This window comes from Strix aluco, chromosome 18, assembly GCF_031877795.1.
Source record: "Strix aluco isolate bStrAlu1 chromosome 18, bStrAlu1.hap1, whole genome shotgun sequence".
Lineage (NCBI taxonomy): Eukaryota > Metazoa > Chordata > Aves > Strigiformes > Strigidae > Strix > Strix aluco.
This window is the reverse complement of record NC_133948.1, coordinates 11317127-11424953: the sequence shown is the minus strand read 5'-3', so window position 1 is coordinate 11424953 and position 107827 is coordinate 11317127. Positions and strand designations below refer to the sequence as shown.

General features: G+C 47.6%; 3 protein-coding genes across 5 annotated transcripts; 1 reads left to right on the top strand and 2 right to left on the bottom strand.

Moving 5' to 3' along the window:
- Positions 1-14647: 14647 nt before the first annotated feature.
- Positions 14648-35896, bottom strand: LRRC75B (leucine rich repeat containing 75B). Its single transcript, XM_074844369.1, has 4 exons — positions 35505-35896; positions 30580-30708; positions 27302-27414; positions 14648-15859 (listed from the first exon to the last, which is right to left on the bottom strand). The coding sequence occupies exons 1-4, from the start codon at positions 35760-35762 to the stop codon at positions 15337-15339; spliced, it is 1023 nt and encodes a 340-aa protein (XP_074700470.1). The 5' UTR covers positions 35763-35896; the 3' UTR covers positions 14648-15336.
- GGT1 (gamma-glutamyltransferase 1) lies at positions 33269-80221 on the top strand. 2 transcript variants are annotated; one of them, XM_074844368.1, is made up of 13 exons: positions 33269-33319; positions 68668-68835; positions 69491-69618; positions 69855-69944; positions 70960-71152; positions 72327-72484; positions 73379-73528; positions 74028-74164; positions 75033-75220; positions 76037-76164; positions 76981-77093; positions 78188-78301; positions 79373-80221. In XM_074844368.1, exons 2-13 carry the CDS (start codon positions 68672-68674, stop codon positions 79514-79516), a joined length of 1707 nt encoding a protein of 568 aa, XP_074700469.1. In that variant the 5' UTR covers positions 33269-33319; positions 68668-68671; the 3' UTR covers positions 79517-80221. The 2 variants fall into 2 exon arrangements, with proteins under 2 accessions (XP_074700469.1, XP_074700468.1); XM_074844367.1 differs by lacking the exon at positions 33269-33319 and adding an exon at positions 53105-53206.
- A 2233-nt stretch (positions 80222-82454) lies between these two features.
- On the bottom strand, positions 82455-104691 carry GGT5 (gamma-glutamyltransferase 5). 2 transcript variants are annotated; one of them, XM_074844380.1, is made up of 12 exons: positions 104113-104691; positions 94183-94313; positions 92458-92547; positions 91209-91398; positions 90468-90625; positions 89878-90027; positions 89327-89460; positions 88539-88741; positions 88030-88121; positions 87089-87210; positions 85910-86017; positions 82455-85673 (listed from the first exon to the last, which is right to left on the bottom strand). In XM_074844380.1, the coding sequence occupies exons 1-12, from the start codon at positions 104271-104273 to the stop codon at positions 85527-85529; spliced, it is 1686 nt and encodes a 561-aa protein (XP_074700481.1). In that variant the 5' UTR covers positions 104274-104691; the 3' UTR covers positions 82455-85526. The 2 variants fall into 2 exon arrangements, with proteins under 2 accessions (XP_074700481.1, XP_074700482.1); XM_074844381.1 differs by having other exon boundaries at positions 87101-87210.
- Positions 104692-107827: the final 3136 nt, after the last annotated feature.

Here is a 107827-nt window from a genome sequence, read left to right as displayed (position 1 = left end):
ACTGCCTTCTCTTCCAAAGCAAACGCCTAATAGGAACCTGAGATTGATTAGTGCAACAGTTAATTGCCATAAATAGAAACTAGTATAGAATGGAGTGTGTGTTGAAGGATGGTAAACTGTTCTGATTAAAGGGTGTCATCCTGGCCATGGCTAACTTGCAGTGCGTGACAAAGGAAGTTACAGTTACCTTGTTTAGTAATACGAGAGACAAGAGGTGTTCTCACAGTTTGAACAAGGAGAAATCACTTTGCCAAAACTCCTTTGGGTCTGGTTTCTGTGGGGTCTCCCTGTAACCTCTTGAGGAAATAGTGAGGGTTGCCACATCTTTTTTGCCAGGATTGTCTGGTACTTCCTACCCATCAAAGCTCTGCTTTCTTTTTCTGTAAAGCCTCCAGAAAGAGCTATTAATATGTGAAAAAGGAAGTAAGCCACAGATGGGGGACTTGACTAAAACTATCTTTTGGAAGGGATTCAACATTTTGGCAAGACTCCAAATCTGGCCCATTGGCTTTGCATCTCACTATTTCCTTCCGACTGTAGAATAGCATGTAGCCTTTTCTGAAGGTTAGATGTTAGCTGCTTTTGCAGAGAGAGGGGAGAAATGGCACCACATTTGACCACAGACAGCTACTGGAATGGCAAAGGCTTTGAAACACTAAGGGGAACCCTAAAGAGTATAATGGTTAAATCCTATTTAAGCAAATTAAAGCTGCCTGGCAGTAGCAGGTTTGTTGGGGATTGTTTTCACTAATGATAATTGGCTTACTTGTCTATTGCTTTTTAAAGTTCCTGTTCGTCTTTCCTGTGCAATGCCAAGCTTCTGTTCCCTCCACTGCGATCTCCTCTCTGAAAGTGCTGATGGGCAGGGGGACAGCCATGAATTTCAGAAAAGAAACAATAACTCTCCCCAGTAGGTTGGGCTGATAGAACAAACTCTGCAATGTATCTGCTTTAAGAAGTGTCTGCCCCTTCTGATGTTTCTCACGTTCTGTATTTGTGACTGTCCACTGAGCACACAGCAATGAAACTTTTCTAAAAAAATTTTTTTCCAACCAGTGTTGCCTTAGCTTTTAAGCTTTACTTAAAACATGTAACATCTCTAATCCACATCAGCTTTGAAGAAGATACTGGATTTTGCATAAACGAAAAGCTCTGCACTATGAATTCAGGTTAAGTCTGGGTCTAGGATGAACTGTTTACCCTCTTCAGGAAGATACTGTGACTTAATGTTGAAAAGTAGGCATTTAAGCCCCAGCCAAGACAAACATATCACTTGGCAATTTCTGACTAGACTAACCAATATGCTAGTTTGTTACAGGCTGCTTTGAAGAGCCTATGTGCGATGTGTGTATTATCCTTACAGCGTGGTAAATCAAAATTTCCTTCTAACAAATGATGCCTCATCCACTAGATGGCTCTGTCGATAAGAGAATGAAATAAAGAAACCGGAACCCTCTGGAAGCAAAAAATGCAAGAAAGGTGACTTCTGCTAAAAAATCCATCAACTCAGTGCTATTACAAACTTTAGCATAAAAATACACCTTATTTTCTTTCCTCTTCAGTGTTCCCAGAGTGCTGGGATAACCCAGGTTATTCCAGCCATTGCTTGATGCTGTGTGTACTTGGTACTTGGCTAGTTGGGCATGTGCACTTAGGTAGGTCGTGCAGAATCCTCGAGTTCAGCAACTTAAGCAATCTGTTTCTCTGTGACGGAGAATACTATGATAGATGCAGCTGTCTGTTTTTAAAATCTGCCCTTATTGGTCACCTTTCTTTTGTCACAGATTGCAGCATTTCTTTTCATCCTTTGCCATTGCTTTGTGTGTGGGTTTGTAAACCTTTCCTTGTTCCGTGGGTTCGGGGCTCACTATAGCTTTCTGCTTTTGACAGAGAGACAAGCTACAGGCCTGAAGCTTTGACATGAACTTGCCCTTTGATATCATTAGTGTAGGTGCCTTTGAAGTACTTATGTGGGACAGAAAAGCTATGCTGCAGCCATGCAAAATGATGTGTGAAGAGGTGCAAGTAGAAATCCACCCAGTCTTCCTGAGTCAACACCAAGGTTGTGCTCTGGTACAAAACCAGGGGAGACCCTGATAACAGCAGAGAAGAGTTAAATGGTTGGAGAAAGTATCACTTGAAAAAACTGCTTTGCACAGAACTGTAGGACTTTTCCTCACTGACCAGGTGCTTTCATCGCATATATATGCAGTTCTGCTCTCCAGGTGTGCCTAATTTATATTTGATCCTAAAGCTGTACTTTTCTTTAGTTCATTTTCTAAGGGTACCCTGCAAAATATCAGTCTGTTATGACTGAGAGAGGCTGGAAAGGGATGCCGTGTAGATAAGCCGCAAGCTATGGTGTCTCTTCTCTGAGTGTAATTACATGCCACATTGTAAAAGCCCTGTTCTCCAGAGTCTCAGAAATTGGTTTATACCAACTCTTAAAATTGCAGGAGAGGCAGCAGCCTCTTAATTTCTGCCAGTGAAAGGCAGAAGTAAAGGGATGTGGCCCCTAGATCTCCCATGCCCTCCAGAAAACCTCTTCTAGAAGGGCAGAATGGAGCGGAAAACATGAATTTCTGGTGCTTGGAATAACTGTCCAGTGTGTATCTCTGCTAGTTAAGCTTCACAGTGAGCTTTCCTTTAAAGTAGAGATGTCCTATTTCCTCCTGCCAGTAAATCTAGATCTGGATGAGGGGATCGAGTGCACCCTCAGTAAGTTTGCAGATGACACCAAGTTGGATGGGAGTGTTGATCTGCTCGAGGGTAGGGAGGCTCTGCAGAGAGGTCTGGACAGGCTGGAGCGATGGGCTAAGGCCAACTGGAGGAGTTTCAATAAGGCCAAATGCTGGGTGCTGCACTTGGGCCACAACAACCCCCAGCGGTGCTACAGGCTTGGGGAGGAGTGGCTGGAGAGCTGCCAGTCAGAGAGGGACCTGGGGGTGTGGATTGACAGCCGGCTGAACAGGAGCCAACGGTGTGCCCAGGTGGCCAAGAAGGCCAATGGCATCCTGGCTTGTATCAGAAATAGCGTGGCCAGCAGGGACAGGGAAGGGATCTTGCCCCTGTACTCAGCACTGGTGAGGCCGCACCTCGATGACTGTGTTCAGTTTTGGGCCCCTCACTACAAAAAGGACATTGAATGACTCGAGTGTGTCCAGAGAAGGGCAACGAAGCTGGTGAAGGGTCTGGAGCACATGTCGTACGAGGAGCGGCTGAGGGAACTGGGGGTGTTTAGTCTGGAGAAGAGGCTGAGGGGAGACCTCATCGCCCTCTACAACTCCCTGAAAGGAGGTTGCAGAGAGCTGGGGATGAGTCTCTTTAACGAAGTAATAAGCGATAGGGCAAGAGGGAATGGCCTCAAGCTGCACCAGGGAAGGGTTAGACTGGATATTAGGAAGCATTTCTTTACAGAACAGGTTGTTGGGCGTTGGAGTGGGCTGCCCAGGGAGGTGGTGGAGTCCCCATCCCTGGAGGGGTTTAAGAGTAGAGTCGACATAGCGCTGAGGGATATGTTGTAGTTGGGAACTGTCAATGTTAGGTTAATGGTTGGACTGGATGATCTTCAAGGTCTTTTCCAACCTAGATGATTCTGTGATTCTGTAAAATGTGAGCAAGGATGGAAGGCTGACATCCCAGTGGATTAATGATTTGATAAGGTAGCAAAGGGTGGAATTCTGAGGTTTACAAGAAAGTGTCAATGATCTGGTGGTTTATTTCTCAGCCACGGGTCAAAATGGAGGAAGGATTCTCACAAGGTTCTTTGATGTTTCCATCCTGACAGAGGCAAAAATTTAGATCTGGACTTGAACCTTATTGCAGCTAAACTGATTTCAGACAATAAGACCTGGTCATCCTCCTCTCACATTAGATAAAGCTAACTTTATGGGACCCTCCTGCCTCCAGTGTTTCTTTGGGAGGAAATACAGATACACTACCTTTAAAGCATGATCCAGAATAGCCTTGAAACAAATGCTGATATGGGCAGTGTGCTGCAGATTACTTTGCAAGTAAGATGATACTGCTCACCGCCTCATCCGCTCAGGGACAGATCATGCCTGCGGACAGAAGAGCTACCATATGACTACAGCATGCTGGTGCCTGAAGTAGCCAAAGCAGTGGTTGTCTGCAAGTACTTTCCCAGATCAAGTTGCATTTTAACTGCTTCAGGTGTCCTGTTGTTGCCTGGTCCTGTAATAATAGTTCTTGATAGTGTCAAGAGTACTTTGGAGGTAATGAATTGGGAAGTGCCACCCTTCTCTGCTCATGCTGTTTCTCTAAGACTGGGGTGTGGGATTATTTAACTCAGTGTGGAGGCTGACATTAGCGTACAGTATGACCAGTAGGTTCAGGGTGTTTTTACTCCACCTAGTTCAGACATTTAATGAGAAGAGCATTTTAGTTTTGTGTGTGAATTGGTTGTTCCTAGTAGACAGGCTATTATTCCTGGCACAGGACCAGTCATTGCATAAGCGAGTATTGTGCAGCCCTTTGCTGCTCAGCAGAGACTATCAGAGTCTATGAAAAGTGGAGATTTTCCAGCATCATTAATTCAGGGGAGAATGCTGAAGCCTTGGCAAAGAAACAGATTGTATCCAGAAGATGTGTAGTTATGCTGGGAGAAATGAAAAGAATGGCAGAAAAACACTATTATTGTTCTTTTGTTTAATGAACTGCTTGCAGTGAACATTTAATTTGTTCTTCATTTTCCCTTGCCTAGGGACTTAAAATCTGTTGTCTGGTTGCGGGTTTGCTCTATTTCCAGCTCAGTGGAGAGATGCTAATACATCTACTTCAGAGCACAACTGCTTGTTGTGAGGCAAAACTCCTCACATTTTGTCCTGTAGTGCCTAAAACATTAACAGGAGTGGGACAGAGCACTCAGTGGGAATATCAACAACACCAGGCTGGTGATGCAAAGGGAAGGCAATGGGAATGCCTGGATTTGCAGGGAGATGGAACTGTCCCTTTAGTTTGTTCGTGGCTCCATGCTGTAAAGTGCCCAACTGTTGCTTTCATGTGTTTTTCTTTACAAAACTGTTACAGGGTATAAAGACATTGTCACTTCACAAAGGCAGATGGAGACCAAGCCACGGAGAGGTTCAGACCAGGATTTGAAGACAGATTTGGGCACACAACTCCTGCTAAAACCAATGAGCCAGGCACCTAAGTACTTTTCAAGTGAAAAATCCTTAAGTGACTGGCCTAACAGTGTCCCTGGAGCTCTGGGACAAAGTCTCCAGAGGCCCAGCAAGTGCTCTAACTGCTGGATCATCCCAGAAGTGGTGGTCTCTGAGCACTGCCTCCTGCATCAGCCTCCTGTTGAACAGTAAGCCACTTCGTGGTGGCTTAGTGGAGTGGATACTTCTTAGGATATTCATGCTGCTTTGCTGGAAGTCCCTCAGTGGCATCTGGAAAAGTGCAGTTTTGTTGTTGCTGTTAGAGCTGTTTTGTACCCTCTTTTCTGATTTCTCTGCTCTCCTGCAACAAGCATCAGTCCTTCTTGTTAGGCAATTCCTAACTTGTGCTACCTTGATTTATTTTCATCCTTCTTCCTTGATTTCATCCTTAAAGGACACAGACTGATGTTCCCTTCTGGAGAATAAGAGAATGTTACCTGTAAGTTTATAGCAGCTGCAGATGTGATCCTGCTGTGGATTCCTGTGCTTCTGGCAAACATATTCGCTCACTGTAGGTAAAAGTGAAAAATGTCTTTATGGAGAAGTGCTTTCAGGGAAGGACATGAGACTGTGAATCTGAAGAGGTTACAGCCTCTGCCTCTGCTCTGGAAGTTTACAGGTAAGTTGCTTGACAAGGTAATCGTACTACTTTCCTTGCAAGGATACGGGGAATATAAATCAGTGATCAAATGATCTTGGTTACTGTGGTAAGAACACCTTGCAAATCACTCTGTCCAGGTGCAACCAAAGATGAGGATTAGAGGATTAGATTTATTTATAATCCTCCATTCAGGAGACTTGGTTCTGTTTTCAGGGTAGAAGCCTCTCCACTCCGCTTGGCAGAAGAGAACAGACCTCTGCAACACAAATGTGCATTGGCTTTGTATTCCAATTTTGAATGTGTTGAGTGCAATTTACGTCTGTAAATAACAAAGAAGATATTTGTTGTCCAAAAGTAGGCACTGTCAAGGTTTTTGTGTTTGGGCTTTTTGGGGAGAGGGGGTGAGATTGTAGGGAGGTTGGCAGTATTTAGCCTGCATTAGAGAGACAAGTCAGGCCACAACTGTTATGAGCCCACAGCCTCGTTAGAGGTTTTGGAGTACTGCAGCTGATGGCCCTCAGCAGACATAACGCATAGACCCATGTGGTAGCATTTTACCTTGCTTATTGGCATCTTTACAGTCTTCTAAAATCTCAACTGCAGGGTGGATAGGTTGTTTTTTTCCCTGATACAATATCCGGCTGAGAAACAGAACTGCAGTGTGGAGGTTTTTAGTCTTCTATAACAAGGTGTTGCTTTTTGTTGCTTCACAATTGAATGAGCTCCTCTCTGCGTCAGTACCATGTGTCTCTGGAACAGCTTCACAGCAAACCTTTTTTTGCAAAGCTCAGTCATTAGCTAATATTGTTCCTCTTTGAAGAACCCTATATAAAAGTGCACATCAGAGACATCTTCAGAACCAGACAGGAGTACGTCATTTTCCCTGCAGTCTTCTTCACATCTTGCTTTTGAGGGCAGTTTGGGTACAGCAGTAGGGAGTGCTGTGGTCTGGGAAAAGCAGGAGTGAGTGCACAGGGAGAAAATGTTGCTTCTTCCTTTTCTCTGGGTATTTGTTAGGATGTGCTCTCTTTGTTTTGTCTTTTCACCACAACCTTTTTTTCCAGTTAATGAGCCAAATTTGACATGGAGGAAGTGGATGAAGCTCTAGGGAACTCATTAGAGGTTTTACATGTCAGAATTTGACTCTAAATACATGAAGTCTAATCCTAAACCTAGGCAGAGATTTATACCATGGAACATGCCTAGAGACTGTTGGGAGGATCCAAGTAGCAGCCCTCACTTTACCTCTGCAGCCCCATTTGAGCCTTGCTTTTAGTGTGTGTTTCAACTATGTCTTTTTGGAACATGATCCTATCCTTAGGCTGAAACTAATGCCATGAGACACACCAATCCCTCAGTCTAAGGGTTACACTGGGGATAATTCTAGTAGCAGCCTTAGCTTTACTTCAGCACCCTGATCCCCAGTCCTGCTTTACATCTTGGCTGTCTTTCTCTGAACCCCAACCCCAGTGATGGCTCCAGCCATTTTAACAAGTGGAGTTCTCCCCGGACAGGTGCAGGGCACCCACCCAGCCACTCTCTCACTCCCCTCTCCTCAACAGGGCAGTGAGAGACAATAAGATGGAAATGCTCCTAAGTCAAGACAGGGAGATCGCTTACTGATTAGTGTCACGGACAAAACAGACTTGACTTGGGGAGAATTAATTTATTGCCTGTTAAAATAGGTTTGGATAGTGAAAGACAAATTAAAACAACACCCTCCTACCCCCACCTTCTTCCCAGGCTCAGTTTCACTCCTTCATCCCTGACCTCTCTACCTCCCCTCCCCACGCTGCACAGGGGAATGGGGGGTTGTGGTCAGTCCATAACAGGTTGTCTCTGCTACTCCTCCTCCTCACGCTGTTCCCCTGCTCCAGCGTGGGGCCTTCCCACGGGTCACTGTTCCTTCAGGGCTGTTCCCCTGTTCCACTGTGGTCAGTCCATGTGCTGCAGGGACTCTGCTCAGCACCTCCTCCTCTTCCTTCTCTGGCCTTAGCATTGCAGGACAGTTTCTCATGCTTTTTTTCCTCACCCCTCACTGCCGTACAGCATTTTGCCCTTTCTTAAATCCACTTTCCCAGAGGTGCCACCAGCTTTGGAGTGGGGCTCAGCTGTGCCCTGAGGTGGGGCAGCTGCAGTCCGGCCGTGCCCAGCAGGGGCAGCCTCGACCTCTCCTCAGAGCAGCGCCCTTGTAGGGGACGAGTGACCTCCCAGCCTCAGAGCACCCGTCCCGGGATGGCAAAATGGCTTCTCTCCTATGGGGCAGCTGAGGTTAGTGGTTAGGGATCGCATTTTTTCTGGCTTGGCTTAATCTCTGCTTAGTGAGGGACAACAGGAACAGCAGGTAGGAGCCAGGCATTGCTCTCCTTCCTCCTGCTTTAAAGAGCGTCCTTCTGTGTGTCACCACAAGGCAGTCTCTGTTACCGTATTCTGAAAACAGCCAAAGTCTGGAAAGTCAGTGAGAGTGCCGATTTAGAGGCAACTCAGTGAGCTAGTGATATTGCTAAGGGACAGGAACAGCACTGGCATTAGCACTGCAAAAACTGAGGCAATGCTGCCACCTTTTCTGCTCCTGACCTTCTGGTTCAGAAGGTGACAAAATGGCCGATCACTCCTGTTGTCCTCATGCTATTAGCACTGGGGAGGCAGGGGGTTTGGCGGCTGCCAGTGACAGGCTTGCACAGGCGCAGAGCAGTCCTCTCTAAAATACTCACATTCATACTGGAGCTGAGGGATGGGCCGGTCCAAGGCTGAGACCCAGGCGAGGGGACCTTACAGCTGGAGACTCCCTGGGCTGTTACCTCTGAGTATCTGGTTGCACGTCAAAGCTGTTCCTCTGGTGTCCTCTATTTCACTCTCTTTCAATGGCAGTTTTTGAAAAAATAAAACCCAAAAAAACTGTTGGTAAAATGAGCAGTTTGGTACTGACTTATGCAGTTATTCAGTTGCAGCAGAGTTCAGACAAAGGTGCACACGTCAAACTGTTGGCTCTGCAAACCAAAAGATTTCAGGGGATCAAGAACAAAGCTCTGCTCAGAAGTCTGACATGGAGACCCAAAGGCAGCTGCTAGCTAGCCTGGGGAAGTGCCTTTTTCCAGATTTCTGTGCCATGTTTGTTCTTGATGAGACCCACTGTGTTTCAGGGGAGTTACACAGGTTGAATAAAGCCCATGTAGTTGTCTGATAGCTTTCCAAATGCATCCCATTGCTGTATCCAACCTGGGGCAGATTGCCTCAAAAATGGACTGGAAGGAATGTGGACATCTCCTCCAGAGAAGTGGAGGAACTGGCTGATCAGTAAGCAGCAAAGAATCTATCCTCCACCCTTGTGACATGCCTGCATTCAAGCTGAATAAACCTGATGCTGTAGAAAGAAACGTCAGTGTTTTTGTGGTTCACTTGCTTTTGAGGGCAGTTTGGATGCAGCAGGGGGAGTGATGGGCTTTGGGAAAAAGGAGTAAATACACGTGGAAGGAAAGCTGACTTTCCTCCTCACTCTTCTGGGGAAGAGTTACTGTGTGGTTATTGTGTTTTGTGGCTATTCTGGTTTTGAATCAGCATGACTGAACTGGAATACTATCAAGTCGGAGAGGAACAGAAGAGATTCATAATCAAGTACTTAGTGTCTCAAAGTAGATCAAGATGCGGTCATGGCTTCCTGGAGTGCTGGCCTCAGCTAAGAGTGTTCCGGTTTATTTTGTTTCATGAACTACCTCTTGGCAGCCTTAAAACAGCTATTGCATCTATTTCAAGAGCACTTGTTTAATGCCAGTAAACTGCAAAACAGATTCTCTTGTCCATTGATAGTCGACCCCAACTGCTCGGAGCTGGGGTGGCTGGGCTTTCTGCCAGCTGCCCTTGTGGGCTGTTACACCTGCTGCACTGTCAAGATAGTGCAGTGATAAGAGATTGTATTGAGACACACCATTGCCTCTTCTGAGCTGTGAAACAAATGTGATCGGGTGGTGGACGGAGTGATCTGCAAAGGCAAATGTTTAATCCTCTCTTGTTTGCTTTCTTAAGATGAAACAATTTCTATTTTGGCATCTTTGTTAGCAGCTGTCCACTAAGGAGCCTGTCAGCCTGCTCCAAACAGTGCAAACTCCTTTATCTTCCAAGTGCTTGCGATGAGGAATGAATTGTAATTTGAAAAAAGAGCCTTGGCAGCGTAGAAGAGAAGGGCCTTGACAGGTTTTGAAGTGTGTGAAATAAAAATAGATCAGACAAGCCTGTGCTTCCAGCTGCTTTTTGCATCCTTAATGATTACCAGTTATTTAGACAAAGTCACAGGAATGAGGGAGCCTTGTTGTGGCCTCAGTGCCAGGCATATTGCTACCTGGAGTATGCTAAGATGGTCACCCTGGGTTTTGTGGTCAGATGCTGGGGTAAAATACAGAATGGAGGAGTGAGGAAGGTGTTGTCCAGTTAGGTAGGGAGGGAACAAGTGCATTTCCATTTGAGTAACTGAAAAGGTCTGGCCTGCTCCTTCTTCCCTCTGCTATTTGGCATCGATGGCCTCCTTATCTGCAGTGCTGCTCCACGTCCCCACATGTGTGCACCTTGCTGTGGCTGGGCTTTGGGGGCTGGCTCTGCTAGAGCTCTCTGCTGCCTGCCTGACCCCACGCAGAGCCCCAGCTGATGGTGCTCACCAGCATTTTCAAGTGAGATGCTGCAGGTGGCCCTGGGAGCATGCAAGAGGGGGTGCTGTGCCAGGTAGGAAGCTGCCTGCTCTGAGGGGTGCTGGGGGGTAAGCTGCTGTGGGCACAGATTGGTGGAGGTGGGAGTTCACTGTCTCATGCCCTGCCACTATGTGATTGTAGATCTGAAAAGGGACCAAGCAACCCCAGGAGGAGTAGGAGGGTTTTCTGCAGGGTATTTATAATGCCTGGGAAAAATAAGACAGTGGGGAGGTGTGGCATGGCTTTGCACCTGATGACCTCTCCTTCTAGAAGACTACTTTTGAAGGGTGTGCTTAAATGTCTCACTTCAAGATGTATTGTTAGACTGAGCACCTGGTGGGAGATGAGGGGTGGAGAAAGGGCTGTGATACTACGCTGTGCAGCTGCAGCTTCCTCTCTGCTACATGACATAGGTCATGGAGAGAGAGGGAGGGAGACTGGGAAACTGCAAATGGTGGAGATAGCCTGCTGTATGAGTCTTAATACTGAGGTGCATGTGCTGCTTTAAGTAGCTGAGGTTACAGCCCTGCACCAGCAAGTATGGTAAGAAGGAGAGAGAGCACTCAGTGTGACAGGGATCCATCTCTCCTGCTGTGTTATCTAGCAGGAGACAGAGGCTCATTTCAGGGCAGGCATCCCCTGATTTAGGAGCATAACAAAGCTGGTCCCTCTGGGTACCAGTGAGGAGACCTGAATTAGCAGCTCATCCCTTTAATCCCCTTTGAAAGCCCTGAGCTTCCTCATTCAATGCAAGGAAAGGCTCATTTGGGTTGTGTCATCCTCTCTGCTTTGTGACCTCAGCTTTTATGAAATTAGCTTCCTCTGGATTTGGGGCCGCCGGGCCTGGTCCTTGAGCAGGAGATCCTCTGGGGGCATTTCACAGCTCTGGAGCTGGATGCACACCACTGTGCTCCCACAGAGTCCCTCACCTGTCCATGTGGGCAGGAGCTGGCAGAGAACAAAGAGCTGGGTGTGCTGTGATAGTTTCTCCACAGCTAAATTGCAACCCATCGGAGTTCATCCGAGAAGCGGTGGCAGTTTCCTAAGCCAGGACCTCATAATTTGCATTTGCATGTATTTATTCACCACCAGTTCTCCATGGGGAGGTTTCTATGGCAAAACAACCAAGTGTGTATGGAGGAATAAACGTGGATCCCACAGCTGCTCAGCTGAACCAGTCTGTTTCAAGCCATGCTTTATCTCCAGCTCCTGGAGCTGCCAACTGGCAGCCAGGTATCGCCGGTGATTAGCACAGAATTCCCTTGCAAGGGGTTGAATGTCTCATCTCCGTCCTGCTGGTTAGCACAGCTCAGACCAAACCCATGACTTTCAGCAGGGCTGGAAACAGGCTGCACAGATCCTCCCTGGGGCTGGGCCAGGGGGTCTGCAGGGAAGAGCTGTGTCAGTGGTGGGCTGCACGCTGGGGGTCTTGCCTCATTTTGGGCGGGGTGCCACAGTTATGGAAAAGCTGTGAAGATGCCTTGATGCAGAGTCTTACAGAGACAGTGCTCAGAGCCAAAGACTGCATGCTCAGCACCCCTGCTTCCTCTTTCTAGATATGCCACTGACTCACCAGGCGGCTCCAAGCCTTCATTTAAATGCTTCGTGCCCAAGTTTTTGTCTTGGCACAGAGTGCTGCTCCGTTTAAACTGTAAGAGTTTAAGCAGATCTTGCTGACATTTGAAATGCTTTTCATTTTTGCTGAAAGGTATTTTGGAAGGAAAAGAAGAAAAAGAAAAAATTAATACCACCCTTTCCACATCAGGGGAGGAAACAGATACTACACTGATAAGGGAAAAACGAGTTGTGAGAAGAGAGGCAGGTGGTGACCTCTGGAAGCAGCATGGCCCTTCCCCCAGTAATGGGAATGGCTGCTTGAGCAGCTCTGGTTTGCCTTTTGCAAAACAATCTCATGCTCCCCAAATACAGTCTTTGCCATAGAAATGACTCTGCTTCTCCAGATTCATTAGAAGGGCTAAAAAGTGGGTTTGGGTGACAACTGTGCAGGGGAGCACACGCTCCCTTCCCACCTTGGGTTGTGCTGGGGTCTGGCTACATTTGCACGCCCTGTTCCCCATCCTCCTGGCCAAACATCATATTCTGGCTATCTCAGGGCCTTTTCTCTTCCACCTCCACTGGGATGGGGCAGTGTGGTGGCGCAACTAACCCCTCTCTTGGGCTGCTTCGTGCCATTTCCCCTCCCCGGGCCACATGCCACCGCAAGATGAATTGGGAAAGGCAGTGACCAGAGCGTTAAGGCACCCCCTTAATGCACCTGGCTCCTGCCTCCCCTACTGCTTGGGAACGGTAATGACAATAAATCACCTCCTGACAGCCTACTGCATCCGTACCTGGGTCGTGGCCCAAAGGGGTGATACCAGAACTTCAAGATCTACTAGCAAGTTCTGGGCCTGTGCACTGGTGGAAAGTACCAGAGTAATACTTCCTAATCATCTGCCCGCAAAGCTGATGAAAGGCCAGGGTAAAGTCAGACTTCTTCTCGAGACTCCATTATTGTCCATTGAGAAATACCGATGCATTGTGAGCATTTAGTCCAGACTCAGGAAGAGAGAAATTTTAACTATAGGCTAGCCTCTTCCATCTTTTGCCTATTTATGTGCATAAATACGCACATTTGCCTTCACAAGTGTGGACGTCTATATATTTCACTGGATATCCAACTATTTCCATGCTGTTTGTGTGTGTGTGTATGTCTTCTGTTTAGACATATATATACTTTGATTTAGGATACTAGTGTGATTCTTGTCATTCTCGAATCTGTAATTAAGTCACCGTTTTAATAATAACATATCCTACCAAATCACCTTGTTAATCTTAAAATTCAACCTTTTGATCTACCTTGCACCATAAATCTTAAATTACTACTAAATCATAACCATGTCAAATGCTTTCACCTGGGACAGGCAGCTAGCACCTGGCCCTAGCTATATTTGCTTTAGCTTGTACCTTCTACTCTTTTTGGCCAGCAGGACAGAGACTTTACACCATTTCTGTTTGCAAGTTAACAACATGAAGGTTATGAGGTCCTGCCCCAGTGATCGGAGTGTGAACAGGACTGGGTCCAGCATTTGCAGTCAGGTTGTAATACTCAGCACAGTGTCTCTAAACCCGGCTCTCTTCCTCAGGGGACTGGATTTTTTGGGGGCTTTGGCAGTTGATCAGAAACACCTTCCAGTGTGCTCACACCCTTGGTCCAGAGGTAAATCACTTGAAAAGTATCACCGATTTCTTTCTTGCAATGTCTTGTAAAATCAGCAAGGAGCATGAAGGCTATATCTATTTCATGTGGATTTGTGTGGCTTAGTCTATGAGAGTTGCTTACATGTGTTGAGACTCCCAGAGAGAATCAGCAGAGGAAGGCAAAGTTACCATTGTTAATTTAGGAGGGCAAGGGTTCATATGTGTTTTTTAATATGTCCGATTTCTTTAACTTTTAACTCTATCAAAACCATATCTGCTCTCTGAATTCTTGGGGAGACAGATAATTGAGAGGACTTGACTTAACAGCTAAAGTCTGATCAGTTGATTTGTATCAGCACCTTGCAACATGAAGGGCAGCAGCCTACCACAAATGAACATCCGTGTTTCTCTTTCCTTAGAGGAATGAACTCTCACCAATGTAAATGGTACCTGCTGATCCTCTCCCACACTGCTCAGGCACTGCATGAGGACTCCAGGTCCATATTCTGGCTCAATTTGTGAACAACCCAGATACTCAGACTCTGTAGTGCTTCACGCTCATGTCCAAGAGAACCGTTTATTATGTTTACATAGAGCATGAGCAATGTGGAAAACACTAGAAATATTGCATCAGTGGTTTGGTTTCTGGACAGCATTGGAAATGGCGATGCAGCTGCTCATGTCATGTCTGTATTACGAGGTATGCAATATGCCATGAGGAGCCAAAGCTTTGCGCTTTAGTTTGGGAAGTGCCCACCTCTGGCATGTTCACTGCTTGCTCCTCTAGTGCCACAGTTATGCGCTTAGCTGTCTGCTTTTCCGCAATTTCACTTGGAACTTGTAATTTTAGTACAAAAGCACAGTTTTTGAAACCAATCCTGCTAATCCACAAGACTGTTCCCCCTCCCTCTCCTCCCCCCTCCTCCCATCCCATCCCAACTCATCCCATCCCCCATGCTCCCACCAACACATACCTCCTTCCCCTCCCTCTCACCCCGGTCACACAGCAAATATCCTGATGCTGCAGTTCCAAGCCATGTGTCCGCCCCAGCCTACGCGATCCAATGGTCTCTGACCAAGTCCCTTTGTTCAGACGTTAATACAAAACACACAATAGGAAAAAAACAAAACAAAAGGAGCCAGACACAAGAGGGAGACACACTGCCGGGCTCCAGCTCTGGCCTCTGAGCCCTTCAACTAAGCTCCACAGCAGCTAGGCTCTTGGGGTACCTCCTTTCACACTCAAGGCTGCAGGTCCCAAGGTTTCCAAGGTGCATAGGAAAAGGAAGAAAGGAAGTAAACTACAAGCCTGTTTCTGTTTTAGGTTCCCCCCCATCCCTTTCCCTCAACCCAATGGCTGCTGGAGGATATTCTTGACTCCGACAGGTCTTTTCCCGTCTTCCAGTGAGACCCTGCCTGGGGACCAGGTTCACTGTAAGTCACTGGTTCCTCTCTGGAACGTGGGCGATGGGTTTGGCAGTGAGGGGAGGGAGCGGAGCACGTTGTGGGGGGACGACAGGCTTTTGTCTCACAGCAAGTGGGGGGGAGATGTCAGGGAAGGCGAGAGAAAAGAGCCAAAGGAAGCCGGTAAAGCTGGCCCTCTGCTTGATGTTTGTACTCAAGATTTCTCCTTGGGGTGGCTTCAGTGTGCCAGCGCCGGCCTGTTGTCCAGTCACCTCTCGCAGCCCTGCTGAGAAAAAGCACGTGGCAGGGTGCTTCCTGCTGCTTCGTCCTCTGGCTGGCTGCCCTCGTGCCCGCTGGAGATCTCCGCGTCGCAGTCAAGCGCCTCATAGATGGTAGGCAGCGTGGTCTGCTGGCTGAGGCGCTTGCGCAGGCCCACGAGCAAAGGCTGTGGCATGGAGGAGACGTCCACGTTGTTGCCGAGGTCAACCCAGGCCAGGCAAGGGAACTTGTTCATGTCTTTCATGGTGTCAGTCAGCTCCTTCATGGTCGCCCGCGTCAGTCGGTTGCCATTGAGGGAAAGGTGAGTGAGCTTGGGTAGTGCCCAGAGGAAGGGCAGCAGCAGGCGCACCATGTCATCATTCAGCTCGGTGAAGCTCAGGTCCACAGAGGTGAGGTGGTCCCCGTTGTTCTGCAGGTAGTAGGCCATGCGGTGGACATCCCGCATGGTCAGGGGGATCCCTGACAAATCCATGGAGTCCTGGCTCACTTTCTTCTGCAGGCTGGTCTTCAGGCTGATGATGGAAAGGGGTAGAGAGAGAGATCATTAAGGGGACCACTCTCATCCATCTCTCACCCAAGTGAGAGAGCACTTGAGATGGGAAAACTCATTAAGAACATGGGCTAGAACGTTAAGCAAAGGGTTAATGGAGCTCACTGGGGAAGCAAGCACAAGGTTTGCACCATGCCTCAGGGCAGACTGTGTCCTGGGGCTTGGCTGTATATTCTCAGGATTTACACATAAACTTTGCCAGAACTGGCTAAACACAGGATGCTAAAGTGTCTTCCACTAGCACATTTCAAAGGGATTGTCTGTATGTGCCTGTACAGACGCTCATGCATAGAAAGCAAAAATAACCAAGGCAAGCAAACTTTCCAAGTGCATTGGTTTGCGTTGTGTGTGGGCTGTTTGTGTGCCACCTCTCCAGGTGCATGCCAAGGTCTGTTGCAAACAGACTGTGCTGCAGGGCTACTGCAGAGGAGAGCAGTGTTAAAAAGCTCAGAAATTGATATTTTATCAGGAAAACATTCTATAGGCAAACTGCACTCCAGGAGTAGATTTACTGCATGTCCCTTTAAAAGCCTTCCCAAGCAGCACTTACTCAGTAAGCAGCACCAGTGGCTGCCTATGTGGGTCTCTGTGGTCAGCAGATCATCTGGGATCTGCTGCAGCTGTGAGGAGGTGCGGAGAGCGTAAGGGTGCTAAAAGAAATCTAGAGAGGTGGTTTCAGCCTTTTCTTTTGCTGTCTGCCTGGCAAGTGCAGTGAGGAGGAGGTAGGCAAACTGTACAGCAGGCAAATGGGGTTGTTGGGTATGTGAAGGGAGTGGGATGTGGAGTTTTATGATGGACTGTGGGTTTTTGAGAGTGCTGTGAGAAATGGGAGCTGTGGGGTTATAGGAGCTGGTGGGGATATGTTGCAAGATTGAGTAGAAACATGCGTTGGTGTAACACAGGAGAAACTAATCCCTTAGTGTAGATGATATTAGTCTTGCTCTCCTTTCAGACACATCTAGCTTTAAGGCTATGGGAGCCCTTGTAGAACCCCCACTAGTGTTATTAGTCATGTGCTCAGTGGGTCTGTAAGTGCCTTGTTGAGCTTGGGAGAAGCAGGGTGGGTTAAGAATTAACCACCAATTTGAAGGTCCCCACTCTTCCTATCTGGCTCTCTGTAGTGTCCTGCACACCTGTGGCACAGCCAGTCCCTGAGAGCAATGGGTACATGGGGACATGCAATTTCCTCGGAGGAGGCTGCAGCACCGCAGGAGCTCCCATGGCAGGTGAGAATGCCCCTACGAGCCTTAGTGTTGCCAAGCCCTTCTGTAGTTGTGGAGAGGGCTGCCTCTATAGCTTTGCTTTACATACACAGTTCATGGCATCCTGGAAATTTCAGTCCTTAATAACCCCTATGAGCATGCAAGAATACAAGTGAATAAATGTGCATCAATGCAAGCAACAGCCCTTCATGGACACATTCAACACTGGCAAACTGTGCTTCCTTGTAGGAGCGTGAGGTGAAAAGACCTTGTGGCCTGCCCTGCCAATTCTCAAGCCCACAAACTCCTGCTCTGGGTTTCACAGCACTTTGTTCGGGCTACTTCTGTGTCCTTGTGTTTCCCATGGGAATTCACTGTGAAGGCTGAGGCTGTATCTGCAAGCACGCATTTCAGCTAATGAGCTCTCATGGTAGAGAGGTAATAACAGTATGGAATAACTTACATTAAGACCTAAAGGTTTAAAAGAGCCTTATGTATTACTTACTAAATGTTTGCCCTTTAGATGACCCAGACTACTTCTCAGGGGATCATGGGATGGGTAAGGGGAGCAAGTGCTTGTCTGTACTGTCAAACAGCAGAGCCTGATGTACTGGTAAGTTTTAATTGATCTGAAAGCACAGACGTGAGTTCTCCAAAGGGCCTTCACTTGAAGATGGTACTTGATATCTCTCCAATATCAGGGCCCCAGAGACAGGACTGTGAAGAATTAATCAACCACATTGCTTGTAGCAGCGGTGCAGTTCTCTTAGCTGCTGCAATAGCAGTAGGAGTTGTGAACTGTGCATGCTGCAGTCTGGATGGCACTGGGCTAGTCTCCCTTCTCCTGCTAATCCAAGGGATGCTTGATACGAGCCCAGGCTGCCTGGGAGCTGTAATTCTTCAACTCTCCTGGAAAAACAATGTGTGCTCTTTTTTTGTATAGTCTGTCACCAACCACTGGCAGTGGTGTAGCACGATCTACCACAAAAGAGGGTTCAACTTGCATAAAATCTTTCAGACACTGACCTCAAAGCTGGTAGAGTCTCAGGTCTCCCCTGGCACGTTATCCCTTTAGCTGTGCTAGATGTTTTATCTGCGTGTTTGATATGGAGTACTTGTTGTTCTAGCAAAACCAAGTATCGAATGCACACTGGAGGTGTGTGTTCATCTTGGTCCGATTAAGCAGGGAGAAATGAATCTTGAGTGTGAACCTGACTGCACAGGGGAAATAGTCCCCTATATCTGGTAGGGGCTGGTACAAGTGATGAGACAGAAGCCTTCTCTGGTCTGTATTGGTTTAGAGTAAGACTTTGGGGGTGTGGGGGAACACAGGACAAACAAGCATAAAAGCAAGCCTGTGATTACTTCAGTGCCTGTTTTGTGCAAATGCAGCCTGTGCCTCCTGGAAATTCTCTTCCCCAGTCCTGCAAGCACTGCAACCCATGGCAGATCCGGGGGGGGGGTGTCACAGAAAGGGAACATAAACATAGGAACACCTCCCCCCACCCCAGCCCCGAGCCTTGTCTGAGTCTGTGCAAACCCTCCTTTGACATTCCTACTGTAAAGCTGGAAGGAACAAGCCTTAGTGCTCCCAGTTTGATATGGGGATGGAACCGGGCTGGAGTGGGGACCACTGGAGGGCACGTCTGAGCCGGCACCGCTCCCTCTGCCGGGCCTCAGCATTCAGGTGCCGTGTTTCCTGCCGTGTCGGCAGCAGCAGCTTTCTTAACAGGGAGCACGTTTGAATGGCTCTTGGGGTCCCCTTTTGAGTGACTTGGCTCAGAGTGCAGGCAGTGATAAGTCAGGGGAAATGTCAGAAGGACAAAAGCAATGTGCTTGTCTGTCTCTGCCCGTTAAGCCTCCCCTCCTGTTGGCTGCTATGCAGGGACTGCAGTAATAAGTCATGGATCGTGCTCTGACCAGAGCCGGTACCTTCTGCTGCTCTCCCCAGCAACAAGCCAATACTCCAAGGAGGCCTTAATCAAGCAGACAAATTATCTTCCCATAATTGATTCTCCAGACTGGACTGCTCCTGCCTGAATGTGCTTAAGCCCTCCTGCCTCCTGTGCTGTGCCAGGGCCCTCCCTCCCTCCTTTGCTGGCTCGTTTTTCTTTCCTTTCCTGTGTTTTTGCTGCTTCCTTTTGCCCTCATTGCAGTACCTGCCAGGGTGACTCTTGGCCTCCTGTCTCAGCACTGTGGGCTCCTCCTGTGTTTAAGTTGCTCTCTTGCCTATAAAAATGCCTCTTGTAGGGATGTGTCTGTAGAAGCCTCACCCTGGTGGACATAGCCCTAATGCTGCAGCCAGGCCCCCAGCTCTCTGGTAAGTGCTGAAGCATGAGACCTGATGCTCCACGCATGCTGTGAACCCTGGCAGCTCTCCTGCTTGGTGTTTCTGTGCAGCTCCAAGAGGTGCAGCTAAATACCATCTCTGGGGCAGGCACAGAATAGCTGAGCACTCCTCCTCCTCTGTTGCTTTAGTTGCTTTAGAGGTAAATATATCTGCTGTCAGAGAAGGGACAGGGAGACATGGGTAGATGCTTTACTTTGAATTATCTGACTCTTGGTGGTTTTTTGGAGCTCTGCTAAACTCTGTTTCTCTGGGGGGGGGGGGCACGATACACAGGATCCCAAGCTCTCAGACACTTGTGCAGCAGCTGAGAAAATGCCAGGTTTATTTCCAAGGAAATGGGTCATCTATTATCCCCTAATTTCTGCAAGTAAAATAGGCTTAAAGATCGCTTCAGCTGCAGAAGCTTTTTTTTCTTTCTACAAGACAAAACAGCTACTTAGCGACGTGGCTCCTGGTGCCCATGGGACTTGTGGGCAGAGGACTGCAAAGCACTGGAGGCTGGATTAACCTAATGCTACTGCAACTGGTGCTGTGTGCAGATTTATAATTGTGGGGATTTGCATCTGACAAGGATCTGGACCCTGGATGCAGGGAAGCAGACTGTGTTTGTATTATCTGCAGCGAGCTCCGAGAGGAAACAAACCCCCACTCCCTCAGATGCTGGAGAAATGACTGCAAGTGAGAAATTCTGTGAAACTTTGAGCAAGAAGCAAGGGCAATCAGCAGCCTGTCCCCACCGCTGCCTGCCTGGAGCTAGATGCAGCATCCATTGGGGAATGGTGCCTGCCTGCCCACCCTGCCCTGCTTGCAATCCTAGTCCAGCCTTCCTGAGGGATGAGGGCGCTTCTAGGTACATCTCCTTGTCATTCCCAACTCTCTCCTTGGAGTCTGGCCTTCCTCCCACTCATCTCTTCCCTAGGTGCCAATTCTGCTCTTCAGTGGGCATCAGCCAGCTGTCCCCAGGCTGCACCACGAGCCTGGCCATGTGAGATCCACCCAGTCCAGACAGTGTACAGGTCTGAGGGACCTGCAGGTGTTGGAAGAAGGATCTCTATCTCACAATTGGAAATGTGGGCCAGGAAAGGGATGAAACCATCTTGTGCCTCCCTTGGCTTTTTTCTGGGATAAAAATCTTCCCTCTCCCCACATAAGGCCCGGTCACTGTTCGTGCCTCCTGGGAACTCAGCTAATATAAGCAAATTCAGGGCTGTCTTGAGATGAAACAATTAGGAGACCTGAAATTAATTGCTAGGTGTTTGTCCCCGGGACCTGTCCCAAGGGACCTAACCCTTAGGCCCTCTTTCAGGTGCTTCTTTGAGCCCATGAAGCTGAAAGCTCAGCACAACTTATTAGCACTGAATCCCTTCAACTTCTTGCTCATCAGCTAAATTCTTTGGCGGCTGCAGGGAAGTGGTGTAATGGCTCCTGGTTGTTGCTCTGGTGGGACTTGCAGCAGCCACAGCGGTGCCTGACCTTATGTTAGCTTTGTGGGGTTTGGAGGAGCTTGTTCAGCCCAAGAATGTTCAGGTTCCTGGAGTCACAGCCTCCTTTCCTTGTCTCCGCACTGTGGAGAGAGGCTGGGAGGAGATAAGTCAGAATTTCAGTAATGAAGCATGCCAGCTAGTCCCTGCCTGTCTGGGGAATTAACAACTTTCTCCCCCTTTCCACCCTTACTTTTACATTTAATTTGCCTCCAAATGTGAAATTTTCCTGACGCCAGAGACTCCCATCACTGTGCATTCCCTCATTCATTAACAGGCACTGCCAGTAGTGGCTAATCAGCCATAAGTCAGGTATCTCTTGGCTACTCTTCCTTGCATAGAACCTAGTGACAGGCATGTTTGGATGGCTTCTCTGCTTTAAGCAGTGATTTAGGGGATGGACTCTGGGCTTTTAATTGCCGACTTAGCATAATCTGCTTGCTTTGCTTCCCTACAGCTCCGGGTGCTACTGTGCAGGGCTGGCTTTAGCTGCCTCTAGTGAGACATGAAAAAGGAAAGAGGAGCCTCAAAAGCACTGACCTAGACTAACCCAGAGCAAGCTGTTCTGAGGCTGAGCCCAGCACCTCTGTGAAGATGGTGGCAGTGCACAAACAGGCCACTTCCAGAAGAAGTCCCTTAGTCACATCTCCATCCTTGCACCCAAGTTCTTTTGATCAGCTGTGGGGAGGTCCCTCACTTGTGGAGAGAAGGGAGTGCAAAGGCAGTGTTTCTCCTACCACCCTCCCTCTGCAGCTGGGGTGGGACATGGATATCTCTAGGTGATGATGCAGCCAAGCGCCTCTCCTCCTCCTGGCTTTGCTGTCATCTTTACTTGAAGGTGTGTTGAGGAGAGCTGTGAACCCTTGGCCTTCCTCCTGCTGCCACCTGATCCATCCAAGACCTCTTGTTTTTTCCCCTCATTATTTAGATCTATTCTAGCAAAGCAGGGAATAATGCTACTTCCTCACTATAAATGTCATGTATCAGCCTATGTCCTTGTCAGACCTTCAACTGTGTAAGAGTTATGAAATATAAGGTCTCTGCTGATTCCTTTTCACTACCATCCGCCACCCAGCCTCCATTATTTCACTCATTGTCTATCTCTATCAAAGTGTTCTCCTTCTCCTGCCTCTCAGTCTTGGGACTTTTTCTTCTGATCCGTGACAGGGCAGTGTCAAGCTGCTGGACCCTTTCTGCCATCTCCAACAGCATCTGCAGATGTACCTGCCTCTTGATGCTGCTGGGAACCCTGATCATGGGTAGTGTTTGGGTCTCTCTGCACTGTAAAGATGAGGGGAGGGGACAGTTCCTGCCTCTCTCCACAATTTGTTCACCAGTTCATGTCTGTTCAGCTGACATCTCTGTGAGCAGGAGATTCTTGAAAACATTGTGTGGGGCAGTTCCTGTACTTCCATATGACTATTACCATGTGGCTTTAGTTAACTGACTGGTATTCTCTGACTTGGCTTCCTATCTCTAAAGCAGGAATGATGGTGCCTATTTACCCTGTTGCATAAGGGTGACACGAAGCTGTAGTTAATATTCACCTCATGCCATGTGAAGGCTAGGATCTAATCTGCCAGAGCTGTCATCCGCAGACCTGAGTGATGTTTTCAAGAAAAAAAAAAAAGATCCAAAGCCCTTTAGAGCTGTTTCCTTGCAGTCTTCTAGACACAAGCGCTTCGACTGCATTTTAAAAGTACACCTAATGCTGCAGTGTCTGAGCAATGCACATCAATAACGGAAACAGAGCAATGAGCCCAGAAGGGACACTCTATTCTCCACCCAGTTTTGGATTAGCCAAGATGAAATTTGCTCAGATGAGCAAAGTAAAACTGTGGTGAGACTTGTGAAAAGGAAAGCCCAGATCCATGCAGTTTGGGAGTTCACTCCACGCACACAACTGCCTTTGCTCTTCCATAACCTGTTACTGTGAAAAATCTGGGTTTTCTTCTGTGTCAGGAACACCTGGCTTGTAAAGATCATTCTGTGTTTACTGCCTGCAGGTTTTGTGGATTCAGGTTTGATCCTCTGCACTCAAGAAAGGAAGTAGTTGCACTGAAGTAGCCAGCTCTGGGAATGATGCAAGTGGAAGATACAAAAGGTTCCCTGACATGGCTTTCCCAAGACAGCTCAGTTGTAATCCACAGCTTCTTGATCGCAGCACAAGGCTGCAATCCAGCTCTCCAGACAAAGGCTGCCTTCACCTGGTACCCTTCTGCTTCTCCACTCTGAATTGCAGTCCAGTATGGCTTTACCCTCAAAAAGTAATAAACCCCCTGGATTCAGGGATGCAGATGGTGGCACTTTTACTAGAACACATAGTTCTCCTGTAATGCTGAATTGAGGAAGCCTCAACACTTCTGAAAACAAAAATTAATAACATCCAAAAATTCTGCATCTGTCAAAATACCACAGAGTGGTGTTGATAGCCTAAAAAGCCTATGTCTGCGGAGAGCAGCATTTCTTATCCATTACCCTTTATGCTATAAACGTCAATTTAATGAGAAAGCAAAGCTGGGGTTATACAACACTCTAGAATGTATTCTCCTCATTAAGTGTGAGTGATCTATACAACTGTAAAATGGTGCTAAAACTGAATTCCTATTAGGATATAAGGGACTGACAGTTGTGCAGTAGTCATTCTGGTCCCTGATGCGAAAATCTTATCCTCCAGCTTTTTAGTTTTTAAAATTAAAACCCCCAGTAAATCCTCCAAAACTTGACTTCCCTGTTTGGTTAGGCAGCCAACCCAAGCAGGGTCAGCTGCAAGGTGGGGTGCAGGTTGATGGCTGGAAGCTGCAGACCTGAGACAGGATTTTTCAGGAAAGAACTGAACCCCTTGCTTTCAGTGTGCAAACCTGCCCAGGTATCTATCACCTGGGCAGCTGAAATCATCTCTCTGGGTGACTGCACAGCTGGGACACTGCTAACCCTTCATTGTACAAGGCAGACAGCCACTGTCAAGAACCTACTAGCATGCAGAGGGCAAACTGCCTCCCAGCATCACCTTTGACAGTTTAATCAAGTAGAGAAACCAGACACACACTGGGCTGGATCTCACCTACTTGCTTCAGCTGCTGTTGCACTGAGTCCACTGTGCTGCTGTAAACTTTCTCCTTCCATGTTTCTGTATGACTCTGCTTCTGGCCTGGGGCATTCAGCTGATAATACCATGCAGCCTGACTTCTCTCCCAGACTCAGGGCCAGGTGCCACGTTACAGTCACTTCTGTCAGTAGCTCTTTAGAGGAATGGCTAAACAGGATAAACAGCAGCCCACTGTGTCCTGTGCAAGGCACACAGCACCTTTGCTGCAGTCATAGCGCTGGGCTGAATACATCAGAATTTAAGGTGGTAGTGGAAGCAGGTGGGACCTCTGGTTTTAGTGGGGAGCGGGTTTGTGGTTAAGGAGGTCTAGAGGAACATACCTGTGTGTGTCTGCAGGTTCTCATGTTTGATGCTTTGCTAACTTAGTCTATTTATTAATATTTAGTATCTGGTTGGGCTCTATAGCATGAATAGCATAATACTGTTCCTGCTTGGTGGAAGTGTGATTGGTTCTTACTAGAGTTTACAGTTCTAGCTGTTCTGGCATTGTTGTGTATTGAAACAGGAGTGCTTGAAGAAATGTATCTTATCCTTTCTGCTGTATCAGTTCATGGTTGGCTCAGGTTTGTACTCACTGGATGTTTTGGGTCCCACTGAGAGTAGATGGGGATGTAACTACAGTTAGTTTCTAACCCGCTGGTTTGCTATTGAGTAGTGGAGAGGAACATCTGATGTGTGATCTAGCTCCAGTATAGGAACTAGGATCAGCTCTAGCAGGTCCTTTCTGTCTCCCATACCACATCTCCATAACAGCCCAAACATAATTAAAACCTGGCAGATGCTCTAAGCTCTCTGTATGGCTGGGCTTGTTAATTATCTCCTGGACCCATCTGACATGCTGCCAGAAAGCGGAAATCGCATTTCAGAAGAGATCAAGGGGGTTCTGCATCAGCTCTATGAAAGCCAGAAGCCAAAACCCAGGAGACTGCAAAAGCAAGAGGAGAATTCAGTTCCTGAATGTGGTCTCCATGCACTGATTCCTCCCTGCTGTCCCAAATCTCTACTAGATTTTAGAAGTGCCTTCAAAGTATTGCTGCTGCACCCATGCTTTTTATGGAACCTTGAAGGCAGGAAGGATACAAGCCAAGGGCATGGGTTCAGGGACAGAGATTATAATAAAATACTCCCACTAGTAGACAGAGGGAAGTGGAGAATTCAGATCAGGTAAAAACAGCCTGGCTGGACAAAATTAGGCCCTGATGAAGCAGCTATTTCTTGCCTTCCTGCTACTGGCAACATCCATTTTCTTGCAGCGGCCTCAGATGCCAACTCTGCAGGCACCTTTTGCCGCAAACTGCAAACCAGTTCCTCTCTAGTCTTAAAAGAGGAAGCTCTGCTGTTTAATATTTAATCAAAATTACTTTCTGCCTTATGTAACACCTTGCAGCTGGGCCTGGCTGCCAGGTAGGGCCGCCCATTTTAGACCTATATTTCCCTCCATCGCACACTGCCTTGCTGCCCTCTCCCTGCTTGTGCTCACAGATGCTCTGTACCTTGCCAGTACTTTGGGCCTGACCCCTCTGTGTGGGATTTGGGTTCATGGGGCCCAGAGATCTTCCTCTGGACACAGACCTGCTCTCTGTTGTTACTAAGAGATGAGTTTGCAGCAGACAGTCCTCTGCTCTCCCCAGGCTGTGCAATCAGAGGGAACACCTCCAGTTTGACTCTCCAGTCTGGAGTCCAACTGGAGGTTTGTTCTGCTTGCAAACAGGAGTGTGGGGGAAGAGGGTTGAGTTAGGTAGCGGCAGGGAGGGATTTTTCACTTGGAAAACCAGAATGAGGCTGAGTTTCAGCAAAAGGGAGCTTGGAAATGGATGAAGACAGCCACCCTCCATAGAGCTCTCCCCATCTCCAGCACTTCTTATCTTGAAGCCTCTCTATCTTGGAAGGGAATGGGGACGAGGTCAGACCTGCTTTCTACATCCTGCATCTCCAGTGCTCTGCAGGATGCCACATGGAAAATGTCATCTAACTGAGTGGGTCTGGAAAAGGACTCGCTCAGCTCTGGTCCCTCGGTCTTGTTCTGTGCTGTGGTTCCCACCTGCAAACTGGCACTAGCAGTCCTGCCCTGTGGGGTGCTGGGGATGAGAGCACTGAGACTCACAGAGCATCTAGTGGCAAAGTGGGGCTGTGGTATGAGAGGCAGATGGCCTGGAAATCGTGGTATTAGGGGTTTTATTCCTTAAGATGCAGTGGGGATCTGCCTCTGAGTCAGAATGAAAGGTATGATGGAAATGTCAATTCCCATGGGGGATTTTAAGGTGCTGGCACATGCATCAAAGACTCCGAAAGTCTCAGGAAAGCCCAAGGCTATTCTCAGAGTGCTGCCAATTTTGCATTTCTTTTTACCAAATCCTGCATTTATTCCTGTGAAGCTAATGGGGCTGACATGAACTCTTTTCTTAGTCACTTCTCTGTCTTTTCTTCAGCAGTGGTGATCCCTGTCACAGGAACAGGCTTTGCTCGGAGAAAATGAGGAGAGAAGGGGTGGATTTAAAAGAAGTAGGGATTGCTCTTTATCTGGTTAGAAAAGCCAGCAAGTGTCAAGGAGAGAACAAGTGTGGGTGTCTGAATATGTTTGTAGTAGTGGAAAGCAGCTGCCACCCGGTAGCTGTCAGTGGCCAATGTGCTTTGAGTTGGGTTCCCTGTGTGCGAGGCTCTGTGCTGTCTCAGATCCCTCTCCTGGTCCTGGCAGAGAAGCGGGAGGTAAGTAAGGACGGTCACCTCTGCCAGCCACCCCAGAGTGGTTCCTACTGAATGGGGTGATCAGTTTGTGGTAGTGCCTTGTAATGGAAGACCTTCCCCACAAGCAGGGAAGTTTTACTGGGATAAACAAGGACAAAGTGGGATGCAGAGCTGGGGGCCGGCTCCCCTCAGCACATGGGTGTGTGTGTCTGCAAGGCTGCCAGCTTTGGTCATCCTCCTAGGGCCAAGCACCCTGCAAGCCCTGCCAGGAGGGTTGTCTGTGCTGTGCAATCAGTGGGATTGATTTCAATGCTCTTGGGAGAGATTGAGGAAATGTAAGACTACATAAAAAGGAGTAAATAGCAAACCAGATGGAGAGGGATGTTGGTACTGACCCTTTGCTGTTTGGCTGAGGTTTTCTAGGAGACTGAGCAGCAGCTGCCATGCAGGTTTTCAGCCCTGCCTTTCTCTGAGAAGGGCAGTAGTGGCAGACTGGGATGGTGCTTGGCTGCAGCACAGCCTCTCCTGGCAGATGCCCCTCTGTGCCCATCCACATTGTCCCCACCAGGCTGCTTACCACACTTGGGACTTCCTCCGGGGCATGCCATGTCGGTGCCATTTTGAGTGGGGGGTTAGGTGGTAAATCAGCTGCCTGCAGATCCTGTCCGAGGATTTCCAGGGGTCATATTCCTGAAAGCAAACGGACAGCTTAGACTCTGCCTGCACCACAGCAGAACAGGAGGCAAGGGGGAGGACAGAGGAAGATGAGAAAGGAACAGAGATGGTAGTGGAGCAGGGGCATGTATATAAGGGAGGAGGTGAAGAGAAGATGAAGAGGGAATGGCGAGAAGGCCTGAGTTGCCTCTGCCACATGCCATCTCCTCCTGGGGTGGAGAAGGAGCAGTAGGAGCTCTGCACTGCCACGAAGCACCCCAGCACAGTCAGGCATGTTCCTGCCCAGAATGGGTCTACAGTTTCACACCCTACCCAGGAGCAGGTGGAGCTCAGAAGAGGGGATTATTTTCTAAGAGCTGTGGCAGGGGGTCTGGCTCTAAGCCAGGCAACACCCAGGAAAGCAGGGGTGGCTGACAATGCAAGAAGGGCTCTGTGCAGGGACCCCCTACACCCTTTTCTTCAAAAGATCTCCACTTTCAAAGAAGCTCAGTGTAGGGATAGCATGAGGGTCCTAGCTCCTCACTGCTGTACTCTCAGCAGCACCTGGCCCAGCTGTGCAGACGAGCTGCCAACTCATTGTGTTACAGGACTATGCTCAACTTCTATCAATGACCTTGTTACCATACTTCCCAAACTCTAACTGCATACTGTCTTTGGACTATCTGTTACCCTGATGTGGGAAGTTGAGCAGTCAGCACCTTTGTCCCATCCCCAAGGTGCTTCTTGCTGGGAGAGGTGTGCCTGGGACATCCCTGCTCTTCCTGCAGCAGCACCCCAACTCTGTTCCCTCCTGTGCTCCAGCTGGGGGATGCTGGGACAGGGAACCAGTGAATTCCCCAGACTCCATCTTACTTCCTTGCAGTCCATTCTTCTCATGGAGGTTTGAGTTTGGGAGCTTCCCAATGCCAGCAGTTCCCTCCAGCCCCTGCCATCCGGAAAAGATGGCACCAAGGTGGTTGCTACCTTCATGGGTTTATTTTTGAATGTGTTCTCTATCACCATGACTTTGAACAGCACCTCTCTTCCTCTGGTGAAGCAGAATGGCAAATGGCAGCTGCTCAAGGCTGGGATTTCTGCCCCCTCTATCATATTTTCCAAATGCTGACAGACACCTGCATTCCCATTCCTCAGCCCTCCAGCTGTGGTGCAACATGTGCATTTAGGGATTTGATAGGTAAACACATACTAAAGCTGTCAGGGAATAGGCTAATTTGTTCTTTATTTGAAGTGGTTAAAGTGCTGTACTGTGGGCCAACAGCTGCACTGTGACTTTTCTAAGCAGTCACTGAATCAGCTGAACTCCCCAGGGATGCGCTGCCAGCATGGCCGTCCTGCTGTGCCAAGTGGAGAGGGATCCCAGCCTCAGTGCTCAGCTGGGCGCCCCTGATCCCCGTCCCAGCTTCCCCAGGAACCCCACAGGACTGGCCTGTGCCCTTGGGTTAGGTGCCTTGTTCTAGACTACTACTGTGCTGGCAAGGCTGCATCTGGCACCCTGCTGTCACCTACAACAGCAAACCCTTCCAAGTGGGTGCACGTGCACACCAGGCTTCAGCACAGAAGCTGGCATCATGCTCTGCAAACGTTTGTTGGCTCACAACTGAGAATTACCCTCCTGTTCCTTCCCGTGTCCTCACTGATTTAATTTCCAGTGACAGACTGGGAATTGCACTCAGCCTACTTGCCAGTAAGGCAGTTACACCCACCAGCTGCTCAGCCAGGGTCGGAGAGGGGATGTGGTCTGCCAGTGCTTGTGCTGGGGAGGGTGCTGGTGCTGTAGGGTACCAAGTCTCTCCGAGCCCTTAATTAAACTCCTGTTGGCTTTGAAGGACAGCTCAGGTGCTCAACATCTTCCTTGGGAATGAGGAAAATCTTATCTATATAATGGTGCGTGTGTCTGCAGATAACCATGTGCATCTGTAAGACATGAAAACAGAGGAGGAGGGGTATATGCAGGTATATGAAAATTGTAGTGTATTATCTGCTAGGCACCTGGGTACTGGAGTAGGGTCATGTCCCCTCATGCTGCCTCCCCTGAAGGGTGCTGCACAGTGTGAGGCTGGAGACGGTCTGGTAGACCAGGTGGAGATGAAGTCAAGTGAAATACTGTTAAGAGGTACTACTGCTGCAACCCATCCCCTTCCTTTTTAGATGCTTCTAGAATTTTTACACTTGAAGATACTTTTTTTTTTTCAGGCTGCATTGCAGCCCAATGATGATGATTAAACTTTGGCTAAATGTAGTTTGTCTATTGAGACCTGACTGGTTAACTGTTATCAGAGAGCCTCAGGAGATGGCAGAACAAGTTTAGAAATGCCACTGATCTACACCAGGCATTCAGTGTATTCCCTAGGGTGCTGCTGTTTGCTCTGAGCTGTGTGTACTTAATATCTCTCTTTGAATAAAGAAATTCACTCTATTGCTCTCCTTATAAAGCAAACATGACACTTGCCAAACCTGATGAGCAAACGGATGTATTGCAAATCCAAGTGTTTGTGGTGGCAAAGGGTAACAGAAGGGGATGCTGGTGTTGCAGTGGGAGTGTGGTATTTGTGGTGTTTGTCTGCACTCAGCTTTGCCTTTCTTTGCCTCTGCTCTCCTCATTCTCTGAAGGAAAGTGCTGGAGCAGTGCAGGGATACTGTGCACATAACACATTTGCTTCTTGAATCCCAAGTTGCAATATATTCCTACAGCCCCATTCTTTACTCAGAGATCTGGGAGATTATAGTGGGGATGTAATGCCGGGTTAGGGTAGTTATGTGTGGCAGAGGGCCCAGGAAGAGAGCAGCTCTCCTCTGCCTGCAGAGGCAGAGATCTCTGTTCCCCACTGCGGCCCCATAAGCTAGCTGCTTTGAACCTCTGGGCCATACCAGTGAATATGGCACCACCTTCCACACCATATATTTTTACCTGTCATCAAGTTTACTGCTGGCACAAAAAGTAAATTCCTGATTTCTGTGCGCATAACTGCCCCCTCCTTCAGTTGTGTTCATGTTCTGAAGTAGTTTTAACTGATTTCTACAGAAATATGCACAACAATCTATATGCTACCACTCCAAGGGCATACACTGGCTGGTTCTGAAGGACTGCAGAGCACCACGCAGCACCAGCCAACCCATTAGGGCTCTCTTTACATCAGTGCTAAGTCAGAAAGTATTCACTGAGCTGACGAAAGGGTTCACCTTTTTGGGACACTGCAGATCTCTAGCGAGGCTCATCAGCAAGTCATGGGAGATGGGATCGACCAAGTTGAGGAAAGTTGCATTTTTGTAGAGCACTTCATTGAGGAATGTTCCTTCCAGTCCCAGGTCCTACAAGAAAAACAGTCAGTCAGATACACGGACTTCCCTGGAGCTATAATCATGATGTGTTTCGAAACCAGAAAGTAAATCTGATGAGGTGCCAGCTAGTTGTTCAATACAGGAAACTATCCAACAAAGGTGAAGCAGCTGTGTCTGACCCAGCATTACTGCGATGGGGGTGTGGACAGGCAGAGAGCTGAATGAGATGCAGTGTTAAGTTGAGCTAGTCAGCCTCGGGGCTGACCACCCTGTTTCCACCTCCCACAGGAAGGTGAGAGCAGTATCATTTCCAGGCTGGCTGGAGCCCAGAGAGAATTAGCTCCAGAGAAACTCACAGTTTTGTCAGCCTCTATGTGTGAATCTGCTGAAAAAGCTGAGCAGGAATGGCTCTAAACCCGCTTCTCCAACCTCAGCTTTTCTGGAAGAATCAAACATTTCTCAGGTATTTAGATACTGCCCTACACCCTGGTGGTGGCTGGCTGAGCACAAGTCCTGCCCATGAGTATGAGTTTAGCTGTGCTTTGAATTTCTCAGTAAGTACTAAGCACTGGCAGTATTGTCTTTTGGGTGTAATGGTAAATGTATAGGTAGGTCTACACAGCAGTTAAGGGGAGTCATCTTCCACAGTGTGAGCTAGGGGAACATCTGTGGTCCATGCAACTTACCTACATGGACCAGGGTATGGGGCACCTTTGGACATGCTGGAAGAAAGTTCAGCATCCTTGGGAACAAAAAGCCTCCCCAGGGGCCAGATGGGCAACACTGCAAAGAACTAAGCTACTTCTTGCTAAGAGGAAAGCTAAGACCCAATATATGACACAGTTACTACAGTCAGGAGGTACCATGGAGCTGTGAAAAAAAAATGTCTCTTTCTCTGGGAAAGAGAAATCACATACTCACATGAAAATACCCTGAGGGCAGAAAAAAAATATCCCAGGAGTAGAAATGTAGAAGAAAATATCTCCCTAACAGGGATGTGCTGATTTGATTCAGTTGACATGGAGGGCTCAGCTGAGGAAGAAAACAAGTCCTATGCCCATTCTGTATGCTGCTGTCAGAAGAAATGAATAAGCAAATGGGTGCCCCATATGTTCGTGCTGCTCCACTGAATGTGTGCTTCAGGCACCACCCAGTGAAAGATGCACTGAGAGCTAAAAAAAAGAGAGGGGAAAAAAAAGCTGGGTGTACACAGATACATCATCAGCAGGGATGGAGCCATAGCTGGCAGAGGTGTGGGATCTTAACCCTAAGCAGCAATCAAAGCCAGTACTGTATCCACTCTTTCCTGCTCTGGATATGCTTGGATTGAGCAGAGAGCACAATGCCAGAGACCTTGGCTACACATCTGGTGGAGAAGAGGAGAATAAATCAAATGCTTTACAGCCCCATCACTCTGTGTACGCAGATGATACCCAGAAGCAACGAAGGAACCCAAGTAGTGGATCAGTCCTGAAGGACACACAGCACACAGCTGGATGTGGGCCAGGAGCGTACCAAGGCGTCATGCCAATGTCTCCCTTAACCATAAGGCTTCAGGGAAGTGGAGCCTCCTACGCCAAGTGTAATATGCAGAGATGAAGAAAGCTGCCGAGAGGATGGCATGGCTGGGCATGCAGCAGTGGATGTCAAAGCAGTAATTAAACTCCCCCAATTGGAGCTATACCATTAAGATGAATCTGCATTCCCATTATAAATCCTGCCTGCAAGGGTTTTATAAATAATATAGCTGTAAATATTCACTTCACATTGATAGTATATAAATTCTTAGCCCAGGGGCATTTTCTGGTTCATCTTATTTCCCTCCCTCTCTCTCTCATTTCTTGGAAAATTTTGTACCACCTAAAGGGTGGCTGAAGACAGCAGAATATTATAAGTCTTGCCAGTTCAGTTGGCTTAGTGCTGTTATCTTAAAAATGACACTTGGCCACTGTCTCAGCACAGGGAAATCAGATTGTACCAGACTTTTTGCTGGTGTGGGTCTAATGTCTCCCCTGGCCTCAGCTGAGCGATGCCCACTTAGACCAGCAGGGAAGCTGGTCTGTTTTTTGTAGGTGGGTATTTCTGAGACTGGTAAGGTGATGCACAATGGAGCTGTCCGAGTGTTCCTTACAAAGCAAGCATGCACGAGACTATACCTGTGGTTTGTAGTTCTCTGTGCAGTCTTCTAAAATGCTGGGATCTTGCATCTCTGTTACTGGATCCCTTTCTGCATGGCTTGCTTGCTTTAAACTCTCCCGACATCCTAGGAGCAGCCCACAGCCTTTGGAGCCTGCAGACCACAGGTCAAAAACCACTGGCAGATACGGTTACATCCTGCGGGTACATCTGCAGGGCTGGACAAGGTCTGTGTCTGCAGCAGGAGCCACACATCAGGAGCCCGTGTCCTCTGGTCTGGCTGAGCGTGTCTGCTCACTGGAGGAGGCTGGGATTCTGGTCCCACCATTGCGCTGCCTTCTCTGGGGTGTTTGCACTCTGGCCCAAGGCACAGTGATGAGGTCTGGTGTTAAATATCCTCACTGTTGACTAGAGTGAACAAGGTATCTCTCTTTTTACAGGTAACAAACAGACCCTCACCTGGGACGTATTAATCCGTGACTCCTGAGAGCGTGTTACTGCCAAGGTAAGCCAGTCTGTGTAAGGAAGGACATGCTGGGGACCGAGCTAAGGGCTGAATTTAGTTGAGGAGTGAGGGAAATTTGTAAATGAGAAAAAAGGCTGATCACGGTACTCTTTGAAGCTGACACTGGACATATGAGGAGGACTGGTTCTGATTACATGACCTCGGACTGGCTGACAGTTGTGTTGAGTTGTGGAAGGGTGTGGTATGTTAGTGGTGAAGCCCTCTGTCTCTGAAACCTCTGAGCACACAATGAACTGGAGGCTTTGGGGTGGTGTTGGATGGGCTCCCATCTTGGCAGAGGAAGGCTGTGTTGTGACTATGGGATGTATGTCCCACTGCTCTGTCATGAGCAGATAGATGAAGAGAGGGTCACCATTTCGACATGAACAGGCAGAGATGGGGACCAGGAATAACAAGGGGAACGGGAAAGGCAGTGGACAAAATGTGAGTGTTCAGGACATGGTAATTCTCAGCGCAGATGAGGGGAAGCCAAGTGTCTAACTGATCCTGAAAGGAGCTGGCAGGCTGCATTGAAAGGAGGGCTTAGAAACGACCCTCCATTCCAGATGGCCCCGTGACTTAGCATTCAAACCCTGGCTGTTCACAGATGGACCTTCTGGAGACCTCCAAGGTCTGTGGAGGATTTCAGTGCTTCAGTCTCAAGGAGAGGTGCTGAGCACTATAGAAAATGACGTTCTGTAGTTCTGGTCTCTGGCATACCCTACAGAAGTCTGATCACGTTACATCGCCACGTTCATGAAGTGAGTGGTTGCCTCTTTTTCTTCACAAGCTTCTTGTAACAGTGCCTTTCCGAAACTGCCTTGGAAATCTTATTCAGCCCTTGTCTGCCATACTAGTGCACAGATACAGGCTTTCTGCTCAGGGTTTATCGGTCTACACACCTGGCAAGAACAGTGTTTGTGGTGTTGGTAACAATCCTCATGCTAAGGCAGCGGACAGGAGAAATAGAGATCTAATTTTTGGTCCTGGAAATTCTTACTCATGAGTGTGCAACTTGCTGGTAGCCTGGGGCATTGACCACCACTGTTGGATGTGTTGTAAAACGCAGGAAGTTCAGAGCAGAGATGGGGCTGTTAATGCAGCTCCCTGCAGCTGGCAGCATGGCCGTACAAGCACCCCAGTAAGCCAGTCCCTGCTCCAACATACTCACACCCAAAGGTTACTTGCCACTATGGCGAGAAACTCGGTATGTTCCCAAGATGAAGTAGGTCATTATCTAATGAAGTAACATGATAAGCTAAAAACTGATGGTGTTTTCTGTCCAAATCAGAGGGAGGATTTGTCTCCCGTGCTAATGATTGCACAGTTGCCCGCAGTTTGGGGCAGCTGAGTTTGCCTGGAAAGTGATGGTAGCCCTGAGCGATGGAGGAGATGGCTCTGTTCCAGCAGCAGGGCTCTGTCCTCAGCATCAGTTTGGCACCACGCTGTCTGCACACTGGCTTTTCTGTTCCTGAATGGCGGCAGACAGAAACAAGCTCCCACTGATACACTGACCCCTTTTACCTCTCCTCTCAGCCTAGGCTGTCCCAGAGGTGCTCTCCAAAACCATTTCGAGTCCTTCCAAAGCCAGACCTTGGCCAGTCTGGCTGAGTGGGTATAATGGGATGCGGTGGCAGTGCGACGGCAGTGGCTTTTCTCTGGGGGGCATCGGTCCCGAGCGCACCCAGGGGCTGGCAGGGAGGGGTGTGGATGGGGACAGCTGAGGCTCGGACACCCCTTTTGCTGCGCGCAGCAGAGCCCTCCTCCCTCCCAGCCCCTCGCTCTCTGCCCCCAGGCAGCCCGCCCAGGTGCCCCTCGCCCGGGCGGGGACACGGGGAGGCGGCCGGGAGCCCGGGCGGGTGTCGCCTCCCGCAGCCGCTCCCGCCCGCCGCGGCGGGGACCGAGAGAGGCGATCCCGCAGCGCCGGGGCACGGAGCGGCCAAAGGCAGCACAAAGCGCCCGCCCTGCCCCGCCCCGCCCAGGGGGGCTGCAAACCCGCACCCCCGAGGAGAAGGGGGTGAGGGGGGTCGTAAACCCCGTCCCCCTGCCCCACACCGCCGGGGGAGGGGGCACACGGCTGCAGACCCCGGCCCGGCCGGCACCGCCCGCGCCGCGCACAGCCCTTTGTTGCCCGCCGCCGGCCCGGAGGGGGCGGCCCCGGGCCCGGCTCGCCCGCAGCATTTACCTTCCTCAGCAGCCGGAGGATGTGCACGGCGTGCTCCCGCTTGTGCTCCCGGATGGTGGCCTGGATCTCCCGCAGCCACCCCACCCGCCGCACGTAGGGCGCCGGCGAGGCTTTCCGCAGCACCCCGGGCAGCTTCTGCGGGTGGAGGAGCAGGGAGGAGAGGTGGAAGTCGCCCCGGCCGCCCTCCAGCCTGCCGGCGCAGGGCTCCTCGGTGCCCTCCTCCTCCAGGCTGCTCTGCCGGCTCAGCCGGGAGCCCATGGCCGCGATGCCGCCGCGCTCCGGACCGGGCAGGCACCGGGCTCTGGGCCGGGGGAGGCGCCGGGGGAGGCGGGGGGGTCCGGGCCGCCCCGCCCGGCCGGCTCCGCCCCGGCTCCCCGGGCTGCCCGACTGGCGGTTCCCGGCGCTCCCAGAGCAGCGACGCCCCAGGGATATTTTATCTGGTCGGGTCCCTGCCCCAGCACCCGCCTCCCCAGCGGCTGGGCAGCCCCCGCTGCCTCTTCTCCCGGAGGCGCCTCCTCCTCCTCCTCCCGGGTTTGTTCTGCCGGGAGATGCTTGGTGGAGAAGACAAAGAGAGAAGCGGATGCTGCCGGGACCGCTCCTTGCATCCAGGCATTTTGGGGAGCTTTTTTTTTTTCCTGGGTAAACTCTTTGAACACTACAAAAGGTTGTCAAGATTAACAGTGGTTCCAAACGCCATCTGGCTGGGACTGCTTCTGTGGGCTGTGTTTTCTATCAGTCTGCTGTTGGACCCAGAGGAGGTGTTTTTAGGAATCTAGAAAGTGGGCAGGATTTTTGCCCACCACCAGTCGTCCACAACTGATAGTACGATGCTGGCACCGTTCCTTACCTGCTGTGGGTAGAAGTGTTTTCTTGGTGTGCATCCCTCCCTCCCCCAGCAGTGCACTGCAAGTTTAGCACATGCTTTTCCTCAGACAGAATCACTGCCATCCGACAGGATGGTAAAAACCAAAGCCTGGATCCCACCTCCACCCACTGAGATTTTGCAGGCAGTGGAGTCATGTCCCCAGTATAACCAGTGGCTCAACCTGACCTTTCTGGAACTGGAGCCATGGGCTCACTTCTGTTCAGGACTGTCACCACACTGAAGTCAGGTGCCCAGGACGGACCGCAAGTCCTGCCCACAGAGCAGGAGTGTCTGGTCGCTGTAATGTGAGGGCACACAGCTGTAAGAACAGCCTGGGGTACCCATTGCCTTGTGCATCCACTAGATAAGTATCATCTGATGCATCTGCAGAAGAATCTGTTCTTGCCATGGGGTCCTCACTTGGGGGGAACGGGGATGGCCATGGGTCTTTGCTGTGCAGAGCCAGCAAGGTTCATTTTCCTTCTCAGCATTCCTCAGAGCTGTGAACGGGGATGGAGATGTGGGTGGTCTGCATCATTGCAGCCTCCTTCAAATACTCTACGGGTGACTTGAGTCTGGCCTGAAGAGACAGGGACAAAATGAGGCTGGACTGTAAAACAGCCTGGCCAATGCATCAATTTTGTCACAGTGCTTACACGGGTCTCTAACCACCATAGGCCAAATACTGACAGCCCTTCTCAGACTTTTATTCAGTGTTTGATCAGAAAAAAGCCCTGACTGTCCATCTCCCTGTTATTCCCCTCCCTGTTCTAGCTAAGCACCTGCAAGAGAGAAATTAGCATCAACAGAACCTGAGAGATTGCTGAGCCTGACTCAGGCTAATCCCATTTGGAGGGAGTAGATGCTGAGTAAGGACTTCAGGATCTGGTCGGAGAGTTTTGAGAGACGCTATGTCAAGAGAAAATCACTTGTATGGGGTGCAGCATTATGGCTGCAGGAATGTCACTGGGAGCAAAGGGACGGTCAAAATCCGCCTGGCTGAGAGCGATGGGTAAAGGTGTCAATGGAGGGTTGTGCAGTGGCCTTTCCCCACTCTTAGATCTGTGCTTCTGCCTGCTCTGTTCTGTGGGTGCGGCTGAAAGGAGAAGCAGCAATAGCAGGGTTTGTAAGCAAAGGATCAGTTTAATAGCGGAATGGCTTTGTATGGCTGAATTGTCTCACACCTTATCTCCAAGAGTCAGGAGAAGGAAACATAATCTGCAGTTTACACTTAGGCGGGGATGAGACGTGTGCATTGTTCCGAGGTGGTGGGAGAACCAGGGCAAGCAAGCGGCTCAGAGGATAGCACTGTTACCAGGATACCTTCTCCCCTGTGTGTGACTTGAAAATATCCCACCATGGATCAAATCCTCTTAACAAACAAACAGTTGCGGGAGCAGTTCAGCTGTCTCTCGTCTGTATGCTTTAAAACTGGAAACACTACAATAGCATGAATAATGGGAACTAATAAGAAACACACCAATGCTCCACTTGGTTTTACTGAAGGAGAATGGCTGGCTGGCAGCTCTTTGTAGACTAAGAGATAATCCTGCCCTATCTGTGTGTGCACTTTCAAAGGGCACATGACAGCAAGTGGGTGTATTTCTGTAGCTAAAATAGTCAACAAGGTTTGGTGCATATAGGGGGAGGAGACAGGAGTTTGCTTGGGAAGAGTAGACTCTGTTAGAGACTGCATCCTCTGGTCCTATGCAGCCCTACGAGAGACTGAGCCAGTAGGTGAGGATGCAAGACCTGGGCAATACCAATCTACAGGAGTGTCCTCACCTTCCCTTTCCTCTTTGCTGCAGTGGCAAGGGCACCTGAAAACTCCACAGGGAGATAGATCAGTTCATGAGCTTGTTGGGCAGGACAGAGAGGGGACTGCAGGGCCTCTCACAGCAACCACAGGCTGTGGTTTTGAGGCTTGGAAAGAGAATTCCTCCAACCCCATCCCAGTGGATATATTAGCACCCCTCAGAAGGATATTAACTTGCTTCTAACTTGAACACAGGTGTATGCGGTGCTGCCAACTGCATCTAGCTGGGTGCAGCATGGCTGAGTTAGAGTTGTACCAAAAATCTCTCCTAAAATGAGAAATGGGAAAAATAGAAAGCAGAGATCCTCTCGCTATTCACTCAAATTCTCTGCTGTAAGCACATCTCCTTATTGTCATCCCAGTGTCCAGTAATGGGAACATTCCCAGCTCCTGGCCTTTAGGGCAAGTAAGGAGAGCTCAGGTCAGTGCCGGGAACAGAAGAGCGGCTGTACTGGATCAGACCGCAGGTCTCTTTCCCTTGGGATCCTGATTAGCAGTGGTTAATAGAGGATGCCTAGCGAGGAGCAAAAGAACAGGGGGACATAGGTTGGTGTGCCCTCCTTACCATCAGCCATCTGTAGTTCAGGAATTTCCTGAGGTGGGGATCTCTGCATTTAATAGTCCTTTACGGGTTTTTTCTAAACCTTTTTTGAGCCTGAGCAAATTTTGGTCATCCACAGCATCTTATGGCAGTGAGTTCCACTGTTCAATGTGTGTTGTTTGAAGAAATAATTACTTTGTTCTGAATCTGTCACTTACTGTTTTCGTTTGATGCTTTGTAGCTTAAATATTGGAAGAGGCAGCAGGCAGTCATTCCCTATTCATTTTCTCTAAGCCACTCTCGAATGATAAACCTCTGCTGTGTCTCCTCTCAGGTTTTCAGGTTTCTGTTTCCCAGGCTGAAGAGTCTTGGTCTCGTACAGAAGCCATTTCAGACCTTAGATCATCCTTAAGTAGCTCCCTGCCCCTCCTCTAGTCATGCTGTAGCCTCTAGCGAACTGGTGCAACAGCCATGGGCATGCAGATGTGCCCTGGAGCTACGTGATAGCACAGTAAGGTTTGTGGTTTTGCTCTGTTTGTCTCCTAGCACTCACTTGGCTTTTTGGATTGGTTTTGAGCCTTGGGCTGATGCTTTCATTGAGCACTCCTGGCTTGCTCTTGCCATTGCACAGCATACTTAGTCCCGCACAACTTTTACCCATCATTAGACTGGGGAGGGGATAGTAATTGCTCACCCCTTATGAATTCACACTGGCAACTGTGGTCAGAGATTGCCAAGGCCTCTTTTTTTTGTATTGTCTCATCCCTATAGGGTCTGTGGCATATGCAGCACTAGGCTGGGAGATCGGGCTCGTGTGCTGTGACTGGGAAGGTTGTGGCTTCCTCCCCAGACACAACTGGAGGGTTGCCTCGAGTTTGCACTGTATAACATGCCTCTGCCCTGTCTGGGCAGCGCTCAGCACCACAGCACTCCCTGCAGAGACTGCAGAGCTGGATCGCTGCAACCAGAGCTCGTGCCTCTGCCCTTTTCCTTGAAATACCCCGTGGTGCTCATGGTGTGACTGCAATTCCAATTGCCCCTGGATGGGAGGACCCAGGCGCACACGCGCAGACGTGCACTCACACACCCGCGCGCTCACTGAGGCTGTGCTGATTTGTATGCTGGTCAGCTGGATTCGAATGACAATCCTAATTATGTTTGTCTTGTATATGATGAAGGTTACATTTTTGACTGTTGTTGCTGGGCTGGAAATGTAATTGATTAATTTAGCGCTTAAGAAGGGAAAGAGGATTAAGGCGGTGGTGAGGCTGTGCTGCCAGACGCTGCATTGACTGCCTCACACTTTCACAGCTTCAGCTTTTGTTTGCCTGCAAACCAGCTTGTCTGAGCTCCCAAGTTGTTATTTCACATGGCTCTGAGCTTGTTGGCAGATCCCGCAAAGCCAAGCCTCCTGCAGGGAAGGGAGCTGTAGCCCTGGAGAGATACATGCAAAGAGCTAGTCCAGGCTCCAGATTTAATTCCGTTATATCTGGGAGGCAAATGCACTTGCTGTTTGGTCATGATCTGTTCAAGGGGAAATGTATGGGAGGAGCTTTGTAGCCCAAACACCTGTAAACTCTTGACTGAACAAAGCAGCAGAGACCTGGAGAAGGTTCACCTGTCCATGACAGTGCAGTTTCAGGGAATAAATCCCTTTAATGGTTGTGCAGAGTACATGGAGGTGGGGAGATAAAAGATGAACGCAGCACCAGTTGGGCTGTGGTCTTAGGGAGTCCTGCAGCATCAGTAGCAACTGCATGCAGACAGGCACTGCAGAGACTCTGCACTTGATGGAGAAATGGTAGCAATAGCCCATGTAATATTAATTAGGTCTTAAGCCTTTTGATTCTTGCAGCTGAGGCTCTATTTGCAGCTGGTGAGGCCCTTGGTGGTGTTGTGGGTCTGAGGCATGCATCTGTACAGTGATGGGTTTTAAAAATGGCAGAGTTCTGCTAAATAATTATGGACACTGGTCTGGTCATTATTGGGCAAATTAATCAAGTTCTAGCAGGGCCCATAAAAACAGATTTGTTGGCCTGTATATTGCCTGCATAGAGAATCTTAACAACTTGTGATCTGTGGTCACAGTTAAATTGGACAACATTGCTGCAAGCACAGGGAAGGTCACCAGTCCGCTCCAGTGACGCGTGACATTAACTTGACTTCTTAGCACAGGAGAATTCTGAGCTTCCACTACTTTCATGATGAATTAATTAGGTATCTGAGGTACATGGAGGATTCCTGTTACCTCCATTCTGGGAGCATGCTGCACCCATTTCATTTAGATTAATTTTATCTTGGTTAAATTAAGCCGGACTGTGAGGCTGGATGCTGTGAGGTTTGGACACAGAGTCTTGCGCTGAACTGCTGCAGCGGCTGTAGTGTCTGGCAGAAAGGCAGAGCAAGCAGCTCTGAACGCACCACCAGAGACATCCGTCACAGCTCTGGAAGCACTGGGGCTAGCCAGGCTCTGCACAAAGGCCTTACCCTTCCTGCCCTGTCCTGTCCCACTCAGGAAGTGTGTCACACACCTCCAGTGTGGGGTATCTCTTCCAGCCCTGTGTGGGCTTTCAGAGGGAGGTGGTGGGAAGCCCTGACGCTTCTCCCATTCTGCCCCAGGCTTCCATTTCCCCACTCTTTCCCTCCACCTTCTCCACTTCTTCATTGCTGCCTGGTCCTGCCTGCTTTCCCCTGGCAGACCCACAAGAGTCCCTACAGAAAGGGAAGGGAGAGGCACTGGGACCCACAGGAGGCCTTTCAAGGCAACAGCACAAGGTCCCCTTTGTAACACCTTGTGCTTTTGATCAGTCTGTAAAGGGGGGCAGTAAAGTAAGAAAAAGCAGAGCAAATGCAGTTAATGAAGCAAACGCTGGGAAGTGGCACCTCCAGGGGCAGCCTGTGGTCCCAGGGGGCTGCTTTGCTGTTCAGCCACCTGCCTTTGGGGCACAGCAGTGGCGGCTTCCCTGCTGATGTTTTCACAAGGCTGATGGGAGGTGTAAGGGAAGGCCCTGGGACCTCTCCGGGCATTACCATACATTAGATCATTTGAGAAGCTGATCTAAGACAGGAGAAACAGTGGGGGAAAGCCCTGCAAGGATTTAAAATTCGCCTTGCCCTGGGGCTCTCACAATTCCAGCCTTTAAGAGGCAGAAACATCTGCTCTTGTACTATGTCCCTCTGGGATCCTTTTTTTTTTTTTTTTGTGTCTCACTAAAGTATTTCTAAAGAGCTTTTAGAAAACCTGGCTTAGAAGGGACCTCCACAGTTTAAGGGTATGGGCTGGAGTTACAGTTTCATAAAAGAATTAAACCAACTTAAGCCTGTACAGGGGAGGCTGAAGGCAGCGCCTAGTGCTGCTAAGCTTCTTTTGGAGTTTGAAACCACTAAGTGCACAGATTATATTGTCTCTAAGCATCTTAGCAGCAGTGCTAAACTGCTGAGAGCAACCACAGACCTCCAGGGGAGTGTGTGGACCAGGTGCTGGAGGCCAGACAGCCAGACTGTGGAGGTCTGATTTGAGCAGGCACAGTGCATGAAAATGCTGGTGGCTGGTTTGAGTGGTGTCTGCATGGGCAGCTCAGTGCTCTCACCATTGCTGGCTCTGCCAGAGTGAAGCAAGTCCAGCCACCAGGATGACACATAAGGTGTCTTCCTGCTGAGGAGGATGACACCACTGACTAAGACTTTCATGTTCTCCAAAGACCTCAGCACTTTTTAAAAAACTTTTGAAGACTTGTTTACAGTTCATGGCAAGCCTGGAAAAGTGACCAGCTGTTTTTATTTCTTTCCAGCTTGACTAGTTTTTTTCCATCTATATTCAAAGATAAAAAGACATCTCTCGGCTAAAAAAACACAAGTACTTAAAGAGCAGTGGAAGAGTACAAGAAGCAGGGCTCGAAGTGGGAATTGGAGCATAAAAGCCTTCTCTGAAGCATTTCCTTCTCTGCCCAGGAACCTTTCAGAGCCAGGCTGTCACATGCCAGTGACCCAGCATTTAGACTTAAATAGGTGATGAGAAGCAGGTCTCTAAATCTGTCGGTGAAAAGCCTGATGTTGAAGGGGCATCTCTGGCCCCTCCATACTGCTCAGCCAGCCTCTGGACAGTGGATTGGAGCTGCCTTCAGGAGACAGCATTGAGCCTCCCACCAGCTTGTGCCCTGGTCAGTGGTGGCACCGCTCCAGCCTTTGAAAGATAAGAGCCACTGAGCCAAACTGACCTACTGTCCTGTTTATACCATTGATGAATTTGGATCTTACACTGCTGGCATCTGATTTATGTTTTGTCTCCCACCTAAGACACCCTGAGGGATTCAACCTGTGGGGTTTGAACTTAGGTGATCCCTAGACCCACTTCAGTCTGCAGGGCAGTGCCATGAGCAGACAGACAGGAAAGGGTAGTGCTGCCCACCTTGATCTTTTCCAGGAGGCTGCAGCGTAGCCTGTCCAGTGCTGCTCCCTTCAGCAAACAGGCTTTTCCTAGGAGTCTTGCGTGTGTCATTAATACCTGGCACCACTGAGCTGCTCAGCACAAAAGCTCTTTTAGGCTTTGCCAGGTTCAGGTTTGGTTTGGATAACACCCATGTGTGCCACTTCTGCCTCGTGCACAAAGCTTGCTGCTCGCCTCAGTGCCATCCTGCACACGCTGTTCCTCGTGCAGCGCTACAGATGGAGCCTTTCCAGACAGGCTGTCAGAGCCTATGATCTTCACCAGATGCATTAACTGTGTTAACCTTTAAAGTAAAGTGAATTTCTAATGTCAGAACAGCAGGGGCCAACGTACAGCCTTCCACCTTCCCCTACTGTTTTCTCACCATAAATAATGCTTCGGCCTTTTCCGTGCTTACCACAGCAGTTTTGCATGGCTTAGTCCATGTTTGCCTCATCGCGTCAGTCCACACAATTCACTTGTAAGGAATTTCATCCACACCTTAAAGAAATTGAGGAAGATGAGGTTGGGAAGGCTCCGGAGCACAGGTCCTGCCTCAGGGCTTGCAAGCAGCAGTGCTAAAAAGAAAGCAAGCCAGAGGGAAAAGTGAGCTGCTTTAGAGGAGCTTACCTTGTGAAAGATGCTTGTAAGAGCAGTGACCAAGTGCCTCCTTCCTTTGCACCATCATCCCACAGGGCAAAGGAAAGGTGCTGGGGTGCCATTCCCCAGACCTACCCTGAGCCCAGCGGGACAGCTGAGGGGGTACCCAGCCCTCGGCGTCTCTCCCCACACTCCCTGTGGTGTCAGGTAGTATTTGTTATCCTGCAGGCTGATGGCCAAGGTGCAGCCTCACAGTGAAACAGGGCAAATCCCAGGGAGGATTTCCCCCCTCTTTTTAATGCAGTTTGAGCCAAATACAGGGCTGCCCTGTGAACTAGGTGTTTGCGTGCCTGAGGCAGTGAGCCTGTGCTTGGTGAGGAATCGTGTCCAGGAGTCAGGGGCACGATTGCAGGCCAGGGCCCTTGCAGGGCCATCCCGCTTCGGTGCGGTACAGGCGACCCTTTGGCTCGACAGGGCACGACGGGATGCTGAGGGGATGCATCAGGGCAGTGGCAAGGGGTGCACCCCATGGAGGGGATACCCCATGGGATGCTGCTGCTGCTGGCAGCGCATCCCCCATGGCAGCCACCTCCTTCGGACAACTGGCAGACCCCCTTGTCCCAAGCGCCGCAGATCGCAGGCTGGCTACCTTTGAATTTCCTCCCATCTGTGCCATCTAGTGCCCAGTACAAGAACTGGGACTGACCCAGCCTCTCACCCACAGGGGAACAGCCCGGCTGCTCTGGAGAAGAGGCTCTCCTCTCCCTGGGCCAGGCGCCAAGCCCTGGGCCAGGCAGGGATGTGCTGGGAGGACCCCTGAGATGCCGCACCGCCTGCATGGAAAATCCCACTTAGCTCCAGGTAGGATCGCAGCGCGCAGGTGTGTCTGTGGGGCGGATGGAGCAGGGAGAGGGACTCTGTTCAGAGGCTGGAGGTGAGATGAGGCTGCGTGATATTACTCTGCCAGAGGCTCCAGGTAGGGTCAGGAAGGCTTGAAGCTCTCGGGAATCCTGCCTTTGCTTTTCAGGCATTGCGTTGCCGTGGCATGTTCTGACGCTGCACACGTGTTTTAAGGGACAAAAATACCGACCTCTGTCAGAACTGGAATTCTCCTATTTGGATAGATTTCAGTGCTGTTCCAAGGGGAGCTACAGTTAGCTTTACTTAAGTGAATGCACTAAACTGTAAAACACTTTAGTTTTTAATATAAGCATGTGTTGTTGGGCATAATCTTTGTGTTACGCCGTTTCTTAGGTAAGTTCCTTGTGCTAAGTTACTATTTTTCAAAAAGCTTCTATAGCTGTAGCTTGATTTGCCAGCTTTGATTAACTCTGCCTCTGTCCTATTTATCCTTTTCAAAGGAATACTTTTCCTCTTTACAGACCCAGTTTCATTTATAAGCTCTAAATAAGAGGGGATGAATTGGGAGCTAACAAATCCCTGCTTCCTTCTTGCTGCATTTTTTTTACAAATCTGTGTAAGATATTTAATGGTGGTGAAAAGAGCTGCTAACTCAAACCCATCAGTATATAACTATCCTTCATATTAGTTTATCACAGCCAGGCTTGACATATTTCTCTATATTGAGTTTCTTCTGCTCTTATTTGCCCTGTTTCACAGATGTTTTCAAGTTTTCCACAAGCTCTTTGAAATTTTCCTGATATCCTTTGCTAGCTCCATATGTTACCTTCTGCATTTCATTACTGGGCCACAAGTAAATATATTGAACATGCTGCCTCTAGCATCCATAGGGCACCCCACTCAGCTTTTTTCACATGAAGTTTTGATCATTCGTTCTTTGCTTGCAACATGTATTGGATTAAAAATCATTATCTGATATCTGCTTTCCAGAACTTCTTATTGGTAGCTTCAGAGAGTTAGTAGTAAAATCGTTCTAGGAGCAGATGAACATATTCTTGTTCTCAGGATCACATCCAGGAGTCTCTGAGCTCTGCTCCACTTTGCTTGTGAACTGTATCTGCTGGTTTGCTCCCCATGAAGTTCTGCAGATTTGCCTCTCCAGGTTATGTTACACAGGCATGTTATGCTATTTCTGAAATGTAAATTTTCTAGTCATTTACTTTTTTCTTGGTACTTAAGTAAGCCTGGTGCTTAGGAAGTCTCAGTAGCCTTTTCAAATGTGAAGAGGTAGAATTGCCCCTTAGCATCTGATAGGTAAATGGCTGTAGTGATAGCTCAGTGGTTTTGGAGCTGGCAGGCTCAGAGCTCTCCTGCGGTTGCTATTGATCTTGGCATGTTATTGCTTTTGAAGGGACTGATCTTTGAAACTGGGGCTCCTGGAAGTCATTTAAGGATCCTGCTGAGCACTGAAACTGTGAGGATTTCAGCGGGAAGGAAACTCATCTTGAAACAGATGTAGTGTTTATCTGCTTTCCCTAATTAGTGCTTCATTTTCCTGGAGGTGGTATTCTCCAAGGCATCCCCTCAGCAGCGGGAGGCCAGTGCTGGTGTCAAGCCCCCACTTGCCCGAAGCTTAACTGGTCCCAGCTGTGCTCTGGAGAGCTTTAGTTCTGAGGTGCCTGAGCTCAGGGCAGGTGTTTCACTGTGCTGCCCACACGGCTGTTTGCACACCTGCAGTTGCTCTTCTCCTGAGACCGAGCGGTGGAGAGGCAGGGTTGGTTCTCCAGCAAGCTCCTGGATTCTCACAGGTCTGTAAACTCATTTACTGCTGTTCTTTGGGACTCATAGTCTCTAGGGCTTCACACCTTCCCTTATGTAATTCAATCCCAAGTCTGTTGGTGTGCCACAGTCTACGCAGGCTTTAAAATGTTTGTGTGAGATGGGTGCCAGCAAGAATCTTTTCTGTGGTTTGTCCCTGGAGCCACCTAATTATCAGGGAAGCCCAAAATCTCTGTTTTACACGCAAGGAAATGGAGGCTCAGAGAGGCAATGTGATATATTGCACTCATTTAGCAGCAGAAACAGGAGTAAACCCCCTTTCACTCCCCAAGCCTTAGTACTGTAACTCCAAGGCTACACATTTCCCTTTGCCCAGCTGCTGCCCATGCAGCAGAGCCAGTGCGGGTGCCCAGCTATAACCTGGGGAGGTTTGGTGCAGGGGACTCGTTCTCCTGTGCTGAGGAGGTGTTTGGCCTTACATGCATCGTCTTCCATTGTGGCACGGCCGCGGCTGTGCCTGGGTATCATGGGGGGTCGAGGCCTGGGCAGGGCTGAGCTCATCGTGGTGGCTGAGCCTGGCTCTGGCCAGCCTGTCTGGTTAGAGCAGTGCAGGGAAGGGGTTGTGTGACAGCTGGGCTCCCAGCTCCCCAAACGTGCGTCCCAGCTTTAATTACAGTGACACTACTGCCTGGGTGTAATTAGCAGTTGAGAAACTCTGAGTGTGATTTTAATAAGCTGAGAGTAATGCAATTTGTCTTTTCTAGAAGAGATGCTTTGCAAACAAAAACTGTAATTAAAAAGCACACAAATAGGGCAAACAGCAACTGTGCAGTGGGTGCGTTACTGCTGTACATGCAGCATGTCTGGCACATGCTCTGACCTTGCACAGGGGTCCCCCTTCAGGGCAGTCTTCATGATGGGGTTCCTGGGGGACCAACCAATTGTGAGTTTTACAAAAGGCTCTTCCCAGTCTTCACAGCTCCCCTTTGATATAATGTTGTTCCTCGATAAGGAGAAGTCTCCTGGGTGTTGTCCTCCCCATTGCTTTTCATTCCTGTCACCATTGTGTTTCTGTGCTCTCCCTCATGAGCCCAAATTAGCTCGAGGCTGGTGGGATCTCTGTGGTGGAGACCAGCGAGGCAGCCGGGGTGGTGTCAGGGGAGGCAGGAAGCCCTTTCAAGAGCAGCCAGCACTTCTGGTAGCCTCAGATCCTCAGATCTGAACAGCCGAACCGAGCCCTGGACTCGGTGTCTCTTCCCTGCTCCTTCCTGCTCTCTTAAAAAAAAAAAAAAAAAAAAAAAAAAGCCGCCTCTCATATAGTCTTCTGTCTCTGCACAGGCCTGCCCTGCCCTGCTGGAGTTCAAAGTTGATTTCTGGCCATGGGAGCTCTCATGGGGGAGCAGCCCCATGGAGTCCCCAAGGTGTCTTTCCCCCAAATCCCCATTACACACCAGGGCTGACCTCACCAGCAAATCATCCCTCTTCCCCAGTGCTGCAAGGCAACTGTGCAGGGGACAAGGTGGGAAATGGAGGCACAACAGCTATCAGAAAATGGTTCTATCATCTCCCCAGACATCAGAGGGCTGGAGCCAGGGATGTGCACCTGACATATGGGAGAGGAAGGAGAGTGGGAATATTACCCCAGCCTGTGGGAAGCCCCTTTGCCTCCATCTGCGGGGGAAGGTGAGGGACTTTCCCTGGGGAGGCCACTTGCCCCCCCTGCAAGTGGCCATTTGTGCCTGATGGCAGTGGCTACTGCAGCTCTTGTAATTTAGGGGGTGCCTATGTTAGTAGTACCCCTCCTCTCGACCTGTGGGAGACACCCTGATCTTTGAGAGTGCAGAGCCAGAGAAATGCCTGTGATTTCCCATCCGTTGCCGTTTCTCCCTGCCTGGGAGCAGTGGTCAGGGGTCCCAGGTTGATAAGGGGGGGTTAAAAGCAGCTTGCTCACTCATATCCCTTTGTGCTGGGCTGTGCAGGTGTGACTGGCCTGCTGCCTGCTCTGCCAGCTAATTGCAGCCCTGGCACATTGAGAAAACAAACAAAGCCTTCCCCAGAGATCAGGTTGAAACGTGGTAAAGGGATCTGTGATTCCCACTGGTGGTGGAAATGGCAGCAGGTGTGGGCTCAGCAGGCTGGAAAACATCCAGCATCTGCCCCATCCCAACACAGAGAGACTGTGGAACAAACGCAGAGCAGCCCATCCGTGTGGGATAGAGGGGGAGAGCTGATGGGGCCAAGCTCATGGGCAGGCTTGATCACTGTGCAGTGCTGCGTGTCCAGCCTCTGCAGCATGCACGCTCCTCACAAAGCCGTGGCAAGTGGGTCTTCCCAGGAGCCGTGCTGGTGCAGCCTCTGCCTCTCTGCCTCCAGCCCAGCTCGCCCATTCACAATTTTCAAGGTAGGTTGCAAGTACTTTGAGGCAGAGGCTTGTGATTGTGATACCTCAAAAGCAATGGCCATCTCTGGTACCCTTTGCAGCACCAAAATAAACAAGCCTAAAGAAGGCTGGGCAGGGGGGCAGATAAACCAGAGTGGGACGCTTTTCTCCCAGTTAGAGCTCTGGGACCTGTCCTTGAGTCTTGTTCTCCTGACAGCAGGTTGCCTCTCAGAACAGGAGACCTGCTGGTGTTTGAGCACTTATCCCTTTCACAGGCCTAGGTTAAGCTCTGCCCAGAGGAGGAGATGCTGCGAGCATCAAACCTGCCAGGTTCCCACATTCAGATGCAGAGGCCGTTCAAGACAGGCTCCTGTCTCTGGGGTCTTCTTTTGTATGAACATTGTGACCACCATCCTGGGAAAGCACAGAATCATCCAGTGATTTCAGTGTATACCCTTGGGGTGGTTGAAGATGAATATACTTGACTGCTTTGCTGAAGCATGGGCTGTGACAGGAGCCTGCCCCATTGCACGGCAGCACCCATCCCACATATGGGCTATGGCTCAAGGATGTTTTCACCAAGATTAAATCTGTACATGCATTTCCCTCTTAAGGTCAAAACTGTTGGGTTGCAAATGGCCAAACAGAGATGACCTGTATTACCCAAGTCTTAACTGGACTAACTGGGAGCCTGAAGGACTAGGGGGGAGTACTCAGAGTTGCAGGATGACATCTTTAGAAAGGAAAATCCATTTATTTCCCAAGGCTGTCATTCTGGGGAGCAAAGAGAGTGCGAGGGGCTGAGAGCCACTGGAATAAAACAGACCTAAGTCCAGATTCTCACTTACAGCATGGCTGTCTGGCACAGTATGTGACCTTCCCGAGTAGTGCTATATGAATTATCTGTACGGCTGCTGTGCACCCTCCTCATCTGCCCACAGCAGGGAAAAGGGTCCTGGTGTAAATCAGAGCTCTGTAGCCCATGAAACTTTTGTTTCTGGGTGTTCATCCCAGAGATGGGTTTGCCCTCTGAAGACTGGTGGAGGTGTAAGCAGAAAGTACATAGCCCCTGCACGCTCAGTGCAAATTAGCATTTTATCTAAAGCCTTCTCAGGGACTCCCGTGCAGCACCTGAGCAGCCATCAGCAGCTCTTTGCTCCTGCAGCACCCTTGGAGATGGGTTGTTTTCCCACCGCCATGTCAGCTGAGTGGCCCTGCAGTGTGCAGTGGTGGAGGCAGGCACCAACAGGCCTGGGGGTGCAGGTTGATAGGTGGGGATGGCAGATCTGGGGATGGCTGCACTGCTTCTTGCCTCTGCTGCTTTACCCCATCCCTCTCTAGAGGGTTACAACCCTGACCCCGCTGTGCGGCAGGAGCTAAGTAGTCCAGTTGAAAACTTGCCATACTAAGGTAACTCAGGACTGATTCTGGCTTACCAGGATGTGCTGGATTTTATGCTGAGAGGTTTCATTTGTTGCTCCAAGAGCAGTAGAGTTGATCCTGCAGCAGAAACTGCTGAGAAAGGGACAAGAAGTTGTGAGGCTTCCTGAGAAGCGTGGCTCTCCTGAGGCAAAGTTTGAGTGGGCTGCACACACCGTTCTCCGTGGGGCTGAGCTTTGGGTCAGTGTTCATTCATGTCCAGGAATAACTTCTGAGCCTCACGTTTGAGTCCCACTGATTCTTAGGCTGAATGGAAAAAAGATTTGTGGAGGTCTGTATAGTGGACCTTGGCTCTTCCTGGGAAAAGTCCTTGTTCCTCTGGTTTTAGGGCCCTCTTGCTTTGGTTAGACTTTAACAGCAATTAGTCACCCAACAACTTTCTGTAATAATCCACAAGTTTTCCATTAAGTGGCAAACACTTTGAACTTCTCCCCAGCCCTTCTGCAGCAATCTAATCGGCTGTCATTTTTCACAAGGAGATGGAGTTACCTTCATGTTTTATTCATTTCCTGTTTACAAGGGGGAGAAACCAAAGCCATAAGAAACAGCAAAAACAACAGCCCACATCGCTCCAGGCCCTGTGCGGTTAGATCATTGTCAGCCTCTGCACTTGTCGCTTCCAGCTGCGTCTGGATTTACTGTATATATCGGACACAAGACAGGGAAGAGCAGTGATGTCTAGCAACATGCTTAAAGGAATCTGGGGGGAAGATTCTTTATTGCAGCCTGGGCGCTGACCTGCTCTGAAGCCCTGCGCAAGATTGTCTCTGTTGCCCTGTCTCTAAAGTGAGGACATGAATGCTTTTCTCATGATGGCCTGTAAGGCTCCCTGGCCCTGGCAGGAGCTTAAAAATGCTGTTAAGCAGTAAAAATTTTTGTGGTGATGATGATAAGAATTTGACAATCTGGACAAGTTGTGGAGTTTGGGGATCTTCCTGTAGGTGTGGCAAGTACTGAAGGCTGTTATGTGGCAGGCAGCTCTACACAGTCTCCCCTGTGTCTCTCCTTCTCTTACCATGAGTATTAGTGGAGAAATAGGGGAAGGGACCTATAACGACTCTGTTCTTCCTCTTTGTGCTTACAATTTGGTTAGAGCTCACTCTGTCCCCCACCTAGCACATTTAGGCTGTCTCCAAACTATCCTGTAAAGGACATGTAGCACCTTGAGCAAATAGGGAGCTTTCCTTGGGATGGACAGGGTCTGCTGCAGTTGTGGTCATACTGAAAAATGCCTGCCAGGGGGGCAGATTTCTTCTTTGGATAAGGATATCAGAACAATTCAATCTTAATTGTTTCTGTTTTGATCCCAACGGCTCCAAAGCCAGGCCCCCTCCAAAGCAACCGAACAAGAGGCAGTAGTTTACTGAGATCATGTTTATGTAATTTGCAGGGGAGTGCAAATATAGTGAGCAAATCTTACATATGTAAGAGAAAGCTAGTTTGTCCTAGATCTGACAAAAACCTCTTATGCAGCCTTCCTAGCAGTTAGAAGGCGATCTGACTCAGATACGTATCTGCTTTTGAGTCCCCTGACACTATCGAAGCAGGCCCATTCCTTAGGGTAAATGAGATTCAGACCATGATTTGGTGTACAGGAACACTCCTTACAGTGTTTTAAATAGCTCCCTTACTTAGGCTGGCACAGTGTTATGTGAAGAGGATAGGGGAGATCTCTGGCTGAAAAATAAAATCTGGGAAGGGGGAAAAGTAAGATCGTTCTCCAGTCCGGTTCACTGTGCATTGCACAAGCAGTTCTGCTTGCAAGAGTCATTCCTACATCTCCCTTCCACGCCCAAACCTAAGAACTAGCCATGGAGGTTCCTGTTGGTGCGGGATTTTGATGCTATGAGCTGGTGGCATTTTATTTGGCTGCTGCTGCATGATACTGCAGATCTTGGTGCTGTGGCTGGTAGGTGACAGTAACTCTATGAATTCCACTTTGTGAAAGCCTGGGCTGGCTCCTGCCTTTTCTAGTTGCCTCAGCTGGGAAGACACGCACATCTTCTGTTAGACTTGGCATCTCCTTTATACAGCTATTCTAGAGAGACTCGACCAATAATTTATAAGCTCTGAATCAGTCAAACCTTGTTCTAATGCATGACATGGCTTTTCATGGTCAAACAAACCCTTCAGAGAAAGATCAACAAAACTGTACTGAAGGAAGTTGAAAATGAATTATTTTCCCTTTGGAGAGCAATGGTACATCCTTGAGAGATTTCCTCTCCATTCACAGGCTACAAGACTTCCTCTGGTGGAGAAGGGCAGGATGTGCCTATCAAGAGCTTCCCAGGTCAGTGTCCAGGACACCACCTTTTATGGGATGCACGTTCCTTCTCCTCCACATTGCTGCCAGCCCCTGTGGCCACGGAGCTGGGCAGTGCTCCAGCATCAGCTAACTTCAAAGAGTGCAGGAATGGGATTTTCCCTAACAGGGTGGGTATGGGGGCAACAGTGCTCTAATGCTGAGGGTGTCCTTGCTGTCAGGGCTTGGGCCACGGGCAAAACCAGCAACTGGCAGAGTATTGTTTGATGCATGAAGAAAAGGAAAGAAACAACTTTGCCAGTACAGATTCACTCCTCGGACTACACAACATCAAAGTATTGTCTCCATTCAAGTCTGATCTTTCCTTGTTCACCACCCTCTATGCTGTTCCCTTTACCATGAGAAAGTATGAGATGGAAAGTATCTGACCACTCTGTTCTTAGCTTGCCCTCTGAGCCAGCAATTCTTCAGGGATGGGGAGGGGGAAGGGTGGCATGCCTTTACTGCTCAAAGATACGACTTCGACTTCGTTACATCACCCTCCCCTTCTGACCACTCCCGTGTATAAAGCCTTGCTGCCACTCAGATCTGTGTGACTGATCTTGCTTCTGAAATCCCTGCTTCTGGGAGCCCTTGGGGAACAAGGGGCAAGAGAGCAAGGCAGAAGCGCCTTCTTTTGGTGTCATAGCTGAAGGTGAACTGTACCCAGAGAGAACAGAGCTTTTAAAGTAGTGAGTAAACAGCATGATTTTATCTTATCATCTCCATATTTTGGTTGGATTGGGGTGTGAAATAGAGGAGTTGTTTCTTTCCTTTTATCACGTACTTTTCCAGCTCATTAATCATACTTTATTAAAGTTTGTTTCACAAGCCTTCAGGCTCAGGTTTGAAAAGAAAGTGTTTCTCTTTTATAGGGATTGCCAGGTCTTGATCTACTGTGTTGACTTTGAACTCTCTCAGTTAATGAAGGCCAGGTCACAGGCAGCAGGGTCTCTGTCCTGGCAATCTGAATAGCCACTGACTCACCCCTTAGGGGAGCTGCTTAACACTGTGGCTTGATAGGGTCAGCAGTATGTGAACTCATGGCTTCAAAAGGAATTGGGTTTTCTGACAGAGACTGAGATCAGAGAAAGGAACTGGGACTCTAGTGACCTGGGATCTCAATCAGGTCATCGGGTAAGATATTTCACTCTGCGTGGCCCATCCAACCCTTTGAAGGTATCCTATCTACCACCCAACTTGATGTTGGTCTTCACTCCTTACTGGGTTGAAAAGGTCTATGGAAAGGTTGGTACGTAGGGTCGTAAGACTGAGTCACAATCTGACCCTGGTTTTGCATGTAGTATGAGTGACATGGCAGGCTGATAAGAGAAGTGCTGCTTTAGCAGTCTGACAGAGGAAAGACTCTCAAAACTACCAGAGAGGTCAGAGTTATACAAACACTGGAAGGCAGATTTCATGGGGTCCTAAAGATGAGAAATTCTTACGTAAGTCAATGTCCTGCTGGCAAGTAGTCCTCTTCAGAGAAAGCTAGGTCTAAGGAGTGGGCTGAAATCCACAGACCTTGCATAGGTCCTCTTTCTACATCATTCTGTGCTTCTGAGTGGTAACCTGGAAATTGCAGACCCTGTTGGGAAGGGAGGTCAAACACTGGCAGGTTTCTTACCTGGCAGCAAGGGGGAAGGCCAGGAGGCAGGTGCAGAGCCAGAAAAGCTGCAGGGACAGTGGGATGATGCAGGGGGTGTCTTCCAGAAGCAAAGTGAAAGGGCAATGCTGTGGGAGAGAACAGAGCTCACGATGCAGAGCAGGGAGAGCACTCAGCAAATCGCATGTCAGGGGATTAGTCATGTATGGGGAAACTGGCCTGTGAAGCAGAAAAAAAAGTCCTGAAATAAACCAAGCAGGCCACATTTAATTCTTTGTAAAGAAATTTCTGTTCCAAGGAACTATTAAGGGCAACTGTATTTGTGTGAGAAGGAACCAATTCAGCCCAGGAAAATGAATATTTAGACACATAAAGGACCAGAACAGCATCCAGGAGACTCTGTACTCATTACCCAAACGAAAAGAATGGCCCTCTCCTATGCGTGCTTGGAAAACAAAGGCCTGCTCCTGCTCTTGGCTGTTTCTTATGCTACAGTATCTCCATCTCCTGCTGATTACTAAAGCTAAATCCAACAGCTCTGGTTACCTCTCTAGTGGAAGAGGTACAACATCCCCCACTGAAAATCCACTCAGTCCCCATATAGCTGTTTGTTTGTGCTGAAGCCCTTCTAACATGTCAAAGGTGGGCTCTCCGGGACCAGGGCTCTTCTCTCTAATCCAGCACAAGGTCCGAGTCCTGGGCTGTGTTTCCTGATCCAGCTGTCCACAACAAGCAGGAGTCAGTCCATGGCTACTCCAGGAGAGGTAAAGTTATTCAAACCAGCTCCATGGCAATTAAGACACTCATCTATCTCTAGAGCCTTGGTTTAGCAAAAGCAGGTGAATTTAAGCAGGTAGCTACAAATTTTTTTCTGTTGGAAACTGAGGTCCAAGTTCTGCTGAAATCTGTGGAAATGTGTTCAGTGAATGCAATCTAAAGTTCATTTATTGTTTTGGAATCTAGGTTTTTCATTTGGTATGGTGGTTTTTTCCCCCTGTCCAGATGTTCTACAGCCTATAAAATAAATAGTTACCTGCTATGGCAATAACATTAAATAAACCCTTCTGCAGAGCACCAAGAAAGTCCAAACTTCATCTGGGAGCTTCAGTATGCATGTGAAGGATAGGTCCAACTGCAGCAGTCAGGCTAAACTAAAGAAAGCCTCTAGCCTTGAGAGTGGGCATCATTTGGTTTTTTTCCCCTTTAGTTTTTCCCCCTTTCCTACTCTTTAGTCTTTTTTCTCCTCCTATCTGCCTCCTCTGTTTTTCCCTTCCACCAGTTTAGGTTTTCTTCTTTCACCCACATTATTCCCTCTTCTTTCCCCACCTCTTCCTTCAGTATCCCTCTTCCCTCTTTTATTCCAGGATGATGAGGTTGAGGGGAAGCTGTGTGGGACTGTGGTGCTGAGGCAATTGCTGGCTGCTGCGGGGAAAGGCGGCTCTGTTCGCTGCAAGAACACAGTCCCTTTGGTGGCCTGGCAGAAAGGCTTTGCAAAGATGAAAGGGCTTCATAAAGCTGATAAATAAATGGTACAGATTGGTGTCAGTTTTGGAAACTGTGGAGCTTGACATAAAATTTATGAGTAAATACTGAGTCTAGGTAGCAGAAAGATAATAAATTGAGGAAAAGGGATAAAAGAAAACAGGCCTTGAACAGAGGACAGTCACCCTTTTCTGGAAGGGAGGAGTGGAAGGCTTGCATTTATTGTCAGATAGGAGTTGAAATGAGATAAGGTTTAATGAATTGGTCCTTGTTACTGTCATTATGCTCACTTGGGCATACTGAGTTATTATAGGAAGTAATTTGAATAGAAAATAGGAAATAAGGCTTAACATCCTTTGTTATCAAAATCAAGAAAGTGCTCTTACAAACCAGAATACCACTAGTAAGCCATTATTTCTTTCATGCATACATCCTTTTTATCTGGCAGAACAAGATAATACAAGATGTAGGAATACCTGTTCTACAAAAGAGCTTATTTCTATGAAATAGCTCAGGAAATAGCTTTTTGCGCTGACCCTTCTTATAAGCTAAGCTATATAATCTGCGTATCAGTATACCTGTCTTAATCCATTTGAGTATCTTATACCACTGTCTAATCATCATATTCTTTTGGATTTATCTCTCTCCTACATCTGGAATATCATTAGGATTATAATTGCTTTACAACAATCAGAATCCATTGGGATGATAACAATTTTATTAATATGCCAGTGGCCTGAATCCTTGATGTCAGAAAAATACAACCTCAAAAGGCCTTATCGAAACTTTCCCTCTTTGAACACATCCCAGTGGTCTTTGTCAAAGATAAATCACTGTTCCTTCTGCACAGCAATCAAGCAATGCCTCCAACCACCAAGGAGCCTCATCAGCTGTCACACCACAACACCGTCCCAGTAACGCTACTTCAGCTATGTGCTGGTTTTGGCTGGGATAGAGTTAATTTTCTTCATAGTAGCTAGTATGGGGCTATGGTTTGGATTTGTGCTGGATAATACAAGGGTGCTTTAGCTGTTGCTGAGCAGAGCTTACACAAAGTCAAGGCCTTTTCTGCTCCTCACCCCACCAGCAAGGAGGCTGGGGGTGCACAAGAAGTAGGGAGGTGACACGGCTGGGACAGCTGACGCCAGCTGACCCAAGGGATATTCCATACTGTAGTATGTCATGCTCAGCATATAAAGCTGGGAGAAGAAGAAGGAAGGGGAGGGGGACATTTGGAGTGATGGCGTTTTGTCTTCCCAAGTAACTGTTATGTGTGATGGAGCCCTGCTTTCCTGGAGATGGCTGAACACCTGCCCACCAACTGGAAATGGTGAATAAATTCCTTGTTTTGTTTTGCTTGCCTGCATGGCTTTTACTTTACTTACTAAACTGTCTTTATCTCAACCCACAAGTTTTCTCGCTTTTACACTCTGGATTCTCTCCCCCATCCCACTGTGGGGGAGTGAGCGAGCAGCTTAGTTGACATCTGGGGTTCAACCATGACAAGTTACCTGTGTGGGTAGAAGAATATAACCAGACCTGGGCTGGCAAAAATGGTTAATAAACCTCCCCATTTACCAGTTATCTTTCATTTCACTTACCTTTGCCCCAGGGAGGCGTGTGCACCTCTGTGGATGATTATGGGAAACCAGACTTCATAAAATGAGAGCATGTGGGTATTGTGGGTTTCTCCTCTTCGAGCAGGTGTGTTACAGTGGAAGCAACTCTCACTGGAGGGGAAGGAGGTGCTTTGGCCGTGGACAAACATCTGCTTATTTAGTTTCAGCTCTGAAAGTCAGCTGTTGTGTCCCTGCTCTTAGTCAATCTGACCTGTTGCACTCTGGGCAACTTTTCCAGTTCCTAAAGTACCTTTTCTCTTAAGCGTCTCACCTAGTAACTTGTTTCCCAGGGCTTTTTCAGCAGTGATCTTTTTTGTATCAGTGGTTTTTATGTGGTGTTTAGCTTAAATTAGAACTGCCTGCTACCCGTGCAGCTGGTACTTAACTTCCACTGGTTGCCCTAAATGCGTAAGAGTGGAACAAGGGGTCAGAAAAGAAACTCTTATTTAGTGGCAAGAAGCCTCACATGCTTGTTAACATCTTTATGTTACTGGGCACTCGATACTATTTGATGCTTACATTCAGGTAGTATTGGATTGCAACATTGCTCTATTAGAGGGGAAAGACTTCCTCATAGAAAAAATAACTAACCTGCAAAATGAGGACATCTTGTAACAGCTTCTATTTTAATAATGCGTTAGTTAAAACATCAGGAAATGGAGACCTTGAATTTCATGTTCTGACATGAAAAGGAGGGGTCTGAACAATAGATGTGGTTGTGTAATCTGCATTATGTGAGTCGTTGCTAGTGTTGCTTCGTGAAATACCTGTGGAAAAAATCAATATGAGGTGGAGGAAGAAGCAAAAAGAAAAACTATCCGGAAGTGCTTTCAGGTTGCTTTTCAGTATCTGCAAGTTCTATTGCAAGAGCTGTGAAGGCGTTGGTTCACACGCTGATGGATGCACTCCTTTCAAAGACGGAACAAATGGAGATTTCACTCTGTTGCTCATGTTTCAATGTAATAGTGCAAGCTCATTTCTGGAGAACGTTAAAAATGACCATGCCATGAACCTCACAAACGGAAAGAGGTGGCAAGCCCTGCAAGAAGTACTTCTTTCTTTTTTTTTTGGTAATGGGTTGAGATGTTGAGATTAACAAGGCAGCAACCTGCGTTCAACATGGTATTACTGTTTGAGGTGTGGCTTTGCTGCTTGAAACAGGCAAGGCTGAGTTATAACAGGACTATCTATCATATTAACGACTAGACAGAGATACTTGACAATTCCCAAAGACTATGTACAACTGAAATGAGGTAGTTGTGCATAGTACAACCTGTACATAGCAACCTATCAGAACCAGAAACATTAACTTCAGGTTTCATAACTTTCTATGACCCCATCCTAACTCTACTTGTGCATAAGTGAAAGAGTAACTTGCTGAGGAGCACCCAACTTGTTCCAGCTCTGTGCTGGTAAGAACATGCCACAGATGAGACTGCATTGTCCTTGTAGAAGGACGTAGGAATTTGCTTAATTTTGGTGGCTTACTGTTGTAAAACTTGCCTTTCAGCAGTGGGGGCAAAGAGTAACAGTTGGATAATTATGATTTAGAACAGGGGTTTCTTACAGCTGGCAGCCTTTCTGTGTCACCTTGCACCCTCTGAGACAAATGTGGTGACAGGGAGACACTCTTCTGATCTAGACTTACTTCAAGGACACAGTTTTATAGTTCTAAAGTTGCTATTAAGCATAAAACATGGTACCATCACACCTATGGGCTTAGTAAGAAAAGGGTTCAGTTTAGTAGACTGCATCTTAAATTCCCCTATGAAATATTCATCATTTAATATTAAAGGTGTGACAGAATGAAAATGCAGTTCAGTTTGTTTGGGGCAGAAAGCAGATACCTTTCCACAGTGTCTGGTTTTTCAGAGGATAGCTCCTGTTGCACTCTTTTCCATGGAGCATCGTGGGTCTTCCATCAATAAATTAGATACAGTGAGAGTGGTATGTGTTACTATCTGAATATGGCCTGGACTCTCTGCATGTGTACTTCAGACTGGCCAGTAGAAACAGCTGATACGTCAAATCCTTCTGAGCCTGCAGAATATTTTCTGTGCCAGTACCTACTTTCCAGAAAGCTTTCATTTTGCTCAAGATTTCTTGAACAATAGCAATATAACTGAAGGAATATGCCCTTTAGATGCAATGTCTTGAAAGAGATATGTAAAAGTCCTCTTTGAAAGATGGGCACATACTAAATCCCTTCCAAATATCTCAAGGCTGGAATGCTCATGTTTTATAATACTGATTTTACCAAATGTAAATGTTAAACAAACTCAATTTTGTTGCTATTACAGAAAAGAAGATGTATTTTTAAGCAGAGGAAATATGGCTCGTGTTCTCAAAAATTTGTACTCTTGGAGCTAGGCCAAAGTTTGTTAATGAGTCATTGTAGTATAGCTACCATCCTTCTGAAGAAAGTAAAGATCCAGTGTATCAAAGGTTGGAGAGGGGCAGAGGGACTGGACAGGTTTGGAATTGAGACATTACCCACTTGACTGATCCTGGTAGGTCAGAAGATAGCGTCTAGCAGTGTTGACTGGCATCCAGGCAGACTTCGCTTCATCCTGCGTTTGCAGGACAGCCTTCTGGCTAAAAATCAGACTTAGGACATGCGGGCTTGAATTCTTGCTGTGCCCAAGTTACAGGCAAGCTGTGATTTTTCCTGTGCTGCATTCTGGATGGGCATTCAGCTCTTGTGTTCAGAGCTGGGTCTGAGGTTTCTACCAAGCCATGGACAGCAGCAGTGGCGTAAGCTTTAGTAGCTGAGTCCTTAGAGTCCAAAGACAGTTCGTGCAGCTTGTTACCTTGAGTCTGGGTTGCTACGGGGGTTTGTGCTACACTGTTCAACAGCAAGTGAGCTGCAGCCTTTGAGATGCAACTGTGCTTCTAGACTTAGCACAAGCGGACATGTAGGATTGTTGCTTAAAAGCCTCAGTGAGGTTTAGTGATGGAGGGCAGGTTTCTTCACCCCTACCTTCCTGCTCTGCCATCTTTCCTGCCAGAGCGTGCTGCTGTGGGAGCAGGGTGGCAGAACAGGCATTGCGTCTTCTTAATGCAGCTGGAGTATTAATCCAAACTAAACCAATTTAAGGTAGTGTGTGACCATGATTGCTGAAGAACGGATATGTGAGCCAATCAGGTGCCCTTGCATTGCAGGCAGTCGCTCACACTTGGCAGAGAGGTTATTCCCACCAAATAGAAGCACAGCTGAATCTGTCAGGGTGTCTGGGTTTAAGCTGCAAGGTACAGACACACTTAAAATCTAGTCTCTTTTTGACCCACAGGGTTCCAGCTGGTTAGGCAAGAGGGGTGTGAGGGTACGTGACCATGGGGAGATGGGAGCGCTTCTACTTAAGATGACCACATATTTGCTCAGCTGCTTAATCAGCACTTAAGAGCTAGCAATGAGGTATGGGAAAACTCACATTTGCACCACGTAGCAACCAAACCCAATAGAATTATTCTGCTGGTGGTACATAACCTTTGTGGATGCTAAAATATGCATTTTAAAAGGTGTGGGTTCTTGACTCTTCACCTAGTCAATGATTACTTCTGCATTCCTCTGGTACTGTGAATTCAAGCGTAATGAGTTTCAACGGGTTAATCTCCATGAGCAGCGTAGTACAAATATCAAATAGTATGGTATGTTTTGAAAAGCTCTTAAGGGAAGATTAGTGGTTACTGCTACAAGGATACATTGTCCCTAGAAAGGGGTTCACTGCTTGAGAAAGGATATTCAAAGGCTATCGGTACATAAAGATCTGTGCAGAAGGACAGGATGGATTTGCAAATACTCGAGAGGTAAGGGGGATTTAGAAATTACCTTCATTAAGCCATTTCCATTGGCCTGGAAGTGCTGTGTGGGATTTCTTATTCAATAGAATATGGGACAATGTGACTTTTTTTAATGTATCAGATCAAAGCTTGCCAGAAGAGAATGATAGGACCTGACTAACCAGTCTGAATATGCTCAGGTCTAATAAACAACTTGTAGTTTAATGGCAGGAGAGCATCTGAAAACATCTTTTGCAACAGTTGGGAGAATAGAACTATTTTAATGAAGCATTTTGATTTTAAATTGGGAGTGAATGTAACAGTGATGTTCTGAATGAGTTTATAAAACTTTATTTTGATAATTTGCATTTTTGAGATTGAGTTTTCCAGTTCTGGATTTCTGGGAGGTTCCCAACTAGAATACACTGTGAAAACCATTCTGCCTTTATTTTGCCTTTCTGCCTTTTTTCACTACATAGTTTATGTTGAAGTGTCTTAAAATAAAAAAATGTGGAATCTGATGCTAAAATTTTTGCAGGAAAACATGAAAGTTTTTTTGGGAAAAAAGTTGCTTCAAGAGGAAATCATTGTCTCTTTCTCAGTGAACTTGGATCTTACATTGGACAGAACACTACATGCCATTAAGCTTCAGAAAACCTAACTCCTATGGAGGAGTTGCAAATCTTGGTTACAGTAGCTCTCTTTGTGAACAGCATGGTGGAACAGGTTGCTTTATTCAGGGACTTTTTGCCCAATTATCTCTGCCTTGACATCACAGCAATAAGTAGGGACCACTGATCTGCACTGAGGCCTGTCTCCTTAAAATTCATCTGTATGCACATGAGCCCTCAATGTGCTAAAGGTTTTTAACCTGCATCTGAGGGGAGGGAGGCAGCAAGTCACAGAGGGCACAGGCCAGTTGGACAGGAACCAACATGGAGGCACCAGCTATGAGGAAGGCTTTTAACTGAGTTGACTGGAGTTACTGTACTTCTCCAGGGACCGCTCTGTCTCCCTGCTCCAGGCATGACCAGTGCCTAGATCTGAATTTGGAAGCCTCTTTGGGCTTCTTCATGGCTTGGCTGAACTCTACTTTAGTTCCCTTATCACTGGTAGAGATGAAGACGACATAAGTTTTCAACTTAAATATCTTGTGATGGATAAGTACAAGAACTTCATCGGTTTGAGTTCCAGCTTAATACCAGAACATATCTCCTGTCTCATTGTGTGGCCTAGAATTGACTAGACTTAAAATATCTGCTCATTTTGAATGCCAGATACTTCAATATTTGAGTCACAGTTTTCTACAGAAATCTGTGTGAGATTTGAGTTGGGAATGATTTCCTTAGATACAAGAGGTGGTTGTTAATAACTTGTTTAAAGTCTCTAGAAGGCATTGTGTGGATAAGGTAGAAATAGTTATGGAAAAAATGCCTGCTAGTCACCATGAAGATCAGTACCTGATAGGAGATTCTGTCTGCCTGCGTGGTTGGTAGCGGAACCGGAGTCCTGATCAGAGACAGTCATAGTAAAAGGCCTGAGGGGAAAAAAATATTTAGCACATAAACTTGTGGAGCAGAATCTCAAATGGCTTAAGTTCATGTCTTACTGCAGTAGCTACAGGGCAAGGCTGCATGGGAAGGCTTATATGGGACCAGACCTTTGTGTGTGAGTACAGGACAGAAGGCCCAGGAAAACAAACCCTTTTCTTTTGGGACTGTTCTCAAAAAGAGAGTGCTCAAGAAGTTTGTCTCTCCTAACAATGCCATAGAAGAGCAAGTGTGAACGTATCGCTAACAAAGTTACAAAGTTTTCTGCCATCTGGGCTAACACAAACATGTTAGTGGGTAGAAACATTGCACCTGAGCCATTCCAGTTCAACTCAAGAGTAAAGATATGTACAGCCTGCACCAGCTCACCCACCACTACTGTGGGACTATTTGCAATTGGAGAGCTTGCACCTCGTAGGCAGGAAGCAGGCTTAATGTTACAACTACGTTAGTAATCTTCACACAATCCTTGTTGTGTAAGGTGTTTATCCCCTGGCCTTTGGGTAATCATGGCATATATTAGCCTGCCAGAACCCAAGAACTGTAGATTGTGTAATGAGGAGTGGTTGATGGGGAATGGGCAGCCTAAGCTTTGGATCTGGCATGTGAGAAGGCATAACATGCCCCAGAAGGCTTAACAACCAGTTTTAGTAGGAAAGGGGCAAAGACCCTACTTAGTTAGCAAGGGTCATACTAAATCTTACAGAACTGCTAGAAAACAGGTATGTAAGCAAAATACAAACAGGATAACTCGAAACAGCAAACAAATCTTGCAAACTTTTCTCCTTTTGGAAGTGGAAGAAAAGCTGAACTCACCAGAAATAGCCATGAACAGTCCCAGTATACTTTCTGTATTGGTTTTGTCCTAATTTTCTTCAGTGCAAGCTCTCTTGGAGCAGATAACCCCAGCTAATTAGCTGCTCAGAGGCTGATGACCCTGGATATTTTTGCAGATGAAAGCAGAAGTTGCTGACTGTTGTCCTTACTGATATGGTTAGCACAATTATACCTGGGAATTTAAACTGTCTTCTGGCTAACTGGGTGTGCACACAGACTCTGAGTGCAACGGCTTCCCACAGATAAAGGAATAATTTTTTTCCTTACACTGCCTCTCAGTGAGCTCCCAGTGATGAGGAAAGTAAGGCAATAATGGTGCGGGGAACAAGAACCAGCTTGGTAGTTGACATGGACCCCCCCAGCCATTAGCACAAGGATGGATATAACTCTTTCTTGACCTCTGAATATGGCCTGGGACCCTGGCAGGATGCTGGGAACAGCCCTTGGGAATGAGTAGCCTGTCCTGTCAAACAGTGCCTACACCTGTAGCAATACAGGATGTCAGTGATCGACTCTGCATACTCAGTCCTGAAGTATGGCATCGGCGCAATCAGCTCTCTTACAGTCTTATATACACTTTAGAGATGGCTCCACCCGTGTGATCAGTTGTAGGCACCTTCATTAGATTGTCACGTAATGCTGGATCAGTAACGGGACATTTGTGTGAACAGCCCTTGGGCATCTGCTACCAAGCTCTTTCAAGGCCTCTGTTGGCTTATACTCCTGGGGCCCCTTGGCAGTCTTGTGGCTGTTCACTTTACATACGTTCTCACTCAAAAGTCACTGACAGTTCACTCTATACAACAGTAGATTGTGAAAGCGTTATTTCAACTGTTTGTTATTAATTATTTAAATATGAAAATGTTATTGATCTGGATTAGAGTTTGAGTTTTATCAGAAGAGCATAGCCTATGTCCTGTGACAAGATGTCCAATCTATCCTTGCATAACATGTGCTGCCTGGGGAAAGTAAGGATGGATGTCTCGAAGCTAATGGTCAAGCATTGGCTCCTGGGCTGAGGGTGGGAGCACAAGGAACTCTTAGGAGTGGATGCTGAGGTATGCAGCTGTTGCAAGATGGGTTTAAAGCAGAAGCCTGTTGGGTTAAAGTTTGTGGTTAAAATTTTAGGCGTTGTCAGTGGATGCTTCCTTTATTACTTCACTCAAGAACAAGGCAGTGCCTCACCATACCTGGACTCCTCTGTCATCCTCTGATATCCCACTGTTCTCTCTCCCCTGCTTTCTGGCTGTACATTTCCTCTTTCTCTTCTTTTGGTTCTCCTGGCACTTTCCCTGACCATGGTGTGGTCACCTCTATAGTGTGCCCCAGTCCTCTTGGCAGAGATGGCAGACCCTGTATGCCCTGCCTGACGCTAGCTAGCCTGTTGCACTGGGGTTCTTTTAATTCAAAAACCCCATGTTTAAATAAGGTTGTGAATGTTGTGACATATCTGAATACAGCTCAATGGGGTTGCTCGTATAAGCATAACTCTGATTCTTGCTGGTCCTCCTCCTCTCCTAATATAAATTAAGACAGACTATCAGGCTACATTTTAAATTCCATGACTAGGATTGGCTGTTGGACCTTTATAACAGTGAGAAATAATCATATTGCTTTTAATGGTTTTATAGCCCCTCTCTCCTGGAGACCTATTGCTGCTGCCAAGCAGTGCTGTGTGACTGAAGTGCTAGCCAAGCTTCCAAACAGCTGAATTTGGCAGAGAGCTGGAGGTTAAAGCCAGCCTCAGCAGACAGTAGTTGGGAAGCCAGCTCAGGTGGTGGCCCACAGCTGCTGCTCCACTCCCAACAATAAATCATTGTGGGGACTTGACTTCAGAGCCGAGGCTCAAAAAGACCATTGGTGCAAAAACTCAGCTGTTCCTGCAGTGCACCTACCAGGGCACAGGGCAGGTATGGAGAGGTGGGTTAGAGAATGGATATCTGCAGGCTCCTGATCCATCTCCCAATTACTGTACCGCAAACAAAAAGCCTGTTCAGCTCTCTGCTGTGTCACAGTTAGGAAGGCAGTAAGGACTGTGCAGGGGATGCTTCCCTCCAGGGTCAGCCTGAAACAGGTTAAGGAGCTTATGGGAGTTGAGCTGGCAGTTAAGGCGGAGAGGATTATCCTCAGCTGAGTTTGCTCTCTGTACCGTTGAAGAAGAGAAAGCTGCAGATCTTTAGCTCATACATCTGCTTCTTCCTTAGGATCAATCTGACAGATTGTACAGATGCACTTTTATTAAGGGCATTCCCTCTTTCTGGCCCCACTTGGGTCCCAGAGGCCCAGCCCAGAGGGCAACCCAGTACCACAACACAGTGCAGGGGCAGTGCCCAGCAATCGGTGTCTCTTCACGGAAGTCTGTGTGCTTGTTCCTGTCCCCAGCGGTGCGTGTCTCATCCTCGCCCCGGGGGCTGGCGGCAGGCCCAGAGCTGTGCCTGAGGCATATGAAGTGGGCTGGAGGCCCTTTTCAAGGTCTGTGCACTCACCGGACAGCTGGGCACTCCGCGTGGAGCTCTTAGGGGTCTACAGGAGATGCTCATGAGTGTCATCCAAATCCAGAGAGGAGGTGAAAGATGGGAGAGCAGAGGTACTATCTGAGGTTTCCCCTTCTCCTCTCCTGCTCTCAGAATAACTTGCCTGACAAGGCAGTAAATCTTTACAGGAGCCTGGCAGTGAGGCAAGCAGTCGTGGAGAAGAACTGCACAGCCCCAGCCAGGAGCCTATGGGTTAACACATCAGCCTTGGGCTTGAGTCACCCCAGGCTTGCAGGACAGCCAGCATAGAGCAGCCTTCAGATGAAACAAAGTACCTTCTGCCTAGCTGGGGCACAGATAAAAGATCCCATGGCATTTCTTGTGAAGCCTGGAGGAGACTGCCAGTGCTGAAGCTGAACTCTCTCTGCCAACAAACAAAACTGTCTTTAAACTCTGAGGCTGTGTGTGAGCTATTGTTGGGGACACAATGGCTTCTCTGTTTCCCTGCACAGTCATTGCTCTGCAAACGCCACTGATCTCTTTTAAAAGCAGTTGAGTGTAAATCAAGTTCTAGAACCTGGAAGGAGGTTTCATCCATTTACCTTTTACTACCGTCAGTTGACATTTGTTTACAGAACAGCAGATACAGTCGATTTACACTCTGGTTTGAGCTGCTTTACTTGGAGATGGACATCTTTAGTGCTCAGACTGACTCACAGATACGGGGCTTGGATACCAAATGTGTATCTCCTAATTTAAATAACAGAAGTGAAGGCGAGGTTGAGGGGACAGTGCTTGCTAATCTCCTCCCTCTGAGAAAAGTTTCGGTTTGGCTGGCCTGGCCTGTTTCCTCTAGTTCACGCAGTGCTGGCACACTCACTGCTCCCTAATGCTGCGTGTGCTGCTGCTGCAAGGCACTGAGTGCTGCCCTCGCTGCTGGAGTTTGCTCTACTTTAGGCTGTTGAATATCTACAGGGGGTGGGGATGGTGGATCCACTCTTCACCCAGAATGCCATGGATTGGCTTGTCTCGCAGGATGGCAGATGTTTCGGTAAGGTAAAGGGCATCTTGGCTATTGCACAAGTACAGTACTCACGGTGAAAAACCAAAGCTGCACTACACAGGGGGAAGTTAGTCCCTAAAGGCAATATGATGAATTTCGGTCCTTTTTTTCTGGAACAATCCTGTAATGGGAAAGGAAGTGGGTCAAAGAGAAGCTGTTGAAGCTGTATTTCATAACTGTCAGTCCCAACATAGGTGGCAGTGACTCTGCATCCCCTCAGTAGCTCTTGACACAACCTGAGGTGTATCTGCAATATGCTTGCTGGAGAGCATCTTGGTGTCCTGTGATGGCTCACAGATGGACTGTAACCCTGTGCACCCCAAGAGCAACTGTGTGCAGGGCTGGGAGACATGGAGACATGAACACTGGGTATTGCTCTCTGGAAGTGGTGGGCTCATTGGAAAGGTGCTCTGGCCAAGGGCCCTGAACAGGAAGGGGTGCTGTGCTCACACTGGGGTGTGCCAAATAGCTTTGGCCGAGGTTGCTGGCTAATGACTAAGATGTGTTTTGCACTGGTCCCTGACAAGCTTCTGGACAGAGACTCCTTCACAGACATGGTATTTAAAATAGTTTAAATTTAAAAGTCAAATTTAAAAAAAATTTTCCTCTTAAGATGTGAGTCATGACTAACACCAATTATATTCTGCTCCTTTGATTTCCCTTCTCATCTATGAATTTGCTATTGCTGTATGAGGTTACCTGCCTGTTACAAGACAGGTTCTTACCCAAGTGATAGTTGCTGGTTTGAGGCCTTTTCATTGCTGGTACTGTAACACTTCAGAGCTGTTACCAAGGCTTTCCAGGAGCCCCTGGGGTGCTCACTGAAGTAGATCACTTGGCAAATAGTATGGCAGTGATGGGTAAAGGGGAAGCTGGTAAAAGCTTTGGAGTTGTTAGAACAGTTGTTCTGCATGGAGATGGCAGGGACATAGAGAAATGGTACCAGCAGTGCCCATAGAAAAGCTCTTGATATGAATTTGAGAGGAAATATTTCGGGAGACCCTCTTCATGAGAGGTTCAGGGGAGGAGGAAGCTGTTCACTGCCCACAGCTCAGAACTCACTGAAACCTGATAAAAACTGAGGGCTGGAAAAATGGGAAGAAGTCATCTATATAGCCTCACTCTGTGGCTATGAAGTAGGGAGGAAGAGGTCAACACAGATGGCTGCTAACCTGGCAAAGCCAGCCTGCCTCCAGGGTGTGGGCAGGATGCAGTCCTTGACTCCATCACATTACAAAGGAGGCAAAGGGCCTGCCAGAGTGTGTTGGAGGGGGGAATCTGGTAAAATGTCTCTGGTATTGCTGACTTGATTTGGGAACTACATCAAATCCAGTCTGACACCAGGCCCCTGTCCTCCCAAGCAGAGCAGTAATTTAAATGCTTGCGGAGTGTCTAAAATCCTCAGAGCATAAAGTCACAAAGAGCAATCGTTTGTCCTCTCGCCGCTGAAAGGTAACAGTAGCAGGACATCTTGAACATCCCCTCCCCTCTTGGTATTCTACTTCACTTCAAAACAGGACATGCCCTGATGTAACTGAGGCCAGAATTGGGCTTGAGCCTCCCCTGGCCACTCCTTCCCAAACCCTTCCATGTGCAGAGCTGTTGGCTGCCGGGCGTAGAGGGGGAAACAGTGGATCTGAAAGACGGTAGATGAAAAGACTGTTCTTGTGCCTGATCACCTGCTCCCTAGTTTTCATGTGCCCCAGAAGCAGCAAGGTTGACGATCCTGTCTCTTCCCACAGGAAGATGAAGAAGCGCTATGTGGTGGCCGGGGTCCTGACTGCAGCCCTGCTGGGGCTCGTCTTGTTCCTGGGACTCTTCTTCGGGCTGCGCTCTGACGCGGGGGACACACACACTTATAAGAGGGCGGCTGTGGCTACAGACGCGGGGCAGTGCTCAATAATTGGAAGGTACCCGCTAATTGTGCTGTGACTCTCATTAGCTCTGACAGCTCTTGCACAAGACAAAACTGTTGTTTCTCCGATGTCCAGGTGCAAGCCTGGCAGTTGCCCAGCACAGATAATCTCTAATCTCCCTATAGAAGGAGGAGGCTGTAATAAAACCTGGTCTTTTACCATGCCTGACCAATGTTACTGCAGTTGCTCAAAGACAATATAGCAGGCAGAGATTTCCTAGATGCATGAACAATGGGAACAAGAGACGGTTTTCAAGCTCCTTTTAAAAAGCATTTATCAAGCTGTCCTCCAGTTCTAGATGCAAGTGCTGCAGATTTCAGGCTCCTCAGAGAGTTGTCATTTCTCATGTGTGATGAATGTGTCTGGGATGCCTGTCCCCACACATACTTGGACACATCTCTGTTTCCAAGCTAGTTTGGAAGTGTCTCTAATGAGGGCTGCTCTGGTCTGCACCTAGACCATTAGGATCTGTTCTCTAAGGTGACAAAAGCTCAAAACTTCCTATTTCTGAGGAACCTGTAGACTGGGTTTGGACAAATGTGCATTAGAGGATCTGTCCTAGCTGCTCTGACAAGATGATTCCACTGCTCACAGGTAGCTGAGACACTGTAACATGTCACCATACGATGCCTTCTCTTCTGCTGCACAGGGACATCCTTCAGCAAGGTGGATCAGCAGTGGATGCTGCGATTGCAGCTCTGCTTTGTGTAGGACTCATGAATGCTCACAGCATGGGCATTGGAGGGGGCCTCTTCTTTACCATCTACAGCAGCACAGGTAAGGGACAGGGCCATACACATCTGGAACAGTGTGAGAACTGTTTAACTAAAGCAGGTGATTTATCCTACCTGAGTGAAGGTAAAAGACTGACTCTCACAGCCTCTGGGAGAACATGCTGTCCTCAGAATAATTGCCAAGAAACTGGCTCACATTGATCAGACTTCTTCAGCAGAGACCATGCCTGTGTGTTGAGTCCAGAGCTAAACATCATCTTCCTTGCTCTGTCATTAAAGGAAAAGTGGAAATCATTAATGCAAGAGAGGTGGCTCCAAAAAGAGCATCGGAGGACATGTTTGGGAACAACACACAGCTCTCTCTGAAAGGTACGGCAAAGGCTTTGGGGGGACCACACAGCTCCAACATTAGCTGCTACTGACATGTCTAAATTAAGAACATCTCTTATGGTTAGGTTCTTGCAGATCTACAGGATTTCTCACCTAGGAATGTCCTCTACTTACACAATCTGCAAACTCTGTCCTGGCAAGGAAGCTAAAAATAATGTCCTTCAAACTAGTCAGTCACCTCAGCACTTTCTGCTTTTCACGTCATGAAAATGCAGGTGAATCCAAAGCACTGAGTATGACCTGTTCCGTATCTGCCATCTTTCCTTCCCACCTCTTTGAATAAATCTTTGTGGATCAGCTTAGTTCTTGTCAGTTCAAGTGTTCTCCCTAAATACCTTTTGGGGTGGCTTCAACTAACGGTTCAGTGGCTCCAGAGAAGAAGTAGTAATTTCCTTTTAGGGAAGTGTTTTCTAATCAAAAATAGAAAGAAATACTTACTAGTTCTCTTCATGGTCACTCCTGTAACCAAGGAGGAACAGCACCTTGGAGAGGGTTTGAGAAGTGTGTTGAGCTTCTGGGAGATGCCAATAAAAACAGGATCAAGGCAAAACTCTGCACCACTGATTACTACAAGTAATCAATCTATTGCAATTGTCATGAAAATGCTACAACAAAGTTTTTGGCTTAAGTATGTACACAGTCTGGGTCCTCTTACTGTAGGGTGTTCTCCTCTGAAGGATTGGAAACTGCAGGCAGCTATGATAGCTTCTGTGTTCTGAGCAGCTTTTCTCTGGTACAGAGCCGACTGAGGGGAAATGACCCAAAAACCTGAGTTATCAGCAAGAGGACAGAGGTGTTTCAACAGTCCAGAATATGTAGGCATAGATGTCAGACAGAAAAATTTTTAGCATTGTATGCATACACTGAGCTGATCATAGCATACGTAATCCCTGCCTAAAACCAGGGCTGATGGAGAAGCCTGCTCTACCTCCTACTCCATTAATTGCTTTCTTTTCTTGCTATGAAAGACTAATACATTCTTTATCTGCTCCAGGAGGACTGTCCATCGCTGTTCCAGGAGAAATCCGTGGGTATGAACTGGCTCACAAACGTCATGGCAAACTGGCATGGAAAGATCTGTTTCTGCCCAGCATCAAGTTGGCAAGAGAAGGATTCCCTATTGGGAAAGGCCTTGCAGCAGCCATCAAATCAAGAGAGGAGTCAATTGAAAGAAATCCCTCACTGTGGTAGGTAGAGCAGTTGCTGTTCTGTGCAGAGAAATTCGGGGTAACTGCATCCTAGCTGAAAAGTCTCTGTGTTTGTGTAATGTAGCGTCTGTGAGGAGTGTGCCTCCCCTCCAGTGACTGTACTCACTGTACCTGCTGATGTTATTCCAGCTACCTGAAGGTGCTAAATCATGTGGCAAATTTTAGGAATGTTCAGTCCTGACCTTTAAAGGGAGATAAATTCTGCTCTTAAGGTCCATTTGTCTGAGCAAAGGTGGAAATAGAGTACATGCTGGGATTAATCTGTGAGATAGCAATGTATTTTCTGAATCCTCAGCTTTTCCTCACGCTGTAAGTGCACCAAGCTAATCTTACCTGCATTTGGGGCAATTGCAGAGTCTCCTTGAACATCTCATCTGCTGTCAGGTAGTGGGAATTTGGGTCATCTCTTACTCTGCAGTCAGCCTTACTCAAGCAATGCCTCTGACCATCCACTTCTGGCAATGACTATGAACATGAAGGGTTTTAAATGCTCCTCCACTTCCTCTTTCAAACCCTTGGTGACTATGTCCAGCCCTACTGGAGATCATACTTAATCCTCTCTTTTCCTTAAAATCTCTGCCAGCTGCAGGTTGGTTTCCAATCCAATTGGGATGTACAGCCTGGGCCTATCTCCTGTACTTCCATCTGGCGGGTCCACAGCAGCACACTCATGATCCATGATGAGGGAGCTAGAGAGGAAAGTGTCTACCTCAAAGTGCTCTGACAAAGAGGGATCGAAACGCATTCTCCTGGACTCACTGGAAGCTCTGAGCCTCATAGCTTCATAGTCTGTGCTCTAAACTGAACTGCTTGAGTTCAAGGACTATGGCCCCTCCTGGGCATCTTGAGGCAGTTGTTGGCCCCTTGGGCAGGTAGGGAGGGTGGCCTGCCTTGGTGAAAGAGATCAGCACTCCCTCCTGCGGGCTTCACTGAGCAAATTCTGAGCAATGTGGAATCCTAGGTCAGAAACCACTATTCACTTTTATGTCCCAGTGCAAGATATCAGGACCCCTGGGGCATGGCCCAGGCAGTTTCTCTTCTCTCCAAGAAGCCTCTAGCATGAACACTCAAATACTGTGTCAGCTGGTACAGGTACACATAGTGTTGAACTTGTCTCTCAGACCTGATCTTCTCAATCTCCTTTCTCTGTTAGCGAAGTGTTCTGCAGAGGAGGGAAAATTCTGCATGAGGGCGATATCATCAAGATGCCTAAACTAGCCAACACATACGAGACTATAGCCAGTGAAGGAGCAGATGCCTTTTACACAGGAAGCCTGGCAAAACAGATCATCGATGACATCCACAGTGTAGGTGAGAAACAGGACATCTGTCCAAAACAGCATGAGTGACCCTACTGCTGCGGCTCAGCATCCAGGGAGGAGCCAGTGACCTGCAGAAGCCTTGGAAGCGGGTCAAGCCTACTGCCTGAAATGCTGCCTCTGAGATCTGTGGCAACAGGACACCCAAGAGAAGCCATTAGCGCTTTAATGGATGCCTTTGAAACTCAGTCAGAAATGGATAGTATATACTGTGCATTTCTGTACCGTATAGTCTAGCAAGTCTATGCGTTTCTGGATATAGCTTAGTAGATACGTGCTGTTTACAGAGCCTGAATCCAACAAGTTTCTACCTAAAACATTATATACGTGGTCCTGTAAACTCTGAGCTTGTTTAATCTCTCGATGCCACTAGATGGTGGTAGTATCCTGTCCTTACTAGCTAGCTTTGGCTAGCTTCAGTGAACCTCATATGCATAAGTCATTCACTGGCTTTATTTGTGGTGGTTAATTACTGTCTTACCCCTTCTGATAAGAAAGGCAATGGAACATACAAATTATTCTGCTTGTGGGGTAGCACCAAGAATCTGCACCCAAAAGCTGCATCCTCCTCCTATAAACAGCACTCTTAAGGACGTTTTGTTACCTGACATTGCTGGTGTCCTTTGTAAAAAAAGATGGATCACCAGATTTTTGGCTGCCATAAATCAGCCCAACTTCAAGCTTAGGCTATCTGAGCCTCAGCTGGATCTATCAAGGAATAAATTCATCTCCCGTGCACCCATCTTTGCTCTCTTTACCTTGCAACTTTTTGGATTTGTCTGTGTTCCCTCCTGTCCTTGCTGTGATACATGGTGATGGAGTATTACCTTCTCTTCCCACTAGAGATCACATAAACCCACATCTGTAGTCTCCTTCTCTTTTCCAGGGGGCATTGTCACATTGGATGACCTGCGGGACTACAATGCAACAGTGATCGAAGACCCCATACAGATCACGCTTGGGGAGTTTACCCTCTACACGCCTAGTGCCCCCCTAAGCGGCCCCGTGCTAGCCCTCATTTTCAACATCCTGAAAGGTGAGAGTGCCACTGAGCAGTGCCTCATGGGCAGCAGGAGCTGGGAGGACTCCAAAGACAACGCCTTTTTTGTTTTGGGAGCTGGGCCTCCCTTGATAGCCCTCCAGCAGGTGAGAAGTCTGAGACCCCTGGAGGGATCAAAGATGCTGAAACATTCCTCTTCTGCCGTAAACTCAGGGATGTCACCTTCCTACTGGAAATACAGGTGTGAGAGGAAAAATATGCTCCTGGTTGGGGCACTTCCAAATGAGACGGAAAACAGCTTGTACTTGAGGCTTGTTTGGAAAACCTCTCTACAAGTACAAATCCTGCTGATGACTCCCACAGCGCTCAAAACTACCAGAGCTCTTGTGTTCTCCGTGGGGAGATGAGGACAGTCCAGTGACTGCATCTCTGTAGAGACTGGGCTTCAAGATTATACCATTTGACACAATTTATTAGCAGTCCATTGACCATGTACTTTCCTTTGTGTTCACAATCATTTTTCTTCTGTTGCCAGGATATAATTTCTCTGCTGACAGCATCAAAACCGTGGAGGAGAAGGGTCTGACTTACCACCGCATTTTGGAGGCCTTTCGCTTTGCCTACGCCAAGAGGACTTTACTGGGAGATCCAAAATTTGTCAACATCACAGAGGTATCTGGCAAAAACCTTTTCTTTCTGCAACACCAAGGTTGACTGGATCATGGCTTAAAGTTTTTGTGTGACTAAACTTTGTAGGGATGCTCTGTGCCACCTCCTATTGACAGGCACTGAAATATCTCTGAATCAAAACGTGAAGTCCTATGTGATTCATGGCTGAGCTGTGAGGGATATAAAGGGAGGAAACCTTCCTGCTGTAAGGAAAAACAAAATCCTCAATTCACCAGGAGTGTTTGAGTATATTTAGGGCTAACCCTCCCTGTTTTCATAGTGTTTGAAGCCTTATTCACTAGATGACATTCCAGCATCCTTGTGGCTCTCTAACCACAGTCCTGCCTGTAGTAAATGGACCAACGGATGGGGAGGGGTGAGGCAGGAACCCTGCTTTTCCCAACTTCACACTTTGTTCTTTTACTTCTGTGACTCTCCAAAAGCAGCATGATCTGAGCCCGGCCCAGCTTGATGGCCACAAATTTGCAACTTACAGAGCAATGATCAGAGCTTGCCTTGGTCTAGTCCTCTCAACCCGATCCCTCTCCTCTCATGTCTGAAGCAAATGTAACACTGCTTGCCTACACCTTACAGCAGTGTTGAGGACAACTTTCCATAGATCTGCAATAATGGATGCTGCTTAACTTCCTACATAAAGGGGTGCATTGTAACAGCTGCTTCTGTGGCTGCTTAAAATGCTTTTGGTACAATGTCCATCTTTCAAGAAGGAGGAAAGCCCCTGCTGGAAAACTATAGCCTCACTGCTGGGATTTGCCACTCTTCCGTGGTCTGAAGTATTGGATATCAGCCTCATAACTACATGTCTCTTAAACTTAACCTGCTGAGTAACCGCCTTGGATTTCTCTGACAGGCGATCAGAAACATGACGTCCGGGTTCTTTGCGGATGGTCTCCGGAGGAAAATCACAGACAACACCTCCCATCCCGTTGACTACTATGAGCCAGTATATTACACTGGAGATAATGCCGGTACATCCCACCTCTCCATTGTGGCTGATGATGGCAGTGCTGTGTCCGCCACCAGCACCATCAACCAATAGTATGAGCTCAGACATTACTTCCGTGTAGGCCTTTGCCATCTCCCTAGTGGCGGTTCTGTGGTTGGTATAACACATCACTGAACTGTCCTCTCTCTAGCGGGGTAGTTATGGGTAGCACTGGTCATGGGCCCTTCCGCTGAGCTTGCCGGTCAGCTCTTAACACTGAGGCTTGTGTGGCTGGGTCAGAGGACAAGATGTGTCCTCTCTCACGTTGGGTTCCACCACGAAGAAAACATTCACTGCATCTGGATCTTCTCATAAGCAGTGGTATCGCTCCTGGCTCTGATTTCCCAGGCTTCTGGAAGGAATTTGAGCTAATACAGCTGGCCTGGAAGTGCAGTGTTTGGTGTTGAGTGCTGTCAGGAGGAGCTGTGTTCTGTGCATATGGCCTGAAGTTGGGGGGTGAAGGTTCTTTTTGTCCATAGAAAATGTCTCCAGCTTGACACATCTAAGCACAATCCCAACCATTCCCAAATGTGCCAGCCTTTTTGCTGTGCTGCCACTGAACGGAGTGCAGTACTGCCCAGCTGGAAGGGGGATTAGCTGGACTTAGCTGCTGTGCTGGTTTTCTCCCTGGGGTCCTTGCAGGGGAGTTATACAGCAGGGCTCTGGGCTGCCTTTCCTCTTTGTGTAGCTGTGTACTCACCGTATAAACTGCTTCCTTCCCCCAAGGGGTGACAGAATGTCCTTTACTACAGGAGGGAGTGGAAAGTTACTCCAATCAAATCCCAGGTTTCACATTGCAGTAATTCACCTGAAGCTCTTCCTGGATTTGCTCTGGTTTTGACATGTCTGCGCCAACTTGTTTTGTCTAGCTTCGGCTCTGATGTACGATCCAACGTGAGTGGAATCATATTTAATGATGAGATGGATGACTTCAGCTCACCTTACCTGATCAATGGATTTGGGATCCCTCCTTCTCCAGCAAATTTCATAGCACCAGGTAGCTGTAAACTACCTTCCTGACTCAGTCTTTTGGCTCTGTCTTGCATACTAACATGTGGTGTCTGCAACCAGGCATGGATCCGGGGCTTTCTGCAGATGAAAGCGAGTCACCTGGCATCCCTGTCAAAAACACACAACCCTGAAGGAGGAGAGGCTGTTTAAAGAGAAACTCTTGTGTATTCCTCTTTCCAACAACCAGCAATCCTTTCCCAGGGAGCTCAGTACCAAATGAAATGACCTGGGGCTGCAAAAGATTTCTTTGAACGGATTTAAGAGGGGGAGGGAGGGAGCAGCAGGAGCTGACTGCAGAGCGTTAGATGGCACTGTCCAGCCTTCTCCCTGTGCTGCCTTGGGGGCTGTAGGGCAGCTCTGGATAGATCCAGTTCACGTACCTCACCCAAGCACCCTGCCTGCTCCACCACGACTTCTTGCAGAGCCATCTCACTGCTCCTAAAGCAGGCTGGGATTCTGCTGCGCTCCTGCACCCCACGCTTTGGAGAGGGACAGGGAAGTGAAAGGACGGAAAGGGAAGTCCCATGGTGCAGCTGCATCACAGACAGCCCCAGCTGGGACAGGACTGCGGAGGGAGGCACCTTCAGCCTCTGCATGAGGGACCAGGCTTAAGCTTTTCATTGCAGAAGGAAGGAGGAGATGGGTACAGGGGATAGTAGAATCCCTGAGGGCTGAACAAGACACGTCAGCTGAGTCAGGAGGGTGGATACTGAGGCTCTGGGTTTAGACGTGGAGCAGGAGCTGGCAGTTTGTAAGCTGCAGGTGGAAAGCTGAGCCTCTGTTGCATCTGTGTCCCCAACAGGTAAACAGCCAATGTCCTCTATGTGCCCCTCCATCTTGGTGGATAAAACGAAAAAGGTCAGGATGGTGGTTGGTGCTTCTGGAGGAACAAAAATAACCACAGCAACAGCACTGGTATGTGATGATATGAGCAAACTGGGGACAAGGCTGAGGAAAACTAGGTGGGGGAGAGACAGTGTTTGGGGTGAGGGGCTCAGGTCTTCACCTGTGATGTGACCACAGCTGTGGCTCTCTGCTGTGGGCCAGGGGCCTGAAAGGGAGGTTCCTGCCTGGCCTTCTGAGAGCCAGACCCCCAATGCCAACTCCCACCAGAGCTACAAAGGGTCTCATATTAAATTACTTCCTTCAGTGATTCCAGGTCTTTTCCTTTGGCAAGCTGTTCTTACAACTGGCAGAAGATTTGTGACTTCAGTTTAGCTTTGACTTCTGTTCTCTGGATCTCCACGAACTAGTCTCTTTATCTAGTTTAGAGCCCTTCCCATTCGACATCATAAACTTTGGATGAAAGTCACACGGAGAAGCTAAATAAGAACTTGGGTCAGGCATGGTGTCAGGCCATCTGACAGGCAGGCTCTCTGTGACCTGCTGTGGCAGCCACTGAAATGCCCAGCTAGACCAAAGGTGACTGCAGGAGAAAGCTGTCTCCTGTGCCAGCACACACAGCAGTTGAGAGCACCAGGCTGGATCCTGCCCTCTGGCTGAGGTAGAGGAGAAGTCTCTGTAAAAACTGCCACAAGCAGCTTTCTAAGCCCTTGATCTTGAGGCTATTTTCACTTGCCAGCAGCTCCAACCTGCAGTTTAAGCATATAAAGATGAGCCAGGTTTAAGGAAACTAGTTGCACAGTAGCCAGAAGCTGTAGCAGTATGTTTGCTGAGGCGACTGCTGTGTGTCTAACTAAGCTAGCCCTAGCTTAATCACAGCAGCATAAACCCAACTACAACAACTTAAGGATCTGATCCTTTTACTATGTTAGTGAGTCATGGTCTCTTTCCGTGGGAATTCTTCTGAGTATATAGAAGCTGACTTGCTGCAATGTACCTGTGTTATGCTTAGCCAAGAGAGGGACCACTGAAAGCAGCAAGAACCAGAAATTATGCCTTTTATGTGCTCTTGTGAACACCCTTCAGACACCTCTGCCTATGTTGCTACAAGAGTCAGGCCTCTTTGAAGACAAGTAACTAACATTAAGGCTTTTTGCTTCTCATAGACAATTATCAATTCCATCTGGTTTGGTTTTGATGTGAAGAAAGCAGTGGAAGAGCCCAGAATTCACGATCAGCTGTTTCCCAATATTACGGAGCTTGAGCAGCAAATAGAGGAGGTTTGTCTAGCTAGAATCTGGGGTGCATGCGAACTCCTTGTTGGGCTGGGTTCCTAGTGTTGGGGAGGCATGCACTTGTGGAAAATCATGAAGCTTTGCCCAATGTTCCTGGGTGGGCAGTACTGAAGCTGGTGCAGGTCAAGTACTGGCTCACAATAAGCTGTTCGAAGTGTATCTTTAGTCTCAGTTACATGGGTTTAAGGCCTGGTGCATTCAGGCGTGGCCTGCATCTGAAACTGAGGATATGTATCTTCTTGCAGTGTGATTTGGCTCAAAGGAGGTGCAAAATAGCAAACTCATCAGGGCCCAAACCATCGAGCAGTCTAAATCCAGTGACCCTCAGGAAACTCTTGACCTATTGTGCAACGTCTCAATGAATCCTGAAGCCCTGGCACAGAGCTAGCGAGGGAGGATGCACAGAGGGACCCAAGAACGAACTTGAAAACATTTTCATAGTAAAGGTCTCTGTGCAGCACTGTCAGTCTGTGAGCTGATGGCAAGATCTGCCTCGCTCTGTGTATCACTCGCCTGAGCTGGCAGCTTCATTCACCCTGAGGAATTGCACATCCCAGAGGCCTGAGACAGATGCAGTCTTTGTACATACCTCATCCCATGTCTATATTAGGGAAAATGCTCCTACATAAGGCAGCTTTCTTCATCAAACTATGCAGAAGATCCTCCTTTAATAAGCTTCTTGTTAAGGCAACAGTTGAGATAACTGCCTGCCCCGGGAAGATGCCCTGCTCTGTACAAGTCCCGTGTTTCCCCCCATTCCCAAACAGGATCCATCAGTTCTGGCTGTTGGTATATGACTAGCAGAGGCAGAATGCTCTGTGACCAGGAATAGGATTGGTAACCCACACTGAGCACCACAAATGCCACATCTTCTCAATTCCACCTCTTCAAAAGCAGGGCATCCCAGAAAGCAAAGAGAAGAGGAGAAACAGCATGTCGTTTTAGACCTACCTAATACAGACACTGAACGCTTGGGTAGTCATGGAGGATGCAGGTCGCAGACTACGGCACGTGTGCAGTTTCTCTGTCCTGTCCTCATTCACTTCTGCCTTCCAGGGTATAGAAGAACAACTGAAGAAGAGAAAACACGATACCACGCGGGTGAGCGGCGGAGCGGTTGTGCAGGCCATTCTCCGAACAGATGAAGGATGGGCTGCAGCCTCCGATTCCCGGAAAGGTGGCTTCCCTGCAGGCTACTGACGTGGCTCGGCTCCTTTTTTCAGTGGTCTAGTGACACTGAGGTGTGTTTGGGGGGAAGATCCTTTAGGTCTGCAACTCAGGGACTTCTCACAGGAAAGAGAACGAATTTACCTGTGGTTCTGTTGACAGAGCTGGGTCAGTTCTCTACAGCCATGACCGCAGTGCCTCATGCCACAGCAGTCTGCTAAGACAGGCATGTCCACCAGGACGTGCAGTACTTACTTGAAGAGTCTGTTCTGCCTTGAAGAGTTTGTTCCCTGCCTCCTCTCCATCCCATGAAGACAGATTGGGTATCCAGAGTTTCTGAAGAAGGCCCAGCTCACTCAAGCTGCAGGAAGTGTTTCCCCTGCACAGTGTCAGCTACCAGGAATGTCCCTGTCGCTGCTAGAGAAGAGATTTGTTTCCTGTTGAGTAGGTGGGAGTTACGGGACTCTGGGGACTGGGTTTTCTAAGTTACAAACTAGTAGATCTGTGCCATAGCAGGAAGCCCAGCTCTAGACTGGGATAAGCCTTCACAAACTTACCACTCTTCCTTTTAACAAAGTATGTTTCTGCTTTTCACTTCAGTTGATTATTGGAGATGAGTGGGTAAATAGGGAAATGGCTTCAAACTTTTTTATATTTCTGTTGAGAAGGTCTAAAGGGAAGATGCTACCTGTAAAACTCTGAGCACAACTAAAATAAATAAATATGGAGTCACACGTTTTTCTTGACTGCACAGTTGCTGCTGCGAAAAGGGATGGTGAGTCTGCTCAAAAGAAGCTCTGCTGAGATTTTTCTCTTCACTCCTTTGATAAAGCTATGAGTAAAAGAAAAATAGTTAAATATCCAAACCAAGCTTTTTTTTCCTCCAGTTTGCTTTTTACCACATTATACTGCAGGCCTGAAATACCAGAGTCTGAGGAAATGAAACCTCTAAAAAAGAGCTGCAGCTACTCTCCTTTGAAGGTAAGTTACCATTAATCAGACAGTTAATAACCCCTCAGAAATCCGTACTGATATGGAACGGCTAAGAGTCTCTGTACCTATGCATGAGGGGGGTTTGGTGTTTACCTACCAGAATGGACTAATACATCACATCAGAGAAACTTAGCCTAAGATCAAAACTGAATGTTCTGGGATGTTGTCAAGTTCTAGGGATGTTTATAAAATCTGTGAAACACAAGTAACAGTAACTGAACTCATCTATTTGGCTTGTTGAAACTTCCTGTCAGTTTGTAAGAACCTTAAAATACAGAATGCATTGAAAAGAAAATTGAAAGGCTGAAATTTTAGACATCCGGCACTCTCTCTTTCCCAACAGTTTCTGGAATTGAGGAGAGTCTAGCGTCAAGGAATAAAGTGATAGCTAGATCATGCTTAAAACAGAGTCGTGACTCGACATATATATTCGCTTATATCACTTCCACTAAATGAGTGGCTTTTACCAAAAGTTGCCTGGGATGTGCTCTGTGCTCTTTTTTTTCCCGAGCTGGTACTGATGATGTGTCAGGTGCAGCCAAGGCAGTCCTTATAAATAACCTAGAGTCATTGTGTTCCTTTAAGAATGAGATTGGTTTGGGCCCAAACCTGTATCCTTTTATCGCTGAACTGAGACTTTGACTTTTCTACTCCTTATAATTCCACAATAGATGCCAATCAGTGGCAGGCTGCTGTTTAAATCCAGTTTGCAGGCCATTTTAGGAAGCTTTGATACAAGTTTGTGTATGGAGCTTCAGCTGCTATTTGTTGGCCCTTTGGACTTAGGACTAGCTGAGCTCTTTCTTGGCCAAGTATGATCTGAGAAATAAACAAAATTATTGCACAGCAAAATAAGCTTATTGAAACCTTACAGTCACTGCAACAGAAAAAGCCTGTGTTCTGAAACTGGAAGGTAACTCTTTTCTGGGAAATGACTGCTGGACAAACATGCTTTCTGAAACAAGTCTGAGTAACTGCTGCGGGGCTGCTTCTAACAGTTCGTGGTACAGCAGTCTTCCTTACGTTCCCGAATTTCTTCTAGCTAGTCACAAAACTCCCCTATTATTTATAACCTATGTTATAAAAGTTCCCTTATGGAAAGCTCAGATTTTTCCATGGCTAAAAACACTTCTGTTGAAAACTGTTCTTATAAATGTGTTTGAATTCTTGACTCTCTGCAGAAATGGATTAGTTTTTTTATTTTAGCAGTATCACTACAGAGGACTGCTTTGTTAAAACTAACCTGGGCTAAGGCTTGCACTTACATGCTACATTTTTTAAAAAACCCAACCTATGGATACTTCTGCATGCTGTAATTATCTATACCTCATTTGGACGTATCTGTACATAGGACATGCACTTCTGCTTTGATACCACATTCCATTACTCACACTCCATTGAGGCTGTCTGTGTATCAATAGGCAAATGTCAGTCAGTGGTTCATACTGTAAGACCTCCTGATTTTACACTGTGGGCCATTCAGCTCCTCTGAATGTTTCAGCTACAAGAAAAGACTTCTTCCTGCTCGTGTCCCACCCCTTTGAATGAAACCATCTCTTCTGAGCAGAGACGTAATGTCTTAGTGTAAGCTGCCTGACACAATGCAGGGCACGGAGAACAGGACACATTGCCATGACTGATTCCAGCTGATTCGAAAGGCAGCTGTACTGTTAAAAGGCAATTTGGATCACGAACTGGGGGATTCATCTCCTTCCCCTGTTATTCAGACTAACTTTGCCACAATTTTCTTTTGGGAACCATCCAGCCTCTAGAAAGGCTACAGGGAAGTGCCAAAACCAAGCTGTGAGAGACAAGTGGCATCTGCAGTCTTCAGCGCAGCTCCTCAGTTTCTCCAGCAGCGTACTGAGTCTCCAGAATGAACAGCTGTTACTGCTGGAAATACCTGCGTGAAAGTCCTCTCTCAAACAACTGCTTGTGTGTTAGGCTAGGCAACAGTTTTAGAGGAGAAATTCCCAAATAGCTTTAAAAACACTTTATTAAAAATATAATTTAAAGACTTCATTAGAAAATAGAGCAGCCTCTGTACAGTGATGCTTTACAAGCCTGTGTAAGTTGACTAAGTACAAAAATAATGCTCTCCTGTTGGCATGAGCATGAATGGGGAGACCACACTGGGAGGCTTTTGACCCAAGCAAATTACAGCAGCAGTGAGGAGGTGGCAGGGCAAGATCAGAGGTGCTAAAGGGAGGTAGAATCCCTCAGCTTCACCAGATGTTTTGCTAGTGATGACTACAGGACTGGAAGTCTCTGCTGCAGTGAGAGATCTGCACCCTCATTCCTTTCTGTCTTGTAAATTAAAGCTGTGATGGGTTTTAAAACTGCTTAATTGGCTCAGTTTCAATGTTAGTAGCAAAGTAGGTAAATTGCAGTGAGCGCTGGACTAGATAATATTCCCATGTCTTCGTGGTGGGAAGTAGCTGTGATATACTGCACTGGAAAGGCGATAGGCTTACTGAGGTGTGCTTTACCCTAAGGTATGTCAGAAGTGAAGGTAATTGGAGGCTTGGTTACTTGGTGACTTGTTTTTTGTGCTAGCGAAACATGGTGGCTGAAGGCTGCCCTGAAGCCTAATAGGGAAGCAAGAACTGCTCCCTCATCTCCAGCCAGTGCCGTCCTCTGTTGCTTTTTGTAAACTCTAAGCTCAGTTGGACTAGCTAGAAATAACTACAGATCTTGCTAAAGCCAGCATCCGCTCTAGTTAGTCCGTCTGGTCCTGAAATGTGAGCCACAGATGGTGTCTGGTGCTTCCCCTGTGGCAACTCTGCAGTTGGGGTGTTATTTCTGACGTTAGAACCAGTGCACCCAGGAACTGGTAGCTGAGGTAAGGGAGTTAATGAAAGTGGAAAACTTCAGGATACGTAGATTGAATATAACTACCAAAAAACCCCAACGTAACCCCTTCCAAATGAACATAAATACTGCCCCCTCTCAAACTTTAAGCCTATTCCCTTTCTCTATTCACATTCAGCAGTACTGTAGTGCTGTCTAACAGAGTGCTGTGCCACTTCTATGGCTTGAGTAAGCAGCTCTAATAGAGAAACCAGTAGTCCTTCCCAAACTAGGGGATTTAAGATAAATTCCACTTGAACAAGGAATGAGGGGGCAGTGCATGGAGCTCGCTGTATACATAAGTAACCTGGCTTGCCAGATGCATGATTAAGTGCTTGTGGTTATGATCTGGTAACTTAGGAATACTTTTTTATTAAGCTCTGATCCAGCTGCAGTCATACTACAGTCCCTAGTGTACAGTTTCTGAAGGAAAACACATGTCTGGCTCTAGTCAGCTTCACTCAGACCATCATTAAAATGCGAGTGAAGCCTGAGATTTCAACCAGTGACTTCATTCGGCAGACTTCGTGGGTAAGAACATAGACTTAAAACCTATCTGGCCTTGTTTTCAAGTGTGTGTGTAGATGGCCTTGTTTTGGTTTGTTGTTTTAATAGCTTGTGCTCTAATACTTGTTATGGTGTTTACAGAGGGGTTTTATTTGTTTGTGTACTAGGAATATCATGGGCTGTGTGTCAGGTAAGAACTAACATGCGTAGGGGAGGGCTCCGCTAGTGCCTTGCTCTGGTTTGGCCTCACATTCAGAAACACACAATACCGTCTGTGCCCGTAGGGAAGTACAGCTCATAAGCCTTCAGAAAATTGAGTTGTTGAGGTTTGTGGGAACTTGCCCCTGGGTATTTGAGAAGAGATTTGGGTTGTTTTCTTTTTTTTTCTTAAATTGATTCTCTTGGCCATTTTGAGCAGGGCAAGGTTATGGAACAACTGCAAAAGACCTTTTGTGTCCAGGTGCATGGGTTCAGGTCTCTTCTCCAGAAGTTTTCTCTCTCGGTGATAGTTCTTAAGTAGTCCTACAGTTTCTTCCTTGTGATCTTAGGGAAACACTAGAGACTAGTTGTGGTAAACAGGGAGTTGGAACATGTCCTTAGGTTACGGGAGAAAAGTGTTCTGCTAATGCCTGATAGTGCTGCATCACTTCTCAGCAGTTCTGGTGTTTGCCTGGCCAGGCTGAGCTCATGGCTACAGATGAAGTCTTCTGATCATGTATCCTTTTGTAGAAGAATATACTGAAGAAAGTTATAAAGCTTCCAAAACCAACAGCTCTTCCACTGCAATCCTCACCTGCCTTCCCAAACAACTTCTCTTCTGCCAGCATGGAGGAGGGAGAAATGGCACAGATTTGGACTCCTCTTGCCACCAGGAGAGGTGCCCCTGGGGAACTCAGCTGAAGCCTGCCCATCCCAGGAGCAGGGAATTCACATCGCCCCATGGGCGGCTTATTCTCAAAGTCACCAGTGTGCAGGGTTGAAGGAAGCTTTGACACAGTTACTCTGAGCTTGTGGGGTCCTCTGCATCCCCAAGGCAGAGAGTAGTGGGGCAGCAGCTTGTGCTATGGTGTGCTGATTTCATCTGTTACCTTTGGGAAAAGTATCCATTTCTCTGAATGGGAAAACCAAGAGGGGGAGTGTGGAGTTTTGCTCTCTTCCCTTTCCAAACCCACCCTCTAAGCCTGGATGCTCAAGATTTTAAAATCCTGACCCTGCAGACACTTCTTGTGATCCTCATAACCAAAATAGTTACTGATTTCACATCCCTGAGCCCCAGTAATAATAAGCTTCTTGTGGCAACAGCCTGAAAGAAACCACTTCTGCTCTTGAGACTCTCCAGCAGGAATGGAAGATACAGCTGGGTCATTTCACAGTGTTCACAGTGGGTTTTGGACCAATTTTCCTTTCCCACTTTGTATTCTCTTATTCTGAATAGCTGATGTGCTCAAGAAATACGTTTTCTCCATCTATCACGTAAGTAATGGAGGGTGTAGCTCTAAACAAGGCTGGCTGACCTGTCCTTGTATTGCCTGAGGGTGACTTGCAGTCTACTGGAATTAGGTGTAATCACAAATTTTGCCCATACTCTAGGAGGCATCCTGATAGGAACAGGCAATATTGGCATGTCCAAGCCAAAGCATGTTCTGAATCTAGTTATCTCCTGTGGTTTTGTGAGTTGTGATGGCACTTTCTGCTAATATCCAGCTGACTTGCCCAGCTTCCTTTTATCAGAGTAAGCAGAGATGCATTTTCCTTCCTTGGAAATTCCCTGCACAACATTCATTGCAAATTTAGTTTTCTTTTCTTTATGTCCTCTTCCCAGCAGGCCGTTCTTAACCTCCTGTGGCAGGGAGAGAAGAGGAAATGGAGTGAATGGGGCAGGGGCCTGAGGTCTGTGTTGGCAGGTGTGAAAATGAAGGATGCGTATGTGGGGTCAGGTTGAGAAAGTGAGATTTAAGCAAGAAGGAGGTTAGCTAGAAGCAAAACATGGATTATTCAGGATAGTTACAGAAGCAAGCTTCTTCTCACCAAAAGAAGACAAGAAGATCCAAGCAAGGATCTCAACAAGCCACTCACCTCACTGAAATGTTCCTCAAACAGGATATTGTCATCTTCAGTATGCATGATGGGAGCTGAAATGGCATGTTCCAAGTCATAGCCAAACCACAGCTTGTTTATAATCGCCTGCAATGAAACGATTCCCACAGTGACTGACTGGAGATACTGAATAAACACCTGGGTCACATGCTGCCATCCTTGGCACTGGTGTAAAGCCAGACCAGCTCTACTGTAAATCCTGCCTGCAGGGTGGTGCAAACCTGGACTGTAAGAGAGGCTGCACTGAATCGGACCAGAAGTCCCACTAGCCTAGTCTCCTGTCTTCATGGTGACAAATAGCAGATGCGCAGGGCAAGTATAAGAACAGGGTGAGCACACAATGATACTTCCCAGAATGCTTTCCCTGAGCCAAAGTGGTATCCTTGAAATCAACAGCTACTGATGGATCGTATATTTTTCTACTGATGGTTGTTCTTTTTGTTTTCGGATTCTTTCCCATGCTTCTCTCCAGTTGAAGAAAGACGAAAGGGAAAAAAAAAAAAAAACCACCTTCTTTTTTCCTGTTGTGGCCTTATCTGCTGTTTGTTAGACTTCATGCTACAGCAAGCTCTTCTTCATTAAGATTTGTTATTCTGTGTGTATGTCTGGTGGTGGTTTCTTTCCATCACATAGCTTATCAGTTTATTTTTTGGGCGACAAGGTTTTGGGCAATGCCTCTCTTCCTAATAACTTCCTTAGCTTGCTATTTGACTATTCTAACGTCTTCCCTTTCAAAAAAGAATTGAGGTGGCTGGCACTTGCTCTAGCTTCCAACCTGCAGCCTTTTAGTGACTTCTAAATTGCAAATAAAATGAAGCACCAAGGAGTCAAGACCTGAGGAGGGCTGAGTAGAAAGAGCAAGTAGGACTGACCATGGCTGGAAATCTGGGAGGGCTGAAAAAACTGGCGACTGCTGTGGGTTTTCCCACCTCCTCCATTCCTGGTCCCTCCTGGTGGAAGTACAGTTCAACAGCTGAAGCTGGCCCCTGCCCTTGTCACAGAAATGCCAGGGACAAGAAGTGAGGCTAGGCTGAGTCTGCAGCAGGCCCCCTTCACTGCTGCCTTCCACACAGTAGTACTAGCAGCAGCAAAGGAATTCCTTCTGTTCAGGACAGCATGTGCTCCCCTTGCTCAGTGGCAGGTGTCACTGTGAGGTACCTGTTCACTCACCATAGTAGTAGCACTGATAATCCGGGCCCCGCCTGCTCCTCCGATCACCAGCATGTCTCCTGTCTTGGAGATGAGAATGGAAGGCACCATTGCTGAGGGAGGCTTCTCTCCTAGAGCAGAGGCAGAGAGTGTGATTCCTCCCATGTGGCTCTTACAGGGGTTGGAGGGACACACAAGTTTATCTACCTCACCCTTCCTGCATTCCCCATGGAGAACCAAGCTGCTGCTCATTCCTCAAGAAGCTTGGGTCTTCAGCAAACTAGCTTCCTTGTGCTGAGACCCCACCTCACAAGGAACTGGACCTTTACAGCACAGGCTAACTAGGAAGCATGTCTTGGTGCAGGGCATCCTACAAGTATTCAGGTCTTGCTGTAGCTCATTCAGCCCAGCCAAGGAGCCATTAGCAGCAATCCTGCCATTGCAGTACTCGTGTCCTCTCCCTTGGCAGACCCAAGGGAGATTGCACCAGAACAGCTTATTTCACAGAGCAATGTCTCTGCATCAACACTGCTGAGTTACAGAACTCTGTGTAAGCCTACAGCATTACTGGTTGTGCAGCAACTATATATGTTTTCATAGATAAGCCTAAAAAGTCAGCAAGCTTGTCTTAGCAGTAGTTTCTTCACTTCTTCCCTCCCCTCCCCATCAATCAATGCAATCAATGATCAGCTTCAGCTTTTTTTTTTTTTTAACCTCTGATTTCCCTGGTCAGAAACCAAAGCTCCCATGTTTCCACATAAGGGCATATGTGAGTAGACAAGTGACACTACAGGGCTTTGTCCTCTGTTAGTCTAAAACAAGCTTGCTCTCACCCAGGCCTAGGAAAGGAAAGAGTACCTGCAGTTTACAGATAGTCCCTGCCGACTTGTACATGGCCTGCATATCCATCTCCTGGCCCTGTGTTTTATTTTGACGGTAAGAATGCTCACCTGGTTTAATGCTTCTGTTTGCTATGCAGAAATCAGCGAGTTCGTTATTTAAAATGATCCCAGTTTGGTTAGAATACACAAAGGAGCCAAACCTGCAGGGGGAGAAAGAAGTAGCCTTTCAGTGGTCAGTGCCCTCCTGCTGCGGATGCCATTAACTGAGCATGGCACCCTGTGGGTTACCTCTGTCTCCTCCCAGCCCACAGCTGCCCCAGCTAGAGAGTCCAAAAGGTGTCTGTGAGCCAGAGATAAGCTCCCTGTTAGTAGTGCGTGTGGGGATTTGCCCAGCTCACAGGAGCTCAGCAAGTTGTTACATCTTCATGAATTGTGATGTTCCTTTGGGCTGATGCTCAGAGACCTTTGCTCTCACATGAAAAAGGCATTCACAAGTAAGACACTGCCTAAATCTGAAGCCCAAGGGTTTTGTATTTCTGGTAAACAGCCCTTGCAGGTGCCCTGTGAACCTGATATGTGGCCTGTGTGACTCAGTTACCAACCCCTTGGCTACTCACGGGTAGTTGATGGTGCTGGTGGCGGACACAGCACTGCCATCTGCAGCGAGCACAGAGATGTGGCTTGTGCCCTTGCTTTTGTAGCTGTTGTTGTAGAGGGACTCGAACAAGTTGTAATGGTTGAGTGGGTGGTCACCACGGGTATCTATTCGGCTTCTGACTAGCTCAGCAATCTTGTCAGACAGCATGGTCCCCACCGCCACCTGCAGTCACAGCAAGACCATTGAGCTTGTGTCACCAAAGCACAGGCATGTCTGTCTGTGGGCACAGGGAAGCCTAGGGGATTCAGCCCCAATAGTCAGAGCCTGGGGACCCGCACTGGCAGCGTGAATCCCCAGGCCACTCATCACAGAAAGTGAAACAAGGTCAGTACTGAGGAACCTCAGCACTGGCATGAGCACATGCACATCCTTTGTCAAGCAAGTGAGCGCCCGCCTACAGCTGAACAGAAACTGCCGACAAAGTAAATGGCCTGATCCTGCCTCTGCCTTGGCCAACTGAGCCACCACTGTTCTAAGTATTTTCTTTCCTTCTGTGGCTGCAAAGCAGGAGGTCATCAGAGCATCGCGTGGTACTGTAGCATTGTGCTGGCAGGCAGGCTAGTCTGGGCAATAGGTAGCCCGCTTGAGGGCTTAGCACATAGGCTAAAATGAGTTGGTGACAATGCAGGTTTGGAAAAGATAGCAGGAAATCGATGTCCCTGCTCCTTCTCTGTCAAGCAGCAATGTAGAAGAAGCTGTAAGTGCTGTGGGTGTCTGCGGCTGCCCCTGCACAGCACGCCAGCTCACCTGAGCTTCGGAGAAGGCTGGGTCATTCATATGGGGTTTTAGCATATTGCCAAACTTCAGGGCCTCTGCAATACGATGGTAGGTTTCTACCTTCTCCTCAGGTGTTGCCAGTGACGCTTCACAGAGTTTATATTCTATGGAGCAGGATTAAATAATTTTGTTAATAGACCCAAGGCAATGCTTTTTCAAGAACTGTAAAAAAAGAAAAAGAGTTGAAAGGAACCTCCTTTTCCCATCCCAGTTCTTATCAAGTTTCCCCTATGCTTTAGCAGGATGTGGACACAGGAACAACCAAGTACTAATTTCTGCTGTGATTTCAGTTCCTCTTGAAGCCTTGAGGAATCGTGTAACCTTTGGCCTTTGCAGCAGCCATGGTGATGCTGATCCACTGTAAGAATGATCCAGTTCATCATCCTGGTGCATAGCACGGTCACACTGCTGCTTTGGGGCCCGTTCTGGCTTGCCAACTCCATTTCTGCCCATTATTTTTCTACTGCTCTAGAGCAACACTCTGCATATCTCTTGCTCCCCCTTTCCCCTTAGGAATTTACCTTCCAATATCTTGAGGATGAACATGAGCACAGCACCTCCCATGGGCGGTCCAGGAGAAAACACCGTGGTGTGATTGTTCAGGGTGATGTTCAGAGCTGAGGACACCTCTGCTTTGTATGCCTGAAGGTCCTCCAGTGAGATACTGGACCCTTCAACAGAAAACCAGGTGGATAGCTGACATTAGCACATTAACTCCTACTATATCAGGAGCTATATCAAGGCTATATCAGAGCCTTGGTAAAGCTTGTAAAGAGCCATCCCTGTATATTCCAGATTTCTTCCACCAAGCACGGCAATGTCTTCGTGTGTCCTCATCTACCGCCAAATCCCAGGACATTACAAAGCCTGAGGGGGTCAGAGAGGCCAGTGTGTGAGCACTGTGGGCAACTGCCAGAGCAGTAGGTGGCTGCCAGCCCTACTTCCGGGCTTGAGTTATAAGAACTGGGGAAGGGTGGCCCCTTCCCATGCCAGGTACCAGCCCAAGTGGCAAGCAAATGGCATGTGTTGGTCTTCCCCTGGTACCAACTCACTGTTAGCCAATAGACAGGCCTGGGAAAAGTCCTGGCTATTAGTATTAACTGTTACCTACCAGCCTTCTTAATGTCATCCACCAGGGCCTTTCCTATCTGTCCCTCATAAAATGCTGCAGCTCCGTTTTCTGCTACAGCTCTCAGTGTTTGCTGCAGCGCTGGCCACCTGAAAGTCTCTCCATGCTTCAGAAACCTTTGACCGTCACATATCAGTGGGCTGTTAAAGAAGAACATCCATCAGTTTACAGCATGTGCTTATTCTGTCCTCAGGGCCAATCTCTTTTTCCTGCCCAAAGCGGATTTAGTTTATGGATGTTGTTTACTTTCCAAGGCAGTGCTACACTGCAGGCTGCAAGGAGAAAAGTTCTTCTCAGCCAATTGCTACCCATAGCACCAGGCACTCTTCCCCCAGACAAAGTTTCCTCCATGGGACCTAACTCTTTGACTCTGGCTCAGGTCAGTGGGGCTTCTCAAATGAATGTCTGCTGTAGGGCCCTGCTGTCAGGGTATGATTTCCACGCAGATGGAGGCAGGCCACATAAAGCCACTCCTCCTCATGAGCAGATGTGCTTAGCAGACAGTTTTGCTGTGCCAAGCCACGGTAAATTACAAAAAAAATGTAGCTGACAGAAAACATTTTTTTAAAAAAACACTTCTGTTATTCCCTCCCTTTCCATAGCAAGTATTTACTGAGCAGAGGCTGCAGCAGCAGCCTGTGCTCCATATCAGCATGTCAGAGGACACGTCTGAAGCTGAGGGAACAGTGGTCCTCACACTGCAATTTAACTCCTGGGTCTTACCACAGGCTTTTTCCTGGGCTGGAGAAGGCTGGGTGATGGATCATTTTGTCCAAAACTGGGGAAATGACAAGTGGCTCTGAAAGGAGCTTGATAGTTGGTTCAAACAGGGCTTTCCATGATAAGCGGCCATATCGCTTATGGGCTTCTTCATACCCACGAAGTTCTCCTGGTACAGCAATCCAGCGGGAACCTGAAGGGCAGAACGGCAGTGTCACACCCAGTAAGTCATCGGCCTGTTCCACCTCTCTGAAAGCACTCCAATGGAAGTGTGGATTTGTACAGGCAGGACTAAGGCTTCTGAAAGCAGGGTTGTTGTTTTTTCTTTCCTTTATCTGTTCATATATTTCTTCCACTACCTAATAGGAGAGGTATAGAGAAGCTGGAGCCAGAGGTGCACGGTGAAAGCACAAGAAGCAACAGAAGAGAAAAAGCACTCATGTGGAGCCTGGTCAAATGCCAGAACAAGCAAAGCTGTGAAATTCTCCATCCTTGGAAAAGTTAAAAAATGTGAGGTCCCAAGCAGGCTGAGCTAACTCTGACATCACTTTGCTTTGAGCAGGAGTTGGAGCAGAGACCTCCAACTGTCCCTTCCAACCAGAGCTGTTCCTGATTGCTTTTCAGGCTCTTCTCCCAAGGATAAAACATGTCCTCCAGGAACTAGGACACGCCCAAAAAGAAGGAGAATGAATGCAGCAAGAAATGTGGAGAGATCCAAGATGTGCTGCTAAAGCGAGAGTGCCTGCTGCCGAAGCAGTAACAGCAAATGGATATGGAGTCACCTAGGGAGTGAGGTGGTAGCTGAGCTAAGCTGGAGCCCAGCAACTCAACTCCTGATGCTGTCACGTTGCCTCCCCAGTGTAAGGACATGGGCAAGCGCACTAGATTGATTTCTTCATTTCCAGAAAGTCTGAGCAGCTATTGACCTTATTTTTCTCTGTAAGAAGTACTGGGAAATGAGTGTTTTGGGAAATCTGGTCTTGAAATGCAGTGTTCCTATGAAGAGAAATTACATAGTGATTTCTCCTCATGCTGTGCTACTCACCCCTTCACTGGTCAGGGTGTCAAAATGGGAATTTCATGGACTTAGCATTTTTTTTTTTAGTTTTGCAAAAATCAATCCAGGAATAGCACAAGCAATTAAATAGAACTTCAGATAAAGTCAACAAGGTCCTCAGTTCCCCCATCCTGAGCTTTGTGCACAGCATGCCAGGAGGGCACACAGCCTTCACGGCCCAGTCTGTGTCCTTACCAATGAGGAAACGAGCAGAACAGCCAGACAGCAAATCGTGTGGAAACACTCGTGGGACTGTCTCGCGGGCATTGATCACCTCCACTGTTCCTAGAAAGGAGAAGGGGGAAATGCATAACGTTGTCTTCCTGAAGCAGGTGAACATCACACTTCAGGCAGCTGTGAGCCCCGCACAGGCTAAGGCTGCTCACCCGGAGCCAGTGGCACTGTGCTGAACTGCCTGAAGCCTTTTGCCAGATGTGTCAAGCACACTGGCAGGGTCAGGCTGCACTCGGCTCATGGCACACGCTGCCATTTGCTCCCATGCTTTTATTTAGAGCAAACCAAGCAGTGCCTGCCTACAGGTACAGGGACAAGGCCAGGGCCAGTCTCCAGCCCCTTAAGGTCCTCCCCCAAGGGCTCTTGGGCCTGGGACATGGGCTGGGACGTGCTGCTTCACATCTGATTGGCAGGTTCCTGCACTTCCTCTACAGGTAGGACACGTCAGAGACATAACATGAGGCTCATGCTCCTTGGTGGGCCATCTTCCAAGTAATGGTGAGTCATGTCTATCATGTTTATAAGCAGAATGACTCTTTACATATCAGGAAGCTTGAAAGGAAAAAACAACAAAACAAAATCAAACCAAAAACCCCACTTGTACACACTTGTATTTCAGGTCTAGCCTATTATTTCTCTGCCTTGTATTTATCTTTTCCTATCCCAGACCACAGAGCCAGCTGTGCTACAGGAGCCCACAGTGCTACCTAGGGTAGCCATGTGGCTCTGTGCAGCAGAAGGTAGCAGAAGAGGGCTGTTGATAGGAGACAAAGTTGCATGGCTCTGCCAAAAGGGAAGAAAGAAAAATATAGGTGTTTTGCCAAATTATGCTTATTGCATAAGATACACCCAAGCATTTCCAGACTCGTGACTCTGTGAGACTACTTGGAAGGGGTTTTAAAACTACAATATTGTAACTGTGTTCATTGTTGATTTTACTATTTAGATTATAAGCTCTGGGGGCTTTTGGGAGCCAAGACACTTTAAAAAACCCATTAAAAACATAAAAGCAAGAACACAACACTAGGAGTTAGGCCAAATACAGGAAGACTTCCCAGCAGGCCCTGAACATTGTTAGATTTAGATTTCTGAAGTGAAGATGCATCTCCTGGGACAGGAAGTCTCACCGCCGCTTTGGGGAGCCCTACCCGTGCCAGCGAGGGCAGCCTGAGACACAGCCCCCATGTCGGCAGGCACTGCCTGGACTGCCAGGGCAGGACGAGCGCCTGCAGTTCCAGCCCAGGGGCTCAGCTGAGCCAGCGACAGCCCCATATTGCTGTGCTCTTTGCCCACACACACCTCACTCTGCTCCCATCTGCCTCCACAGCAGCCCAGCGGCAGCTCAGACAGCACCGCTCCCACCTTGCTGCACTGTCAGCTATGTGACTTTGAAATGTAAATCTGGATTGCTTTGGAGGGGGAAGGAGAGGCAAAGTCAGTTCATTTTAAATCCAAAGCTCCTTCCCGTCTCCCCCTCCCCCCCCAACACATTCTTGCTGTGAAAAGATGCCCTCCCTGCAACAGGTGCTTTGGGTTAAGAGCAAAAGCACGGTTTGTGATCAGAGGATGCGGCTTTCATGTTCAAAAAATTGCTCTGAGAGAACATGAAGGATTCTGACTTCTCCTCGGCAGCTGGGTGTCTGGAAAGAGATGAGGCACCATGGAGAGGCCAGGGCTGGCCCATACCTGTGCTGGCATTATAGATGGTAAATATGACCCCACCACCCAGGCCTGAACTCTGAGGGTTCATCACCGAAGTGCAGATCAAGCCAGCAATGGCAGCATCCACAGCTGTGCCTCCACTTTTCAGGATGTCCCTGTGGTGGAAAGGGAGGAAAAAAGACAATGTTAAAATCCAGGAATGACAGAATGGAGGAGCCACATGAAAATATCTCCCTGGGTCACTTGCAAGGCAGCCCCAGCTTGACAAGAGCAGCTAGCAGTTGGAGAAAGCTACTGGCAGCAGTGTGGGGTGTGAGACCACAGAAAGGCACCTTCCTTTGTGGGAGTTAGAAAGAAAAATTAGTAGAAAAGAAGGGAGAGTCTGCAGGTGGAAAGAGCAGCCAGGGGCCAGACCTGTGCAAGGCTGGTCTTCCTCTGGGCAGAGTGATGGGACAGAGAGAACTGCAGCCGCTTGTAAATGCTGTTGACAAAAAGGGACAGCAAGGAGCTGTCAGACATAGAGGAGGATGCTCTCGGCAGAGGATAGAGCTTTCCACATGCTGGGAACCAAACAACTGATTTCTAGTTCCCCACCTACCATTCCTAATAAAAAGGCATATGCTGGTCAACAGGACAGGGACACTGAAGCAGGAATGATGGGTCCATGCGAAGCAAACTCCTGAGACTTAACATGTCAATTAGCACAAAATTCGGGCCTTACTTCATGGCTCCTACAGTGTGACTTCCTGGTCTTGTGTGATATCGGCACAAAAATCCCACCCCCTCCCTGTATCCCCAAAGGCAAAACAAACAAAAACAAACAGGCGAAAAACCCTTCAACTGTTTCTACCTCGGCACAGCCACACCAAAGAACACACAGGTATTAAGGCAGCCTCGTGCTATTGACAGCAATGAGTTTCTGCTAGAGAAACGGGTCTCAACAAATGCTTCCCTCAAACACAGCCGCAGAAAAATCTTTTCCTTGCAGTGCAAACTCGGTGGGGCGGGGATTTCCTTGCACAGCCTGTCAGTAGCCAGCACTGGTATTTGCTAGGAAGGTTTCTGACTGTTTGGATTGGGATATTGCTTAGATAAGGCACAGCCAGAAGGGAAAGTGGAATAATTTATTAATTGAAGTGCAACTGCTCCCAGAGGCTACGACAGGAACACAGAGCACGTATAGGGACTGCTGTTTATTTTACATCCACTGATGTGGCTGGGACCTGCTGGGGCTGGGAACAGGATGCTGCCAGCAGGCACACTGATTGTGGCTTTCCTTTGTTTCTGTAAGAGCCTTTGGAACCACTGCCTGTAAGGAAATGGAATGTGGGCAACTGGGGAGAAAAGAAAGGGTAGGGAACCACCGGGCTTTCTGTTTGGAGCCTGCATGACTATTAGCCTCCTAGCAGCAAGCTGCTCCCTGACTGTAGCTCTGAAAATTGAGACAGAGGCTCAGGCTCACCCATTCATCTTGCAGCAGGGGGTAAGACTCGCACCACACAAATCTCCCAGGGTGGTGTTTTTCTGAAACTGAAGCTTTTTACTTGTTAAGAATAGAAGGGAAGGACACAAGGGCTTCATGAGAGAGCATATTATAAAGTTGGGGAAAGAGGGGAGAAGGACCACTACAGACCCAGGACAGTGCTCTGCAGAGCCCCTGAATTATGGGCTATGGGGCAACGCATGCACAAAGCCTGGTGCCAAGGAAAACCGTGGTTCTGAGATAATTTGCAGTGAAAAACAACTTTAAAAAGAAACTTTGAGATTGTATGCAATGCATTAAGACCTTAACAGGGAACATCAGACACATTTTCCCAAAGCCTGAAAAGCCCTAGACTCTCACCCAGGTTCCCAGGCACATTCACAGTTGTGTAAGTCATTGCACATCTTGCACCACCTCTTGTCCCTGGACCCTCCTGCACTCTCCTTCTGAAGCCAGTGCCATACACCCCTCAACTTGTTCCTGGAGGAGCACTCCCTGATGAAGATCCTCATCCCTTCTTATGTCATCTGGTGGTGGTCGTCTACCTGCTCCAAAAGATGAGCTGTTCCCCCACCATCACTGATCTGCACCAAGCCAGCATGCTCTTGCACTCAAACTGCATCAACTTAGCATGCTCTAAAGGGTGACCACAGGCTTTCAATTTACTAATTTAATATTTGTACACCTACATGGCCTGATTCTGGATGACGCTAAGACTCTTTGGTGTTCCCATGTACTTGTTTATAAAAGTGACATTGTGAGCTAAATACACTTTAACTATGGCAAATGTAGTGCCATATGCACAAAGCATAGAAACCTGAGAGCTTCTTAGCATGACCTTATCCATGCTCCCTCCCTCCAACATTCCCTGTTAGACATAGAGCCAGCATAACACAAGCCATGTAAACTCCAGTTTGTAGCTGTGCCCTTGGCTCCCACTGAGAACAGGGAGGACAAATGAGGGCTCAGTCTCAGCAGAAAAGGTGTGTCTAACTGCTAAAGAGAGCAGCAAACTTCTCCAGGGAGCTGAGACCTGGACTGTTACTGCCACTGGCAAAAGGGACACTGATTTCCTGAGAGCATCAGGAACAAGTGGGAGGAGGACATTCACTGGCCAGTGGACAGGCCTTCAGCAGCACTGCCAGGGTGGACACATCCTGCCTGGCATGGCCAAGGTAAATCAAGTGCTTATTTATGAGCACTGATTACTCCAGCCTGCTAGTCCACCCAGTAGTTTTCAGATGGGTCATGTCACACACACTGACATTGTGTGTGCCTCAGGAAGGCAGGAAAGCCAGAAATAGTCTATTGTTCCTGCTCTGTGCCTAGCACAGTGGTGCCCTGATTCTTGGCTGCAACTCCTTGGTGTTAACACAATACAGAGCAAAAGTAACACCAGCAGCCAACACAGGGACACCTTTTCACAGGAAAAGTAAAGCATGTTTTGCTTTATTCTTGGTCGCCAGCCCTCGCTAATCACATTCTGCAATATAAAAAGATTACAAGAAAACTAGAATTTCCAGATCATCCAAAAGTGCTTTCCATTCCTGTCTATTGTGTCTATATCAGTGGCCACTGTCACCTCTGGTGGCAAACACCACATCTAACAACACACAGTGAGACCTGTTTCTTGCTCAAGGGAAAGAGGGCTTTCCAGTTGCCTGCTGCCTTTCAGTAAGCACCATGGGATGGAGAGCTGAGGCTTCCCAGCCACTAGCACGGTGCATGGCATCTGAGACCATCTCAGTATGGGATGGGCTGAGTGATGCTGGGCACAGTCCTTTGCCTATTGCTTCTTTGGGGGACAGAGGTTAGGGGAAAGGGGAGCTGAGATTTCTTCCCAAAACTGGGCATTATCTTGGCTCTTCCCAGCCTGGCAGGAAGCACTCCCAGCCCCAGATCTCACAAACACATCTTGGAGGGCTCGCACACCACACTGATGTTGTTTCCCTGGCTCTGTGGGGGTGCACGTGCCTGCCAAGTTTTTCACTTGCGCCCCAGCACAGGGGGTGTCCCATGACACAGGACAGGCACAGCAGTAGCTAAGGAAAAACAAGCCTTACAGTCAGGCTTGTAGCTCAGCTCAGAAACAACTGAACCCAGCAAAGGTAAAATCAAATCTTGACCAGGGTTAATAACAAGATTTCTTTTGAGCTGCTTTGCTCTTTTACCCAGGAGGCCTGATATGTGTCCCCCACCATCAGCGTGGGGTCCAGGGCCACAGCCATTCTGTGCTATCTGCAGAGTGGGCCCAGTCTCGACAGCTTTCCCTCCAGCCTCTCTGGAGACTGAAACACAACAAAAAACACTCTCTGAGCTGGCTCTTGGTATATCACACTTGGGTCCCCATGCCTGGCTCACCTGCTTTTAGCCAGAGCTTTGCCATTTCCTTGGAAGCGATGCCTCAGGAATTTAGGGCTATTCTTTCTCATCTAGCTAGACTGGCAGAGTACACCCTGTCCTGCTGGGTTGCTCCCTTTACGTGGCTCACTCCTACAACTAGCTTAAGTATAATGCAAAACCCTGGAGAGAAATGTGACCCCTTAATCAAAGTGTGGTACCTTACCAGGTCTCTAGAGATATCTTAGTGCTACAGCTGACAAGATCTGATAACAACATGTTTTGTCTTATATCCTTCCTGTCACTTAGTTTCAGCTTTATGGTTTGGCCATTAATGGCGTCTCCTTAAAGTCAGGAGCAGAAGAGTATGTTAACAACCAAGTCCCACTCCAGCAGCAGCAAAACAGGGATTCACCCTCCCAGGAAGGGTGAATGACAGCACTTCGCTCATGCAGTCCTCACAACAATGATGGGCTGTGCTGGGCTGCAGACCAAGTCTGGTCTTCTGCCCTGGGCTAGAAGGAGCCCTGAAGCCATTTTAAATACACTGGAAATGTTAAGGTATTAAATTATATTGACTTTTTTTTTCTGCTAAAGAAAGCTGCCTGCTTAAGATTTATGAAGAACAAAAGCAACAGCTGTTTCTGTTAAAAAGGGCCAGTTGCCAAATTTAAAACTGTCAAAATACAAGAAGAAGGCAAGGCAAGTCCTTTGGGATAGAAACATTCATCAGAAATGCTGTTGGGCTATCACTAAAAAGGTTTTTGCAGCAGATTCTCTGCCTAGAACTGAGCTTCCCAGGACCACAGACAATTTCTGACTGTTAAGTTCTCACCGTTCTCACCCTCCCCACCACCCTGACCCCAGGCGGGTGTTTCAGAAAAGCCAGTTCCCAGGATTTATGCTAGGCTACACTGGAGAAGCGGGATCAGTGATGGCTGCTGGGCCAGGTCAGGTCAGGTCGTCTTGCTGCAGTGAATCCCATCGCTGGGAACAAGCACTTTTCCTAAATCTCTCCCTGGCTTTATGCTGGCTCTCGCTTCTGCCATTTGAGAAACAAACAGATGCAGAGCAGTGGATGGCAGAGCTCAAACAGTACATTGACAGGGAATATAAAGCTTTTTCCATGCTTGATGGAAAAAGCCTCTTCCATTGCCAGGAGGGAACAAGAGGATCAGAGTTGGAAGTGAAGGTGGGTTTGTGTACCACTCACTGCCAGGGCAATCGCCTCCTGTCTCCTCATGGCTTCTTGATATGAGGACAAATTACTGAGGTGAACTTCGGTACCAAATCCAAATCCCTGGGTTAAAAACTGCTTTGACTCTCCTTTTAGCCTCCAGTCCCTCTTTATTAAAGTGTTTCACTTCATTCAGGGACAAGTTTTTTTCCAGCACAGGGCCCCTGTCTGGACCAGACATCTGCACAATACTGCTTTCAGTCCCCAGTCTTCAGCAGTAAAATCATTCGCAGCAAAAGACACAACCTTTTTCAGCACTGAGATCCGGGCACTGATGGCTAAGAGCGAGTCTAGCACAGGACCTGCCAGTAAGGATGACAGCACACTGGAGGCTTGCCGAGGTTGCTCACTTTCTGCAGGAAGCCAAATAGTTGCATAAAGATTTCAGAAAGTCCAACCTTACACAGCCCCAGAATATATGAACACCGTCTCCAGAGCTGGAAAACCCAAGCCTGAAAATAACAGTTGAGCACAACTGGAAAAAAAGAGCAGCAGACAGGGGCTGTGAGTCTGTCCCCCACCTCCTGTTTGTACTAATGAATTAGAGCCACACGGTTCCTTCACTGACCCTTTACTGACGCTGAGCTATCAGTGACGGAAACACAAGGGCCCTGAGGTATTTTCCCCAACCCACCATCCCACTTGTTAAAACACAAGATTACTCTTTGGGCAAGAGGTTCAGTTCAGTTATTCTCAATAAGTTCAACTGAAAATTCTATTAGGAGCACACAAAGACCCTGTCTTAAACAGCAGCATCTTAAACCAGTGCAGTATCATGTAATGCCCCAGGAATTTCATTACTGCTAATGACAACTCACAGAGCATGTGGCTTGAGTTTCTTTTTTTTTTAAAGGAAACAAGACTTTTTAATTAAATAATAGAATTAATACATAGGTCAGAGATTAGGTGCTGCTTTTAGCTTCCAAGACTTTTAGTACCAGACCAGTGCAACTGGTTTCATGCCCATCCTGCACTGGAGGTTCTCCCAGCGTCCCCTGCATGGGTTCCCAGGAGCTCAGGGGGGGATGTGCAGGATGAAATCCAGGGTGCAGTGCAGGGTCCCCTCAGAGAGAGGGTCTGCGGGGTCAGTGGGGGAGAGCAGGGACAAACCTGCACTGTTGAATCTCTGTGGTGTGCCTTTAGGGACTGGCTGCAATGACTCCTGCTCTCACCAGTGGGGTGAACTGGCAGGCTGACAGGTTCAATTACAACATGTGGGTTTCATTTGATTGTAGCTTTACTATACTCAAGCCACCAAGCCTAATTTTTTTTTCCATGGTGCTGGAGGTCATTCTTTTCCTTTTTGTATGTTTCCAATAAAAGCATTCAGCAATTACCAAAAAATTAAACTGAGGAAATTTGTTGGTTTACCTTATTTCACATGTTTTAAACTTCTCGAGAAAATTTGTTAGGAGGCTTTGCAGTATGCAAGTACAAAGCCAGAGATGTAGTCTGCCTCCAGTTCAAACAGTTCACTCTAATTTGGCCAAGTTGTTTGCTTCGGGGGAAAAAAAAACCCTAAAGCTGATAATGAAAAATTTTGATCATATTGATCATGTATTTTTTTTTACTTATTTTTATATATACAGAAATGCGTATGTGTGTGGTCATCAGTGAATTAACCAGTTTTGGTAGATTAATTCTCCTGTGATTTCTAAGCAATTATAGTGGAAATGAGCCTGTTCCAACCCTGAGCTGCAGAGGCTGAGCGCAGCTTCCTCGAAAAAACTGCATCTGGTAACAGCCATGGCTTTGCAGCACAGAGAAAACAAGGAAATTATTATCCTTAGTGCTCCCCAGGCTGGATCACAAGCAAGGAGAGTGGCCATGTCCTGCCTCAAACACAGAGGAGATGGGAGAGGAATGAGGTGACTGAGCAGTTTGGGAGCAGGGGGGTGGGTGGTGGTGGTGTGTTGGTAGGATGAGAAGACCAGAAGTTCAAACACCAGCCCAGGGAGATGGGTACATGTGGGAAGGAGCAGTCACATTGCTGGAGGGTGAGGCAGCGATCAGGCAGAAGGGAGAGAGCAGCAGCACGGGCAGCAAAGGGCCCAGCAAGGGAGCAGCAGTACAGGCCCCAGCTCTTGCACCATTGGGATCTTGTCATTCATGATTGCTCGCCTAACTCCTCAACTCTTTGCAGTATCCCAAGTCCAAACAGCCAGCATAAAAATTTGCAAGTATTTGCATAACTGCAGAAAAAGAGTGAAGACCTAAATACAGTACTTAGTAAGATACAGAAAACACCAAGATTAATTATTTCTTCTTGTTTCCTCTCTCAAGTCTCATGAATTTATTTTTGAACAGCAGAAGTCAACAGCATTGTTGTAATCTCAAAAACACTCAGCTGACTGGCTGGGCAGTGTCTGGGAATGAGTTAGGGTTGTGCATTGAGGGATGCTTGGCTTTGCCCAACTCTTGCTTTGTTGCTGAAGGTAAGTGGCAAATGAAGTGGCAGCTCACAGGTGGGGACAACAGGGCCTAATGGCTAAGACTACTCTGAGAAACTGGACTTTATTGCTACTGTTGTGACAGAATCCCTATGTGACGCTAAAATCTTGTTCAGCAAAGATCAAGCAGGAGCCCACTGTGTGCTCCTCAGGTCCGGGTGTTCCCATCAAGACCTCTGGGTCAGGCTTAAGGAAGCCCTCACCCTGCAGAGCCACACAGGGGGTCAGTGCGAGATGTACCCCGAGCAGCGCAGATTGCTCTGAAAGGCAGAGACCCTGGTCAAAGCAGCTCTGATGTGGCATCCACGCAGTGTAACCACCATGCTAGACTTCCTTATTTATACTGGTGAGATAACATCATTTTCTCACTTTGGAGATTACTGAGAATTAATTTAGTAGTGACTATCACGTGTTAATAGCTAAGAGCTAGAATGTAATATACAGATAGAACATCACAGAAATGTCTGGGAGAAAATTAACAAGATCACATGCAGTACAGTGCATTCAGTGAGCTTCCTCCAATGAAAAAATGTTCCTTCCTTACAAACTGTGGGCCAGTGGGGACAAAGAGAGAAATACGACAACCACAAAGAAAAGGGCAAACACTATACAAAGCTTCTGATCACAAGCTCTGTTGCAGAGGAATATTTTTATAAACAGTTTTATTACGATCAACTGCTAGAACATGTGCAGATAGCTCAAGCTGGGAGAACAACACAGGAGTTTGTTTCATTCCAAGTGTAAGGGCAGCACAAAATGAGCACAAAGGTTTCCAAGAATGGCTGAAGGCAAAGGATACTGGGAAAAGCAGCAGACAGCATGCATCAGTAGGAGAGTAGAGCTAACCATGGAGCAGAGGTGAGTGGTGCAGAGCCAAGGAGAAGAAGGAGGATAGTCTTGACTGGGGAGATCCAGGGGCTTGGCAGGGCTGGGGGAGAGAGATGATACATTTGGAGCAGCAGGACGTGATGTGCAGATGCTCCAGGCTGGGGAAAAGGGGGGATAATGTGTGATGGGAAGTTGGGGCAAAGGCAGATTTTTGTGGGGATCATTGGCAAACTATTTGTAGGAAATTAAGGGAGTCTGTCAGGCTGGAGGGACACCACAGACCTTGTCAGCAAGTGTGCTGGAGGAACAGCTACAGCAATGGTTGAGGCTATGGAAGCAGGTAGAGCTTCTTATGGAGAGAAGGGAAGGAAACAGATGACAGCCCAGCAGCAGTAGCAGCTAGCCAAAGCTTTTCAGTTGTCAACCTGATCACAGATTTCTGTGGCTCTCACTTCAGCGCCTTCCAGCTCATTGTACACTACTTCAAGTTAAAAATCACAATAGCTGCAAAACAAGTGCTGTGGTTTTCCCAGCAGATTATTTGGGTAATCCAGTAATATATTTTCCTCCCTTTCCATTAGTACTGATTTAAAAGATACTTCTTTTGCCCTCTGAAGAACTAACATGTGGCTTGCTTAGCATAAAAAACCCATCTCATTCCTTGACATATGTGCAGCCACACACCTCCTCCAGCTACTCACAAATGCCACACATCATCGCACATCACTGCAAGAACCACATGTGCGGCATGGCAAGGATGGTGTCATGGCACCACACCTTATGTCACTCTTCCAGCCACAAGGTAGAGCACACAGCCAGCATCGCATGTAGCTTGTGAAGTTACATCCTTCTACTTTCATGTATACAAGTGTTTAAGAATTGAAGTAACAGAAAATAATAACGTAAGAGGCAAAATCTTTGAGCGAGTTGTTACACAAACAGAAGCGTTACAAACCAGGCAGGTAAAGAACTTTTTAAACCTACATCTTTCCTTTCAAGTGATGTAAGTATGCCTTTTGTACTTATACTGTCTTGGCTGAATTTCAGTTAAATCTGCTCTTTGCTTTCCAGTAGAGTGTCTTTCTTCACATCAGACACACGGGCTGCAGGCTTCAGTCTGGAAACATACACCCTAAAGGCTGGGATGCCCATACCCCCTTACCCTCCCAGCCTGCCTGCCTTGCCTCTGCTGAAGCCCAGCTGCAGCTCTCTGCTAGCTGCTCTCACTTCTTCCTTAATTTATTTCTAAGTTACTTATCTGACAGACATACCACCATGACACAAACAGTTAATTTCCTGCTTTCCCACTTAAAAACAATCTTGTATTTGTATACTATAAATATTTGTACCTTCCAAAAGGCCATGGGTTTGCAGAGCTGCAAATTTTTGGGACATTGGATAATGATAATAAGAATCAACTGCAGAGGCAGGGCAGCCCTCTGAGCTGCTCCACTGCCGATGGAGAGCGCCCAGGGAGCAGCATTGCTGCTCAGCCCCAGAAGCGGGGACAGGACAGAAACCCAGCTCACTCCCGTAGTTATGTGTCCTGTCTGTCAGTTCGAGTCCACGACATATGCGACATGTAACCTGAAAAACCAAGAGGTCCGTGCACATACCGGCCGATGACAGAGCAGGTCTCGGTGTCAGCAGCCACGGCACCATGCAGGTAGCGCTGAGGACCGCACTTGGGTTGCGTCAGGATGACCACGAGTGCAACAACCACCGCCAGCACCCCCAGGGTCAGCAGCACCAGACAACAGATCTTCCCCGTGGACATGTCTAGTCCTACGCTGTCGAAAGCAGCTGACGGCTTTTACTCCTTTTGCGAAGGCGCCTGCTTTGCTCAGGGTGAAAGTACAGGATGCCGGCAGTTTTGGGAGGGAGGTCTCACTGAAGTGGGCGCTGCCCCCTGCGACTGAGAATCACATTCTTTTTAAGATTAAAATTTGTTAAAAAGGAAACGGTGTACTCTTTCTTTCCTGCTCTCCTACACGAGAGGCTTTTCACTCTCTTTTATAAAGTAAACTTTTTCTGGCATATGCCCTTTTTTTTTTTTTTTTAAGGTCTCTGATGAAAACATTTAACACATTCACTGCTGAAGTACTTCAAAGTGAAATCTCTACGCTGCTTATTGGCTTCACACAACCTCCCTGTCTTCACATTCTTGCCACATAGAGGAAATTACTAAACAAAGGCAGCCTACATGGTGAATCACTGGGAAAATTATAACATCAATCCTACATTGCTTGAGGTATTTTCTTTCCATAAGACTACTCAAAGAAGCAAAAGCTAAATACAAAATACAAAGTTGGAACCTTCATATTTGCTCTTACTTTACCTTATAGTTTATTATAATCTTGCTTATTTACTTTTTTCATCATTAAATCTTGCCAGTGTCCACACCATACATCTTCTGCAAATGATCATACTGGAATACCTTGAATAAAGCAGCACACCTCTGTACTTCTGCAAAACATCACAGCTAAAACTCCTGGGATCCAGCCTGTATCGCTCAGTAACCACAGCACCCAGGAAGTGATCGGCTGTTAAGGCCAAACCTGATTCTTAACAGAGCCGCGATGAACAGCATGAATTGCTACACAGTGCACCAGGCTCCAGCTAGCTCTTTAAGAGCCTCTTAATTATACAGTTCTTCTTGCACTTAAAAAATTAAAGATATGGTTCCACATCTGTCTGCTGTCTTTCTGAAAGATGTTATCTGCGATCCTTTTCCAGCTAGATTTGGGAGAAGGGGAATTCACCTGTGTAGATTTACACCTGTATTTCACTACAGACTTTGAACTTGCACTTTATCTCATAGCTAATACTATTTCATGTATCATATCTGAAGAAATGGATTGGATAGACTAGACTGGTTTTTTGTAGTTGTATCTTCCCGTAAGGTTATCTTGGGGAAGTGACAGTAGTCCAAGAAAAAGATATGGTTTTGTCCAAGATAAAACCATGGTCCCTAGGGAATAATTTCTTGGTCTCCACATCTCTGTCTGACTTGGCAAATATACTTGGAATGCGTAACAGGCCTCCACCGCTCTAATGTGACTCTTCATTTCACCCCATTGCAAAACCTTGCTGATCTTGTAAAATTTCTCAATCCCTACATGACTTTCACGTTTCATTTTTGACAAATTATTCTATAAAACTTAAAGAATCATCATTCTGGTGTTTTCCTGGAAAGCTCTTCCCTGTAAATTCATAGCAGGGCTGGAAACACTGACCACTCAGTACTAATAGACTCAAGGATCAAGTAGATTTTGCCCATTTGTTTTCATCAAATGCTATGGAGAATTCAGCTGCAGCCTCCAAATTTCCATCAAATTTGGTTTTCAACTCAGCACATCAAACATCTGTATCTGGAAAATTGCCCTTGTGCTGCCAAGGAGGAGACCTGAAAGAGGCAAGAACAGTAAGAGAGAGTGTCATCTACCAGACCATGTCTGGGAAAGCCAAGACAGGGTTATGATTTACTACAACTAACAGCTGCCTCCCATAGGCAAATCCATTTGTCTTTTAGATCCAAAAATGAAATCTGAGCCTCCTTCTCTCTTTCCATGTGTAACCTTTACAGTCTTCTTGGTGCAACACTCAACTTTGACCATATTATGCTACAAAGTCTGCACTGACGCTCCCATGTGAGAGGCTGCTTAGCTGTTCACATGCTGGGGCTCAGGACTGTGACCTCTATTTATCTCTTTGTTTGTTTCTCAAAACTTTCACATTTGTCATCATTGTCTGGGAGCACAGTTTGCCTTGGCCTTAATCTCTACACATAGCACTTCACTGCAAGAACTCTCTGGTCCTCTACTGCCAGCATGAAGGGCTTTGTATGCTGCATGAAAAGCAGCTCAGGTATTTAAAGACCCTTACAGGCCAAGCTACACTCAAGGAGATTTTAATTAGAATTATTAGCAGAATCACCATTTATTAACTAATAAACAGGCACAGTATCTTTAAATTGTCCTTTACATTGTTGGGTCCTGTTACATTTTTTTTCCAAATCTTCAACCAAGAGACCAAATTCAAAAATTATTTAACATCTGAAGTACAGGCATTGATAAGGTTGATGTGAACACCACAGCTTCCTTATGGAGGCTAAGAAATCATCAAGGGATAGAAATCCTCAGATATTAAGAGCAGAGCCTAAATACTAAGTGAAGGAGTTGGGAAGAAATTCCCCTTGCAGGTAGGTTATTGCAGAGGTACTGAAAAGTCTCGGCCATTGGGCTGAGTTAGTGGGGAGAGTAGATGGGGCAGTTAGTCTAATCCCATCATCTAGTGATAAAAGGGACCAGGGTGGGCTCTGGAGGCACCAGGAGCTTCTCCTTCAGCCTTGCTGGGGACAGCGTGCACCTTTGCTTGTTTTGGCAGCAGTATATTGCACTAAGCCAGTGTAATTTTACCTCAAGCTCCAACAAGTTCTTGACACACTGAGCTACCATCTGTAGAGCCTGCTTCTCTGACAGTGAAGGTGGTTTCAGATGATGATTGGTATCAGGCATGTTTGAGGAAAACTAGTTGCTGGTTGAAAGCCAGCCCTCATAACTGGCCTCAGGATCCTGGAGGTGAGGAGACAATCCCAAAGAGCACCAGCATCTACATATGCTGTATGTGTGCTTTTCATTCAGCAGAATAAAGTTGGAGATGCAAGTCAAGGAGCCATCTTCTGAGAAGATGGAGACCTCAATGCTGAAGCAGGATTCATGACAGTCCATGGCCAGACTAAAGAAAACCAGGTTGCTGCCTTGTCTGCAGCAAGAGAGTAGATTTGTGGCATGAACACCATTTCAAGCATTGCATTTTCTCCATGCCTCCTTTTCTTCAGTGCTGCTTTCCATTGTTTGAGGGAAAGAAAAGTACATCATTGGACAGAAAGCCAGACATTTCTACTCAGCAAAGAAAAGCTGACTAAGATATTGACCCTCAATTTACCACTCTTCATCTCATCTTTTAAAATTATAAACTAAAAGAACCCTAAATATACACCAAACTCAATGGCATTCTCATGTTAGTATCCTAAACATCCTCCTTTGCCTTTGTCTTTACACTGTCCAAATTACATTGCAACATACCCAAAAGGATGCCTCTTTCTGCTGGTGTTTGCTTGCAGAGCACTATCTACAGTCACCAAGCTCTTTTTGTAATAAATAAGAAGTGCATTTTGCATTTCCCAACTGTAAATTAAGTTTAAACCATTGAACAAGAGTCTAGGAAAGTTTCCAAGAGCATGCAACCAAAAGCCAAACTGGATGTATTGCATACACCATTCACCTCCTCCACCAGTCATGTTTATAACCCAGGAATATCAGTTGTCTC

Excerpts from the sequence above, each read along its gene's own strand:
- LRRC75B (XM_074844369.1), bottom strand. The coding sequence starts at position 35,762 with ATGGGCTCCCGGCTGAGCCGGCAGAGCAGCCTGGAGGAGGAGGGCACC. Across the intron at positions 27,415-30,579 it reads ATCTGCAGTGTCCCAAAAAG|GAATATGACCCCTGGAAATC; the intron begins GTGAACCCTTTC and ends GTTTGCTTTCAG. Across the intron at positions 15,860-27,301 it reads CGGAGGAAGTCCCAAGTGTG|CCTGAAGACCAGCCTGCAGA; the intron begins GTAAGCAGCCTG and ends TTCCATCATCAG.
- GGT1 (XM_074844368.1), top strand. The coding sequence starts at position 68,672 with ATGAAGAAGCGCTATGTGGTGGCCGGGGTCCTGACTGCAGCCCTGCTG. Across the intron at positions 69,619-69,854 it reads TACCATCTACAGCAGCACAG|GAAAAGTGGAAATCATTAAT; the intron begins GTAAGGGACAGG and ends CTGTCATTAAAG. Across the intron at positions 74,165-75,032 it reads AATTTGTCAACATCACAGAG|GCGATCAGAAACATGACGTC; the intron begins GTATCTGGCAAA and ends TTTCTCTGACAG.
- GGT5 (XM_074844380.1), bottom strand. The coding sequence starts at position 104,273 with ATGTCCACGGGGAAGATCTGTTGTCTGGTGCTGCTGACCCTGGGGGTG. Across the intron at positions 94,314-104,112 it reads ACCTGCTCTGTCATCGGCCG|GGACATCCTGAAAAGTGGAG; the intron begins GTATGTGCACGG and ends TTTCCACCACAG. Across the intron at positions 91,399-92,457 it reads TTCTGCTCGTTTCCTCATTG|GTTCCCGCTGGATTGCTGTA; the intron begins GTAAGGACACAG and ends TCTGCCCTTCAG.